Source organism: Hirundo rustica, chromosome 4 (genome assembly GCF_015227805.2).
Source record: "Hirundo rustica isolate bHirRus1 chromosome 4, bHirRus1.pri.v3, whole genome shotgun sequence".
In the NCBI taxonomy this organism is placed as follows: Eukaryota; Metazoa; Chordata; class Aves; order Passeriformes; family Hirundinidae; genus Hirundo; species Hirundo rustica.
This window is the reverse complement of record NC_053453.1, coordinates 57,884,360-58,004,722: the sequence shown is the minus strand read 5'-3', so window position 1 is coordinate 58,004,722 and position 120,363 is coordinate 57,884,360. Positions and strand designations below refer to the sequence as shown.

Here is a 120,363-nt window from a genome sequence, read left to right as displayed (position 1 = left end):
CCCCAGCCCCACACGGCGAGGCGGGGCCGGCGGAGCCGTGCCCGCCACGGGGCTGGGGCCGCGAGGGCGCCGCGCATTCGGGGCGAAGAAGCCAAAGCCGGGCCGGGGCCGAGGGCGCTCGCCGGGCGTTAGCCGAGGAGGGGGCGGCCGTTCCCCTCCGGCCGAGCCGCTGTTGGGCGTCGGCCTCTTCCGCCGCTGCCCCCGGCTCGGCTCAGCCCCGCCCCGAGCGGCGGCGGCGGTTCCTTGACCCCGGTGCCGTCCGTCCCGCTGGTGCGGGCATGGCCGTGTCCTGGGTGCTGCCCGCGCCCCTCAGCCCGGCGCAGCTGAAGCGCCTGGAGCAGCACCGCTACAGCGCGGCCGGGCGCTCGCTGCTGGAGCCGTGGCTGCAGCCCTACTGGGGCTGGCTGGTGGAGCAGGTCCCGCGGGGGCTGGCGCCCAACGCCATCACCCTGGGCGGCCTCCTGCTGAACTGCCTGACGGCGCTGCCGCTCATCGCCTGCTGCCCCAGCGCCACCGAGCAGGTACCGCCCGACACGGCTCGGCCCCGCTGGTGCCTCCTGACAGTGTCCGGAGCCGGGGGGCCGTGCCCGCCGCGGGTGCGGTGCCCTGTCACTTTGGGCTCCACCGCGGCGACACGCGTGGCCCGTCCCTTGGCAGGGAGCGCTAAGGCAGCGCTGCGGGGTTGTCCTGAGAAATCAGGGGAGCGGTGACGCGCGGCTCACCCTTTGGAGCAGCAGGGGTCAAGTTGGAGATGGGTGTTAAAGCTTGGAACGCCGAAAGGCTGTAGGGATCACGTGGAAGGGCGAGGTTCGGCGGACGAGCTGCGACTGTTGGCTGCGCAGGGGGCCCCGAGGGGCCGGGGCTCTGGTGTGGTGGGCGCTCGGCCTGCGCTGCACGCTGTGGTGAGGAGGGCGCAGCCGGGCTCACCTGGGGCGTGCGACCCCCGCCTCGGCCCATCCCGCATTCCGCGTGCGTGCCTCCGGCCGGGAAGGGAATGTCACCCTCCTCAAGAGTATGGTTGTCACACGGGCCGTGGACGTAGAAGCAGCGGCTGGTCCATGGCAGAGGGTGCTGGAGGTGCCCAGGAGCAGGGCAGGGCTGGGCCACGAGACATGGCTGATGCCACTTCGGCATCATAGCTGCGGCTGGGTTGCGTGGCAGATGTGTTAGCTGACAGTAGTTCAAATGTTTCCCGTCCTTGTGTAGGAAACATTTAATTGCTTTAACGTCTGAAGGGAAAACAGGCTCGTTAACATTGGCTGGTGCTGCTCTCACTTGAACCGCAGTGCTTGCAGTTTCTCAAGTCAATTTCAGGGGCTCTATCAGAGCTTCCCGGCCTGTTGCATGTTTCCCATTGCAGAGTCTTTATGGTAGTTAGGGTAGGAAATAGCAGGGGGAAGTTGTTTTATGTGGGTAAAATACCTTGGCCGTTGTTTTTCTTGTGTTCTGTTGGGCTTAAATTCTAATAGTAGAGGTTGGCCGTTGGTGGGGACTTTTTTAATACCACAGCTTTACCCTGATAAGCATTCTTCTCAGAAGAACATTTCTGTTTCTGTAGTTGCTTTGCCCTTTGTGTTTGCAGAGGTATTTGTGGCAGACATATCAGGAAACTGATCCAGATGGAAATTAGCTTCAGTTCTCCCCTGATACACATCATTAGGTAGAGGCACTCAGGCCTTGCAGGCAGTAGAAGGGAAGACAGAGATGATAGTGAATGGTTGGAAGCTACAGATGGTCCTCTGGTTGCACTTCAGAATTAAAATGCCTGTGTACTGCTACTGTTAGGTTGGTTTTCTGATGAAAATATCAGTTGTTCCAGCTATGTGTCTGAATGCTCATTGTAGCTTTTTCACTTTGCTATTCAAAACTAAAAGCAGAAAGTAAATTTTACTAAAGTTATTTTTCCCTTGAGGACTCTTGTACAAAAAGAAAAAAGTTGTGTTGCAGATATCCAGGGAATTATTCCTTCCAGGAAAACTTAGGTTGGATTTTCTGTTTGAAATCTCTTTTATTTTGGAAGCTGGATTTTATAAGAACCTATAGCTTGGGCTATACTTTCATGTTCAGATATCAGTATATCCTTTATAAATATGCAGTGTGGACCCAGCCTTATCCTTTTGTTTTGTTTGTTGTCTCTACTCTGGGAGAATAGCCCTTATTTTCTCTTGCTGCATCACTTAGAAGCGTCGTTCTCTCTCCAGCTTGTTTAATGACTCAGCTTGTCTTCTGCCTAAGTTGAGGTCATGTTTCTGGATGGCTTTTTGAAAAAGCTAAAACTGTTGCAACACTAACAGGTGCTGCATGCACTGTTGTAATACCTACTTTGTAGTTTAGACTGGGATGCGTGGGCTGGAAAGGATAGGTGGTGCTGAAAATGATGTTAAGGGTGGTTGAAATCACAGACTGAAGTAATACCATAGTGCACTTCACCAGCACCTCTTTCCATCATGAACATGTCTTGATCACCTGATGGACGAACAAGAACTTGTTATAGTCTCATAGGTAGGAGCACTGAATAGAAGATTTGGATAAAATAACAAGCGGGTTTGGGGTTTGGGGGGGGCGTTGAGTTGGTTTATGTAGCTGTTTTTTATTCCCTAACCAGTTTTAAGTGGGCCATTTTGGTTAAGCCTTTATTGAAAACACAAAAGTCTTGATGTTTGTACAAACCATCCAAACCAAGTAGTTGAAATCCCTTGGAGAGCAGCTGCTAACAAATGCTTAGAAAGGAGATCTTTCTCCAGTATACCAGTTTTCCAGCTGCCAGAAGACTGTGGTTTAGCAGTTTCTTTGCAAGGGATTCTGTTAGGGTTACTTGCTAAAAAGCAACTGACTGATCTGTTTCCCCACAGACACTTTCCACCTCATGACTTTGCCTTTTGAATTAGTTGTTTTGAACCTGTTTGTACTTTCAGTGTCCATCCTGTCCTATTGCAGTGATTTCCATTATTTCATACTGCTTATTCCCAACCCCAATGCAATTAACGTCTCAAACCACAAAACGCTCTCTTGTTCTCCTGACATGGAGCCATTATTTTCCTATACACTATCCTTTATATCTTCATCAGTATCAGTAGCCACTAAAAGCCAGTTTGTTACTGACTAGCACAGTAGGTTTTGGAATTATAAAATATTGTCTGCTTCAGTAATGCTTCCTTGCATAGCAGGAACGTGGTTTGTACCACTGTCTCGTGTAAGTGCATGTTTTGACACAAGCTTTCTTATTTACAGCTAAGCCATTAGCAGGTTGCACCCCTCAGGCGTTGTTGTAACCATGATTCACGTGTACATTTTTATCAAGTGTTTGTCCAGTTTCCTAATCTCTGTAACTTAGGAGAGCAATGTGTAAATCAGTATACAGGAGTGGTGGTGGAGATGACACCACCTGCACGTTTCATGTTCTGTGGAGCACTGAAATATTGTTTTCATTGTGACTACAGCCTGGCTTGTGTTCCTATTATTTCTATTATTTCTTTTTTTTTTTTTTTTCCCCTTTGGGTTTTTTGTGGGGTTTTTTTGACACTCATTAGGAAGTATTTGGGAATGAAAACTCTTGCTGACATTAGGTAAGAGCAGTGTGTATCTGGTGTATTATGAATGTGAAAGGAGCACTTTTAGATTTCCATTCTATCCCCACCATAAGACAGTGAATTGTTTTGCACTACTACCAGCAGACTTCTTTGAAGCAGCTAGTTAATTAATAAGGCTTTGCAAGGGAATCCTGCATATCCTTCCCCTTGCTGGGGAAAACCAAGGAATAAAACTGACTAAACATAATTATATTTTTTAAAGGGAGAAAGGAAACTTTGATTCTCTGCTTTCATGGTTGCTCATGGAGGGATCTAGCTTTGGTAATCCTTCAAGATTCACCACAGGTCTCTCTAAAATCATAGAATAGCTAGGTGGAAAAGACTTTTAAAAGCCATTCTGTCCAGCCTCTTTACCATCAGCAGGGACATCTTCAGCTAGATTGGGTTGCTCAGTGTTCTGTCCAGTCTGACCTTGAATGTTTCCAGGGATGGGGCATCCACCACTTCTCTGGGCAATTTGTGCTGGCGTTTCATGACCCTCATCATCAAAAAAAACCAAAAACCAAAATTCCTTATATTTAGTCTAAATCTGCCCTCTTTTATAAAGTCAGAGAATTGTAGAATAGTTTGAGAAACTAGAATTTTAGACAGAAGTGCATGCTAACTGTAATTATTACATTGTATTGAATTATAACTATTTGAAAATTAATCTTGTAGCACTTACAGCATGAACTAAGGAAAGAACTGGGAACAGAGGAAGACAGGAATTATCTGTAATCCATGGATTATGGATTTGCTTTTTGGGCAGTGATAGGAAAAGGGGGCAGGGGCCCAAGGGTTCTCCTGCAGAGAGCTAAGGGAAAGAAGGGAGGCTTGTGGTGGCTAGCTCTGAAGGATTGTTCAAGAAGCGGTGTAGTGAGTTTATAAAAGGGTGTCATATCTTGCTGAAATGTGCTGTTTAGAAAGCTATCTAGGAAGACCAAAAAGCAGGGAAGGGTCTAGGTGACTTCACCTGGCTCTGCTATTGGAGGGAGAGGAACACTGGTGAGAGCCTGTCTCTGCCTTTCTCTCTCTCTTTTAAAAAAACTTAAGAAAAAAAAAAGGCAAACCCAAACAAACAACTGAACGACCTTTAAAATGAAGGAGGTCTGCCAGAGGGCAAAATGAGGGGAAGATATTGACAAGTTATTTATTATGTGAACAGCAGGGGCACAGTTGAACTTCATGGGAGAGAGAGTAGAGAAGTAGAAAAGAAGTTGAACTGGAGCAGCTGGTATGAACAGGGCATGTGTGTGGGGAGGAAGAGCATGAAGGAAAATGCATTACCTGACTTGGAAAAGAAAAGTGAAGCATGGAGTGGGAAATTCAGCCAAAACCCACAAGTGGGGAACAGATCAGCTGTGAATGGGAGAAGGAGGTTATTTTGCATGAAGTAAGAAGGTACAGGAATCCTGACATAGAAGGATGGGAGCTCTTTCAGACAGGGCTTGTTGGACAGACAGGGATGCTAAAGGAATGCAGAGAGTCCTTAGTATGCATGAAATGCACTTGGACTATGGTACAATTACATGATTATTATTTTTAGTTTTTCATCCATGCTGTCTTCCCTGCTGTAATCCAGGTTTGAACAGCCCCTTCCCTCATCTTGCTATTAGTACAGTTGCAGCAGTGCTTTGTGCTGAACAGAAGCATGGGAAATGATCCATGTTTAGGGGGTAGAGGAGGGGGACGTCCCATCTAAATGTCTCCCTCTACTCTGGATCTGATCCAAAGAGGGACCGTGTAAACTAGGGCAACACTATTAGGCATGGATTGAGGAAGTGAGATTATGGCTAAACGTGATGAGTAATTAAGGAACTGAATCTTTAAATACTGCAAAAGCTTGGCCTGTTGAACTCTCTGGACTTGAGAGCTGTGCTTGAAACAAGTTCTGAGAAGTTTCCCTGACACATGAAGTCTTTTGCAGCTGACCATGCTCTTTTGTGGGGTGGAATCATGGGAGCAGAAGAATTTTTTCCTGAAGGAGAGGCATGTCACACATACCTGTCAAACACTACATGTACATGGTGGGGTTTTTTTACATGCTCTGGGTCAGTAAATGACCAGTTCTACTGTATCAAATCTGTGTGTGACAGGATTCTGGATTTGTAATATCTTCAGACATCTCTTTGAATTGTAGTAGAGAAGCATCCCCCTCTCCCTCCCTGCCTCCTCCCCCTCAGGTTTCTGTTCTCTTCTACTTCTGTGAGAATAGCACCTAGGTCTGGCCAAATAATACATTTGCTTGGGCAGGATATAACTTTGGGCAGAGATAATAAACACCTCATCAGTGAAAAGCTGATGATTATTGGGAGCCTCATGACCTTTCTGTTCAGCCATGTCAACATTCTCAGATGCTCCCAGTTCTCTAATTTGAAAACTACTTGGGTCCGGTGTGGGAAACTATCAGGGGACATCCCTGAATGGACTTCTCTCAGGCTCATGAGAAGGCAAAGGAGACAAGCAGCAAGAGCTCTATTGGGAGGGTGGATTGCAGAGAAAATCCATGGTTATTAGGAACCTTTGGTAATTTGGAAAACTGTATTTTACTGATTAACACATTAGAGCATTTAATCTGCTAAATGATAGTTGATCACAAGTGAATTTTGGTTCTTGCCGCTTTGGGTTAGATTTGCTCTAGATAGTGTTTCTAAGCTCTGACATATGCTGTTCTTACTTGGATCTTTTTCCTTTCTTTTGAACAATGGGGATACCGATACATCTGCTACAGGTGTTAGTGGATACAGGTGATCCTTACTGGGAAGCAGATGAAAATGCTCACCCTTTGTCCAGGTCCAGCAAGGGGCAGACAGAGTGCTTTAGTTCTGGAAGCTGGAGGGACTGTTGCTTTGATTTGTCCCAGCAGGAGCTAATGCAAGCAGACTTGGATCAGCCTGTACCATAACTTGCAACTGTAAAAAAGCTACTGCTTTGTCAGAAAGACCTTATAGGACAAGTTTGATTTAAAGCTGATGTATTCATTTATTTTTGCATATATTGTGTTACACTTGCTTTGTGGGAAGTTAAATGTAGATCTCAAGCTATCTTTTCATAATTAATAGAAGTATGTTGCCATAAGGACACCTCACAAAACACTGTGGATGACTTTTGTGGCACCTCACAGAAATACTGCTGACAAAATTGGCAATGTCCTTCAAATACTCATTTAAAAGTCAGCAGTGAAACCAGTGATTTCTCATGGCCTTTCTGCTCCTAGGTCTGGAGCTGCAGTGTTTGAGATTCTCTGTTATTCTTCATGTAACAAAGTTATTCTGAAAGCCAGTGCATGCACTGTGGTAACTTGTGGATTATATCACAACTAAAATTATCTCAGTTTCAGCAAAGTCCTAACTGTGCTTTTATGTTCTGAAGTACCTGAGCAATGACTGACAGCCCTCTGTTTTTGAAGGGTGGAGAGCAAGTGGAGGTAGCCGCAGTCCCCCTGCACAATGTGAGACCAAGTGAGTTTATTCCATGAGAGACCCGAGTTCTCTGTGCCTCTGTGGGGCTTTTGGTGATCCTCAGTCCTGGGACAGCACAGGCACCTCCTGTTTTCCACAGACTCTACCCTTTCCCCTTCATTAGAGGAGTGAAACTTTTTCAAAAGGTGGCTAAAAATTCCCTCCCTGGTTTAACTCCATCCCCCAAGACAAGATTCCTTTACGTAACTAGATTAGAAGAGAGAAGAAACTTAAGAAACTTGACTAATTCCATCAGTAAGCATCAAACATGTATTGCTGTCATCACTTGACCTGGATTTCTGTAGTGTGATCTTTGCAGGAGTTGTCAAATACCAGTATATTAAATGTCCATTGGAATCTCTCCTCATCCTCTTTCACCTGCTCAAGGCTTCCTAAATGATCTATGATAACAATTTTTCTTGGTTTCCTTGGATTAAGGGAGGAGACAGCCTTGCCAGTTTTGAAGAATGTTTTAAGTTTTCTAGATTTTCATTTGCATACAAATCCAGAGCTTGCACATAAAATGAGTTCCTGATTCTTTGACTGTCTTTTCCTTCAAAGCTGGGTGTAGCAGCCAACCATTTGATTTTGATAACAGTGTGTCAGCCAGCCTGAAATACATGAGGAATTCTTAAATAACAGCAAAATGCTATTCAGAACTGGACTTTCCTTAAGCATGTTGCTGCTTAGTGTGTTTTGTGACCAGTCTAACTAGAGGCATAACTTTTTTTCTAGCTTTATAATGATGATGAGACATCAGAATGTCTGGAGGAGCAGCTGCACCTCATCTGCATCCTTACTGCTGCCTTTGAACTGACAGATGGCTGCCATTTTCCCTTCTTCCCCAGCAGTGACACTGGGTTTAGTTGAGTGTGGGCAAATCTCAGCACACTGAGATCTGATCTGTTGTCTAATCTGCTTAATAGCCTTTACTGGTCTTAGGAAATAGATGGACACACGTTGGTCAATTTGTGCTGCAGGAGAGGAGTTGCAGAGGTGTAGCTGCACCACAGCTGTCCCTGAGCAGGGAGTGGGAAAGGATTCAGCTCTGTGACTGCCTGTGGGTGTTCACTTGTTTAACCTGCAAGTTGCATTTCCAGCATTTTTACCTGACTTTGTTTTCATGAACAGTACTTCTGAATGCTAAGAGTACCTCTGGAAACTACATGAGGCAAAAATGTTGCCTGTGCTTTGTTCCAAAGGTGTTTTAAATATTTTTAAACAAAACCTACTTCCTAGACAAAGCCAGACTGACTGGTCATGCATATGAAAATAGTGCTTTTGAAAGGAATGACTGCAGAGCAGTTCCTCTGAACCTAAGAGTGGTGTTAATGTAACAGCTTGGTTTGAAACTGATGATGTATATTAAGTAGATTGTTTCTCCTTCATATTTAGTGATTTTTTAAAAAAAAATTTGAACCCTGTCCAAAGTGCCTAGGTAGTCAATTTTTGTGTGTTGGAAAAAATACCTTTCCCTAAAGACTGAAGTCTTTATTTAGTAAAAGACTTAGTGGGTTTTTTATATTTATATGTTGTAAATATGAGCAAATCATCTAAGTGTCTGTCACACAAACTGCTGAAAGCTTTAGTAAGTGCATTGCCACTACTTTTTTTTTTTTTAAAGATTATTTTTATAATATTTTTCAGCACAAAGAATGCAAATAATTACAGAAATACTGTGTTTTTAAGGTAGAAAAGAAAGCCAGTTGATGCACAGGAAGGGCTAAAGTTTTTGGTTTGTTTTTGTTTAAATAAATAAAAGGACCTATGTTCCACTGGTGTATCTGGAGTAGTTCATTACAGTAGTTACAACAATCCATGTAGAAATTAGTGCAAGGTGTTTGGTTTGTTCATAAATTAAGTAACAAATAGCACAATATAGTACAGTTTTATGGTGAACATTATTTTACCTTTAATGAAACAGATTATTACCTAAGAAATTGGGAACTACATGGTGATCTTTTATGTGAATCTCTTTCAGGCACCTTTTTGGGCATATATCCTGGGTGCACTAGGACTTTTTATCTACCAGTCTCTGGATGCCATTGATGGGAAGCAAGCCAGAAGAACAAACAGTAGCTCTCCTCTCGGAGAACTCTTTGATCATGGTTGCGACTCTATTTCCACAGGTAGCCTTAACCTACTATTGCTCATCCTAGTTTATAAAAGTTACCTGTTTCCAAGAGGGACTGATTAATCATAGATTTGTTGAAGCTGTAAAGGACTTCTGGAGATCATTTAGTCCAAACCCCTGCTTGAAACAGGGTCTTTTATGATAACTTCACCATCTCCTGACCTTTGCGTCCCTGGTCAGTGACAGGGAGTTATTTTAGAAGTTCCTTTGGCAGATGTTGGATAAGGTGTATCCTGCAGCTACTTAAGTAGTCTGTCTACTCCACTTTGGGAGTAAGGTGCCAAAATATCAGTTTGGTAATAGGCCATCCAGCCTGGCACTTAGGAGAAGGGTAATTTATATTCCGTAGAAGATGTAGTTTTAAAAAAGTTGTGAGTCCTTAAAAAGTAAGCCTTGCTACTGTTTCACTTTCCGTAACTGAGCTGCTGTTGCTGCCAATGCATGTAGATCAGTAAAGCTCAATGGCTGAAGCAGTTGCTCTGGGAATTGGTACATTTTTTATGTCTCACTTCCCAGAGATGTGCAGCTGCCACTCTCCCTAAGCTTGGCCCTTCAGCTGAAGTCGTTGGTGTTGCAAAGAACACAAGATGACAAGGCCAGGAGGAGGGAGAACAAACACTGTAAACTAGAGAGCAGGGCCGTGTCTTGGCAGAAAAGGAATGCTGTGTTTTGGTCTCTCCTGCCAAGACTGCCCCTGAAGGTCAGCTCAGTATCAGTCCTGGCATTACTTTGTTAGAGTGATGTAAAATGTCCTGGTTTTAATTTCTCTTAACTTCAAACAAAGAGGGTATATGACTAATATGTTCATTTCTGCTTTTCAGTATTTGTTGTCCTTGGATCCTGCATAGCAATCCGACTAGGAACAAATCCTGACTGGTTGTTTTTCTGTTGTTTTGTGGGACTGTTCATGTTCTATTCTGCTCACTGGCAGACATACGTATCAGGCATACTAAGGTTTGGAAAGTAAGTAGGTATCTTCAGAAATACATGTGGTTTCATGTCTGAGACTTCTAGCTCCTTGATTTCAGTTTCTTCTTGGTTTAATCCCTGCTTCCTCTTTCTCTTACCTTCTTTTTCATCTCCCTTCCAGTCTAGCAGACTTATGTTTTGCCTGACAAGAACTTGAAACTCTGCATAAAACTGAGGACTTGTTCTTTTCGCAGCTGATTTCAGCTCTATATGCTTTGTTTGCATGCATTCAGCTCTTTTGTCTGCAGATTTGTTGTCAGAACCCATACATGCACAGTGCAGGTTCAGGCCAGCGAGGTTTGTTTACATTGCAAACAAGTGCCCTGTGTAGGAGTAGGGACAGAGCAAGTATCTGGGTTACCTCTGTAATCTCCCAGCCACAGAACAGTTCCAGCCCCAGGGGACTCTAACCCACATGCATTTTAGAGAAATCTCCCTGCTAATGGCTTTCCTTTTCATAGACATCTTCAGTCTTCCTAGGAATGAATGCTTCACACCCATTGCATCCTCAAGGAGTTCCACAGATCTATGGCAATGCTTGAAGAATTACCCCACGTTTATGTGGCATTGATGTTCCTTTAGGTTTTGTGTTAGGTCAGTTCTAGAGACTGCTGTGATGCTGTTCATGACTTGATAGAAATTTTATCTGTTTCACTGCAGCATAAGAGGGGAAGTCATGACAGTCATGTAGGAGACAATAATTTCAATTTAACTTCTAATAGTGTGGGGATTGCTGCACCATCCTATAGCTGTGGTATTGCCTGGCCATGGCCTTTGGCTGATTTTAAGCAATGATCTTTAGTGTAATTACTTCTGAAAAGAGGAAAAGTCTGAAACTTCTGTGGCAGCAGAACTGCAAATAAGTGATACATGAAGGCTGTCCTGCTAATCCCAGTCACTTGCTAAATCACCTGTTCATAGTCCTACTTAGCTCTGCCCTGCAAGAAGTGCCTTAGCAGGCACACAGGGTGGTGACCAGCTATCCCTGCACGTGGCATCAAATACAGCTGTCTCTGCAATATTGATAAGAGCTCTTTTGGATTTGCTGGTAATGCATTTTACCACACAAACTGTAATTCTTCTGCCTGCCTGCATATCCTATTGTTTTTAAAGGACATCTTGTGCTGTAAACAAAAATAGGTGCTTTACAGTGATGGCTGAAATAGGATATTTTCTGTCCATGACAGTAGACTGCTCTGAAGGGAGGTGGACTAGGCCATGAGTTCTGGCATTTTGCAGCCATGACTGCTTTTCTGTGCCTTTTATTCTTGCAAAAAGCATGATAATTACTTCCCCACGTCAGGAAGGCACTGACACTCCTTTAACACATAAAGATTTTGTTAAAAACTTGGTGACTTCTTCTTTAACATAGTGCGTAGTACAAACAGCTCAGAATAGCCTTGTATTCCATGGTTACTGTTTAAAGTTAAACAGGCACAACTTTTCCACAAGATAACTAATTTCTGTCCAGTGAAAACAGGTCACAGTTTTTTTCAAGGCTCCCAATTTTTTTTCTCTTAAACACAGAAGTGTGAAGAAGCCATTACCATAGTGCTCCAAGTATAATGGTACATAGATGGATGGAAGTTTTCACGTCATGCTATTTCTCATTTAGCAGCACTCAATTTTAGAAATAAAGCACAAATGAGAGATTGCTAGTGCTGATGGCCAGAGAGCTGTGATACTGTCAGGTTGTGGAACACTGTGCAGTGTCTGAGTAAAGTCTTTGGACTGATTTGGGCTTTGTTGCCACCAACAGTTTGAGCCACTGTAAAATTAAGTATTAAACTTTAGCACAACTTCAACTTTGAGCCTCCTCCCACCATCAGCAACAACAAAGGCAATGCAGATTAGAAATCCTGGTGTTAATAGTACAGAGTGCAACCTCTGAACACGTGCACATGGCTGCTTTTGCATAAGGTAACCGGTGAGTTCAGCAATGGCTGGGTGGATGTAACATTTCATCCCTGGCAGAGAAGGAAGAGCTGGGCCTACTCCCAGCCCCACTGTTCTGTGACGCTCTCATTGGATCTCAAGCCACTTCATGAAATGGGCAGAAGTAGAAAAGCCTACACTGAACTGGCAAGGTGGACTTGTTCACCTTACAGTCCAATGAGCACTACAGCAAATAAAACTGCGGGAATACAACACTTTAGGAAGAAGAGGACTCCCCATTCTCTTGGCTTTAAGAGGTGATGAGCACCTCAGCTTATCATCTAACTGCAGTTTAAACTCCAGTTCCTCTAAGAGTCACAAGACAGTGATGAAATTTAGCATATTTTTATCACCATCTTTCCGATGAAAGAAGAGAGTTTTAACTGAGATTATCGAGTTCAGATAATTTTTTGCCATTACCCAAGAGATGACTGCTATCACATTTTAAAAATCCACTGTTTCCTGTGCAGACAAGTCATGTGCTAAGTAAGTAGCAATACCCATTGGTCATAATATCTTAAACCAGCAAGTTTATTTCAACTGCTAAAAGAAAACTGGAACATGCATTATCACTGTTTGCTGGTAACTTTAGTATGAAGAAAAGGTACCTGTCTCAAAACTTTTGGTACCATAAAGGGTACCTTTGATATGTACTTTTATTTTTGGTCATTATTTTAATTATTTATGTTAAAGGTTAAAAAGTACTGATTTATTTTTTTCTTGAGCCTTGGCTTCATGTGAGGTTTCATCAATTAAATACAACAATAAAGGGGTTTTTGTCTTGTCTGAGAACAAAAGAAGGTGAAATATGGAGTCTGGACTTCATAGGGCATACAAGGCCACCTTTCCTAAAATAGTTTTTATGGAGGAAAGCAAGATAGCAATTATATGTCCTCAGAAATACAGCAAATGTTTACCTATCCACTGACTCAGTCCTCCCTGTTTTGCAGGCTGTATCTGTCAAGTTTTCAGGATATGAGGCTTTAAGAAATCCCTTCTTTCCCAGCCTGCTTGTTACAGTCTCTGCTTTTATATGCTGTGCTTTTAATGGAAATGTTTGATTGCATTTACTATGAGCTTACCTAAAACCTTTATTTGATACTTACGCATCAACAAGTCTAAATTAATACAGAATTTTCAAATAGTTAACAACGTATTCATTAAAGAGTTCCCCTTTTAAAATTATATGTAGCTTGCTCCAGAAGAGGAGTATAGCTTTAATTTTAAATCTTAGCCAGAGATGTGTGTTCCATATAGAGTAACATTCTCAGTAAAGGAAAGTAATATTCTATATATATTTGTATAATTTGAACTACAGTTACTGGGGTTTTATTCCCCCCTCCCTCCACACACACTTTACACTTTACAAAAAGTCCTTGAACTAAATCTCTTTTTCTCCTTCACAGAATTGATGTAACTGAAGTTCAAATCGCCATAACAATGCTGCTCTTGATATCTGCCTATGGAGGAGCAGCAATATGGGACTCTAAGGTGAGAGTGTTAGGTGCTCAGAGTTCCTGTTGAGTATTCTTGTTAAGTGTCCACAGTTCCTGTGGTGTTTGAAGCTGCTCTGTGAAAGTAACATCAGCACCTACTAGTTGTGTAATGTTGTTTTAGCTTATTGTGTAAGTGTAGGTTATTTTAATGTCATAGTTAACTTAGATCTATTGGCGTGACTCCCTGTGCACAGATTTATAGCTACATAGAGGAAAAAAGACCCCATCTGCTACATATAAACTTCTGATCTGGAACTAGTAGTCCACACATACTTAAGCTTTAGCAAATAATTTTTGTTCTGGTTTTGTATATTTTGTGTATTTAAGGATTAAATACTTCAATCTAATGAAACCATGAGATGAAGACAGGGGGTTTTGGTTAAGTTATCCATATTTGTGTTGATGCAGAATGTACTGATTTTTAACAATTATGTCACAGCCATGTAGAAGTAAGTATTTATACTTCAAGCATTGTTTTCTGTCCCAAAACTTTTCCATATCTCTGGCTTTTAATCTGATCTTTAAAGACGCACTTTGGTGGTGGACAGTATCAAAAGATCTTCAGCCTTTCTAGGGCTTTTACTCAGAAATTTATAGTTCTGATTGGTCATAGTGTGAAGAGCTGAGACTTACTTTTTCCATACTATTGATAACCAATAGAAATTAACCTAAATATAAAACACCAAGAAATGAAAAGTAGTTCAAAAGTTTACTCACCAATTAAGGAATGTTTAGCTAAGCTTTGTTTCCTTTTCCCAGCCTTTTTTTTTCCTGTTTTCCAACACGAAAACAAGCTTTTTGAAAACAAAGTAGGTGCATTAAACTTAAATTATGATTTTTTTTTTCCTATTAGAATCTGTTGTAGTTATGCTGTATCTCAAAAAAACTATATATTCAAAAAATGTCATTATGCTGTATCTCAAAAAACTATATATTCAAAACATATTGTAAATGGTTTCTATCTATTACTTCATTTTTAACCTTTGGATGGTTCCTTGAAATTGTAATTGATTCCAAAAGGTAACTGTTTAATTAAAAATTGTATCTGGAGACTATTCATGATAGTCTCGTGATATGCAAAGATACAGCATACAAATAGCGTGCCAAAACACACATCAGGCAGATGGTGTTTGTGTTTCCTGTGGGTCAGTGTTGTTTTATCCAGTGGAATAGAAGGAATTATCGCTCTTCCTGCTCCGGTATCACCGTGGTTGATGGCAGTAGTCTGTGTCATGTTTTTGCTTATTTGGTGAAAATATTTGAAGAACATATTAAGGAGTAGAGTGAGATCCAGCAGAATTTCAAGAACAGAACTCAGTAGTGGAGTTTAAGCATTACAAAAGAGATTTGTTGTTTTCTTAGTAAGGAAACAAATTTTAAACACTGTTGTCCTGAGCTTGTTCCCAGGAAAGTTCAAATAAAATGTTTACTAGGTAAGAGTGGCTGCTTTAATCACTTCTTTAAAAAAGAGTTGCATGCTTAACTTTTAATATCTTTCTCTTGTTTTGTTGTGGTTTGTTTTGTTTGTTTGTTTGTTTTGGTTTTGTTTATTTTGTGTTCTGCTAAGGTCCCTTTGCTGGGCTTAGAACTGAAGTTCTTTGCAGTTATTGGCATCCTGTGTGGAACAGCACTTTCTTTTTTCAATTACTTCCGTGTCATCTTTGGTGGAGGGGTTGGAAAGAATGGATCTACGATAGCAGTAAGTTGTTCTAAAAATCCAAATGGGGTTTGAATAGTACATGTTCATAATTTATTGTGTTTCAGATAGTCCATAAGGGTTTCATTTGTTTAATCATTTAAGCAGACAGACATGTGAGTGTTAGATGACTAAAGCAAAGTTCATTATTTCCCTTTTCTCTGTCTGTCAGTGGATTTCTTCTGTCATGGGGACCAGCAGTGAATTTTCTTAAAAAAACTGTTCAGTGGTCACTTCAAAGGGTACTAAGAGTAGTGGCATAACACTAATGGATTTTGACAAGTTTTGACCACTTTGGTTTTGTTTTATGGGATTTGAAATATGTAAAAAAATTGAACTTTACCATATGACTGAAGTTTATGACAAATTTTCCACCCCTTTATATCTTAGGGAACGAGTGTTCTTTCACCAGGCCTGCACATTGGACTGCTTATCACACTGGCCATTACAATTTATAAAAAGTCTACAACTCAGCTGTTCGAAAAACATTCTTGCCTCTATGTCTTGACATTTGGGCTTGTGAATGCCAAAATCTCTCAGAAGCTGGTGGTAAGTCAGTCCTAAACTTCCTAAAACTAAACTGGCTCTTGGCTTAACACTTACTGGATCAGGGGACACTGTTTTCCCATTTTGCTTTGCTACTGTATTACCAGATTCATTGTGATCAAGACACTGAACTAGATTCAGGGTTCCACAAAGACATTATATGTGACACTGATACAAGCACGTATTTGCTGTTGAACAGACTGGTTAGGACTTTCAGTTTTGTTTAACTTATTCCTAGAAATGCACTTACTGTCTGTCATTAACATCCTAACTGGTCTCTTTTAGCCTTAATAACAGTTCTGTGACTTCTTATTTAATTATCTGAAATAAGAATTTACTGTGATCATTAAAATGGAGAAACTTTTCTGTCTCTATTCTTTTTGGTCTTTGCCTTTTTTTGTATATAAAACACTCCTCAATGGATTAAAAAAAAGTTGCCTTACTATATATTTGCTAAACATCAGTAAACCACCTAGATGCTTTTTTTTTCCTCCAAGGATGACATTTTTCAAACATGAGAACACTAGAAAACAGGTGTTCTACAGATTTTCTTACTAAACAGTGAGAACAAGTGTTGCCACCTAAGAAAAATTCTGCTTCCTAGTTAACTTTTTGCTAGGGAAAGCCAAAATTTACAAGTTAGACTTGAAAACAATATTTCAAGTGGATAGTGTTTGTTTTCAGTAATACTCTTGCATAGTCTTACCATTTGAATACAGTGCTGGAAAACTAGAATGGGGAACCCCTGCAGATAGCTGAAATGCACAGGTATAGATGTAACTTTCCAAGAGGACATTGCTGGGCAAGTGATGCCTATTTGCTGGTAGTTACACCAATCTTGCAGGGATGCACTTCTTAATTTAATTTTTTTTTTAACATAGGTGGCTCACATGACAAAAAGTGAAATTTGTCTTCAGGACTCTGCATTTATTGGGCCAGGACTTCTGTTTTTGGACCAGTACTTCAACAGTTTCATTGATGAATATATTGTTTTGTGGATAGCATTGGTGAGTGTTTTATACTTTTTGTTTGGACTTTAAGGAATGGAGAGAGAATTGTCCCTGTCATTCTGCTCTGCCAATTCTGACTTGCTCACATTTCTGCTGTCACTGCAGAGGGAGGGTTACTGCTAGGGTACCACGTAAATATGTTTTTGGGAGCTGACTGGCTTGCTTTCCTTGGAACAGAGATGTGAAAGTAAATTTATAAATTGCTCCTGAAATTATGCTTTAGTCCACGTGGATTTTTTAAAGTCCTTCTGTGAACTGCAGATGAACTTTTTTTTGATCAGATCTTGTAAGCATTTAGTGCTGTTGGGGTTTTTTGATGGTTTTATTTTTAATTCTAAACAACACCACTCTGTAGCTGTTACAATTATATGTGCTACGCCTGTCACTTGGATAAATTCTAATTAAAGTATAGAATATTTGTAGTACGGACAATTTAAAAAATGGACTTTTTTAACCTTTCTGTTTTGTTCTTTTGAAGTTCATATCCTTGTTTGATATGCTGAGATATGCCAGTGGTGTGTGCCTACAGATTGCTGCTCATCTTCATATACATGTCTTCAGAATTTCATCTCATCAAGCTCCTGAGCAGGTTCAAAACCATAATGACTGATTAAATAGATCAAGGACAAGAGAAGAAGCAGTTAGGGGGACGAAGCAGCCTCGTTGTTTTTTGGGAAGACAGATTAAGCTTTTGAAGAAAACAATTTTATGAGAAAGTTCACTGTGTTTCAGACATTACCAGATGTTAGAATTAGTAGATGCAACCTTGTGCAGATGCTGTTGTACTTTTGAACCAGTACGTATTTCCCTATGTTTCAGACCACAAATTCTACATTTGAAAACGTTGCCATTTCCTGTTAGGTAACTTTAATTCTGTACTTCTTTTCTAATGAATGTAGATGCAAACCAAGGTGCTACCAACCAGAATTTGAAGAGGAATTTCATGTTTCCCTAACCCAATTGTCTTAGCTTGTTGCATAGTTTCTAAAGATCTGTTGGAACTGCTCTGAAGTGGTTGTCAGATATACCAATTAATTCAGTCCTGCATTATTAAGACTGGTAAAATGAGGCAGCCATGAGGTAAAAATCACTCAATCTCTCTTCTGGTACTTCTAAGGAACAAGCTGTTAGATCAGTAGATAAAGGAGGTACAGCTCAGGAAAATTTTCTTCTACTTCAAAGTACTGTTATGAGTGCCTTTAGAATTCATGCATTCTCTAGTATTTAAGTACAAAACCTACTGTTACCACATAAACCTTTAGCTTGCACTTTCTTTGCAGGCCCGTTTCTGGTTTTGTGGTCATAGTAAGGTTAGTCCCATTGTTTCATCCTTATCTAGACTACAGGTAGCTGTGTGAGGACAAGACTCTAACTTGTATCTGTAAGCTTATGCAAGTGAAGGACAAAGTTCATTGATAAAACTTCAATGCTTGTGGCTCCAGCACTGCGGCCCACCTGTATTTCCCTCTGTGATGTTTTTGCTTTCACTGTGTTCGTTTACCTTACAACTGATCCTATTATCTCATAGCTATCGCTGTACTTTATCCAAACAAAAGAGCACAAAAGTGAACCATAATGTAAAACTCTGCAAAACAGGAATTCAGGCCCAATTATCAGCCTCTCTCTTCCTTTAAAAACACACCCACTGGGTAATGGATGTCTAACAAGAGGACTGTTACAATAAAGAATACCGTGGTTTGTTTTAAAAACATTACCACTGTAGCTTCCTTCCTGCTTATTAATTCAAAAATACTTCCTGAGACATTCAAGGAACTTTTAAAGTGGTGTATTATCTGTTGGTCTGGAGGGAGTAAAATGGCATCCACGACTCCCCTGCCTAAAACAAATATAATGATCCTTTTTGAGGGATAACTGTAACAGTTACTGGCAAAGGGCTACAGCTCAAAGTGACAATAAATCCTACTACTCCTGTTTGAGGCTGGAAATGACACAGCATCTGCACTTGAATTTAGCCTGAACCAAGGCCATGGTCAAACAGAGAAGAAGATGGTAATGACCATTTTTCTCTGAATACTGTAAGCAAATTAACCTCCTGATGAAAAGACACAGGCAGTGTCTTTAGAGTGAAAGGAGTGGGTTCTCCACAGTGGTCAAAGCTGTGTCCTGGCATAGTAGGTGTATAAGTTTTGAGGATGTGATGGAAGTTTGTGGATAAATAGGAAACTAATGCAGAAATCACTCAGAAAACCAGAACCATGACTCAATACTAACAAATAAAACCAGAACCAGGAGGTAATGCTAACAAATAACCTATTGAAGATCTGAAGCAGAACCTGTCACCTATTTCATAGCCTCCTGTAATTATTCATAGAGGGCTGGGAATCAGTAATTACAAATCAACATTGTTACTAGTTACCCATGAGAGGCCCATATCACCTCATGCCTCAGTGTAGCAGTGTGACTTCCATGTTTCCTCCTGTCCTGAATCCTAGCAGAGGCAGATCAAGAAGTTCCATACTTGTTACAACCCAACAGCTGAAGTTACTGCAAGTTAGCCATCACTAGTCTGGCTTCCAGACCTGTAGAAGCATCATCAAATGGCTCGACTCTGACCTAAAAAATGCTAGTAGGCTAAGAAAAAAAGTATGGTTTTGAAATACATTGTTGTGAAAACATCACATTTTGTGTGTGTGGATAGTTTTTATTTTATCTATTGTTGTATTAAAGCATTAAATATGTTGGCAACTACCTAATTTTTAAAAGTAGATATTCAGGTGTAATGGTTTTCTGCAAAAAAACCCTGCATGCACACTAAGCCAATTTAGTTTATACTTATTTACTGTAACAAGATACATGAAAGATAGATGCTATGCTTTACCCTTAAAACTCGGGCCTCCCTAAATTGCTAGTCATTTGGAATTGCAAAGTAATACTCCCATCTCAAAGGCTTGTAACAGCCTGTACTAAATAAATGAGGTAGATTTCTTCTAGCAGTGGCTCTACAAAAAGTAGATGCCAAAATGCATAATGTTTAATTATTGTTACTTGAGCTGATACATTAAGCTATCATTTAACAACAACAACAAAAAATCTGGACAAAATTATAGCAGTTCATAAATCTCTTGCTAATACAAAGATAGTACAATGTCTAGAATAACAAAAGAGTTTACAAAATTTACTTTAATTTACCATAATACACATCATTAAACAATTTTATCTGAGCTATGTCATACCCTGTGAATTTTCATAGCAGCTAATATAACAGCAGACTAAGTGTTGAAACTGTGAAAATCTGCAGCTTGTTAGAAATGCTTCTATTTGCACAATGTACCTAAAGGCCTCAAGTTATTATGTAAAATCTGGGTAATGCATGTTTCATCAATTCTTCCCCTTGTTACAATTTTGTATTAGAAAAAGTGAAACAATTTAAACAGTCCAATGCTATTGGAAGTGGATATGAATTTTTTTAAAAAATCAGCGGAACAGACAGTGAATGGTTTGGGGTCCATGCTGGCCCCCAGTAATAAAAGTTTACTAAGATACGTTCTCACAACATTAACAGACGAAATTAGAACAATCCAGGAAAGAGTTTAATAGGAACCTTGAAAGATTTAAATCTCAACATCCTTCTAATGCCTGTACTTGTATCATGCTACTTAGGTACAAGTTGCTCCTCCACTGAGCCATCAGAATAACATGGACTGAAGAGACTTGCGAACAGTTGCCATCTCCTGCTGTTGCTGTCACAAGAAAAGGAGATAATGCTGAACAAATGCTGTATCAATATGATTCCTTTGAATTAAATGTATGTCAAATGACTTTTAACTGTATGTTCAATTTTTGCATTTAACTAACGTCATAAATCTGATACTTACAGTGTCCATCATAATCTTCTTCTGCAACATTGCCATTTCCTTGCGAAGTTCATTTTGGGCACCAGCCAGAAGATTTTCATTGCTCTTCTCCAGCTCTTCCATGCTCTGAAGTTAAGGATAATATTAATTCAGAACTCCTCAATGTCAAGGGTTAATTTAAAACAACCAAACAAACCAATCAGCATTCATACAATTTAATTTTTACAGTGATCACAGGTAATTGATGAGTTTGTCACAAACTTGCCAGAGGAATCATACAGGACTTCATACTCCAGTCTCCATTCCTATTTAAACAGTATGTAAGCTGAGAAGAAAACAGAATCCTCCCGTCAGCCTCTATGAGATCTCAGCTACTTAATTCTGCATTTCAATTAAGGTAAAAGTTCTACAAGAGGAGACTGAGCAGACATCTGTCCGGAAGTCTAGGCGTTCAATATTATGACAACCTTGCGAGACTTGAAGTGAGGAGTATAAACCACCATGCTTCCCCCCCAAATAAAACTCCCTGGTGATCTTCCCTTTTTTACATACAATTACAGTTACCTCTGTGTGTGTGTCTAGTTGCATTTTCATTAATTTGTATTTACTTAAGCTTATTTGAGGCTTGACTTCTACCTTTTGATCTTCTTTGGGGAGAAAAATCAAAGTAATACTTGACCTTTGGTTCAGTGCTTCCTCTTTGATGAAAACATTTTTTACATTTTGGAACAGCTATTATTTATTAATGCTTCTCTAATACATCCAGTAAAATCTGACCATTTTAAACTAAGAGTTTCTCCATTTGAATTTATTTTTATCAACTATGAGGCTTGAAAAAAAACAAACACCAAGCTTATCATAACTGAAATTTCAAAATCAGCTAGGAATTGATTTGAAATCAGGCTTTGTCAGAAACTGACGGACTTGAATCTTCCCCATATACCAGGGGCTGTGCAGCTGCTGAAGCCACACCTGGGGTGCTGGGTCCAGTTCAGACTCCTGAGTACAACAGAGACATGAACTACAGTCATGAAGATGATTAAGGCACAGAAGATTTTCTCTTGCAAGGAAAGCCTTTAACTAAAAAAGTAAAACTTTTGTGTGGTTGTACTCAAAACAGTTATTTTGCTTGCTGTCTAGTGTATTAGTTACTTTGTTAAAGAAATACCAAACAACTTAAAACACTGAATTAATACAGCTTTCTTAAGTGATATGGTAAGGATCAGCTGCCTTCCAAGAAAAAAAATTACCTTTAAGAATTGCTCATAGAGTTGCTTAATGGTTTTCAGTCTCTGACTTTGGACTATTCTTGCCTGCTGAAAAACTTTTTGTTGCTGACGAAGCATATTCTGAAGCAGAAAAAAAACCATAATTGCATCAGTTGTTAACCAGAGTGCTTGGACAGCACACCAATGTCATTTTTCAGAATCAGAAATGCTGCCTTCACTGGAAATCTGTGCCTTGTAATGCGGATCTCCACCTGGAGAAATTACCCCGGCTCTTATTAAGAAAAGTAAGATTGAAGACTGGATTAAGCCCCAAGTCACCTCCTGAGGTCTCTTGCAACCTGAACTATCCCTGTAAAATCCCATGAGGCTTGCTATGCCCTGCAGCTTCTTTGGAACGTGCTACCTATGGAAAAGCAAAACTTGGAAATGTGTTGAAAGTACAAACACAGCAACAGCACATGATTACATTCCATTGTATAGCTTCTATCCTCTTTCAGTGATCAAATTCTCTTATATTTATTATATACAGGCATATTTTTAAGCAAAGTATGCTAAAAGACTACTTTCCCTTATTCCTTTGTTCCCTGAACCCAAAGACTATGGATGGACAGCAACAGCACATCTCTCTTCTCCTTACATGGTCTATGCTTTTCTCAATCTGTATGCTGGCCTAGGGCATCACTTAACAGTGTTTATAAACTTACAATAAAGTTTATAAATGCACCCCTCTTCCCAGACTTAAACAATTGTATATTTATGGTTAAACTACACGAAGTGTTTTTACATGTATTGAGTATCAAAACAACAGTATTCCCTCCTTGTGGAAAATACACTGAAACTCATGCCATGCTGGAAACTCACCGCTAGTTTTTCTTCCTGCTCCTCTGACTTTTGCACATCGACATCCCACTGCTGAAATAAAGTCAGGAACTGCTGGGAGAACTCATGGTTGAGCTTCTGCCTATAAAGAGACACTGTCTGTAAGTACAACAAATGCCACAGGGAATTACAAGGAAAGCTAAAGTTCAACATACACGTGGAATAGAATAAAAGCTGGCATAGATAAATAGGCTATTTTGACATCTGACCCTATTTGAATACTCTATGTATTGAAAAACTGAACACACACACACACACACTGAGTGGATGTGGAAGATATCTATAGAGACAGCACTCCCATAAAATACTGGTCAAAAAGAAATTGCAACAACTCTTCTTCCTAACAGTGTCAGGTTTTCTGAGATTTACCATGTTTTTCTAGTCCAATTACAGATGCTTGTTTTACCACAAGGGCTTTATGATGCAAAACTGATAAGCTCATTTCTTAAAATTCTGTTCAAACAAGTTTCAAATACAAATAAATGTAGAACAACACCAAGACAGTTACAAGTATTGCTGACTTTCAGTTTTTAGCTGTCTCCTTTTTCACTTTGCTCTATCTCTGGTAGCAGATATAATAATTAAATATGCCTTAAGAGGTGAGAGGAATGTTAAGCAAGGTAAAAATTACTTTCCTAAACAGTATAGTATTAAAGTTTTACTGAGCATTTTTCAGTTTTCAACTAGTAACAGAAAATTCCAAAGTGGGAAACCCCCACCATTGTTTTAAAATACATAAATAACATCCAAGGTCACTTTCCATAAAAAGTAAGCCCTGCTCTTTAATGTACCTTATTTTCAGCATTCCAAATCTTAGATTTGTCTGTTCAAAAGAGAATGTGCTAAAATATTACTGCCAGATTAACAAAGTGGACACAAGGGGAGGCAGCAGAGGCCATGGGCAGATATTTAGCATTAGATTCAGTGCTTGCTATTGCAAAGCAACAGACCAACTATGCATCCTGTGACCTGGAAGGGAACCTAGCTCCACAGGCTTTAAAACCAAGAGTAAAAGCCACCTTTGCTCCTGCTGCGTTTTCCAAACGTGTTCAATCTTCTGGTTACTGGTTTTGAGTGAGGCTTTTGTATACATTTCTAATCTTTTCCTCTTAGCTAAGAGAGCCTTGTTAATGTCAGCTGAAAGTCAAAGAATATTCAGAAATTAGGCATACTGGATACACTGTGCCATGTATTAAAAAGGCTGATCAGTTACACTCTGGAGAAGCAAATGTGGTGTTTTCTAGCAACAAGCAGCTCATGTGAACTGATCTGATGTGGTGAGTGTCCCTCAGCCTGCTGGTGGCACTGGTGTGAACGCTGCTCCCTCATGCCCCCTCACACGCCCGAACCAACACCTGTTTCAGAGTCATATGCAAATTTCTTGAATTTCAGAAATAAATTAAGGTTAGTATGTGCTTACTGTCCCCTGTGAACATACTGAATACATGAGTAACTATTTTATACTTCAGAGAGACAGTACTTTTTAAGTATTAATACAAGTTACTGTGTTTGTTTCACTTCAAATTACATTCGGAGATTAATCAAGTCACATCTTAAGATTAATACAGTAATTTCTTTTCCTTCTTGCTGTAGATTTCAGTCAAACCTCTCTAATTTGCTGAAGCATCTGCCTCTGCTAATGCCAAACCCACTATTTTGTGCAGACAGCATCCACTCAGATCCATTCATTTTCCCTCCTTCCATCCTTCCTTTCCTTTTTTGAGTCTTAAATTACAAGCAATTGTAACTTTTTAGCACTGAAATCCTCCTCTTACCTGAACTGCCAGATCTCTAATACCATTCTAATATGTAATACAAAATACGTAATTTTGTGACAGCCGAAAGTCCTAATTAGTGGATTAAGGAGTTAGTTAAGCTCCTCTTTCACCTTAAATTTGATAGGCAAGTAATGACTCTGTACAGGTTTCTTTTATTACATACAATGAAAGCATTCCTCAGCTATTGAGTGTGTAATGCTGGCTTTAAGATGGTTTCCCTTCCTTCCACGGCTTTTTGGTGTTTGCTTACTCCGTGATGGGTATTGTACATTCTTTACAAGTTAAAAGTGTTTTTCTTCAATCTGTCACTACCTAGAATTCAGCTGCTAATGTAACTAGGTAAAGCCATCTGAGGATCTGATTATGCCTATACTAAATCCTGCTAAGTGACACACACAAATCTCTCTTCACTGGATGGCTGGCATTACTTGCCCTTGGTTATCTGGCTGTTCTAGAAACTCATGTTCCTTCTGACTGCTGAAATGCTTTTACCTGCTGATTCCCTGTTCTGTACATTTCTGGAAGTGCCAAGTATAGACTGATCTCTCATTCTGTATCACAACTAAACTCTACTTCCAAAATTGCTTGTCTAGAATTAGAACTATTTGTTCTCCTTTGCTGTTTATATTAACATTTGCATTCCCCTTATTTCTCATTCAAGTCCTGCCCTCCCCAATATCCTTTATGTCAGTGTAACGAAAAGTTAAATGAGACCAAAAGCAAACTGCTATTGTCTCTTTTCTCTACAATATATTTACTTCTTAAACTTCATCTTAAAATTGGAATTGATTATACAAAGCACTCATGCATCCTTCCCTATTCCTTTGTAATTGTCTATACTTATAAGCTGTGACTCATTAATATGCAGTTATTCCTTCCTCTTCTTTCCCTTTGCTCTCCTTAGCTTTAACTTTTTTTTTCTTCCCTGAAAACTGGTTTTATTTGGAAATGCTGAAAAATCCTACAAAAACTGGTCATTTTAACTAAGTGTTGAAAGTTATTTAATGGTAAGTAACCACTTTCAACTCTACAACTTTTTTTTATTTATTAGAATATAAATATACTTACCTCCAAATCTCTCCAACATATTCTGTACTTCACCCCTACAAAACAGAGTTTCTAATTTTTATTTTCCCATTTTCTGACTTTAGAGTAATACCTGTTGAATATGCTTAAAACTAATTTTAGTCACATGTCTATTACTTTTAAGCAGTGACAGAACTGCCACTGCCATAAGATAAGTATATTCCTTTTCTCCTGTGAAAGGGGTTTTTTTCAGACTAATCTGCTCTTAAAAAAAAAAAAAAAAAAAAAGCTACAATCTATTAGTTTACTCCCCAGTAAATAGGCACTATTAGGCATTTAAAGGGTCCTGAGTGAGGGCAGTCAGTAACTAAAATTAATTATTCCCTGTAATAAAGAAAACAAAAAAGGTATTTGGAACACTGAACGAAAACAAGGCCATCTCAGTCAGCATCACTGGCACAGTAAAATATCCAAGGCAAATAATATCAGGGTTGTTTTTACAGCATCTTTAACATGATAACAACAGTGTGTAAGACAGTGTTACAATACAGTAAAAACAGTATTTACAACTTAACAGATATAATCAGTTTGAAAACCATTTCAGCGTGTATTTTTTTATTACATTTACTCTGCCTATGAATATTAAATTTTGTAAGATTTATCTGTAAAAAGAATTTCTTTTTCATGCAGTATTTTGATCATTTATAGTATTAGCAATATCTTCAAGCAACTAAAATGCGAAGAAAAAAAATTAATGGAATTTAATGAAATTATGAACAATCTAGAAGAAAATGATCCTTTAAAAGAAACAAAAATTTGTAGGAACTCACACAAATCTATCAAATTTTTCTGCATGTTAAAAAAGTATCTACAAAGAAACTGAAGAATTGCTACTTTAAAATGCTGCATTTTCATTTTTTACCTACAACTACTGTATTATCTATCACCCAAACAAAGCAAAAATAAGAAGAGTGAATAACAGAAGTTGGTACCTATTTAAGACTTGCTTATTTTGGAAAAAGCCCCCAAACATCTTGCCTTACCCCACATCATCTGGAGCATGAGTAGTCACCAGAGGTCTTTTCTTTCCATGCTTGTCTATTACTGGTGTGTCACCTTAGTAAGAAGGATTATGGAAATATTTACAAAAATACATTTTGCATTGGTCGTTTGAGTTATTAAGAGTGCAATTACTTTTCTGTAATGCCATTTCCCTGACCACATCTCATGGTCAGTTCCCATCAGTCACACAGGCAGCTCCTATAACTTGGAGCCTGGAGTTGACAGATGGTGGTGAATTATTCTGCAAGGCCAGATGGGAGCTGGCACTGCTTTGAGTTCTCTACCCTGGTCCCAAACAATTTTACTTTCTCTGTCTACTACTACACCATTACTTCCAATTCACAATACAGTAACCACCAGAAAGCTAAAAATAACATAAAAATTATAAAGTCCAATCTGAATTTTACTGTAAAATAGGTACTGTAATTCTGTACCTTTAAAAAGCAAACCCACAAATAGATATTTGTATTCTTTTGAAAATTACCAATCAAAATTACACAGTAGGAGCCTGGTGGTATCAGGCATTACAAACCATGCTTTGCTCAGTCCCTGGTTGACTCAGAAGTTACCGCCTTGTATTCATAGTCACAAACGTGATAAAATTCACATTGTACAAATGTCCTAAAAACGTCATATAAGCACCTTCTCTAATATCCTCCTCTGACCCACTCAGTTCTTTCCTTTCCTCCTCAAAGTCATAAGTAGTTATGGTCTGATCTTCTTGTGCTGGTTTACCAGCTTTTCCTCCATGCTTTCTTCCAGATGGTGCCATGGTGAGATCTTTTCCTACTGAAACAGTATATTTTATTTGTGACACAACTTCCCCCACAAGAAATTGAAAGTAAGTATTTTTTCATGCTTACATGGACCTATTATGGGTCTTTAACAGTTTGCACCTATAAAGATATGTAAGCAGTCAAACTGGTTTAGTTTTGAGGTATTCCACAGCATTACCTATCAGTGATGCTTTTAAGAACATGCTAAAAAAAGTCAGGGCTCTTAGGAACTGCTGGAAAGAAAAGAAGAATTATCCATTTTCTTAAGACATCTGCCAGCTTAGTTTCTATAAGGTTTATTACAAATTTTGTCATATCCAGTACTGCATTCCCCAAAAGCTGTGCCAGTATTTTACTGTCCCAAAATAGAGAAATGATAAACCATAGAGAACAATGTGATTCTACAAGCCATCCCACACTGTAAAGACAATTATATATATAAGTTTATGGATGCCATTTTTTAAAGTCCTGGGCAACTTCCAGGTTCTGATTTATCTTTCTTTATAGCTATTACACCTCTGTATTCTGTAATGCAAGTAATGCCATTTCTGCACTGGCAAACATTTTTACATATAGACTATCCTCTAAAAAAATTATTCATTTGTTTACATTAGTAAACCTCTCATTCTAGACACAATCCAACACAGCCAGAAATATTAGTAGGTTTTCTACTAAGCCGGGCCGAGACAGATCTGAAAATTAAGTTCACACATGGGAATTGAGGACTGTGATGTCTCCCCAACAGTATCAGCTCTCTCACACATCTGAGTTTCCCATTTCTAGTTTGGCTTTTTCCTTTTATTTGTTATTTAGTCAAAAGCTGTTAACATAGTTATTTGTCAATAGCTGTGCAGAATTTTTTTTTTAATCCCAAATTCCATTGATCTATACAAACGTGGCCACATAATGGTAAGGAAGGAGCAGTGCTTTTTAATAGCAAGCTTCTTCTGAGGTTGATGCTTCTCTATGTAGTATGAAGAATTTTAGATTTTACAAGTGTCTTGAAAAACAAGTGTCTTTATTGATTGGAAAATCAAAAACTTTTGCATTAGAATTATCCTCAAATGAAAGAAAATTGTCAAGGCTTAATGTGCTTTTTGACTACTGATTGTTGAGGACATGACATAAAGGAGGAGATGCTGGTCCGTGGTGTCTGGCTGTGCCCGTCCCTGTGCTGCCAAGCCCCTTTAACTTTGAACTGCAAGCATCTATTTTATCAGACATACGGTTTTCTTTGTATTAAAAATCAGTTTACAAAGAAGAACTTCTCAGTCCCCCTCTATCAGGTGTAAAACAATCCTGCCACCTCACAAGCCCACGCAGCCCTAGCCCATCCCGTGTAGGTACCTGGTTTAGCCGGTCTGAGTGTCTTCAATACGCAGCTGTGCCTTTTAACTACGATTTTTAGAGAAACTCACCTCTTTTTTTTCCACCGCGCCCCAAAAAGATATTAAACAAACCGCTGCTCGCGTGAATTTCCTGTGCGGGGCTTTTTCACCCTGAGGACCCACCTCAGAGCAGCAAGGGAGACTTGGGCCCTGAGCTGGCCCCTGAGGGGACTCACAGGCGGCAGGGACAGGGCTCGTGGCAGCCTCCCGCCGCAGCAGAGGGAAGCCCGCCGGCCCCAAAGGCCCGGGACCCCTGGCAGCCCTCACGCTGCCGCCTCAGCGCCTCCCGCCGCCGGGAAAGGGCGGGAAGCGCCGCAGCGGGACACGGCGCAGCCGGCCCCGGGCAGCGCCTGCGGCTCCCCACGCGGCTCAAAAGCTTCCTTCCGCTTTGAGAACGGAGCCGTGCTTCAAATCACTATTACAGCATTAAAGCTGGAAGGTTTTAACGGGGGGGGAAAAAAAAAAAAAAACACAAAAAAAAAAACAAAAAAAAACAAAAAAAAACAAAAAAAAAAAAAAAAAAAAAACAAAAAAAAAAAAAACAAAAAAAAAAACACCACCACCCCCCCCCCCCCCCCCCCCCCCCCAAAAAAAAAACCCCAAACTTTTGACATAAAGATTCATAGAGATTCCTGGCTAATTTACCAAAGCGTGTGAGCTTTGGTTGACTTAGAAACAGAAACGGCAGACAGAACTTTGATCACGTTTTAGTTCATTCCAAAGCAAGCCAAGTATCTTACAATACATATGCACATACATTTTGTACATCATCCGATTACAAAAAAAATTAATGCTTTTTGAATACTGCTAATACAATTAAGTGAAGATACACCACCAAAAATTTCTGCTTGAGAAGATTCAGTACCCTTTCCCACATAAAACCACGCTACTCTGGTACCTCAGCAAAATACAGGGCCAAACCCTGTTAGATTTAAAAACACCACAGCTTCTTCAGTCAGTACAAGTATTGTTTTATGAAGTGAAACACTGCTCCCCATACTTTTTTACTTTGAAACAGTTTGTTACCCATTCATATAGAGGCACTTTTGCTTTTTTTTTTATAATGCTTGTAAAATATTTTACCTTGATCATTTTCCTTTGATTACAACCCTCTCTTTTTAATCAAGCCAGGAAATAAGACCATTTCTTTGTGTATTCTTTGGACTATAATACACCAGTTATAAAATATCTTTCAAATAAACACTGAGATGTTGTTATGGTATAATTTTTTAGTAGCATACCTTTGCTTTGAAATCCCAATTACACACTACAAATAGGGAGATGAATTGTCACTGTGCTTTAAAGAATGTCAATATCTATAAATGTATTCTAAATTTAAATGACAAGTTACATAATTCTCAACTTTCCCCAGAGAGCTAAAAAAAGCAACAATGACAAATTTACAAAATGCTTTGGAATGCAAGATCAAGGACTTCTTAAGCTGATCCCAAACAACTTTTCCTTCCAACATTTTATCTAGTTGGCAACATCCACTGCAATAAATGCAGTTACATTTGTTTAGGTAACCCTTTTTATAAAAAAGGATAACATGGCCATGAACTAAGAGTTGTAAAGTAAGCTGTTGAAAACTGCCTATGTACAGGTGTCCTGCAATTATTTGTTGTTGTTATTTTGCATTGTCACAGCTCCAGCAGCTTTTATATCACGAAGAGTACTGCAGAGATTCGAATGTAGGTGCATGATTTTTTTCTTCATATCAATGTAGTTAGACAGCAAACCAGAAAAGACACTTATGAAAGAGACATTTAAAATGCTTAATCACAGCTTGAGGTAGACTGATCTCCAAAATAAAGCTCTTCTACACTTTGATTCGTTCATGAGCAACTTCTATTTGGATCCTTCTCCTTGGAAAAATCTTTCGTTTAAGTGCAATTATCTGAGGAGAGAAAAAAATACAATATGTAGCTCTCTGCTGGGCTGACGGTCCACAGCTGGTCAGGTTTTCATTCTAGAAACTATCAAATCTGTACCACCCAGGATAAATACTCAGTACTGTACTTTTTTTTCTTATTATACCAGAAAGGCATTTTTTACTCCAATTCATTTATTAGATGGCACATTTCCACTAGACTTCTCAATAATCAGAATACAAGCAAAAAGTGAAAAATACACCATGCCTTTATTCTGATTATTTTAAAGGTAATTTGTGTATTTAAATTAACACCAGGCTACATTCTATTTTTAAAAGATCATCACAAAGCTGGCATCTTAAAGTGGTATTTAGATTCCTAACTGTACCACTGAGTTGAAAATCCCCTTCCGAAGCCAAGTTACTAATGGAGTTTTCTAATAAAAAAGGCTGAAAATCAAGGGAAAGAGTCATGCAAAAGTTACAGGTAGGAAAAAAATAATAATCAAAAGCCAACCTTTCAAGAATTACACCCTCTTCATCAGACCACGGAAAGTGTTACTTAAGGCCCCAACCTGCAAAGAATTACCCATATGATTTGTTCCATTGACTCCCTCAGAGTTTAGCAGGACTAATCATGTTCAAGAAAGCCATTTCAAGCTTGCAGAATTCAAGGGTTTTTTCCTCTTGAGTCAGATCCAAAACCTCTTGAATTCAGTAGGAGTCTTTGCAATTACTTAGGGAAGAAATTTTGATAAAGCCTTTAAGTAACTTAAGATCCCCTTCTGGACTAATTTTCCTTCTTCTTAACTTACTTTATACACTTCTACCAATATTCATGTTAACAGACCAAGAATTTCAAAACAATTACTGAATTTGAGTATTCAAATTCAGCTCATTAGTGATGGGCTTTACTGTCCCAAGGCACCTAAGAAGGTGCCACTCCCCATATGACCATCTTTTCAAGGAATCTCAACATGGTGACTTAAAAATTAAAGCAACCTAATCATGAGTCATGTAACCTTTACTTCTTTTATGAAGGGAAAATCCTAGCTATTCTTCAAAACCTATTTAAAAACCCCATCCAATATTATCCTGAAGATTCTACAACCTGTTAAGTGTTGTACAGATTTGATAAGAAGACATTAACTTTACCTGTTCAGCAAAAAATGAGATCACTGTAAATACAATAAGTGTTACTAGAACACAGTGGGTCCAGAATTTGAGCTTGTCTCTATATGCCCTCCTGGACAACAAAAGAAGGAAACAGAAAATCAGCTTCATATATCATAAATGCAAATATTTAAAAAGTTTCCAAAAACCTTCAAAGAAAGTTTTTTCTCGTTCTTAAAGGGTGACTAAAAAGAGGACATAGGCTCTCTCTTCACAAAGAGCCACACAGAGAGGACAAGGGGCAACAGCTATGAGTTGGACTGGGAGAGGTTCCATCTTGATATAAAGAAATCCTTTTTACAGTCAAAACAGTAATTTTTGGAGCAGTCTCCCAAGAGACAGGGGTAGAGTCTGCACAACTGGAAGTTTCCAAGATATGACTGCTCAAGGTGCTAGATCATAGAATCTTTTAGGCTAGAAAAGATCTCAAAGATCAAGTCCAACTGTTAAGCTAACACTGCCAAGTCCGCACCTAACTACACCTCCAAGTGCCACATTTACTTGTGGCAACTATGGTTTTGTAGTCACACTATGTCCTTTTTGACCAAACTGCAATGCCCTTATGTGCTATAGTTATATACCTGTAGCCAGGACACTTGAGAGCTGGCAGGAGGCAAATCTTGTCTAGGCACCTTTTCCCCTGAAATGTTGGACCACATGATCTTTTGAGGTCCCTGCTAACCTGGGCCTGAAAATACTTTGATTTCCACCAGCACTTTAGCCTGCCTTAACACACCCTAGTAGAATCATTTTGGCTACAAACAAGTCAAAGTGTCTTTTGGAAGCTACAAAAAGTCTTGATGGAGAGTCTCTAAAAAGGAGCCAACACTGTGTCTACTCCTCCAGCAGAAATTTCTGAAGCTAACTGCTGAAATGGGTTTGCCCCTGCTCCCTCCACCACTACTACAGCAGTGCTTGTAGCACTACAGTCATACCTACATTCCTTCTGATTCCTTCTACAGTTCCTCTAATATTTTCTATTTTCTTATTAACAGCTATTCCTCATGGTTTGCTCATCAGCAATGGGTTTACTTATATTAGTCTTGTGTCATTTGTCACTGTGTCTATCAACGTTTTGCTTGTCTTCTCAACTACTGCAATTTCTTCAGTTATTTATAAAAAGATGAGATAAACACACACAAACATTTCACATATTATGCAAAAATGAGACACACATATAGCTTTTCTGATTTTTATCCAGATGGTTATTGCTATGTGACAGATTGAAAAAAAATCACTTAGTAAGAAATGTAACAATGGCTTGGGAGTTTTCTGCATTTAAAGATAGCCAGCATTCCTGTTTTATTTTTAAAAAACCCAAACAAAGGAACAAACCAACAGCTTTTGTTTGCAGTAGGTTAGGACCAATTGATAAAATGCTGGTGACTATTTAAGCACTGGAAAAACCCAAATCCTGTAGACCTCATATTTAGTCCATTCAAATCTTACCACCCTAGTTTCACTGTTAACTCTTTCATGACAATACTGTGAGAAAAACAGCTTGTTAGCAGTATAATAAAATAATTATATATTACTGCACTTCAGTAACTTGAACTTGTGGAACATACCATTCTTGGAGTTCATGCATGTGAAGGAAACGATTCCTATATTCTCTTGGCAGTTCAAATTGGGAAGGGATGGGAAACATTGACTCATAAAAATCCCTAAGCACCGCTTTCACTGTTTGTGCATCCTTATGATTGTGATCAATATTGTCATTTAGGCAAACAAATTTTCTAGAAAACAAGATGACACTGTTAGAATATTTCCTTGATAATATGGCAAAGGTATTGCCAAACCAGTAACACAAACACAACCCTTTAAAACAAAATTGAAACCATGTATTTTTAAAACCAAACAGATATATTTTTTATTGTTGCATTATTTAAAATTAATTTTATTTTAATTCTAGGAACACGAAGATTGACAGCAAGTCAAAATCTCAGAAGAATCCAGTGACAGGCCACATTTCTAGTTATCTAATGCTGCCATCTAATGGGCAGTAGAGTGGGCACCATCCCAGAACCCATTGAACAGAGCATTACAATCTGGGTAAGGATTTTTATACGTTCGAATTATCAAGAGTAAAGTCTCTTAAAAAAATAAAAGTGAGCTCCACTATAGGAGGGAAACATACAAAATTATTAATATTTTACTGTGCATGCTGAATTCTTTAGCGAAAATCAACATAGAAACTATATTAGATTGTGTAAGAGATGGCAAAGCTTGGTCCCTAGGTTTTGGTTTACTGAGAACAATGTATAAATTGGTCTGCCGAGTCACAGACCCAAAGCTAGACTTGTATAACCTACCAAAATACAAAGAGCATCAATTTGGATAGAATTTACATAAAAATCACTGTGACCAAATAAACATGCTCCCAATAATGGCTCCTGCAGAGTATTTCTCATGTAAGAAACATGGAACTAAGTTACTGCAAATAATTGAAACTAAAGCAGTAGCTAGTGTTCTAAACTGCTATGTACTCTTGGCTACTCTGACCTGGTGCTTGACAACAAAAATTCCCCTTCCCACATTTGGGCAAGGCTATGTGCTTTATTTATATTGAGAGATACAAGACCCCTACATTTTCCCCAGAGGCAGAAATCGTATCTGGTGACATGTGCCTTGTCACTGCTAACCTTTGTGAATAAGCAGTTCTAGTCAGCTGTATTCTCTATAGTATGGTGTGCTCTTTCAAAGAGCAAAGTTCAGACTTCTACAGGAATCTGGAAATAAGCAGAACTCTGGATCCTGTATATCAGCCCACACAGGGAGTTAGCACTGAATGGCAATGTACTGCATCTGGCATAATTGGTAACCTTGCTCTAGACAATTACGTGCAGGGGATAACCTGGCATTCAAACTGTTACAGCTGAGAAGAAAAAATATGCCTTCTCAAAAACAAGCAAGCTGTAGCTCCTGTATCAAGTAATACTATGCAAAGCAGCTGGTTATGGCAATCATGGCTACACTCTAAGCATTTTGGGAGTTTACTCTGGACTGTCCCTGACCTCATCCCTTGGACTGGCAACTCATCGGCCCTGGGAATGCAGTAGCTGTATTCGTAGAGTGAATATTCCTGTTTAGCTTCCCTGAAAAAAGATACAGTTTACAGACTGAGAGGCTGCTACACACAGCAAAGTACAGGACTGATGAAGATATTAGCCCATTTCTAATGGAAAGACTGTTTAAATTAATCCAAAAGAAACCAAACATGACATTCCCTTGGATATTCCATAATTAATGCCTAGACAATTAATGCTCACTTTGCCTTAAGGGTGCAAACCAAACATTTCTGGGAGATCATTAAGTGAATGACACTTTTAGTTCATTCCAAGACAGGCACTAAAAACCTGCTTTTAGAGACTGGTTATAATTATTGGTTTGTATGCAAGGAAAACATGGCAAAAAGAAGGAAATGGCATGCCTGCATAACTGTGCCAGCTCTCCTTTGTTAACAAGATGACTACAGTACTGCACTGTACTTGGCAGGAATAGAGCCCAGGTAATCAGCTCCTCACTTTGTGAATGCTGAAGGTGAGAAACTTACATTACTCAAACCTCTCTGAACCTAACAAGACTAGAAATCACCCCTACCTTTAAAAAACCCCAACTTTTAGCCAGCAGACGAAGAAATAGAGAAGGAAGAGGAAGCAGCAGGATGAGCTAGAGCACTTTCTTTTAAATGGATCATTGTGGCAACTGGAATGCAGGAGTTATGTGGCCAGAAAATACTCTTTGAAATGAATAGCAATAGACACAAATCATCTTTGGCTGTAAAATGTCTCAAGACTAGCATTTCCCTTTCTGAATAAATAACCCAGCAAGAGTAGTACAGTGTTGAGAGGAAAGTAGAAATCTACTCTTTATTTACAAATACAAATTATGCTACAGCTTTACAGGCAGTTGAGATTACCCAACAGCTTTCTGTGACCAAAAGAGGAGGCTTCACTTTCACTAGCCCAAGGTACCTGATTTCTACGTTCCTCTTTGCTCTGCCTTTTGACATTTGTCAGACCTCTCCTTGCATCCAAACTCATTAAACTGGCAGAAAACTCTGTGGTTTTCTGAAGACAGAAGCAAGATTCTTTCCACGTAGTGAAAGAGCTTGAAAGCACAATGAACATGCAAAACTGATTTAGTAACAAAATAATCTACACCTAACTCCTAGTATAAAATACCTCCATAAAGCAGGTCAAAAAGTTCTTCCTTTAAAATAAAATTGCCTGAAATATAAACTGTATGCTCTCTAGAATGGCAAAAATTAAAGCTTCAAAAATAGCTGAAGTTTCTATGTTTTCAAAGATTTTAAGTCAGAAAAATGTAACAAATTAATGAGATAACCCCTAACATAACAGAGAGAGGAGTCGGCTTCAGTCAGAGAGAAAAAATCAGAAGTACTTTTGGTTCAAGTTTGTCTTACCCTGGAACACACAGTTTAGAAATACATGACAATAAATTATCTTTTAAACACCATGACAATAAATTATCTTTTAAAAACAAAAAAAGTTTAAAGAGTCAAATCAGAAAATTAAAACCAGCTCACAACTTCACACAAATCACGAAACAGGATACCTGGGATTTTTTCGTATGTCATCCAGCTGACCAACGACGTGAGAAACATTTGTGCGAATCATTTTGAAGGCAATTTCCTCTTCTCCCATGATTTCAAACCTTATTGTTGAAATAATATTTATACATTAATAAAACAGCCTAAAGTCTGGTTCAATAAGTATCAATCCTCTATTTAACATTATTGAGCAACACTTGTAATCTGACTGGCCAACCTTCATTAAAGTTTGCCATTTGCTTTCCATTGGTACATTTAAATTTTTCAGCTAATGCTCTTGCACAGAACTCCTTTTTTATTAGTAACCGCTAATACTAATACTTTTATTAGTAATCACAGATCTGAATTCTAAGGGAAAGCATATTTGACTCCAGGTTAACAGTCTTACTAGTGGTAGATACCATATTTATATTTTTCACTTCTCTTAACATAAGAAAGCAACCTGAACGTTTCTTCAAGTCTCACCTAAGAACCTCCTCCACTTAAAAAGCTCACACCACTGTCACTCCTCCATCTCACAGGAAAGGTACAAGGTAGTTAAGACTAAAATGCTTTTTCTAGTCTTTTCTTTTTTTAAGCTTCAGTAGAAGGAAGGATGAAGTAGATGTACAATTTCTAGATGCAGGAAGGCTGTTTCCTTCTTTGCATGCTGCTTGAACTGCACTCACTCTCTAGCCAAACATACTGTGGCTTACTGCTGTACAACACAAATTAGGAAATGGCCCAAGATGACACAAGCAACATGGAAGTATTTAGTCTACTAAGCAAACTATGAAAAAACCCACATCACTCTGCACAGTGAAACATACTTAAGTTAACAACAGTATGTTTCTTTAGTTTTGCTGTTAAAATAGGTAGAGCTAAGGCTTGTTAGCACACACATGCAATCTTGGGTTATGTGTATATTTATGCCTCCTCCTATGGCTTTACCAAACTAAGCATCTCTTTTCACAGGACTGCCACAACATACCTGTATTTATTTTTGTCCTTGTAAGCCTTACGAATCCTGTCAGTCACAGGTTTGCAATTAGTCACTAGGTTTTTGGTTACTGGAGGCTGGAAGAAAACAGTTTAGATTGTAGGTTACTGAAAATTACAGAGTGTTATAAAGGTGTACTTTGTAAGAAAACTTGTATTACAGCTAGAGAGGCCTACATACTTTACTCTCAGGGAATCAAAAGCTATAGTTTTGTTATCAACTGTGGAGGGAAAAAACAAAAGAATACTGGTGCATAACATTACAATTTCCTATATCACAAATAATATATGAAAAATACTAATTACATTTTGGCAAAAACATTGCAACTTCAATCTCAGTAAATACTCAGAAATTCTAACTCACTTGACAGCTGTCTGATATTCCTCTGACAAAGGCCACCAGTAAAATTGGCCAGGCAATCTCTGTATAATAGAGATTTTTGGATTTTAGGGTGTTTTTTAAATACATGGGTTATAACTTAGATAAAAACTTATGAGGAAGCTCTAGTCAGAGAAGTATTGGGCTTTTTGGTTCTCAACAGTAAATTTTCTTAGCAACAATGACTTTTTAAATCCCAATTAAAATAACATCCTAAAGCTCAGCTTTCCTCTGCTTTTAAAGAAAATTAAGGGTTAGTAAGTTAGGAAGAAGCCTGCAAAACTTTCATTTTTTAACACTTCATGTACATACAAGTAGTAATTTTTGTAAATACTTTCCTTCTAGAAATCAAACCAGCTTTTAAAGTAAAGTAAATACATACTCAGGAAAGAAAATAAGCATATTTTAAGATCAGTGTTTCTTACCAGATTTGGATCATAATATGCTTCCTGAGTAGGAGGAATAACATGTATCTGAGTGATGTTGGCAGGGAGAGCCTTAGAGCAATTTATTAGCATTTGTTCTAGACCAGTCAAATCCTAATAGAAAGAAAGAGGGGGGAAAAAACATTTAAAATCCTACTGGTTTTCTCACTGACATAGTTCTAAAAACCCAGGGTACACAAATGTATTTAATGTTATCTACATAACAAATTTCCATGCTACTGTCCACAAAAGAATACTTAATATTCAGCAAACCCCATTTCAGTTACTGTTAAATCAGTGGGGCTCCCTATAAAGTAAAGCAAATGTTCAGTACAGAATTTAACTGAGACCAGATAAGGTATGATTTAATGTCATCTTTATTTAAAATTAAAAGCACGCCTTTACTAATAATGTCAGGACAATACAGAGTTCCCAAATCAACACTGGCATATTAAATTCCAAATCAAGCAAACAGAAGAGTTAACTGCAAGGACAGGAAGATTTCTGATTAAGGTACAGGCCAGGAACACGCTAAAGCAGGGCTGCGTTCCAATTATGCCAATGATTTTGTGCCCTGTGTCACAAATTGTTTCATTGGTTTGTGTCATTTCCTCTCTGTAAAGAGAGGAAATGTTCTTTGTTCTCTACCTGTATGTTTAAGAATGCAAGTCCTAAAAAAATTATGTCTCTGTTTATGAGGTTCCTAGAAGAACAGAAGCATGAGTCTTTGTATATGATTATACTATCTACTAGTATGAATTCCTTGCTATACTTTTCCTCAGTTCTTTCTTTAGGCCACAAGTTCCTCAGGGCAAGAACTATCTTTTACTATGTGCAGAAACTACAGTAAGCACAGCAGGATCCAGCTCTTGGAAGTGAACTTTTTTTTTGGACAAACTCACACAGTTTTCTTGAGCTCAGACAGCAGTGAGCCATTTTTCTGAAGCTGCTAGAATTCAGTTTAATTGCAGACTCCACAGGGAAAAAAAACAATCAAACAATGGTGAGTAGAACACAATGCTATATTTTCCAGGTAATATTTAAAAATTACCAAGTGTTACTGACACTACAAGCAAGGATAAAAACTTGACTTGTTTTATTTTAACCATTTTGGACTTCAAAACTGAAGTTGTTCTAAGAGTTAATCAGTAAGGAAAGAGTACCTGCAAACTTAATGGTAATTCATGGATCCTCGTGGCCAAGGTGCGAATCTCTCGGTCAGACAAGATGCCTGACTGGTCTGTATCAACCTCATCAAAGATCTGAGAAATGTTCAGTGGCTGAACTGCACTCATAAGATAGTAGAAATATGAAAAAGCAAACTGCATATCTTCAGAGTGACGGACTTTGTGAAATGATGTCTTGTCAAACTCCTCAGGAAACCTAGATAAGAATGAAAACTCATGTAGCACTCTAATTTCTTGAAGAAAACATTCCTTACCTAAAAATAAATTCTTATCCAGAATTTTGAAAGTGCCTCAAAAATCTCATTGTATCCCAACTATCGTGTTGTAATAAATTTCTTATTTCCTTCTCCAAAATATAATTTTAATGAGTAGCTATTAACACACCAGAAAAGGCTACAGCAAAGCAACAGAAGGGTAGAATTTCCCACAGTTTTACATTATTCCAAAACCACACTCACATATCCTGGAGCTCTTGCATAACAGTACGGTCAATCATGTGAGGCATATGAGCAGGGACTTTACGAGATGTAAATCCAAACTTGCTGTTTAACAACTTATTGACATATCGAAGGGAATCAGCAAATGTATCTTTCAGCTGCCTTCCAAAATGTTTACCTTCAGTAAAGTATGACATTTGTTTGAGTAATGACTCTTCTTCCTAAAAAGCAGGACAAGCATAAATCTAGGTTACTTTACTGACAAAGTCAGTAAACACTAGACACACAGGAAAAATGACACTTCAGCCAGCTGCTAACTTTCCAGATCTGAAAATGGGAAGAGAACTTTTTAATATTTTTCTTCATATTCTTTAGATCTTCCATTAAAAAGAAATAAACTTTTCCTTAAAGCTTCCATGCTTTGAGGAAGATTATAAAAGCTTTTCCTTAATATTTGTGCTCTGAAACCTCACACAGACTAAGGGCCCTATGTGTCATCAGATTTATTTGTACTGCTGCCTTTTTTTGCAGATTATCCTTCCATATTTGATAAATTGAAATCCTATAATATAAAGATTCTTCATGCAAAATTCAATCTCAGATGAACAGAGATAGCCTTTTTCAAAACACAGCCCTTTGCTATGTGAAATAAGGCAAAGCAGCAGCTACCAACTGAAGCACAGTATCTTCTCTTCTCGAGCTTTTCAAAACTGCCAAAATACTTTGGATGGAAGCAGAGGAAATTTCCTATACATTTTCTTGATACAATCTAGATAAGCAGTTTCTTTGCAGACTTTCAATTTAACTTTTAGAATTTAAGCATTTATCATTATATCTATTTCTGCATTTTTTTAAACATAAACTGAATCCAAACCTCTATAAATGCAATCAAAACAAAATTTAAGCTTTCTGTTATAGTGCTATATGTGTCTGAGCAATAGCCCTGTGACAACATACAATGAACAAAAATGAATTTGACCAAGAAAAGGGAGTAGAAAGGGAACAGAAATAGTTATTTCGCTTTTACCGCCTAGCTAAGAGAGGCCCAGATCATAAACAAGTCATATTTTATGTGAAAGGTATCTTTCAAAGAAATCCCAGCATTTGCCTTCAAAGGCAAAGCACATTTCAAATGTATAAATCATATTAACAGTATTCCAAGAAATGCAGAAAGATGCAACTATTCCAATAAGGAATGACATTAAGATACTCACATCAAGAAGGTCTTGGAAATACTTCTTTTTCTCCCATGGCAAAAAGCCTTGGTAACTTCCAGCATAAGACTGTAATTTTCTTCCCACTAACACCTCCTTTATATTTGCATCCACCTGGTCATGCCCTTTTACTCCTTCCATCCCCTGTGCACCTTCTCCAGTATCAAAATTTCCAGTATGTTTTGATTTCTGTGTTTCCCTTAATATGAGTGCATTCAATACTTTTTCTCGGGTTTCATTTTTTTTCCCCATACTCTGGGAGGGAAGTATGGCTTTACGCTGTGCTTTATAAATATGTTTATTTGTACTCATTGTCACAACAGTTTCCTTGGTTCCCATAAGCCTTGAAGGAACTTCTTCCTTTGCTTTCACTGGGGTTTTTTTGCCATCATTTACATCTTTATAAGGCTTCTCCCAGCTGCTCTGGTTCTTGTGATCTTCTGAATGATTATGCATGCCCTTTTTTTCCAGGCCTAAAATACTCTTTGCTGTGGTTAAAAACTGGAAAGGTCTCAGGAGAGCAGCCTTGGATAGATTATATCCTTTTTGAGTTATATCACCATTTAGTAGTTTTAAGTCCAGTTTCTGCAGTGCTAGTTGGACATCCTCAGGAAGAAGAGATGCATTTACTGATGGGATTGTCATCTCTTCAGGTACACTCTCTTTTGTGCCATTTCGACGTCTCCTGACTCTTGGAAAGCGTTTTTCTTCTGGAATATCCTCAAATATCATCTCAGCTTCTGGTACTGAAGTTACACTTTTAAAATCAGAATTAGATTTTTGCATGGAAGTTGTGTTCTGTTTTGGTTCCTCCCTAGTATCAACTTCAACAGCTATTTGCATTTTAAATTCTTCATCATTTTTATTTAGGAATGTAAGGTTAAAATAGATCACAGTTGTGTTCATGCCACTATGCATGATTAGATGGATAGTTTTCCATTTGTTAGCAACCGAAGCATGCCGGATAATTGGATTATCACTGTATGAACCCTCAATTCCTTTCTTGGCTATTTCACTGAAGCTGAAGTAGGGCAGACATTCACCTTTGGGAATAACATAGTAGGTCTGATTAAACTGAAGCATCACCTTGTACATCTCTTCAAAATGATCTGGGAAAAAAAAACAAGAAACAAAACAAAATTCTGTCAATTTTCAGCATGACATATATTTTTCCTTCTTTTTTTTAGTAACATGCCTAATGACAATCACTATATTAACAGGGAGACAGCGTTCTGAAAGAACACTTACTGTAGTTTCTAGCTTCTTGCTCCCTTGTCTACAATAATGCATATATAGAACATACTCAGGTATATAAAGCTACCAGACACACCCATGCTAATTATAAAAGCCAGTATAATTCGTGACTCTTTCAGTCTCTACCTAAAGTGGTTTTTTTTTCTGGCAAATAGGCAAAGCAGCTGCTACCAACTGAAGCACAGTGTCTTCTCTTCTAGAGCTTTTCAAAACTGCCAAAATGCTTTAGATGGAAACAGAGGAAATTTCCTATACATTTTCTTGATACAATCTAGATAAGCAGTTTCTTTGCAGACTTTCAATTTAACTTTTAGAATTTAAGTATTTACCATTATACCTATTTTCTGCATTTTTTTAAACATAAACTGAACCCAAACCTCTATAAATGCAATCAAAACAAAATTTAAGCTGTTAGAGTGTTATATGTGTCTGTGCAATAGCCCTGTGGCAACATACAATGAACAAAAATAAAGAGCCTAAAGTGTCATATTGTTGTGTCACTTGAAGTTATGTCTCAGTCATAAGTAGCTTGCCCACATTACATTTTTGCCACATTTTAGGAGAGTTACAACAGCTGGAGTTTACTGCTACAGTGCTGCATCTTGATTTGAAATTTTCAAAATCAGATAGGCTGAAAGGAACTTCTCCCTTCCACAGCAGAATACCTCTCCTCTCCTAGAGGAACAAACCCTCACTGCTAGCAACAAAATCACCCGAAACACATTTGTTCCAGCTGAAATGCAGGAGAGCCTCTGCTCTTCCAAACGGGACTAATTCTTCTCCTGCATGTACCAGACAGCACTTCCAATCACTTTGTTCGCTCCTTGCTAATCTTTCATATCCAAATGAACTTCAGACAATTTCACTTGTGACTGAAAGTAGCCTTTGGCAAGAGCCCAGAGCCAGACTTGAACTCACACTATCAGCATCAGAGAGGTTCTTTGATCTTTTTAACCGCTACATTAATTCAACTGTCCTTAGTTAGGTAAAGATGCTTGTACAGGACACCTCAGCACAATCTGAGAGTAATGATGAACCCAAAAAGGTCAGGCAGTTCAAGAGAATCCCCGCTGGAAGCTCATGAGCAATGCTTTTTACATACCCTGGCCACAGTCACCAGCATCAAATCCACATGAGAGGACATTGCAGGCCTGGTCACAGAACTTGTCTGCTAGCCAGGAATTAGCACAGCCTTGGTTACAGTATGAAACACCACTTATTCCTGCTCCAAACTGCCATGGTGGGCCATTCCCAATACCTCCAACTGCACCTGCACCAGCAACGTAGCGATTACCCCCACTGTTACCTAAGAGAAAAAAGAAAAAAAACAGACACACCAGAAGTAAGAGTTTCAAAGAACCAAAGAAAGGCACATTTAGGCCGCCAGACCGAAGACTGAACAATCATCAGTGAAATTAAAAAGGGGCAAATCCTAACTAGACCTCTGTGAGTTTGTGCATCCTATAGATTTTACACTCAGGGTAGAAGTTTAGGAATCGAGTGAAAAGGGTATCCAAAGTGCCAACGTATTTTGTCTCAACTTCAAAAAGGCAGGCAGAAGACTGATTTACTGCTCCTTGTGCTTGCAGTCTTGACTTTAGAGCCTCCCAGAAAGGTATCACTTCCGCAATCCAGAAGTACCACTTCGTTTTATTACTGCAGTCCTGAAAATTACATCTAGGAACTAATAGTGCAGCTTCACAATCCATTCACAATTTGGATTCTGAGTCCAAATAATATACAATGCTGTATATTATTACTATATAATAATTTAAATCTCAAAACCCCTTCCTTCAGCTAGTCAAATTTGATACCTAAAGACAGATTATCCTATGCCCTACTATTTCCTGTCATTTTCCATAGAAATTTGTGGTTTGCAGGGAATAAGGTTTTAACCTGTAAAACAACTTTTTTATTGTATTATTAAAGGAGGCAAATTCTGTAGTTATATGAAAAAGGCAGATTACAGAATTATTCTTGTAAGGACAAATAGACAGTTCACTTTTTCTAAATTAAACATTGCTGTCTTACCGATGCAATCACCTCCATCCCAATCACATGCTGAGTTATTACAGGCTTTATCACAGTAACCATCTTTAATCCATGAGCCAGGACATCCCTCGGCACAGTTTGGCACAGGCCAAGTCAAGTACACCTGGAACAACATCACAGACTGAGACAAGGACTGGCAAATAGAAGTCAAATGAGCTTGTTTCTTTGAATATGGAGACTTAACAATAATGTCTCCCTGTGTACAGTGCCTTTAGATTGCACAGATCTTGGCAAACAGCATTCACATCCCATTGCCTGTGAAGTCAATGTTATCCCTTCCAAAAGGAAGGATGAACTGAAGAATTCCCAAGGCCAAACAGCCAGAAATGGCAAGTAGGACTTCCCAAATTTACTTCTGCAAACCATATTCCAATGAAAACTAGTATCTTCTCTTTTGTCAGATAGGAAGGGTGAACTTAAACTCTGAAATAGCTCTGCTGTTCACTCATTCTCCTGACTCAAAATGTTTTTTCATTACTAACCAGTCATGAGATAAGCGGCACATGTTGAACATAATCCCTGAAGCATCTCATCCTCTATGATTTAAATAATCCTAAGAATTGGCAGGATTAAAAAAAAGTGTGCGTGTGTGTCTTCTTTCAACTGAGGAGGCATTAAAAGCCCCACACATTTTCCTTTGGACTTTACTGTTTCAAGATTCTAGCAGCACATTTCCTACAGTAACACCTGCTGATCAGGTTATCACAAACAACATTGCACTGAAGCTGACTTCATCATCATCACTGGGGTGAATAACTAAAGAACAATACAAATGGTGTAACAATATGGTTTTGCAGTCATATGCCTCCATCCTTAGAGATTTAAAACAACTAAAAGCTTCCTAACACCCCCAAGTACTGAAACAGTTAATGCAGCTTGAACTAATTTTGCTCAACCCTTCTGTATGCAAGCATGCATGTCAGCCTGCATAAAATGTTTAATTCATGGTCTCTGGTCCCTTGTGTACCCACTGCTGTAACAGAAATAATAATATATAAATCTTCCATTTTTTTCCTCCGTGTCACTCTCGTAGATCAAGCTAATGGATGAAAACCCTCCTGGCAGCCAGAGTGTTTATGCATAACTATTGCTAATGTTTCCTCCGCCTGCTTTCCTTACTTAAACCCCAGTTGTTGATAATGGGTTTGTGGAAAGACTAAATTACTTTACACTCATAAATGTGGAACAATAGCTATTATTTTAGCAATTATATACAGTATGTATATATAATTATATATATATGATTATATATAAATAGGGAAAAGATATTATGGGTGTCTGAAGAGAGGCAATTAATAGCAAACTTCAATATTATATCAGTTCCAATGTCTTCTGACATCCGTGTTCCCACAGAAAAGTTGATTCTTGTTTGTTTTGAGTATTTCTCACAAAACAAAAAGAATTTACAAGGAAGGAAGACTGGCAACTGCCAAACACCACATCAGTCTAACCAGTGCTCCAACAAAGTCGGAGAATTGGCGAATAACACTGAAACTAAAGTGAACCCTGATAGAGGAACCATTAAAACCACCCAAACATAGGAGTGCAACATGAAAGAGAGTAATCCTACAAACACAGCCCACATACAAACCCGGGGAAGAGCCTTCCACCTGCTCAACCTTAGCCAACAGTTCTCTAGTTAAGAACAATGAACCTTTAGAGATAAAAGGGGAAGTGAGTGCTCTCCCTTTCAAAGTAGCATTCCTTTGGCTTTTACCGTTAGAGTATAAAAGTTCTACTTCCACTGAAGTATCTTTTCATAACGGCTTACCTTTTGACCTTTAGAGTGACTGTAAAAATCATCAGGCCAAACATCCTTCCCAAACATAACATCATCATTGAGATAAATAAACTTCTGTGAAAGGCCACTGATACGATGAATATGACTTTCAATAGCTGGTGAACTGAAGGTAGGCAAGTGACTCACATTCTGAAATATTTCCTAAAACAAGAAAATCCCCAACAACCAAAAACTGTTTCAGTCGGGCACACGAATACTTCATACTTATCTACTAAAAAAACCTTATCAAGAATAAGGATAGATAGATACAAAAGAAAAAATATATTAAAGAGAAAAAAAAAATACTTGAATATCTCTTTTTCCCCACACAAAACCATTTTCAGTTCTGCTGCTTAGCTAAGAAACTGCACCTGATTTCACAAAGTCACAAACTTTAACACACTCCTCTTTCAGTGAGTACTGGACCATGCTCAGAGTACACAGTTATAATTCTCATGAATTTCAGGCTGCACAAAATTTCTAGCAAACTGAACCTGTTGCAGCATTCAAGCAGTTGGGATTGTTCCATCTTTTTCATGTAACTTCGCCAGCAGAGAGCAGAAGTTGAGTAAGTATCTCTTTAACACTTCAGTTGTGCAGAATTCCTATGGCATTTCCAGATACCAAAATTACTTCTCAGTTTGTAATAAGCTACTAGAGAATTTGGTTTCACTTATTCAGGAAGCTTGAAGGATTCCTCTTCTCTTTTTAAATAACATTTTTAGAATGCATAGCTACTTTTTTTCTTGCCACCTTCTTAGTTCCAGTAATTGTAATCCATCCTATTTCTACACAAGCTTATTAGCTTATTACCGGTTCTGAGAGACTGTTTATAGATTCAGATTACATTTTCTTTTCCTCAGGTTTTTATAAATAGACTCTACAAGGAAATTAGACATGGACATATGTTAGCTGAAGCTTTAATATTTGGAAGAGTGTGCTAAATACAGGCTTGATATATATTCAGCTATCTGTTTAGCCAAAATACAAGGACATACATGATAAAACCTTGGGTGAGAGAGGGAAGAGGTTGTCACTTCTTCCAAATAAACTCAGGCTTTTGCTGCAAGAGGATAACTGCTTTTCAAATCAAACAGGATATCTTTGCTGGCCCTTTCACAGTGGTAGTTTTGTTGAGTTTTACCTGATGTGTCACAATAGTTATCCGAGGATTATCCAGGTTAAGCCAGGAAGGAATCTGCCCATTGGTGACGATGAAAATATGCCGTACCCAAGGGGCGTGTCTCTCTATTGATCGCAGCGAGTACCGCAGCTCTTCGTTGTCCTCGAAGCGGCTGGCAGAAACATCTTCATCCTGCTTGGACTACAAAAAAAAAAAAAAAAAAATCATTTCTTAGAGTTTAAACAGAACACTAAATTTCTGATGCAGCTGCTAAGGACAGTGTGCTTTGGCATAGCGGATTTAGACATTCAAAAATAAAAAGTATGTTGAGAATAACCATTATTCTTACAACGAATCATGTTCCAAATTATCAAGGTGAGTGAATGCTACAGTGTTCTGACATCACTGTCTGATCACCTGGTATCATTAGGCTATCTGCCAACCGTGCTGAAAGAAGTTCTTGAAGAATGAAGCAGAAAAAAGACCCCCTCCTGCATTTCAAACCAGTAACATCACCTTTCAGAAATCCAGTTTCAAGAGGCTGGCGCCTTTCAAGTACATTGCATCATAAGCTGTATATAAATGTCACCTAATATAGATATACTGGAAGTGTCATCATGTAGCTGCTCTTTAAATTATCCCCTGCTCTATTATTTTAAAGAATAATTTTAAGCAGGAGAAAATAAACAAAACTTATCCTAATATTCACTATCAAATAGCTAAATGTTTCCATAGATTTTTATTAAATAGAAAATGTTTCGTCAGAAACTCATCAGTTAAGTAACAAATTTAGGTTATAGGACACTGAAACGTATTTCTTTTCCCATTCAGGAGAACTTATTGACCTCTCCTAAAACCAACAAGTAAGGCTGCCTAAAAGGAACTTTTCTAAAGCCTAAATGAAACAGAAGACTCAAGATAATAGTTGAATGTTTAATAATTACCATTTTCACTGCAGATTCTACACACTGTACATAAATTTTCTAGTATGTACAGTAATGCAGCTTTCAGATACACAAAAAGAGTAAAAACTGAAAACATTTTAGCTGCACCAGCAGCCATTGGCTAGGTGCCCATTCACAAAATGAAGTGTAATTTCAACATGGGGAAATTAAATGTTTAAGCTCAGGGCTGGTATTAACTAGGAAGATTTCCCCAAAAGTTCAGATCACTGGATACAAAGAGAGACTGCAAGCTTTTCAGGAGTGGGCACACTAACCATGGCGTTTGACATTTACCCTTAAATTAAATTCCAGAGGAAGAAAACCCCCAAGATTACAGAATATCTTGAAACAGACACTTTTAATTTTCTGTTCTTAAACTGAACATCCTTCATTGTATCAAAAGCATTTACAGCAAACCTCCTTTCCTTATAGATATCTGTATTTCAGGACTTCAGCATTTTTGAAAGAGAAGCAATTAGCACTTGCTCAGCACTTGCAAAGCAAAAAATGTTTCAGAAATATAATGGGAACGAGATAATCATGTTTGTTAAAAACCCCTCTATCTTCCTACACAAGTAACCTTCTTATCTGCCAGTCAGGATCAGTTAAGCCCTTCAGGACTTGACTGTACATAGCTTTATCAGAACTTGTGCAGAGGGCAACATTTTTTACTTAGTAGAGAACATGAAAATTTAAATTAAATATCACACTGATCCTTCTTTCCCATTGATTGGAGAACTGGACAGTGTTCTTGTGATGTTTTCTTACAAGCTAATAAATATTTGATTCTTAATACTTCCAAGCTTCTGGGAAAAAAATTCCATTTTCCTTGTCCTTGACTAGTTAGCCTCTACTTGTAGTTTTGAAATGTTGCAACATTTACCTGCTGTAAGAGAATTTACCCACCTGACTAACAGAGCTGAGGTCCCACAGTAAATAAGCAGGATTAAGCATCAATTCTTTCCCATCTATAGTCATGTTCTTCTTCGCTTGCTTGCTGAGTTCTTGGAAACCCTTGGGGTTATTCAGTTGCAAGAGAGCCACGCTGGCTTCTGAATAGAGCTGCAACTATACAAGCAGAGAAACAACTCCAGCAGCACTCTTCAATCTTTTTATTGTATTATTTTTACTAGAGTTACTTATAAGAATTACTGGTAAGCACTGTTTTTAAAGAGCTAAAATTTTGTAAAAACACAAAAAGAAGTAGTAAAATGCGAACTAAAAAACATTTAAAGATACAAAACATTATGTTTAATTTTCACTTTGCAAAGTAAATGTCTCCTTACACAATGATCCAGCAACAGTAAACCCTTCCATGCTTTAAATATTTCGGGAGTAAATGAATAGTGAGTCCCCATCCATTCCCTGTCACTCCATAACAAAACTAATGTTGTATTAACACTTTATTATAAGACTGAAAGAATTATCCTTTTTGTTCCCATCTTAAACAAGCAACAATCTCCCCAGAAAATGAGGGCACTGATGTATCGTCACTCTCAGAAGCGTGAAATGTTCAGAATGGATTGCAGTTAGTTCAATCTACAGCTCCGAAATCTGAGATACAAAGGGCTCCAGACCTAATCCATGTGGGTCTCCAAGCCCTTAGTGCTGCTTGCCAATATGCTGCTAAGGTCATTTCTTAGTTGTGGACTGTTTGATCTGTTTGCTGTTTTTATCTCTTGCCACCAGTAAGTCTGTATATCAGATTTCATAATGCACAGGATCAGGGGCTTGCACTACACACCCTAACAGCAAGTATAGTTTACAGATCACAGGGCATCAAAGCAGCTCCCTAGAAATATGGCATAACCCAGTAAATGCTGCGTTTGCCATACAAAATAGGATGAGCAGACCCAATCAAGCTAAAAACAGGACCACACTTTGATTTTCCAAGTGCATGCATTCAACAGTCTAATTAAGAATAAACACAGTTAATCGTTATTAACTATATGATGCTATGCTTAATTTTTGTTCCTTCAGGCAACGTAAGACAACCACATCTACCGATTTTTCAGTGTAAATGCAATTCATAAACTATCAAATTTGAATAATCACGTTCAAAAAAAGTAAAAACGACACAGTTCCCTTTGTAACAACTCTAAGTGGTTTTATTTCTCTATTTTTTATTAAATCTGACCCTTTCTGCTCATTTTATAACACTTGTCCTAGAGTTAGCAGACCTTCCCTTAGCAAGACCAGCTGTTCCACTTGTGACATTTTAAAGCTGTTGATGCTTTGACTCATATGCTATTTGAGATCTTTCAATCTGACTTATGAGGCCTGTCATTAGAAAAATCTGATAAATCTCAGACCTTCCAGGGAATCATCTGAACTTATGGATGGAAAGGATGGCTTCAGTAGCTAAATGGCTGAGGTATAGTTACGGACTGCAGGCAGCAACCTCCAAAAATACCAGCATTGAAATGCTGCAGATTGCAAAGCTGCCAGCACTGGGTACGTGCTTTATTTAGCAATACAACAGAGTCACACAGTCCCTCAGAATCTGTCTTGTAAATCATACATAAAACAAACCAAAAATATTACCATCTTAGAGCTTTGAAAGCATGTAAGAACATTTAGTTCCTCTTTAACTTGCTCCCAAACTCAGCAAAATAAGTACTTGTACTACAAATTCCTAATTAAATTTATTACAAATACTTACCCCCCACTAACACAGCATATATGCTGTAGTTTTTTTAATTTGTAATATTTCAAGCACATACAGGAAGCAGTGGAAAAACATGCTCCATTTCTCAGCATCAGTTTAGCTAACCCCTGCACTGAATAGATCATTTTTATTACATCAAAGTGACTTTTTTTTCTGGTAATAACTTTTGAAAAAACCAGTCTTTTCCTAAGCAGGCTATCAATAAAATTAAACTTCAGCAAAGTCATCTGGTGAAATAACTAACTGGATTATAATAAATTTCACGCTCTACACCAAGCATTTTGTTGCTGGTACATTCAAAATGGAATTGTCTCCTGGCAGATTTTTTAACGTCTCACAGGTATCAACCTCCTCTGTGTAGAGATGGATGCCATCACCCATTCCCTTAAAATATTACCTTCCAGAGAACATCTTCATCCTCCCAAAACACATCAGCAGATCCAAAGGCATTGTCAAAACAGAACAGGAGAACAAGAAGGTAGATGCAGAGAGTCAGTATGACCAGGTGAACCTCTGTTAACACAAGTGGCTTAGAGCACACCTTGCAGGCAGGCACACACCCTGCACCACCACTGGGACACGTTTTCATCACACTCTTGAAAGCGAGACAGGAAAACTGCATTATCTCTACCAGGGAACTTGAAATTCAGGTTCTCCAGCATGGAGCAAGCATGTTTCACTTCTAGCTTACTAGACTAGGAGCCAGATGAACTCAGACACCTCATGCAGAAGTAAATACCTTCACTTCTACTTTCTCAAGGTAAGAGGCCTCAAGAGCACTTTTTTTCTGAGGTGGGACTTAGATTCCTAACCAGTCCTTAAATTATTATACCTTATCTTCTAAAGGGCCAAAGCTGATTATTAAGGAAATAAGGAGCTCCCCTTTTCCCACTCCAGTGTGGATATTGGGAAAACACATATGCCTGCATAGCAAGGGAAAGGAAGCATATGCTGAAGAGCTACAAAAAGTTTTACAAATATAAAACACTGTTGTCTTTACAAATGTCTCAAGTGCCCTTTATAAGACGACATAGTAGGAAGGTAATTTCTGAGTCAAAACTAGTGCAATGCCTTAGGTTAGTTTTTCTACAAAGCTTACTTGCTACATCCGTGTGATCGTAACACCATCTCCTGGAGCCACCTGTTTGCTCCAGAAACACTGATGAGCAGCAGTAAGAATGCCAGAACCCCATCCTCCAGTGAGGACAGCAAACACCCGACATCACTGTGCCTGCAGTTTCCCATGTGGATTTACTTCCATCAGTAAGACAAGGTCATTAAGCCATCATTAAGTTTCTAACATATCTTTTCTATATTATGTTTGTGTTTGTGCATGTGGATTAAAGGAGATGATATTTTGCAAAGGGAGAGATCTACAAGCTCTTAGTTGTCCTTGAAGCAATCAGGACATTAAATCTTGAAAGGAAAAATCAACTTTTTCCAAAAATTTTCACTACTGTGTAAAATTTCACTGAAAAACTGTTAGCATGACTGCCTCAAAAAACCCTAAATCAAACAAATCAAGTTCTTAAACAAATATAGTTTTTAAGTTATAAGCATCTCTTAGGCTGAATAATAGTCTCCTTTAGAAATGTAGTTAAGGGGGGGTGGGGGTGGGGCAAGTGAAAATGAAATACTCGGTTGTTCTTCACATATAGGTCCAAAGTAAGGTCTTTGGAACCCTTAAAGAAACAGCTCAGCAGCAGTCAGCTGCACAACCAGAGTAACACCTCCATCTAGTGGCTCTCTAACACTCAGTTAAGAATACATGGACAATAAAAAGCTGTCAAATATCACTTTCAACTTCATCTGTCATAATACATGACCTACAACAATGTGACCAGGAGACACACTGCTGCTCAACTTTCATCTTGAAATAAACTTCCATATCATTACGTTACAGTGCAGGCCATAAGTACAGAAAATCAGTAGACTCTAACAGATATAATTCACCTTGAAAATAGATCCTTTATATCATGAATCCCCACATTTTAATCCCCTCTAGCTGAGCTCATCTGCTTTGCTCAGAGACTTAGCTTTTTAGAACTGTCTGGTCTAGATGAACAATTTTTGGTCTTCCTTGGATTTAGAAGTTATTTCAACCAAACTAAAGCGATCGAACCAAAACAGCATCATCAACATACAACAAATGCACCAGTAACTACATTCCTCCCTTTCTCACCTTTCTTCCTTTCTAACAGCAGCATTGCTTAAATTTTTTATTATTATTTCTTTACGTGTGGTGTTGAAGTAAGAAACAGCCACTTGAAGCACACAGAAAACCATTAAGCATCAGGAGGTGTCTATGAGACATAAGTCTCATTCAAGCTCTGGTGCAACTTTCTTTCTCTCCACAAAGCATCTCACACCACTTCAGAGATTCCAGAAATGATAACAAGAAATGAATTGCTGCAAATGTCAGTGGAGACTGTAAATAACCAACCTTTTTACTACTTAACTGTACACTAACCTAGCATATCCCTTTGGTAAGAAGAAAACCACACTTGTGTTTTCCATTACTGCCTACCTACCATATCCACCGAAAGAAGAACTGACTGAGCTTAGAACCCACCAAAGGGTTTTCTATAGAAATAACCACATCCACACTTGATTTAAAAACCTTTATGCATGAAAATAAAACATTTCTTACATTCATATACGTAAGTTTCTTCATAACATACATGAATTGCTACTATCAAGAATAGAGGACTGGTTGGGAAAGAATTCACTACTATGATCACACAGGGTATAATAATTCAAATTTAGTTGCTCTAAAGCATCCACCACCAGGAAAAGAAACAGACAGCAAAGTTTAGTGGAAAGAAAACTACGGAATTTTGTGGATACCTGAGAAAAAAATTGTGTTCATACAGGTATATATCTGCCTAACCAAACTGCAGAAGAGGAGCTCTTAGGAACAATCACAGTGGCAGTGTTTGCACACACATAACATACCAAGGAAAAGGGAATCAGTACAAATAGATGACACATGACCGATGACAAATTACAAAACACAACCAAGAAAGGGTAAGGAAACATCATATAGAAAGATAATAGGCACAGGATGTCACTTCCATAAAGACAGACAAGGAGATAGGAAACATGTCTAAGACCCCCCAGAGATGCATCCTTTATGTTCTTCTGGACAGCAGGGAACCATATGAATATGTCACCATATGTGACACTAGAGATGCAAAGACAAAAGCAAGTACCTATTTAAGCTTATATAAGTGCTTAAAAACTCTATTAATCTGTTTTAGGGCACATAGGAAGAGAGGTACAAATGTGTATACTTTGCAGGGTTTCTGCCATTAGCAAGGCTCCAAGTCAGCTAACACAAGTTGAGACATGAAAGAAAAATTTCAGATTGCATTATGTTAGAGTGTGACCAGCCTATGAAAGGAATTACACAAGATAATTTCTGCTACAGAGTACATGAATTGTTAGCCCAGCCCACAAAAAAAAAAAAAAAAAAAAGGAAAAAGGACCTCATATTCATCTGAACACCAAGAACAAGGCACAAAGTGAATTAGCCCATATTACAGGTGTACATCAGACTAATGAAACCAAATTACCTATGGATTGCCATCTCATTATCTCTGCTGACTCCTCCCCCCAAATCTCCTTGGCCTCAATCCTTTTCACCCCATGAATCACACCTATCTCCAGTACAAAAGCCAGTGCTTTTAACAAACTTCTTAAACTTTCACCTATCCATTAAACCTGACTGAAACTTTAACAGGTTGATAGCAGGGGAGAACAGAAGGCACTGAATGTCAGTCACAAAAGCTGTTTCCTGTTGCCTTGCAGCTGGGTCAGCCAAAGTGCAACTGCCTTAAGACCCTACAGGACAAGTGGCAAAGAGAAACACAGCGTTCAGTGCTGTTACTGTTAAGAGAGCTAAGAAGGAAGAAAAAAGCTAAGAAGCTACATAAACAAGAAGTCTGTCACATTAAACAACCCATTGATCTAGAATTCTACAGCAAGAAAACAGCCTCCAGCAAATGGCTGAGAGGAACTGATAAGGCTGCCTTTTAATCAGCTGCAGGCTAGCAAATGTAATGCCTAAGAACTTGCAGTCACAGAATGGACAATTCGTCTTTTGCAAGCAACTCTTTGAGTCACTATTTGCTACTCTTCACTACTCAGGGAAGAATCACACAAAAAAACCCAGATTACTCTCAGAAATATCCTAAGTCTCCCAGGTGAGTGAGATTTCATGCCTGAGCCGTTCCAAAAGATCAGCACAATTAAGGCACTCTTTCCTCCAGAGCCTTACCAGTTTTACTTTAGAGGCCAGACTCTCTGGCAGTTTTGTTCGTAGCTGGTTTGTTTCTTTGAATGTAGCTGGGAATCCACTAAGAATGGCCAAGTCTTGCATTAATACCAGACCTGGAACTTCTTTGTCTGTAGTCTAAAAACAAGAAAACAGATTATAAAGACCATTTTAAAGGTAGAATAATTCACATAACAATAAGAGTTGCTCTGAAAGCTTTTAATTCTTACTTCACGTGAGTTACGGAAAGAGAACAGCACAGAAACTTACTAAAAATGTACAGAACGTTTCACACATACAAAAACTAATAAACAGATTGTCAAAGTACATACCAAGTAACCCCTCCATACTATCTGTTTGCTGTTGTCTTTTAGCATTCCAGAATGGGCAGCTTCAACTAGAATACATAAAATTGCAAATCAAAAACTTCCAGTATAAAGTCACTTCCTTTCTGTATTGTAGTAACCAAGAAATACTTTTGCAAATTAAACATACTTGAGTATTTATAGTGTGAAAAGTTGTCTTTATAAATAGTAAATAATTCTTGGTGGTAAAATAAAGAACAGTGGTTTGGACTAGTGGCCAGGCACTCCATATTAAACAAAGTAAGAAACTCATACCTGCCCTAACACCTAAGATGTTAAACACAAATAATTTTGTTCTACAGTTGTCAATCCTTTGAACAAGGACAGAATTTACTGCATGTTACTCAAACTAGACTTCACAGCAATTAAAAGGGGATTTCTAAAACTAATCTTCCTCCATCTAAGCTCCAGCCTCTTGAGATTATCAGAGCAACACAGATATTCAGATATCAAACCTGTTTTGCAATAGCTTTTTAAAGCACAGCACTCTAATCATCTGTAATCAGTTGTCTGGGAGGTAAGCAAACAGTATCATTAATGTCATCATTTAGAGAAACAGTTTGAAGGCAAGAGAGACACTGAATGACTTGCTAAAGGCAAACAAAAAATCAGCATCAAAATCAGTACTGAAGAAAAAAAAAAACAACAACCCCAAAACTATTTCACAGCATCTTCCAAAGCTTGCGCTAGAAAACTGGATGGAGTCTGACAAAGAGCTTCTTACCGTCCTTGGGGCTATCAAAAACAATTAGAGTCACATTGGTAGAAGGATTTTTTGGTTTTGCTACAAAGAACATATTGTTAGCAGCTTGTAATGCAGGATGAATGGATGGCAGGTCTTTCAGTGTGAAGTTGGCAGGCAGCGCAGGATCCAGGACAAGCATGGGCACTTTGATGCAGTGTGTCAGCAAACACTCCAGCTGCTTCTCACTACAGCAAAACACCAAAGGCATATTTAACAACACTAGAAAATTTAAGATAAAAATCAATCTTGGAGGCAATGGGAAAAGTTTTTGTAAAATCTGATTAATTATTTGTAACATTTGCTGTGGTAAGGGGAAATTATTGAAGAGCACACTTATTTTCCTGCAGACGGCAAATATTTGACTGGTAGTGTTTAGTGCATTCTCATAACTGTTTTTTTTCAAAGTTTCCAAGATTTCCAAGTCTTCTCACAGAAGAGACCTTATAGAAATCTCTAAATAACAAAAGGGCCAAGCCACATGATTGCAACAGACCCGGTCCTGCTACCTCCTGGCAGCAGAGCCACAAAAGGCATGGACCCTCTACAGACAATTACTTGCAGTGCCATGTATACAAATGGCAGGTGAAAGCAACACTGAATTTTTAATGCGTATGTACCTGGAGTTTTATGATTCAAAAGCATGAAAATTTTTTTCATGCTCGGAACAGGAGCTAACCCTAAAAAATGACAGGGATATGCATTCCAAACTCCAGAAACTGCTATGTTTTAACAAGCTCATTCATATATGTCACAATAACATTACTTTTATTCAGCACATATATATTATCATGCTGTCAGCTCTTGAAGTGACATAGGAAAGCCTGCACAGGCTATAGAAAACCACACTACCCCCCCAACCAGCATCTGCTTTCAGGTAACAGTGAGTAGAGTATCATTTACTCCAAAAACTCACCTCTTCTTTGTTGGTTCTGTTGCATTCTTTCCAAGGATTTCCCTATTACAAAGTTAAAACAAGGATATTAAATAACACTGAATTGACAGTAGGAATTGAGTCTAATTTCAAACTGTTAATTGAGTCAGGGACACATTGTCAAAGCACCAATAACCCAGATAAAAAGCTGCCAAGGCCTTGCCATTGGCCTTGCCAAGGTGAGCACAGACTGACACGTGCCCTTCACTGCTCACGTGCAGCATGGAGCTCAAAGATGCATGACTGTCCTGAGAATTGTGGCAGCAGGACTCTTTCTGCTACCACGAATTTATGGGGTTATTATTAGGTTACTTAACAAAAGCGATGTTGATGTGAAAAACACTGGTAAGAAACCAGAATGAAGTGACCTAAAACTAGGTTGACTTGACTGTTTTTCCTAACATAAATATTCCGATAAGGTCTATGAAACAGCTCTTTTTATAGCAGCATTCATTGATATCAAAGGATATGAAAAAAATTATCTACAGGGGAGGGAACCAGCTGTCCCTGTAGATAGCAGACATGGTATAGACACCAGTCTTATTCATAAACTCAATCTCAACTTTCCAAATCAGTGTTATGGAAAAAAACTATGTGTTTTTCCCTTCTTGAAATAGGAATCATGGCATGAGCGGTGACAAAGCTAAACCCACTAATATTAGCGATATGAACTGCTATGAAAATATTGGCAGAAATTTGAAAGCTTTTCAGAGCAGAGACTGTCTATGTTTAAGGTCAATGAATTTAAATTTCTAATATTTCCAGTGTTTAGGTAACAAAGGAAAGATCAAGAATTTCCCTTGAGATCATACTGTCAGCTGTACCTAAATTGCAAGACACAGCATGCCAAAAATCAGATCAATCCACTAACTCGTGCACTTCTCATTATTCTGAACTAAATTATTATAACCCTTAAAATACAGACTTGTCCTTCCATTTAGCATATTTACTGGCAAAAACAGATCATGTGAGCAGAGTTGCTGATCAGAAATTAAATCAATGGTTACAAGGCATAATCCAAGGTATCAGCAGCAGCTTGTGTTTGAAGGCTTAGATCAGTAATTTTGCAGAACTCTATAGCACAATCTACAACAACAAATGCAGCAATACATGTTTTTGCTTCCTTAGATAAAGGCCAATTCATATCCTTATAACATGCATAAATTATACTCCCATTTCTCAGTTTCAGTACTTGTGAGACTATGAATCTAACTAATCTAAAAACAAGAACTTAAGAAACATGTTTAAGATTTTACAAAGCCTATTATACAAAGAAATATGCGTGGATGGGGAGAGAAAAAAGGGATGAAGATAGGTTATTTGAGGCATGGTTTTATTACTATTATTTACAAACTTATAAAAATCAATACAAAATGACATACACAATGCACAGTTTCCCACATGCCTTTTTACAAATTCATGACAGACCAGCCTTAATTATTATGCTTATCTTAAACAATTTCCTAATTAGACAGTACTTGACAGTTCTAAAAGTAGAACTGAAACAAGGTTTTGGGAATAATCAAATGAAGAAGTGAGAAAATGTGCTTTTAATTTTCATGTTGAGTAACGTGGGAAAAAATAACAATGAAGGACACTAGTACAGCATTAGATTGCTGCTGTCAGTTATAGGGAAAAAATATGTAAGATTATTACCTCATTATTTTCTGTTCTTCTTCCATCTGTTCCCTGACCTGTTGCAATTCTTTGATCAGTTCCACATCTGTGCCATTCACCCAGGTGTACACCACATCAATTGGCATGGGTAAACAAAGCCTACATAATTCAAAGGAAAGCGACATGAGCTGTTTAATATTGCATTACAAGTGTTCATGGCATCCTACAATAGCAATTTCTGTCTAACAACAGAAATACTTGGTGTCTGGGCTGCAAACAAGACAAAGCAAAAAGACTCTCTTTAGCTCTATATATCATGTCTTAATTATACACGTCTTTGACAAAACAGCACAGACATCAACCAAAAGGACAGAAAGTGGTTTTAACTGTTCAGTAACTAAAGGAAATCCTAACTTTACGCTCTAAATTTCACTGACTCAAACTCATGGCCTGCCTCCTTCAAACCCATCAAATACTTTTCAAGTCAGTACCAAGACCTAAGCACACTCTTAATTCACTAACTACTTCAAGACAGGAAAGCATGAAGCTTAATTTAAATCACACTTACTGTTATTTAATTGCATAAGTCAGTAAGTTGCATGAGTCAGTAAGATCTCAGCAGGACCAGGTCTCTATCCTAGGAATGTCTCTCAGATTATAATAACAGGGCATTTCATAAAACAACAGTCTAATTTGGGTACATGAATTCAGACTCCAGACATGGCAGAAAAATTAGTTCTTGACACAACTGAATATCCTGGAGCTGTTTCTGGAGGGTTACAGATTTCCTAGCATGCAAAAGGCAGAAGGAAGGGGTTTGGGTACACTTTTCCTGCTTTTTTAAATAATCTCCTCTCCAAGGCCCACAGCTTTGGGTCAGCAGGTACTCCAGGCTACTGCCATAGGTGAATCTGAGCCCCATATAGTAGGAGGATACCCCAATTATTATTTTCAAAAGTTCCAGTGTCGAGCTATTTAATACCTTCCTAAACTGTAGATGGCCTAGAAAACATTGGAAAACATCATCCTGTGACCCCAAGGATCTCAGCATTAGAGAGGTCTGAAGACGTTCTCTCTCCACCCACTGCATCTTTCCGAAAGCATTCAAAGAGAGACAGAACTCACAGGCAGGTGTTTTGTCCACCTGCCCTTGCACAGCATGCCATGCAGACAGCTTGCACCCAGCTTCGTTTTCTACTGGCTCAGACTCAACAACTGAAGCACAAAATTTGGTACAAGGTCAGCCAGTAGCTCGTCACAACACAATGGGCAGGAACATTTTGTACTCAACTTACCGCTGTTCCTAACTGAGCTGCAACACTCAGAGGATAACAGGGCATTCTGAGACTATTTGAACATCTCAGCAGCAGTGCTCCTTCCCCAGCAGCACCACCCAGAAACTCTCACATCTGCAGGAAGCTACCCTTCTAACCAAAAAAGTAAATTTACTGAATACAATTGCCCTTCTATTCAATTATTTCCCTATTTTTTTCCCAGAGATAACTAACTTCTGTTTCATTTACAAGGCATGTTTTAAACTAAAACGTCCTCTAGAGGAGTAGAAATTCAATGGCAGTAGCTCTTTGAACTTTTCTACATTTGCTGTGATCAGTTAACTTACTGGTTTGACAATCCCTGGAATGCTGTAGCTCAGAAAGGAGTGTTTTAGGTGGAAGCACCTGACTCCAGTCAGCGGATTTCAAAAATGCCCAACCTTCAGCCTTCTGGGCAAAGTGCAGAGCTTATTCACCCAGGCTTCACTGAAGAACACCGCCTATCCAAAAGAATTCCAACTCTTTCTGTGGTATGAGGCAATTTTGACTTCTTTGAAGCCTCTCTCCATTTTGCCATTTCCTAACAGTGTGTCCCTATGCAGTAGCACATATACCTATGTAATTTCCTACATTATGCCACATACAACCAAAAGCTAGTAAATTCCACAGAGGAAAAGCATATTTGGTCAGATGCAGGCACATCAATTCAATTAAACCTGGCATGGCGAGCTCATTCTTCGTTACCAGTGACAATAGAGATAGACAGTTAAAAAAAAAAAAAAAATTGTTTGCAAATCCACTAGTCTAATTGCTTAAAAATTATCCAAATACTCAATAAATTTTCTTAATGCACCTTTACAGCACACACTGTTTTGTTGTTTCCAATTAAGCCAAGCAGCTCTCTTAAAACTGTACCTTTCTGGACTCGGCCAAAGCTTTCTGGATGGTTTCATGGTTTCCTAAAGCACACTGAGAGTTGATTATTTTCAGAAGTATGTATTGGAATTTTGCTGTAAAATAGTTTCAATGAAAAGGAACAGATACTGCACTTGAGTAGTACTGTTCTCAAACACTATTTTAACGTTCGGTGTCTTTTGGAAACTGCTGAAGTTCAGAGAAGCTCAAAAGCTCTCTCAAATTCTGCAGCTTTGTTTCCTTCATATGGATTTATACATTCAGTCTTCATCAGAAACACTGGTCTGGCAAAAAGGTTAAGCTCAAGATGACCTGAGTTAATTTACTAAATACAACCACGTTTCTAATCAGCTATTTCCCCTCTTTGGAATGACTAACTTCTGGTTCAATCACATATGTGACTGGAAGGTGCAATTTGATTCCAAGTGGGAATTTTCTTACCACCTTTCTACAGGAAATCATCTCTTTGGAAAATTCCTTGAAGACTCCCAAACAATTAATTGAGGTTTTTGCATTTTTATCTTTAAAAAATACATCCATTTTTACTTGCAAATCTAAAAACATCCATAGGACGCTGCTTGAAGACAAAACCAGAACCACCACTCCCCCAGAAAGGGCAGGGGAAATACTTGCTGGCAGGAACTTCCCATACCCATGATATGTTTACATAAGAGAATCATCATCACAGCTGAGACTGGAGGTAGAAGACGAACTTTTGTCTCAACATTCACTGTTGCTGAAGGAGTACAGCAGATTTGGGATCTCTCCCAAGATACCATACGGTGATCTCCAACGTTGCTGAGACTCTTTATGAACAATAGAAGTCTAAGCTGCTCATAGTAAACCTCCCAGCCCTCCTGCCTGTTCTGTAACTACACACTAACAGTAACTGAGCTGTTCCACTGCTATTCCTGCTCCCTGCCTTGTATGTCTTTTCCTCTCTCCAGTCTCACTCAGCTCAAGAGTTAATGGCTGGCCAACCACTGACAGTTCTCACTTGCTGCACCATACTGAAATCAGTCTGCACATTTCAAAAGATGGGGATTATTCCTTCACATCTTTCCATATATATCTTTGAGTCTTAAACAGGACATCCTGGAATAGCAAAGCTACACTTTACAGTAAGTAAACTAAACTTACTATACCATTTGCAAGTAGAGTAATAAAATGCAGTCCACATCCAAAACACTCATGCATGGAACTCCGTTATTTAGTTTCCTTTTCTCCCTGTTAATTTTCATATCAAAACTTTGTCTTCAAAAATGGGTTTGGATAAAGTGCCTTGGTAGAAAGCCTTGGAATTGCTAGTGCACTCTCTCAAGCTGTGTAAGAGCCTAAGTAATATAAGAAGCAAGTTTAGCAGCTGATGTGGCTGCTTGAAAAGTGCCACAGTTGGGATGCCAAGGGTTTGCAACAGGAAGGAAAAACAACCAAAAGCAATTGCTAAACTCCAACACAAAACCATAAGTCTGCCTTGGTCTGGCAGAGTAGAGTGTTCAAAAGGTGTCACTAATGATGTCATTGTTTCTGTGTGATGAGCTTTTTGAGTTTACCATCATAAGAGCTTGCCCACATACACAAATTTGTCTACAACTCACAGTGAGGTTTTCTCCACGGAAGTTGTACACTTCCGTGGAGAAAACTGAAAGAACAGAATTTTACCTGCAAAGCTCCTAGAGAACAGCACAACTCAAATTCAATGGAAGGCACACTAATATTTCCTGAAGGCCATGCAGCTTTTACTTTCCACAAAGCAGTACACCTGCTTAATTTTACAACCAACAAGCATGCTGTTCTCCAATTCTAAATATTTTTCTCTAGCATTAAAATAGGAACTGATTAAAATCACTGGACAAGCTAGATTCAATCTGGAAGTCCTCAGTTTTTGTGCAGCTCTATATGTTGCATTAACACCAGCCTAAAAATCTCCACCAAACCACCCACCACTGATGCAAGTGCCTGCTGCAAGACGGGGTCCATTAATGCATTTGTGAAGTTTGATAATAAAAATTATTGAACCCCTGTCAAGGGGTGTCTAAAAGTTAACCAATGCCTAAAAGTATGCCTCCACAAAGATTTCTTGTTGGTATGAATTCTTACAGGAAGTTGGTAGCTGCACACAAATATCACAGCAAATTTCCCTGTTACTCTTGACATAAGATTGTTAAAGGCATATGGGTGAACTGGAATAATTTAGGCACCCATCATGAAAACCTTAAGCTTTTGCTTAGGCGGCCAATAGTACCTCACCAGGCACTGGATGTTTTGCTCACAATCAACAGAAACGAATGCTAGCAAAGGAGTGCTTTACACAACCAAAATGAAGTAAGGAAACACTGCAGAAATGGGAACTGACTAGATTCTACACCACAACAGTAAGATTTCTGATTTTGTTTTGGAAAAAGTCGATGGTTCTATAAAAACACTGCAGTTAATTATCACTAAGTCAATCATTTTAGTAGTGACAGGACTAAAATGCCACGTTTCACCTCAGTACACCTAAAACATGTAAATATTAAGTTATTCATCCTTATGAGCTGCATCACTCAGCTTTTATCTGTCATCCATTGGAAAATGGGGGAGAGGAGTAGGAGAAGAGACTATAAAAGTTCCTAGCATTCACCAATATCAATGCATTTTACAGTTATCTCACACCAACTAAAGCGTGACAAATTGATCTGATCATTTCTCTTGTTCCATGATGCAACAAACCTCAAAGCAGATTAAAGTTTCTTCTTTCAGGGTTAGTTTTTATCCCAGTCAAGTGTATCAACATTAAGAGTCAGATGACTCTTACTACCTCCTTAGTAGCTTTCTTCCACCTACCAACTCAGTCCACTTACTCCCTGAGCAACAGACCCCATGGCTATTCAGACATGAATGGTGAAACCACAGGAAGTCATGTAGCAGTTAAGACAATTGAAATAAATGACCCATATGATGTGGTTTCCAGCTGGCTGTGAGAGATTCTCCCATGCACTCAGCTTTTAAAAGCTTCTTACTAGCTTTGTGACTTCTCTGCTAAATAATGATCCTCATAAGACATCACAGAAAACATAAGGTAATTTAAAAATAACTTCTCAAAACACTGAATATTGAAATGTTAAGCACATAGGAACAGTACTTATGTTTTCCTATCTTAACTCAGAAAACATGTCATGGCTTCTCTTCATTGTTAACATTGTCACCATTTTGATGTTTCATTAGAGACTGGATGAATTAAACACATTTAAAACATAAATTTATTACAATGACTAGAGCTTTCAAAAGCCAGTTTTCCAAACTGGGAGATTATGCACTAGCTAAGCACTCATTAAGTTTATAATTTGCTGCAGATTCGGAGCCCATACAATAAGGTTCCACTCAACAGTATGTTACTTCAACTAATATATTTTATTTAAATGTTTAATTAGAAAGCAAAATGTGCAGTACTATCAATTGTAGGTAAAGCTCACCGATTCTGAAATGATTTGCCAGCGACATTGTCTCTGTATGAATCAAACATAACATGATACTGGTCTCTACTCCACTCCAAGACAACCTGCAAAGAAAAAGATCCAAAATCACTTGATGTCACACCTTCTAAAGTTAGACACTAATTCTCACCTTTTGAAATGTTTAATCACAACTGATTTCATTCCTGTTGATCCATGCATTAATGAACAACCGAGCTGACTACAATCCCAGCTAAATTATGACACAATTGAACCCAGAACTGAAGAGCATTTAATTTAAACAAACTTTGCTTTTCTCTGCAACAAAGGATTTCATGACTTATGTACACTTTTTTTAAACTACTTTTTATTTAGGTCACCTCCCCCTTGTTTCTTAGCATTTAAAAATTCAGGAATGTTTTCCCAAAACTGAGACCTAAATCAAATATACTTCAATACAAGTGGGAAACCCCTAACACACACAGCTCTGCACAATTTTGCTCATCGTTTTCTATTCTCATAAAGGATATACTGAATTATACACACCTCTAAAATCTGAGCTTTGCAAACAAACAGCCAGGAAAAAAAAATATATAATTTTTCAACACTAAAAGTGGTAATTATGCTTTGACATAACAAAGAAGTCTAAGTATTTTGAGACAGAAGTAATATAAAAATATATGTTCTCCTCTGAGATAAACTTGATATGACATCTTTTACAGTGAAAGTTCAACCTCGAAAACTACAGTAGCATTTTGTGCTGTTTTAGAGTTGAAGGCATGGTGGCCTAATTTACTGGGATAAGTACATATTTGTATGCACTAGAGAGGGAAAAAAATCCAAAACAAACAAATGAAAACAACAAAACAAAACCAAAGAAAACCAGGAAAGCATAGCATTTATAGTACTTACTTCATACCACTCTTCCTAGATTTAAATGTTATTGTTGCTTATTTCTTGTATTGTGGGAACTGTGAAATATACCATTTCTCTAAGGTCACCTGCAAAACCATAAACAAACCCCTCATTGCCACTAAAGTAAGTTAAAGCCTTCCACAGAGCAGGGAAGCTCCATCATCTGCCTGGGTGACAAGAGCACACACACAGTTCCTGCCTGAGCTGCAAAGTCTCTTTGTAACCAAGATCATATCAGCAGGCTTCCACTCCCCTCACACAAAGGACACATTGCCCAGGTAGGCATAAAAATCTCCATCCTTAAATACCAAAGTCAGGAACTGTCTTATAAACACACACTATTGCAGTTTTTTATGCACAAGTCGGTAAGTCCTTCTGCCAAAGGCCAGATTTTATATGGTACACGCTGGAAGTTCATATCCATGTGGAAACATTTGCTCCTACTGACAATGACAAACTGACACATCGTGACTGATCTGTGTCTAGAAGAAATACAGAAGTACTTGAGTAAGAATATATTACATGAATAATATATCTCTCCAGAAGAACAACAGCACCCAGTCCAGTCTTTTTCTTAATCTTTTGCGTAACTATAGTGAAAAAAAGAAGAGGACAGATCTCCTAGAAACACATTAAGGAACAAAGTTAAAAACTCTTCCTACCCGATACATTTTTCCCTGAAACTGTTTCCTCCTAACACATTATGCAGGGTGCAGTAATTCCTGGAGGCTGTTTTGTTTCAACTTTATATACTGGTATTATAAAAACATCAAGGGAACATTAAAAAACAAGGGGAGAGACACTGCCTATTAGGAGATACTGTATCAGACATGATAACAGTGGTTCTGGCATGTTCTGCTTATAAAGCATTTTACAAAGCAGTGCTACCTACAGAAGGATGACCAAGAAGGGTGCATATAATCAAACAGCCCTAATACTTAAAGCTCATCTTACCACCAGGGAACAGCACTGATTTAGACCTGGCTGCCCTGTATGTTTTTGCAGAAATATTTCTCACTCATGTTCAATGCCCAAGTATTTCACTGAGCTCAAGGTTTTCCTTCAAATGAAGCTAATTTGCAGCTTCTGGCTGTGAGAACATCATTACCAATCTCAAATTATTTGCCCCAACCATCCATTTTTACTCCACCAGTAATACTGGTATTAGCATGAACCTAAGAAATCAGACCTAATTTTGCCTACTAGAACAAAACAAAAAACAAAACCAAACCAACAAACAAACAAAAAAAAACCCCCAAAAAACAAAACCCACACCCAAAACAAACAAAGAAAAAAACCTGGTTCTGGGGGTGGGAGAAAAGCAGAACTGCAAACGCTGTTCAGACACCAGGGTGTGATAAGCACTGCCTCACACTGCTTTTTATTGCTTGAGTTTCCCGCAGATGGCTAAAAGTGGTTAAGCTGTAAATTTCTAGAAAGATTTCTTGGTTTCATTTTCCAAACAGCTTCATAGGGTTTTTTTATTAGTTGCTGCCTTGCAGATTCGGTACTGAAGAAGAGAAACATCTTCCATTCCCAGGATAGCTGTCAGAAGAGGTTTAACAGTGTTCATTCTCACAAGCCTTGTCTCTCCTAAATCACTGAACTACCACTGTTTACCAAACTACAAAGACAAAAAGCAAGATGCATGCAAACATCTCTCACCAGGCTTCGCTATCACCCTTGAAAAGAAAAGGGGAAAAAAAAAAAAAAAAAAGTGCAGGTGTTTAATCGGTGCTTTTAGCTGGTGGGTTTTTTTTTTTTAAAAAAAAAAAAAAAAAAAAAAACACAAAAAACCCAAAAAACCCCAAAACATTACTAGTCACTTTTCTTTTTTCTTCACATATAATTTGGAAAATCTACTCCTACATGAATCTTCCTGTTCTTTTGCTCTCTAAATTATATCGAAGCTTTCCAAGTAGCTTTTAAAGGGCTGGAAGCAGCAAACTAAGCTTTAGAAGGAAAATCTGAGCACTGATTTTGACTGATTCTCACCAAAACCATAACTTAGACAACTACAATATTTTTTAAAACCTTCAAAGTTCTATGATATCCTGAAGTTGCAAAGTTATCCGAAGAAATGCAAAATTATGTCAGTTTCACAGCACCATGAAAACTACACAAAGCCAAGCTGATAATCATGTACAAACAGATGTGTATGTTACAATTACTTAATTTGCTGATGGCTTTGAAGTGTTTCAGGAACTTGTGGTTCCTGCACGACTGCAGAGATTAGTACTTCATGCAAAGATGTACACAAAATAAAGTTTTGATTGTGGTGCGCTTAAGAGTTTCAGATAATACTCTTTATGGCTCTTCTCTTTTTTTTTTTTTTTTTTTCCTGTATCTGGAAAAGCTCATCAAATTAAAACAGAGAAGAAAAAAAATAAGGAAAAAAAATAAAAAGGAACAGGTTAGGAATCACGAAATTCCAGTCTGTTCGTATTGAACATTGCCATCCTTTCAGACTGACAAAATTATTTGATCTAAGCGATTCGTCACTACATTAACACTGTGCTGAAGTAGGATTCATTTTCTCCTCTCCAGATCCGTTCAGTGATAACTTAGCAAATCGATAGGACAGTGTGAAATGAAGATTTAAATATTCAACACATCCGTGTAAAATCATATTTAGAAAAAGGGCAATTACATTGCATCATTTACAAAACAGTGCGAGCGAAGTAAGTAACAAGGAGGGAGCAAAGCAGACACTGCTGCGCAGCTTGGAGGGAGGATACATTTAACTCCTTAAACCCCGAAGAAGGGAAAGATTCTGTCACTCCCAGCCGATGTGCGAAGGCGACATCCAGCACAGGCTTTAAATGACTCAAACAAAACCACAGCACTAACAAGTCACCTGATGAGGGAAGTGGAAAAGAATCGCCCAAGATCATCAAACAGCAGCTGCCCGAGCACGCAGGGCTGTGTCACCCGTCAGACCCCCGCTCATCCCTCGGGCGCTCCCCGCAGCCCAACAGGTGCGGCCAGGGCGGCGCGGGCAGCGGGAGCGGCCGCGGGGCTGCGCTCCGGGACGCGGGCAGAGCCAGCCCGTCCCCGCGGGCACGGCGGGCCTGCGGAGCGCCGCTCGGCACCGCGCACACGGGGCACACGGCGCCGCGATGGGCGGGACCTGTCACCCGCAAGGCGCCCGGAGAGGGACCTCGCTGCTGGCGGGACAACACAACTACCCGCCTCCCCCGAGGAGAAAGAGCCCCAGATCCCCCCGGGGCCGCGCAGCCTGCGGGCTGCGCCCGTCCCGCCGGCACCGCTCGGCTCGGCACGGAGGGAGGGAGGCAGGCAGGGCGAGGGGGGCAGCCGCGCCCCGCCGGCGCGGCGCCGTACTGACCTCCCCGAACTGCAGGGCGGAGACGATCATGAGGACGAGGCCCCCGAGGCAGAGGCAGGGCCCATACCTGTGCGACAGGCAGGTATAGGTCTGGCGCTGCAGGAGCTTTAGCAGCATGGCCCGCCGGCGGCCGCCGCCCCGCACGGCCCGGCCCGGCCCGGCCCCGCTCCCCGCGCTGCCTGCGCCAGGCGGGGCCGCCGGCCCAGCGCCCGCCCCGCTTCCGGCAGCGCACGGCGCCGCCTGGCGGTGGCGGAGGGGCGCGCAGCAGGGCCCGCGCTGCGCCCCCGGCGGGCCGCGCTGAGGGAGCGGCGCTCGGGGCGCTCACGGGGGTGGAGAATCGGCTGTTCCCATCGCCCGGGGCTTGCGGGCATCGCACAGATACAGCCGAGCTGCGTGCTGAGATTTAATTTAAGCAGTCCGTGCGTGTTATGGCACAGAAGTGAAGTGCGGGGATGGGTTCGTGGAATGGGAATCGGCAGGATAGAGAGGGTTGCTGATGGAGTTCTTCAAGAGCAGCTCTCGAGGAAAAAACATAACAAGAAACGAGTTGGCATTCAGTAGCTGACAGCACAGTCTGGATTCCGCCATGAAGTTCAAACACCTGCGTAGGATGGACGCTCTTGTTACCGCCGCTGTCAAACATTGATCAGGCAGAGACACGGCTGGCGTCCAGGGCAGAATGATGGGCTGTCAGCGGCCTGCAAGAGGCCCAGCATAGTAGCGCCTGTCTCTGTAGTCTATCCCTGCATTAAAAGGTCTTCTAAGTATTTCTTAAAAGTCCCTGCAGTGACTTCTCAGAGTCACAAACATCGTCCTTTTGATCTGATATTTCCTGCGTGAAGTAACAATGTCTGACCCTTTCCAGAACTTTGTCCCAGTGTATTTACACAGTGGTGGTGTGGGAGGACTACAGCTGGCTGTACTTTAAAAAATGTCCAAGAGGGCTCGGTTCTTTCGCATGTCTCTCCCAAGCCACTGATCCCTTCTGCTATTCACTTTTTAGTGTCACAGCATTTTGTCTTCCTCCAGGGTGAGAGGAAACTCATGTCCATAAAACAATTTGATGGGTGAAGGTATGGGTGTTAACGTCTTTGAAATGGGTTTAATGTCCCTGCTGACTCTGGGCAGCAGGTTTGTTGCAGAGCCCAGCCTGGCTCCTGAAACAGACTGCACAAGCCTGAGTTTCTGAACTTCGGGGTAAAATAGCAGGGTCAAGGGGGGATATGTGGTAGGCAGTTCTGAAAGGCGATACCTTCCCGCTATCTCAGCCAGTGGGGAAAGGTAAAGAGCAGCATGCAGCCAAGAGTTTAGGCTAATAGGAGCCAGTGTCCTCCGAAACTTTGAGAGAGAAAAAACCCCGCGGGTGTGTGTCCCAGTGGAGTCTGTCCCTTTATTCGAATGAAGTTGCAGCACTCCTCTGTCTCCTTTTTGGACATAAACCTCTGGCATTTGTGGATTTTTCTGACAATGGGCCATGGGACAGGACGGAGAATTTACCAGGGGTTCACTGCAGAGCCTCAGAGCCCACCTCATAGTGCTGTATTTCTCCTCCTTAAGATGTGTTATCAGCCTGATAATACTTATTTGGCCTTTCGTGATAACCCAGCCTTCCAGTCTTGGCACACTAGAAGAAGACTCTAGCTAAACTTTTCTCTCCTTCACATGTTCACACCCATGTGCTGAAGTACAACGCTAGGGGGAATATAATCTCATATTCCCTCACCTGCCCCTCCTGCTCAAGCGCTGTGCTGTTATTATTAAACTATTATTACTCAGCTATTGTTACTGCCTAGCAGCATGTCTTTACCACCACCTACTGCTCTGTGCCAGAAGTGCCAGTGATGACCTGGTATTCTGAGTCAGCCGACTGAGGTTTCCAGTGAGAACTGAGATATAGCACACATGCAGATTAGGAGAAAAACCCTTACTTCTGGTCAAAAAAAATTCTATTTCTGGTCAATAATCCAATGTAAATGCAGAAATGAAACTGAATGTGCTGAAATGATGAAGCTGAGCAACCAACATACCAACGTATAGCAGAAAACCAGTCAGGAGAAGCTGAATTACGTCAAGACCTGAATTAATAATTAGTAGAAAGTGTGAGATGATACATTTATACAGATTAATAAATACTGCCATATGATACCAATGTGATAAAGCCATTAAAATTCACATAATCTTTAAATTATTTTATAAAGAATCAGACAAATCATAAAGTTAGACACAGATATGGAAAGGTGCTGAACAAATCATGATGGCACTATATCTGTTCTTTCTTGTAGAATACTTATATTCAAGGAAAATATAGGTGAATGAATGGAAACAACCAGATCTTTCTTTCTAAAAAGATACTAAAAGGTTTCGATTTGTTCGCATTACAGAAATGGAGATCAGAAACTTACTTAAACCAAATGCAATACTGTCACCAGGTTAAAACAAAACACAGGAAAACCCAAAGCAAACAGAACAAAACACAAGAAGGAGACAAAGCCATGCTCTGAAATATATTTTGAATAGGAGTAGCAGGAATGCCTATCAAGCTTGTGACGGGAAACAGGACTCTGTACTCCAGATGTTCCCCCTTATTCCATTTTGCCATGGACCCATAGGCTCTTCCCGTCTTCAGTCCATCAAAGTTTTAATTATTCCAGATAAATAAAGTTGATTGTTCTGGAGAAGAGGAGGCTCAGGTGGGACCTCACTGCTCTCTACAGTCACCTGAAAGGATGTTGTAGTGAGTTGGGAGTTGACCTGTTCTGCCATGTCTCAAGTGAAAGGATGAAAAGAAATGGCCTCAAGTTGTGCCAGGGAAGATTTAGATTAGGTATTAGAAAAACGAAAAGTCACTGAATGACTGGTAGGCACTGGAACACTGGAATAAGTTGCACAGGGATGTGTTAGGGTCAGAATCTCTGGAAGTGTTCAAGAGGTATCAGGATGTGGCACTTGAGGATGCATTTTAGGAGTGATTATGGTGGGTTGATGGTTGAACTGGATGATCTTTAAGGTCTCTTCCAATCTTGATGGTTCTGTGACTCTGTAAAAGGCATGGAATATGGTTGAAAACAAGGCCACTCTCAGATTGCTAATTAATGGCAAGCTATTAAGGTACACATAGCAGATGCAGGCTCAAATACCTTTTGAGACAATCTATCAAAGTTGCTGGGATTATTCCACGCCTGTCACTAGAAATTATTTCCATGATCAAAACCAGAAACTGAATCAGGGGCTTGTATCTCTTTGCAGCTGTCTTTGTGGGCATGTGTCTGAAAGGAGCAGGGCTTAGGCCAAATTCTGTTTTCACATTTTATCTAATGCGCTGCTTGTGCAATTCTCCAGGTGAGAACTTTGTAATTGTATGCAAGAATGCAATACTTAACTTTCTCCATTTCTCACAGTCATTGGAGATGCAAATCAACCCAGATATTCTGCTAGGAGCAATAAATTCCACTAGATGTCAGGATATGTAAAAGGTGCTGCCATTACAATCTAACATATACTTAAGGGCATTGCCAAGTCGTTATCCATGTAAACCACTGGGCTCTTGGGATAATCTATTTGACTGTTCTTGTGTTTGTATTAACTCAAAGGTGCACGTAGCAGCACTCAACACAAAGGCATGCCTCCTCTGGTTTATGATTAATCTAAATAAGCAGTCAAATAGTTATAAACGCACTTGATTTTGATTTTCTGCAAATTGCCTTCACCAATATTTCTTCTCTCCTAGCTCTTAGAAAACTGATTTTTTGGCGTTTTTCTTACTACAATTACATCTTTCTAAGAGGGGCTGGAAGCTACTTTGAAAAGGAAAATAATATTTACTTTCTTTCAACAGGAATGGAGATTCTGTAATGCTCAAAATCTTGAGAAAGGCAGAACTTCTTACTGGACATGGTAAACTTGTCCAGTAATATCTTTTTCCAGGTCTTTTGCATTCTCATTTGCTGGGAAAGGAGAACAGTAAGAGCTAAACATCTGAGGCAACAGTGTAATTATCTTTGGTTGAGGCAGAAGACTAAAAATAATCAGCTGAACATCTCAAGCTTTTCTGTTAGACAAGAATATTATTCACTGGACATTTTGTGAGTCTTGTTCTAAAGAAAAGAGAATTAACATCAGCATAAGTTTCCCGTATTTGTATCTGTATGGTCTCTTTCATAAACATGAATTAAACTTCTAGCACTTCAATGAGGCAAAAATTACTGACCACTAAGGTAGAGACAAAATTCAGCAAATTTGATCCTGTTCCACTTGAAGTCTGAATTTTCAAAATACAGGAGATAACTTGTAGTACTCTGAAGGCCCAGCAGTTCACTCTTAGGGATTTTGGTTTCATTTGTGAATGCTCCGGTCTTCTGAGCGTTCAGAGGTGTCTCAAGTCAGGCAAGTAAAAGTTCAGAACAGAGGGGTAGTGACTTGCCTGTAGGGAGTTTGTAACTACTTTGAAGAGCTGAATAAGCACTCTCTATTGAAAGGAACTGGGAGATAATAGGGCCTTCTAGGACTTCTCTCCCTGCCACTCTACCCTCCCAAAAAACTATAATATCTATGCTTTTGAAATGAATTGCTTGGTATGGCACTGTGAATTTGGTAGTACTGCTATCCATCAAATACAATAATTAAATCACATCAGTCAGGACATAAAAGAGTAAAAGATAGTGACTGAGCAGTGTTGTATCCTTCAACACATAGTCTCATTTTGACTCACCTTTTATAGTGCTCCTAGGCTTTGGTGAGACTCAATCCCACTGACATTACCTCTAAAACAGAGACTGAACATAAGTGATCCGTTTCTGAGAGACGCTGTTAGACCTTGCTGCTGTGTCTTGTAATGGATTATCTCTTAATCAGTCTACAATAATTTTAGACTCAGGAGCAAATGCTTTCTAATTATATGCAGCTAGGGAGAGTTTTCACTTAGTACAGCTGCAAAAGCAGACATTTTAAAATTGTGTTCATTATTTCAGTACTTTTGAAAATCCTCAAGTGTTCAGCTCCCAACTCTCTGAACAGGCATGCAAGGAACATTTATGACTTTTTACTTGAAAATTTTCTTCATAGAATATAGAATCCTTTGGGTTTTGGGGGTTTTTTGTTTGTTTTGTTTTGTTTTTTAATACCCATTTTTCTACTGCACCCATTTCTCTACTGGAAAAAAAAATCTCAGAAACATCAGTCAGTTCCTACCCTTTCCAATTTCTTTTCATTTGTGCAGATACTGGAGAGAATGTTTCAAATAATCTGAAGAGCATGGCTGGTAAAAATAGGGTATAACTAAAGAGAAAACAGTAGTATCTCAGAAACAGATGAAAAAGCAGTGCCTAGAGCGCAAAGGACTGGAACAATGCCATTTGAAAAATCTCTGAAAGTGAGCATCTAGATGAAGCTGAGGCAGCATGTGCACCTGGCAGCAAAATCAGATTTTCTAAGCATAATATTCGCCAACATTTTACTCTGAAAGATCTGTTATTTCCTGCACACTTCAAACTAAAATAATAAATGCTTGCAGAAAGCCAGAAGAAACCTTTTGAAACTCTGCAGAATCTGACAGTTGCTCTTGGTTTTGGTTGGTTTGGGGCTTTTGTAGTTTTTGTTGGGGTGCTGTGTTTTTTGTTCTTGTTTTTCTTTATAGCAAGCCCTTGCTTTTTAAAGAGATATGCTCTTAGCAATGGTAAACTAAATTTAAATAGATGTTGGCCTTCAAACCGAATCATATCTGTATGTCTGTTTCCAATATCCCTACTGAAGTGGATGAAATATCCTGAAAAATCTCCACAGGCTGTGATTTAATATATATTAGGAAGTATATGAATGTAACCTTATTTTCTAAATATTAAATTTCATCATTCATCTTGCAAATATACAGTTAGAGTTGATGATCTTGCTATTTAACTATCATTTTAACTAGAGTAGAATAGAATAGGGTAGAATAGAATTTCTCACAGTAGTCTGGTTCTATGAAATGTTTGATTATTCTAAAATGTAAAAAGGTATTATTGTTTACTTTAAGACTAGAAACACTAGTACACTGATGGCATTGTTACATCATAGTGATAGAATTTATGTTTCTTTTGTTAATCCTGCTAGGTTGCAATGGCACAGAGAGCAGATAGTATAGATTTGATGGTTGAAACGGGCAGGGTAGTCTTTTAAATCCACTCAGCAGCACAGAGCAGAAAATAATGGAGGTGCTTTTAGTGATTTACAGTGGTCAGTAGGATTTTGTGGCTGAATCAAATAACATGTACCTTTTACATCACAGTAGTGAGATGCAGACTCAGAACATTAGAAGAGCATCTAATTTTGGTTATTTGGTTCTCTGTCATTTGGTATGGATCACAGTACAAGACAGAAGGATTGAATTGTTAAAGGACCTCTTTAGGGTTAAAAATTTCCTTTGATGCCTGAAAATATACTTTTATGTTTAAAAATGCTTAAGAGACTACACAGAAAATAGAGTGGGAATAATTGCTACAATACCTTTTTGGAAAGCCATATTAGCTGTTCTTCGTATCTATTTTATTTCAGAACATAGAGACAGAGAATCGTTTGAGCTGGAAAATACTTCTAAGACCATCAAATCTAGCCATTAATTGCTGCTTATGTGTGTGAAGGAGGTGGTACAGAGAAGACACAGGTGTAGTTCATATCTTTCCTCTGGGACTCCCAGGCTGCACCAGCTGTTCCCCAATCCAAAGTTTCTTGAACAAGTAAGAAGCAGTGATTCTTCACAGGTTATCGTAGTGCTCATTGCCATCTACAGAGCTGAGCATTTGTTTATGCCTCATGATAATGATTTTGCTGCGTTTTTACTGAACAAGAACAATCCTTCTACCCTTTTTCCGTGTTATTTGGGGTCATAACAGATTTGATGTGCAGCAAGAAAATTTGATGTAGAAGAACTATGAAGGACATGGACAAAGGCCAAGAAAGGATGGAAAGAACAGTTTGTTAAAACTGAAAAGACAAAATTGGACACAATATTTAGGTTTTGTAAAACTACATTTTACTAGGTATGTCTGTTTGTTACATATATGTCAGCTAGAATTTTCAACATAACATCATAACATCAGTTATCAGTTCAACGTAACATCATTTTCAACACAAACAGATTTCACAATGTTACCCTGAAACACACGTAGCAGCTCTCTCTTGCCCTGTAAGACCTTGGTGTAGGCTGTGGCCAGACACAGAAAAAGAAAGCTCATGAAAGAGGCAAACAATAATTCAGCCAGAAATGTGCAAAGCATGATAAACAGGAAGAAATAATTGAGTGCCCTATATTTAACAACATGATGTGGTAAAGGTAGACAAACCAACACCCATAAATTGTGCTGGCAAATCTAGATTAACGTATGGAAATAAAATCTGATTTTTCAGCAGTGAGTACTCCCCATTTCCATGAGGTTTTTTGTTGGATGTAGCCACATCATTAGCCACTTATGATGTTGAGAAAAAAAGATATTTTTGATAGCTTTTCCTAGGATTGATCAAATTCTTTCTGTTTAAAGTCTGTTTCCTTTAATCCCATTATTTTCTCCTAATCTTCAACAAGCAACTTACTGCCAGCTACTCTGTACTACTAAGAAAACTACAAAAGTATTTCTTTCAGATGACAAGGCCACATGAAAACTCCCAGTTCATTTTGAATGATTTCCTTTTCACTAAAAATGTGCTTCTACAAAAATGTACTGCCAAAATTATCAAAATGCCAGAGCCAAATTCTCCCACTAACTGCTTCAGCATGTTCACTACCTCATTTAGAATGAAGGACAACAAAGTCACTGGAGAATGGCTCATCTGCAGCTAAATAGTCACTCTCTTGTCCTTGTCAGTCTACAGGTCATGCATTCAGGAAATAAAGTTTTCTCCTAATAAACATTTTATTTGAAAAAACATCACCCAAGAAGAAACTGAAAATACAGAGTGGAGTAGTAAAAAAATACATTTTGAGAGGTAATCTTCTCTAGAAATTCTGGAATAAAACTTTTCACACCTCATCATTATTGCAAGAGATCATTCTGTCCTGCACCAGAGGAAGCTTCTATTTGTTGTTTTTTGTTTGTTTTTGGTTTTTTGGGAGGGTTGTTGGTTGCTTGCTTGCTTGGGTTTTTTGTTGTTTTTGGTTTTGTTAGGGGTTTCGTTTGTTTGTTTGTTTCCTTTTGTTTGTTTTGGGTTTTTTGTTCATTTTGTTTGTTTTGTTTGTTTTCTGGTTTGGTTTGAGCTTTTTTGAGAGATGACATTGCACAATTTCAACCCAGTAGTTACCTCTCTTCATTTTTAAGGGGCCTGTCAGTTTTTGACTTGTCCAATCCCTTTGACAGCTGAGATATCTTTTACCTGCATTTTGGTTAGACATTTATATATAATTAAGATATCTTCAGAGGGGACCCAAAACAAATGGAGCATAATAAACCATGTCTTAAACAGTAACACCTGAGAAGTGCTTTATAAATAATTCATATTACCTTTTAGAAATATTAATGCCATGCCATGAATGCCTCACAGTGTAAGACTTCACTGGTGTTGTGGCTTGTCACTATTGCTATTCCAAACTTCGTGTCAGAAGTGAAAATAGTTTACACATGCTTTTGTTACTGAGAAAAGGTTACAGATACTGGCACACAACCAAAGAGGAAGAGAAGAGATACCACAAACCGGCTTGAACTCTTAACACAGTGATCTGAAGAAGTTACAGGTAGTGCATTTGATTCCTTCTGTAAATGTATTTCTGGTGCAACCTGTGTTAATAAACCAGTTATTAACCAGTTGTTAATAAAAGAATTTAGGCATTACATTCACAGATTAAAGCTTTTTTGTCCTAGTGCTTGTGTGTAGTAACAGATCTCAAGAAGTAGCTGAACTCTATCTCTCATGCTCTTGTTCCAAATTTTTACTGCTTACCATTTTCTTGTCTCACTTCTTCCATCCTTCCATCTTCCAGCAGGTTCTTTACCAAATCAGGGAAGTAAATGCTACTGTAACTATTCTGTACAGGTTCAATGTTAAAACTAAGCAGACATATTAAAAACCAGTATGTTTGGGGAAGGGGTTCTTCTAACTGGATCTTTCATGTTACAGGTAATTTCATAATGAATGAGTTTGGAAAATACACATGTGATAAAGAATACTCATATATAATAAATATAAAATCCACAGAAACCAGATTTTGAGTAAAATAGGAGAAAAGAGGGTACTAACTGATACAAGTACCAGAAGCACAGGCTCTTTTAGATCTCTTCCATTATTATTTCCTTACCTTCATATGTTTTCAAATCACTGACATGGATGCGTTATTTGCACGTGTTGACATATTTTTTTAATAATAATTCAAATTTGAAGTAGCCTGATCATTTTGTTAAATCACAGACTCATAGAATCATAGAAGGGTTTGGTTCAGTAAGGACTATAAAGATGCCCTAGTTTCAACCCCACTCCCAACACCTTCCATTAGACAAGATTGCTTAAAGCCCTATCCAGGCTGGCCTTGAACAGAACATCCACAATTTCTCTGGCCAACCTGTCAGTGTCTTGTCACCCTCAGAATAGAGAATTCTTTCCTAATATGTAATATAAAACTACCATCTTTCCCTTTAAAGCCATTTCCATTTGTGCTGTCACTACAGATCTAGGTAGAAAGTCTCTAGATGTCCTTTTTCTAAGCCCCATTTAAATAATGAAAAGATGCAATGTGTTGTCCCTGGAGTCTTCTCCAGATTGAACAGCCTCAGTTCTCTGGACCTTTCTTCAACAAAGAAATGTGCTTCATCTCTGTTCTCATCATCCACAGATGATTTCTGTGGCCTTCCTCTGGACCCACTGTAACAGATCCACGTCTTTCTTGTGCAAGAGACCTCAGAGGGGGATGAAGAGTTCCAGGTGAGGTCTCACCAGAGCAGAGCAGAGCAGGGGGGCAGGATCACCTCCCTCAACCTTCTGGTCGTGTTTCCCATGCTTTCATACAGCCCAGGATACACCTGGCTTTCTGGACTGCAAGTGCACACTGTCGACTCATATCTGATTTTTCCATCTACAAAAATCCCATGGACCTATATTAAAATCCATAGTTATTTTATATTTTTATACTGCTAGAGTTTTAATATAATTTATTGAAAGTGAAATAAATTAAAATACATAGACCTTCTTTGAAATAGTGTTCTCAAGTCCAGTAAATAAAATGACTCCTCCCAAATTTGTGAGTAACCTGTATTTGTTACTCCGTGCAGCTTCTAATGATCTTTAAAGAACCTGCTTCTGATAAAAACCAATTAAAGATCACTGCTCAAATTATATGTTGTTGCTGGCTCCCTTCTACAATAAAATCACAAAGAAAATGAAACATCACATGAGCTGTAATAAATGTTTACATAGCAACAAGAGTCACTTGTTCGGTGACTTTGCTAGTCACCGAACAGTCAGTTGCCACCTGCTTGAGCCAAACATGTCTTTTTCTTTCACTCCAAATGGTGTTCAGGCACTTCAGAAAGTCATGTGAATTATTTAAATACTCAACTCACACTTAAGAGTAATTTATTTACTACTTGCAAAACTAAAGGTAGTACAAGGAACTTGCAGAACTGTGGAGGGAACTTTTTTCCAACAATGCAACTTAAATGTTGATGCAGTAGAATAAAGTGAATTCCATCCCCTTTTTGCAAGGGACCAAACCAGAATACTAAATTACTGATACACAATTTTTTTTTTAAATTCTTCTGCAATAAATATAGTTTCTATCAATATGTTTCTGCCTTTCATTTGTTTACCAAAGAGACTAGATTTAGTTCCTGAATAGTATTTCTTTAATTGTCTGTTTCAAGAGGAAACAAACCCAAGATACCTGATATTGAGGCCTAATTAAACAGAAATCTTTAAACCAGCATATTGAGACAGATCAAATGTTAGCTCCCTTCCATTATTTTTGCACCTTTAACATAAAGAGAAATAAACCTGTTCTTCCAGCCAGAAATTTCTGTCACTCAAAATTACTAGAAGGCAGATTAGCTGTGGAAATGTGAAGTATGAATTTGTGGCACGGTGTGAGAAATTACGCTCAGTTTATATGTTAAGAACATGAGCAATTTGCTACTGCCAAGAAGAAGGTTGTAGACTACTTTCAGTCTTAGTGGTAAAATAATTTTTTAATACCTTTCTGTGCTTGCATTAAGATATACTGTCCTTAGTCCTTTTATTTCATTTCTATCTCCCTTCCTAATACCTTCAAAGGCATGGCAAGTACTCACCCTGTGTGCCTCCACCGCAGGGAATGTGCGCCAAAGGCAAGACCCTCAGTGCATCCTCAGGGAGAGAGGCTGAGTATGCACACACGTGTCTTTGTAGCAGAAGGGTGTCCTTGAGTTTAGATGTTGGTTTGGAAGGCTGATAACTACAAACAATCAAAGGAAACAGAAACATCATTGACAGATGTTGTCCATGGCTTCAGGTTAAACCAAAGCGAAAATGCTGAGCCTGGTGTGATTTTGAATTAAACTGTGGTTTCCCTCTAAGCGTGTGGAAAAGTGAATCTCAGGGAAGATTTGCAAATCAAGAGTACACGCTGTGTTTGAAAAGAAAGTCCAAGGCGGATGAGGTGTGTGCAAGACTCCATAATGGGACCTGCACAGTTTCTGACCCGGTTTCCATGTCCCCGCGGCCGCTCCCCGGCCGGCGAGTTGCAAAGGACCCCTGCACGCTCACACTGGACCCCATTTGTAGCCCTTTTAAAGACAACTGTGAAGGCACAAGTCGCAAGCGCGACCCGCAGACCCCGGCGAGCACTCCCCGGCGGCATCTCACCGCCCGCCTCCCTGCCCCGCCGGGGCGTGTGCGGCCCGGAGAGCCGGCAGCGACAGCGACACGGGCTGTGGGCAGACTTTCTGTAGTCACAAACTCTCCGAAGCGCTCCAGGTGCCGGCAGCGGCGAAAGGCGACGGGCCCACGGCTGTCCCTGGCTCTGTGCCGCCGTCGGGGGCGGGGAGCGCGGCGGAGAACCGAAAGCGAAGGGAAGCCGGCGCTCGGCGGGACATCCCCGGGGCTGCGGGAGGCGCAGCGCCGCCGCCGGCGGGGACAGACGCGGCGGCGAGCGCGGATGCGCCCCGCCAGTCCCCGCTCCCGGGCCGTGACTCCAGGGCGCTGCCGCCCAGCCGCCGGCGATGCTGTGCTGCATGCCCGGCGTGGCTTTCGTGCCCGCTTTGCTCGTCAGCTGGTCCTCGGCCGCCTTCATCATCTCCTATGTGATGGCCGTGCTGGCGGGGCACGTCGAGCCCCTCGTCCCCTACATCAGGTGAGGCGGAGGAGCCGGGCTTGTGTGTGTGTGACCATGGGCCGTATCCTGAGGGGCTTCCCGGAGGGACTGTGGGGTCCCCAGGGGAGGGGAGAGGGGGCGGCGGGGCGTCCGGGGGCAGAGGGACACACCGGGCACTCCCGGCGCCCATCGCACCTCTGAGAGCCACGGGACACAGACCCTGGGGACACGATGGAAAGGACATGAAACTTTTCTGCTGCAGCCAACGCGGGCCTGATCCTAGAAAAACTTTACGATTACATGGTGGAAGTGTAATTTTGTTTGTATAACTCCAGAACAAGGGCAAAGTGCACCAGAGGATGACTGGATCCGAAGCCCTGTGATGGATTTTGCAGTACACAGATCCCCACAAACATGCATTTTTTTATATTTCACTCTAGGACCAATGGGTTTAAAAGACTTCCCAAGAGAAGCCTGGCATCTCTTTTCTATAACCTTTTTCATTTAAGTGCAATTCTGCAATTATGCATGGCTTATGTTAACATTTAAATCTAAACCATGAAAATGTTAGTATTTATCTCTCAATAGATTGAAGGTTAGCCAGAAATCCAAGAGTGTCCCTGATACACAGAATATCTAAACAAAGTTTTAAAATATATCTTTCAAGACACACCTAGACTTAATTCCTTGAAGGATTTTTTGGATATACATAATTTCAAAAGACTGCTAACCTGATGGGCACATACAAGGAAATTTGATTAAAAATTAGGGTTTGTCATCATAGGCAAGAGCAAATGACATCACAACCCACAAGACAGCTGAGCTTCATTCAAACTGAGCCAGAGAAAGCTGGGCTTCATGCTTTTATTAGCAAACTTTTTAGGGCTCTCTGCACAAATCTGGAAAGCTCTTGGAAAGCCTTGTTCTTGTTCTTGAACAAATACCCTACTGCTCATCCTTGATTACACACAAAGCCATATGAACACAAAAGTGCTTGCTATCAGTGCAATTTATCCATTATTAACTAACAAAAATAAATAATTTAATATAACTGTACATGGTTTGTGTTCAGAAATATTTTGAGATCCTGTAGTAAGAAATTTGACAAATTATGTTTCTTATGTTGAAGTCATGTCATAGAATAAAATATATGAGAGAATGGGATGTGGGTTTGTATGTATAGTTTTGTTTGCAGTTAAGATTTTGACAGCCCAGGTATCTTAATTGTGTCATTCTTTCTAAAAGGGAAGGACCAAACCTTTAAGTCACAGTTGTACAACTCAAATGAATGTATCACAGCTGCCACAGTTACATCAACTTAATGGAATAGCTCCTAGAAAAGACTGTTCTTATCCTTTAGCTATGGATTCACAGTAAAAGTCCATATGCCCTAAAAAAACTAAACAAAACAGAGACATAAGAGGCTGCACCAGTGATTCCCACCTCACATTTCAGGCCCTCTGCATTTTCTAGTAAGGATTTATAAAAGCCTTGTTTATGTTACATCATTTTAACACCACATTTGGACTAAGGCTATACATTTACTGTTGATGAAGCACTTGCAACAATTCTAAAGGCACATGATCTAAGCATAAGAACTTCATAGAAGATGCACTTGGGAATAATACAAGGTTTTCCTCTAAGTACTCAGGACAATAGTCATACCATATTCATATTCTTAATTTGCAGGTCATTGCTTTAGCCTAAGAATCTGAATCATGTGGTTGAGAATGTGATTTAGTAAAACTAAGAGTCTTAAAAAAGAGGAAGAATGTTGCAACATTTCAGTTGTGCAATATCTTAAAATGAACTATAAGAATTAAATAGAGCTCCTATGGGGAAATTCCAGTTACACAAAGGAGAAGAATGCTAATAAACTTTAGTTCAGCATTTGTGAAATTTATATATATATTCCCCAAGTACCCTGTGTATGTGTTGAAGTAACATTAATTTTATTTGCTTACTATGTAGCATCTGTCACAGCGAGAGGCCACACCTAAATTTGTCATTGAGGCTGTGCTAATGTCCCATCAAGTAAACCTAATAAATACATTTCTTGGTAGATAAAATTAATATGATTTTGTGTTTTCTAGCAGCTGAGTCCTAAAAGATGATTAGGTTGTGCCCAAGTTAGTTCTGTTACTCATACTGCTCAAAATCCAAACCAATTTGGATGTGCTGGGATGGCTGTTTGCTCGTTTGAATTCTAAGTGAAAGTGTAAAGAAAATTTTCCTGAAGGTATTTGCTACCAGATGGTACCTCTGGAGAAAACAGAATCCCTGTAGATGGAATAGAATCTTCCTATTTTAAAAATTGAGGACTTCGGTTTGAAGAGAAAGACTTTATGATGTCTCTGAAGAAAATTCAATGATGATGAGTCTTTTGGCCCTAAAATATTTATTCCTTATCTCCCTCACTTTCTTGTCTTTAAAAACAAACACCCTTCAGAAGACTGTTTTTAAAATTCTGCTGCATGAGATGGTGACACAAATGCTGTCATTTTCATACAGGATTCCTCAGGTTTTCATGGCGATCGAGCTCACCTATGCACCAGCTCAAATAAGTGAGCACATTTTTGTTTCAAACATGTCATTTCCTTTTTTCTTTTTCATAAAAACGAGGGAACTGTCACCAATATTTTTTTTTTTCCAAAGCAGCAGACTTGAAGAAAAATTAATATGAACCCAAGTGTTCATTTAGCTTCAGGGATTTTTAAATGGAAAATATAGCATTAAGAAGATGGTGTCCTTCAAAGTCCAGTGCAGTACTTTGTAAATAGATTGTGATATAATATTCCTGGTATGAATTTTTTTTACAGCATAATCTAAGATTCTTGAGTTTAAAAATCCACAACAAGCAAAAATCACCTATAAACCTTTGGCTTGAGAAAATATTTTGTTTAAAAATGGAGTTCAGTATAATTTCAGATTATTTGGATTGCACTTATGATGTGTTCCAAGAACTTCAAATGGCTTTCTATGTGTGTGCCAATTCCATTCTCTTCTCACCTAAAGCCTTTCAAAAGCTTTGAAGTGATTACAGTCCTGTACTTACCACAAAGTGGTTTCTGATTTGAAAATGTCCTTGAAGATTGCCACAAGTGGCCCATGTTTTAAATGGACTCCTTTGTCGCATTAATGAAAACACTCCAGAAACAAAAGGAAAAGATGAAATTCAAAGTTAGAAAATGGGCTAAATGAAACATGAATTACGATGATTTTCAGGAGTGACAAACAAACAAACAAACCAACAAACAAAAATACTTAGTTTACTGTTTTCATCAATTTCACTGGCAAAGAGAAATAAGATTAATACAGACTACAAGCTGGAACAAATCTTCAGAAAGCATTAGAAGAAAATTCAGGTGAATAGGGATACCTAATACATGACAAGTTGTAAAAACTTGTCTAAAAGCCTGGTCTGAATTTTGTTGTCTGAGAATTTGGAACCAACTTAGTAAAAATAAATGTATGAATTTTCTCTATTTTTTTCTGCATCAGCTTTTCATGGAAAAATATTCATTATCCTAAGCTTTCTCCTGTTGCTGATAAATCGTCTTAGCAACTTTTGTTAAATCCTTCTATAACATAGAAGGGGTTGGAGAGCAGACATGAATTTCTAAAATAATCAAGTGATTTGAGATGGTCGTACTCTTCTGTCCTGAACTTAACAAAATTGTCAAAATCCTTGAGAGTGATTGCTTAAGTAGAGAGTGCTTTCTCTTTTGCAGGTGGAGAGCGTTCATGCTGAGGTCATTTTGGCTGTACTCAGTGGTAGCTTCAGAATCTTAGCAGTGAAACCTAATCTAGCCTCGCTGTTGGAATGAAGAGTATTCATCTTCTTGAACAACATAAAAAAAATTCTCTAGCTAGTACTTACTTGTCCCATTACACAAAATCACAGAATCAACATAGGTTGGAAAAAACCTCTGAGGTAACTGAGTCCAACCTGTGACTGAACTCCACCATGTCGACCAGACCATGGCCCTAAGTCCAGGCTTTCCTTTAGCGTTTCCAGGGATGGTGATTCCACCACCTCTCTGGGCAGTCCATTCCAATATCTAAACACCCTTCTTGCGGGGAAATTTTTCCTGACATCCGATTTAATTCTTCCCCTTGAGGGGAACTTGAGGCCATTTCCTCTTGTCCGATTGCTTGCTGCCTGAGGCCAGCCCCCACCTTGGCACAGCCTCTTTGGTTGTAGAGAGTGATAAGGTCACTCCTGACCCTTCTCTTCTTCAGGATAAACACCCCCAGCTGCTCCTCATCAGACTTGTACTCCAGACCCCTGACCAGCTCTGCTGACCTTCTCTGGACACGCTCCAGCCCCTCAATGTCTTCCTTGCGGTGAGGGGCCCAAGCTCACAACAGCACTCAGGGTGTGGCCTCACCAGAGCCAGCAACAGGGGAAAATCACTGCCCTGGTCCTGCTGGCCACACTGCTGCTGATAGAAGCCAGGATGCCACTGACCTTCTTGGCCACCTGGGCACACACTGACTCATTTTCAGCTGCTGTCAACCAGCACCTCCAGGTTCTTTTCTGCTGGACAGCTTTCCAGCCACTGCTTCTCAGCCTGCAGCACTGCCTGGGGACCCTGCCCTTGGTCTTGCTGAACCTTCTGCTACTCATCTTGGCCCATCAATCAGCAGATTGACACTCCCACTCTAGGAGAAAGGTTTGTTCTCAGACTGTTTGCTCAGTGCCCACTAAACTTTGGCATTAGCTAAAACCCTTATGTGTTCACATACCTGATAGTAGAGGTTTTGGGTGCCTCTGTTCAAACACACTATCCTGCCTCTTGGTACTGCCCAGTAACTGAAAGCTTAGTTCACACCCAAGTTATGTAAAGATTGAAGAACAAGATATTTTCCATTGGCTTGACCAACAGAACCTGATCAAATAGGTATCAACTGGTTGTATGTTAAACAAGAAAAAATATACATCAGAGAAGAAATAATAGTACAAAGAGGGGGCAAGATCATAGTACTGTTCTTTTAACAGAGCACTCACCTTCCACAGAAGAGTTCTGCTTGAAGGGGCTTGAGCCCAAATACTCCCAGGAGTATGTTCATTCTGTGAGGAAAGGGCATTCTCTGGGGTGGGTGTTTGCAAATATGTAGGGAAAAGAGGGGAAAGGATTCTATGGTTAATGGTGTTCCATTTTCTACAAAAATATTTTGTACACATTATGTTTTTCACATATCTAGATATACATGTAGATGTGTATATAAATTCTGTAGACGTTCTCACACTCATGCTCTCTCTCTCTCTCTCTCTCTGTCCCAGTGAACTTCTAATTATACCTTATAAGGGTGAAGTGTTTCATCAGAACAGACTTAAAACACCTTGGAGATAGAGTACTTTCAAGCTGTATCTACATTAGTAAACTAAATGGTTGCTAGGAACATTCGTGGACATTGGAACACAATTTCTCTCATAGGGTAAAGTCCTTTTAAGGAAATTAAACCCAATTCACTCACACTTTAACATAGTGACTGCCATTAGATATATTTTTACTCTATCAGAGTGTTAATTCAGCAGATAAAAGAAATGTTAATTCTAAAATGTCATTCACATAATCACGTTATTCATGAGCAAAGTACAGGTCTGTCACATCTTTGCATATTGCATAAGAAGAAATACAGTTCAAAGAGTATGCTTTCAAAATATGCTTTCTTTTTGAAAAGAAGGATTCTCTGCTGCTAAGTGTGCAGCAGAAGATGAATTGCCTTACATACACAGGAGCGGTTCACACAATTTTCTCTTGGGATTTCAATTGTCTCATTTATGTTTCACAGATCTCAATTAACTTCTAATTTCTTTCTCTTCTTTCTTTAGCGACACTGGAACTAAACCTCCAGAGAGTGGTGTCTTTGGTTTTATGATTAATATTTCAGCACTTCTAGGTATGTATAAGGTATTTGGGTTGACCAGAATGAAGAAATGAGAACTAGTGAAAGCTCCCTTCTTTAATTACAGAAATATATTCAGTATTCTGCAGAACAATTTCTCTGCAGTCAAATGGCAGTATCAGGTAGATGTAAGTAGTACCTGGAGAGTTGGGTCCTTAGGAGAAGTCAGTGCAGGCTTAGAGGCACTTGTGTCTCTTCGGAGCACCTCATCAGAGTAGTCAACACACTGGAAATAAAAGTGGAACGAAGATGGCATAATTACTCTGCGAAAACTCTGATGTAGGGAAACTTTAGGTTCTAAGATGCTGCAGCAAATGGAAGAACAGTGTTGAAGCAACACCTGGTTTTCTCTGCAACGTGCCTACTTCTCTACAAAATGACTGATGTGAATCAGGAATTCTGCATTTTCTTTTATCTTGTAGAGGATGAACAGTGTTGAAGCAACACCTGGTTTTCTCTGCAACGTGCCTACTTCTCTACAAAATGACTGATGTGAATCAGGAATTCTGCATTTTCTTTTATCTTGTAGAGGATGGAGGATCTAGAGCTGTGTACCTCTGTATACATGTAGCTATGGTGGCCTTAAGGCAAAGTGAAAATCACATGTTTTGCCTTTTATAAGAGCCTCGTTCAGTCACACTATCTTGGAGTGTTTCATGTAACCTTGTAGTGCCTGGGCAAAGTTTCCTGATTTATTTTTCCAGCTGTGGACAGGTTGAAGCTGTGTTCTGTGTTATGGAACTGTGGAATTCCGTCTACAGCTTATTATATCCTGAAGTACCATGATTTCCTAATTCAGTACAGGTGTTCTCCAGGAGTGAACTGCATATTAGGGCCAGGCATGCAGTGACTCTGCAAAAAGGAATTAATCCTTCAGACCACCCATTGTAAGGAGATGTGGTACAAGACTGCATCTCAGAGCAGAACAAAGCCTCCCACTTCCAGCTAATGGTTCTTATCTCCCTGTGACATCTACTCCTAATGTGGAATGGTAATGCCTCTGCACCCAAAACTCCCAGGAGAATGGGATTTAAATTAGTGCTTTTCTTGAACTGATGTGCAGTTAGTTCTAGATAGCAATAATGTGCAATTTTAAGAGTTAAAGTTCTATCTGAAAGTTCATCTGAATTAACTTCTTCATTCCAGTAGATTTAAAGGTAGTATTATTTATTGTATTATGTTTATAATTTTATTCTGCATGTCATGTGTTACAGGAAAAGGCGTTGAAATGTTATCAATATGTTATCATTGAACAAAACACTTTTTTGTTTGTTTTTTCAGCTGCAATTACAATGTACATCAGATATTTATTAATAGAGAAGCAAAATGAATCATCACACTTTGTTAGGTCTTCATGCAATATGTTTACATTATGTATGGGATTGATGGGCTGCACTGGAATGGGCATAGTTGCAACTTTTCAGGTATGACCGTAAATTTCATAACAAAAATGAAAATAAAATATATTATTTTAGCATTAAAAGTTTCAACTAGATGACAGTGGTTAACGTTATCCCCATGTGGATTCTTGGAAAATGGAGTAAGAATGCCTTTCTTGCTCTTGCCTTTTTTCAGTAGTTTTACAGCAACAGGTTTGTTTCCTCCCTATACACAAGAACTTTTGCCTGTGCTGTTATGCCATTAAGGAGTTTTCTGTGTGCTTGTCTTGTAACAGGTCTGTACTATATGGGCTTTTTTGCTGGATTTTTTTTTTTCTGTGAAAATTTGAATGCAAAAAATTTTGCTATTCCAAGTTTAGTTCGCTTATAATCAGGTAGGGCAGAATAAGTCAGACTAACAAAAGTATCTGAATTTTTGGCTGAATGAAGGCAAACTCACTAACAGCATTTTCTTCAAAATAAATTAATCTTATCTGAAAGGTCAGAACACTGAGCACAATATCAGCCTGTTAAACTTTTGAGTCTGTAGGAGATGGCATAACAACATGTTTTATTTTTTGATAAATACACGTAGAACTACTGCTTACTTTGCCAGAAAAAGTTAGACATCTCATTGCAAATCAAAGTCACCTCTCAGTCTCTGAAAGAAAATTCAATAGGGAGAAAAGATGCTGAAACAGATTATTCATTTCACCTTTTCTCGTGAGGAAGTGCATAATAAGGTAGATTCTGACACAAGTATTAGGACAATTGCACTGAAATCTTCAGCCTAGAATCAAATTAAATTTAATTGGCAGGCAGCTTGAGATATTGCCTTAAAATCTGTGGAAACAGCTGCGTTATTTGTTTAAAGAATGGACTACCTTGGAAGACTTTGTTAAATACTATTTTGCTCATATACTGACACGATGACATACAGAGAAATTGAAAATAAAGATTGTGGGGGCTTCAACAGCCAGTACAGTTTTACATGTAATGGAGATGGTATTTTCTGACAAAAAAAACCTCTGTCTTAGGATGCTAACTTGCTCTTTTTTAGCTTTGCATCCAAGCAGAGTGTGTGGATTGCAAACACCACAGGTACTGAAGTCTATTCTAATCATATTTTACTTTAAAATATCTCTGTTCTTATTAATAGGGAAAAGACAAATCAGGAATGCAAAATAATTTGTGAGAGTCAGGAAAGCAGAAACTTTGATCCTAATGTTTCCAAAGGGACTCCTTGACAGTTACAACACTGGTTCTTATCTAATCTCTGTTGTATCTCATTGTCAGTCCATGTTGCAGACAGGTAGAGATTTTATAAAAGGCCTTATAAAATATGGTTTAGGCCCTGCTACTCTAGCTAAGTTAGAGTAAGTTCCCATAAAGAAAAAATATATTCAAATGAACACAACAACCTATTCTTGGAGAGGAAAACAAGTTTGTACCTCCATAAACAATAGATCTGCCCCATGAGAATCCACAAAAGAAAAATGTAAACACCTGAATCTTAGAACGTCCACACAAATCACCTTCTGACCAATTAATTAAGTAGTAAGAAAACTACTACCAAATTAAAGTTGTACACAAAGTCTGTGAAAGCTGTATAAAAGTGAGTTAAGTGATTAAAGAATGGGCTTTTCCTGCATGAAGAAAGTGATTCCTAGCTGCTTATTAATACAACACCTTCCTCACCTAATTTCTATTTCCTCTGCTTTGAACCTGCTTTCCATGTTAAGTGCTGTTTGTAGAAAGGGTTCCGAGCATAATAAAGATCTAATCTAGCTAAGCATCTGAACTAGCAGATTTTCAAGCATCCTTAATTGCCCAGAAGCTGGAAACGGAGGCTTGCAAGCCTTCAATCTTTTCACTGTATATGTACAACTAGTGAACAGTACATTCCGATCCCCATTCGCCAATAGAATAACCGAGACACGAAGAGGATGTGAGATTTGCTCAAGGTCAGGTGATGTTTCAAGTCAGGAGACCAAAACTGGAATTAGAAATTATTTCCTTAGTATTCAGTCTAGTTCCTCTAACCAGTATGTCATAGAGAAAATTTACATTCATATACACTACCTGCTAGCTTCTTCAGGTAATAGCAGCTGACCATTGTGCTGATTCTCTTCCCAGGAGCTGGCTGTTCCCAGTGTCCATGACGTAGGAGCTTTGGTGGCATTTGGCTCGGGTGTTGTATACATCACACTGCAATCTATAATCTCGTACAAGTCCTGCCCGCGGTGGAACACTTACTTTGTGTGTCACATAAGGATGGCCATATCTGTCATATCATGCATTGCTTTCATTCCCAGTATCCTTTACGGTGTATCCCATGGTCTTCCCTTTAGGCGTTCATGGTTTTCCTTTTGAGTTAAATCATTGCTGGTAAAGAATAAAAATGAGGTCACACTCTTTACTTAGGGCTCTCTAATGTATATAATACAGCATGTTGAAACACCATTAATAGCATAAATATGAGTTTTGGGGGCTTCTAAAAGGCTTTAGCTCTTATTTCAGGGATATATTTTTAAAAAATGCCCTAGTGATCTTCACAGAATCATACACTAGTGAAGCTAGAGCAACTTTCCAACCTCTTTCACTTGAAGGAGTGTAGGGAGGAATGTCTGAAAAAGGGAGCCACTGCTTCTATAATGAACCAAACACACAGAAGTTAAAAACACAGGTGGCATACAAGCCTAAGCAGATGATTTTGACCATGTTGCTTGGTTCTTGACCTCAGTAGTTGCCTCTCTTAAAGTCACACGGCACAACTTTCTGGATTTTCCCTTGGCATGCTATAATTAAAGTAATCTCATTGATTTCATTGGCATTGAGTGATTTGCCAGTGTTGAAAACTGATTGCAGCAGCTCATCACAGGAGTTAGCCATCTACAGCTTGCTTTTGGTTTCAGCAGCTGTGAAAGGGCTTTGAAAGAGGGCCTCAGTCCTGAGAGGAAGTTCAAACAGATCAAGGCACTTACTGTGCATCACTGGAAACCAACATTGTTCCACTTCCAAAAGTGCAGGACTCTGCTCCCGCAGTTCCTGGTCACAAATGTCACCGAAGTTTTGGAGTTCCTCCTTTACTGTCTGTACTTTGAAAGAACCTACAGAAACCTTCATTTGTGCAGAAATGTGTTTTGATTGCTGCTACCACTTACTTTGTAACAATATGTTTGATTTACTTGTATTCTTAATACTTTTATTTGATATTCTGGTTGTTTAGGATCTCCTGTGCTAAGAAGGGGAAGATGGTCTGTTTTTTGGGGTTTTTGGTTTTTTGGGTTTTTTTTTTGTTTTGTTTTGTTTTGTTTTTTTTTTCGGTAAGCAGGCATTTTCACTTTTACTCTACTATACACTATATTGTATAGTTTCCTTTACAGTGTTTTTCCCAGTGATTGTGTTTGCTTCAAAAATTTCCATGACAAAAATTGATTGGACTCCGGGTGAAAAGGTAAAATCTTATTAGGCAGCCAACTTACCTTGAATGATTTTATTTGGGCAATGCTGTTGTATTTATCTAAAAGAATTATAAGCATGTCAGAGACTTCAAATAGTACATTATTATGAACAGTTTTGTGCAATGCTGGTTTCCAGTCACTTCTTCATTAGAAAGATATCTGTGGTGTGGGTTAAGAAAACTTGCCACGGATGATCAATCTTCAAAGAGTTAGACTTTCATTTTGACCAAGAATTTGAAAGTTTCCCATAGAAAAAACTACAAAGAAAAAAAAAAAACTACAAAAAAAAAATCTGAGAATTAGTTGTTCTGCTTCCTTTTATAGTCAATTTTCTTGAAAATTAACTTCTCACAAACAAAAAATGGACCAATTTGATTCTGTAGTTCTTGAGGTTTTTTACAACATTGGTTTTCTCAGCTTTTTTATAATTCTTTATTAAATAGTCTTTGATACTGTCATAATTTTTTGGAGTCTGATCTAAAACATACTGAAGTTAATTTTAGGTATTTTAAGTATTTGAATTGATTACAGTGTTTTCAGACTGACAACTATGAAAACTAGTTTTTCTTTTTGGACAAATTTTGCTAAAAGGATGTATTCAAAAAACAGGTTAAATAATGCAGAAAGTATGCCCTGCTTGAAGAGCCTAATAAGAGCACACTTAGTGAAAGTACTTCAACCAAACAGGTTTGTTTGGCATGGCAACTGTGAGATAAATCTTTGCAAATTAGACAATCTTAGTAATATCTTCAGGGGTTTTGTGGGTTTTTATGAGATGCAAGGATGAAAAAAATGTTTTTATTGAAACAGATGGCATATTTGTTGATGACACATTAAGAAACATTTGGCATTCTGTTTCTGTCACGTGCCATAGGTTTTCTATGACAGTCTTAAAAACAAAAGTCTTGTCAGGAACTGTCATCAAGGGTAGCACTCCATTTCAAAACATGGTGAGAATCTGCTCAGAATTACTGAGCTCAGTGGCTCTGAGAGAAAGCTCAGAGCATGGGCACTTCGGTAATCTTAATGTAATAACTGAATGTTTTCAGGTTCATATTAAACCTTTCTTTTCATACTGTGCTAATTGTAGTTTTCTTGTACTGCCTTTGATGTTACTGCACATTGAACACATGCAAGACTGACAAATCTACTCACCATTCTATAAAAACAAAATGTGAATTGAATCAGGGATGACAGGTCATAAATCTTACTTGTTGAATTTATATAAGGAAATGTCTATATCATTCCAGCCATATTTTGTTTAGCTGTTTTATCTGAAAATTTGTTTTATGTCTCATTCCCTCAGGATTATACTTACCATTTTTTGAGTGCAAGCTGTGAATGGACGGTGGCCTTTGGTTTCATCTTCTTCTTTTTAACATTCATTAGAGATTTTCAGGTTGGTGTCTACGTATTTTAGCAGTGACTAAGTGCTATGAATTGTATAACAACAAATGTAATAGAAAATTACCATTCTTTACCTAGATAGATGCATCAAAGCTACACAGAAACAAATTTTACCAGTCACAGAACTGATTTCTGCCTACATAATGAATATTCTACCCCTTGATTATACAACATAAAATTCAGTTTAATGGTTCAATGTGTCTGTTCTTGAAAATTAACAAAGTCACTTAACATATACTTCTTATTTACCAATCTTTTTGCAGAAAGAGGCACTCTAAAGGTGGCATAATATCAAAATAAATGAGGCAACTAAAACTTCATTTCTTTCTTCCTGAGGGATTTTATATAATAATCCAAAGCATTTCAGCCTTGGATGTTTTACACATTTTGCTGTATGTTTCATCACAGTGCAAAGAATATGAAATACTTTTTGGAAAAGTATTGACACAAAAGCCTTCTGGTTTGGGTAGATGGATTCAGAGTTAACATATATTTTTGCAAACCAACAGCAAACATTTCCATGTCTCTTTAGATTTGACTTAGTACTAAATACACCATGGCTGTAGGGCTTTTCCTTAATTAGAAAAAAAATAAATTTAAAAAAAAATAAAATAGAAAATGCTAGGTTCAGCAGAAAAAACCAGTTCTTTTGGAAAAAAATAGTTGTTCAAAATTACATAACATATGTTCTTAAAGGTATATAATTACCTTCTCAAACTGACAGAATTATCAAAGAACTATTCCAAAATGTATGCATTATTTAATGCATCATTTTTGGGTGGAGGTATTTATTGCCAGTCCATCACTCTCTGATGTCTATGTATATGATGGCGTCTCTTTTATCAAAGGTCAGACTCTTTCCTTGGAGATAGAGATTTGCAGGGCAATGCAGTAATTCTCAGAATATATATCAACAATCCTTAGTTGATAATTCTGTTTTAGACACATAAAAGCTTTTACTAAATATAAATATTATGAAAATAAGAGAAAGTGATGAAATTAAACAAAATAAATTGTGGACATTTTATATTTACAGGCTATAAAATAGCATTAATCCAATGTTAGTGTTTGACAATGACAGAAAGCCTTTTTAGATTCTGTAGTCTTTTTTCTCATAAGCAGCACTCAGAGAAAACCAAACTATTAATTCAGTAAAAAAACCCTGCTACACTCTAAGAAAAATAAGACTTTTTTCTAATTTTCCCACAGTATTTATTTCACTTCAACACTTTTTTCTTTTGTTTTGTTTCATCTCCTTGTACTTTATATTGCAGAACTGTAAAATTAACTTCTCTTATGCTGATCTTGCTTTATTTTTCTTTTAGAGATTTTCTATAAGGATATCAACAGAAATACATGAAGACTCCTGATAGTGAAAAAACAATATTTTATATCTATGTATATTCTAGGTTTCTTTTCACTTATAGAAAAAGTGGCAGAGGGACAGGGATTGATAAGGTTTTATTAAGAACCCATGCCATTAACTCTGCACCAGCAACCATTAAAAGAGTTTAAAAATGCAGAGGGAGGTTCCTCCTGCCTTTTGGCAATATTTTGTAATTTTTATATAGTTTGGTATATTAAAAATACTGTAACAAAAGCAATATCCTGAAGCACATGAAAATCACTGCAGGACTTGATCTTCTCAGCTCTTCCATTTTGGACATATCTGTACTTTTTCATTTGCTGTAGTGTGATCAGTAGCAATAATTTTAAACTTGAGAAAGTACATTTTGCAAAGAGGGAAGTGTAAAAGCAATGGAAATCACTAGGACTGAATTCCTGTTAAGTTGCAAGGGCTGGAAAGATGATGAGAGCAGGAGTGGGCATCTTTGTTTGAGGAAATTTGAAGTTAGTAGATGGCAGCACTATGCTACATATTTCTGATACTGGACGCTGTAATGCAAATACAAATCCTAAGATAAATTTAAACTATATTGCTTGAAAAATGTTTTGTAATCATAACTGCAGTACATGTTGTAAAAATTCACCCCTTTTTCCCTTTTATGCACTGATGGTCACTGGAAACATAAAACAGAAGTGGGACTAGAAAGTAAATTTACATTTATGTAATACATTTACACGTATGATGCACCAAAGAGAAATCTTATTACAATTTGGTTAATATAAAGCAGAATTTTCCAGCCTGTGTTTTAATCTACATTGGAGTGAAGAAGTTCCAAAAAAAGTCTTTGGGAATGAATGGAAAGTAAGAAGAGACACCAGTAGTTTTCAGGTGCTTAGAAATAAATGTATGAGTATTATATACACACAACTGAATTAAAAAAAAAAAACAAAAAACAACCTGGAGAGCATCTGTAATGAATATATTTGCTGCTATAGAGTTACATATGTAATGAAAGACTTGGAAAGGACCTAATTGAGATGTCAGATGCTACAAGTATCTGCAGGCAAAAGGTTCTTTCATGGACTGATTCACCACCTCCATTCAGAGTGTTAACCACTTGGTTGTCAGTTACACTCTCTGAAAATTACATTTTCCACACTCTATCACTGTTTATGCAGAAATATTGTTGATTTTGCTAATATCCACTAACTAATGTGTGTTTTGGAGAGTGATGTCTTAAGGTTAGTTATCTGTTGATATTTCTCTTATTGTGTATTTTGAATTGTATTAAATTCAGCTGTTTCACAACTTAAAGAGTTGATGTTTTCTTTATAAATTCTTCCAGATTAAAACAGTATAAAGTTTTTCAGTGGCAGATTTGCTTTCCATAGTATTCAGGTTGCAGAAGTTCACAGCTACAACCAAGTTAAAAATCAAATCTAGTACTGGCTAAAGGAAGGAACTTGTGTCCTTATGCTGATTGGATATGCTGTAAGGGACACACATTCCTCCAAGTGAAGATCATAAGGAAAATGTGTATCAACCACAAAAAGAGACATCATGTTATTTTCAAGGCTCTGTTAAGAAAAGACCATATTTCCTAGTGCATTGTGTATTATTCTTTTATTGCTTATTTATTCTTGGCTTTCATAAACTAAAGTATAATAAGCTTGAAGTCGTTATTTCAAATGATAGCCAACCTTACAGTGCTTACAGTATCTTAAAGGGAAGAAAAAAATTTTCAGAGAAAGTGGCTGAATCAAGATCACCTTGTTCCCTGAAGTCAACAGGTAAAATCAAGTATTGAATGAAATCCTTCCTATTTTTCTGAGTTTTATTGTGATACATTTTAATATGAGTTGTATTCGTGACTAAAAGAATGCACCAATTGTGCACCTTTTATTAAATCTCTTAGGTCTAAGACCTCAGATTGCATTGACATGCAGACAGAGGCAATGGATTATCACTTTTTTATTTGTGCAGCGTACAACTATTGAAAACACTGATTATTCTCTGTCTCCAAGCAGATTTTCAGTCAACAACTTAAATATTTTTTTTCAATTGAAATGTGAGTAGACAAGTTGCAAGAAATTGCCAAAATAATATTCTAGCAAGGTATAATTTAGCTGTGTCTGACTCTTGTTAAGTACTGCACTTTAATTTTTTACAGGCAAGTGATCTCCAGAGGTTAACACACATAATGTCACAGCACATTTCTGTTGCTTTGCTCCTTTCTTCTATATTTTCAAATTTCTTAGCAACAAGAAATACCTATTTTTTTTTGTTGTTGTTGGAAGCTATGCTAGAAATATTTTCATCATCTACTCAGCATGATGTTCTCTATTTGTCAGCTCATCAGGAGTGATTGAGAAATTCCTTTTGCATAAACTACAGTAAATCACATGATAGTTGCTGTTATTTTTAGTGGTTATGCTAAATCAATCTACTGCTTCCAAAAGTGGAAAAGCTCATTTTTCTAGGTTATTCAGCTTAATCTGCTTAATACCACTGTTGTGGTCTCTGTCAGAGTTCCAGGTCGTGTAAGGATGAAACTCTATCAACTCAAAATACCTAAAACCCCCTTTGTCTCAGGACACTTTACTTGCTCTGCTTTGCCTTCCAGTGTGCACTAAGCCAGTGATGACCTTATTGTTGGCTTTTCTCATAAGGCACTCTAAACTTTAATTTCCGGTCTGCACATTTTGCATACTGCCTTACCTGTGACAGCATCATATGTTTGACAGTAGTACAATAATCTTGATGGCAAGGCAATTATTTCTTGCTCTTAATACTGGTAGCAAAACTTCCAAGCAGATTAGAGGGATTATGGCAACATGTCAGTGAATTTTGGACATTCCAGCATGAAGTTCGTAAAGATGTTCACAAACTTGGTATTTGAAACTCCTCTGTAAATACAGTCTTAGTCTCAATATTGACCACATTTTCACAACCCTTCAGGCTTTAGAACATCTGTTTGAAGACTGCAGAGGGTTTTGGGTTGGTTCCCAGCAGTTTATAATGTCCACTGGAAATATTGTCTCTGGAAGAGGCTGGAAGCACTGTTCTCCTCCAAGAAACAGTGAAAAGTAGCATGGTGGATGTATTTTCAGAAGGGATACCGCTTGTTTCCTTGGAAGATGAGTTAATGTCCATTTATTTCTGAGAAATGTGGGTAATTGGCAATAAGCTTTAATTTATAAGTTCTCTGTAGCTTTAACTAAAAACTGTCAGAGCTAGGTCTGTTTTTCACTGCATTTGTGTGTAAGGCAGTGCCCGTACGGTCACACGTGCAGACAGAGACAGTTCTGGCACAACGAGGCCTGGCAGTGATCAGAGTCCTGCATGTTGCTGCAATACACAGAAATAAAAATAGATGCTGTACTTTACAAACAACTACAGTGAATTAATGAGCTTCGGCTATATTTTGGATTGGTAACGTAATTCAGAAAGGGCATTTCTCTCATCTTAGGGAGAAAATAGGCATGTCCTACTGTATTTTTCCCCATACACAATAGATGGCACTAGCAGACCACATGATTTGGGTTTATTTCCCATGTTCAGGCAAGCAAGTTCAGTTGTTTTGTAGGTAGCTTTAGCTGATTTTAATAGTTGTCCGGAGGCCCAGTTGAATGGCTTTTGTACTGTGCCTTTATGGAAAACAAGTCAGATCTAAGTTTCTTTGCCATCCCTTCCTATCTTCATCTAAGTAAATATGTTTTGCTACTGCAACGTGTAGTCTCATATCAACTTCAATTGCACATTAGTCTGTCTAAGTCAAAGGAGCCACTTGCTGCAGTTATCCCTGGCACAAGCTGACATCCAGCACTCATTACTACACCACTTCTCTTGGGAAGTTGTTCCTACCCTATCACAAAGGAGGTACATTTCACTCAGTTTCTTCAGTATTTAATTCTGTCAGTTTGCAGTGGAGCTTTAGAAGACAATATAGACCTTGTTTCATGAGACAACAATGTAGAAAGAACAAGATTTTAACATTTCAAAATTGCAGCCAGTCTGCACCCAGAAAAAGTGATGTGTCTGGTTGTAAAAAAATTCAAAGGTAGCTGCTGTATCTATTTAAAAATGCACTTTGTATGTAAAATGTCTTTTTTTCAGTTATTTCCTTGCCTAACAAAACAAGCATTGTCTTCTATGAAGTGCAGCAATAATGCAGGCTTTTGACTATTATCTTACCTGGGATGATACAAGTTTAGCATTCAGTCTTAAATAAACTATGCTGAGCAGCATGGATGGTTCTGTAGAAACTCCCACCAAATATTGTATGGATTTTTAAAAAATAGATATAGAAAGTGCTCTGACAAAGTATGAGTGATTCATTATTGATAGACATCTTTAGCACAGTAGAACTTTCTTACTCCACAAGCACTCTCCCAACACCCACTCATAAAATTCATTATAGGTACATTTCAAAGAAGGTTTCTCTGATGAACATCTAGACTTTCATCACGAGACCTTCAGGAATATTCGTAGCTCTGTTTTTATTAGAGATATTAGCAGCGGATGGATCTCCATGCAAAAAGGTGTCTTTTCTTCCTCTCCCACTGCATCAAGTGGCTGAAACATATTAGATGGTTTTCAGGGAGGTTTTTCTTCTGGTTTGAATTATTCAAGAGGATTTTTTGATAATAAAATAATCTGTGGGGCTTTTTCCTTTAAAAAATTAAAAATATAATTTTATGCTCATTTGAAATTTCAATGAGTTTACACATAAAATCTTGTCTACTACTTAGAAAGGATTTCAACATCGGTCGTGCTCTTCAGGCAAAAATGTAATGTTTAGAAATTCCACCAGATGAAATATCCCTCTTTTCTTATAGAGATCTATTTAGCCTTTGACAATACAAATTGAATAGGAGATAAGAAAGTGATTTCTTAACTTTAATCAACAAAAACCAAATTACAAGCCTTCTACTGGCTTTAACTGTTAGCATTTCTTGTTCTGCTGAGTAAGTGCATATGTTGTTCACAGAGCCTAGGGATGTTTCCTGGACAGATTCTGGTGTCAGCAGAATGATATCATGAATGAATTTGGAAAACAAGTTATCTCCCTGTAAGCAGTTTGAAGGAGATCTCAAGGTCCAAGACTGCCTGTTCTGCCTCTGCTCCTAAAACCCAGCTTGTTTTCTTGCTGAAGAAACAGAAATTGAGAGTTCAAAGTGAAGTATTCAGACCTGAGTTCTCAGAACCAATACCACAAGTACAACAGCATGTAGTCCTGATTAAGCCTCTAATGACATTTAATTTGAAATTCGGTGCAACTGTGTGAAGATGGCACTGTGACAAGATCTGAGACATCCCCAAGTAGCTGTAACAGTCTTAGAAGCAACTGAGGAGGCAGGAGCCAAGCTTCAGCAAGCACTTGTTTTCTCAGGAGTGTGGAAGCTTTCCATTGGCTTGGCTTCCTCTGGGTTTTGGGGGCACGGAGATGGCGCCATTTCTTATTTCTCCCTTTGTCCTCTGTCCTTCTGTGTTACCTAATACTCAATTCACACAAATTGCGTTGGCAAACAGCTCTCCCAGTATGTTAGTGTTAGGATGTGGTTTCTGTGATTCTGTTCCAGAAATCATCTTTCTTCATGACAGTCAACAAATTAGCCTTACTTTCCTCCATTTTGTGGTCTCAATCTGATGTCTGGGGAATCTGAACGTATGCAGGTAGTAAGTCATGGGTGCTCTCTGACCTGACAGCAGACCAAAATCAACTCTCAACTGGGATCCTGCTACAGCTGGCACGGCTAGTTAGCTTAAAAGTGTTTGAACCAAATATTTGGGGTAATTATAGTATTATAGCAGATTTTAAAGGGTGATTGCCAGTGCTGTCAAAGGGCAAAGCCGACATTTTCTCAGTACCCCTCCTTGCCAAACAGCTTTAAAATTCGAACACTATTATTGTATTAGCATAATCCTTTAGTCTTGAACTGAATTTAAAACATGCTTACTGTTTAGGATAGGCAATACAAAATCCTGATCGCTACTTTCCTGGAATTTCAACCAAAAGGAATGGTACAACATTATATAATCATGTTTTTTAAAAATCAACTTGTAGTTTTACATGGCATCTTGTGTCTGCTTGTAGCAGCCAGAACTGAGCGTTGCCATTGAAAACAGAGAGTCATGGCAGTATATTCACTCCAAAAATACCTTCTGGTTGCAAAAATATTTAACAATGTTAAGACTAAAGAGGAGTGAAAGGAAACTAAAGAAAGACAGGATTGGAAACTGTTCATTGCACTGTCAGATAAAAATTCGCTATGGAAAAATGCGCAAACAGACAAAAAAAAAATTATTGGAGTAAAAATCCAGCAGACCACTGAGTTTTCTTGAGTAGGGTTGAAGGATGAAAGGGGGTTGACCCTCAAACCACCTGGTTAAATTCGGTGAGCAGAAAGCACTGGGCATCAGGCGTTCAGCTTGGGACTGGGGACAGATAAGTCTCTCATGGATTTCTAGGAAGAGCAGAAACCCTGCCTTTGCACGTACGTCTTTTGGAAAAGAGGTTTAGGAAAAAACAGAAGTCTCGGAAACCGAAATCCTAGCAATACCGTGGATGGGTTATTGAAACCATCCCATAAATCACAGTAGCAGTTAGACGGCAAGGCAAAACAGGAATTAGTGATGTCTTTTTTTTCAAGGGAAGCTGAAGATGGGTCTTCATCTGGATTGTGTAATCATGTTGCAGAATCAGCAGTTTCCATGTGTTTGGGGCAGTTTTGTCAGTTGATCTCAAGGCACACAGACTCCGAAACAGGAAGCTGAGAGAATGGGTAAGAGAGGAGTCCCTGTATAAAAAAAGAGGGGAAGGAGTTAGCCTCAAAGTCTGTGGAAATAAACATGACACTTATCACTGGCCTCAGTGGGAATAAAGAAACATAGAGAGACTCCTTTATTACCCTGTAAAGAATTACATTAAATGACATCAAATTACATAGAGGAATCAGGAAGCACTTTTCCTCCATTTTCTGGACACTAAGGATCAATGCCTTGATGGATTTCTTGGGAGTCAAGTTATATCGAAATCGCAGTCCCAGGACCTGGAGAAGTTTCCTGCTCACAGATTGCAGCAGGAGGAGTTCCCCTTTCTGTGGATTTTCATTGTAGAATTTGGAATAACAGGAAGTTGCTCTTGCTTGTAAAGGTCCCCACATAACTTCTGGTGGGAAGACACCAGATTGTTTGGCAGTCCCACAGGGAACACAGGGGAGATTTTTTGCCAGCAAAATCACAGACTAGAAGAGAAGCAGTCTCTGTAATGAAACACTGAGGATTGAGCTACACGAGATGGTTGTGGTGATAGGCTTTTGTCCCCAGTGTCATGTAGAAGATTCTGAAGAGGATGTTACTGTGGGTGCAAGGAGCGTTTGCTTGAATGAGATGGGCTCTCCATTCCCAGAAGATTAGTAACGGCTGAAATACATCTCAAAGAAGCATGTAAAGACTGAAACTTACGTAAGGAACCCCGTGTTCATCACTGGGAAAAAACAAACAAACAAACAAACAAAAACAAACAAACAAACAAAACAAAAAAAAACACACCAAAAAAAAACACCCAAACCAAAACTGGTGAAATTAGGAATAGAGCAGATGCAGATCTACAAACCTCTGGTCAGTCTAATGGACCAATACTGTCTGGGGATACAAAGGGAAGAGGACTATGCTGATGCAACAGGAAGAGCTCAAGCTAAATGATCACCTACCAAATAATATGTAATGAAGTCTTAAAACATCTTTTGATGATCAGGAGGACAGAGACTCCAGCAGAAAAGGGTGAAGATGGCTTTTCTTATCAGCGTTTATACTGGCCTGTATTAGGATCAATCAAACACGTATCGATACTTCACCTAACCAAGCCTATGGAATTAATGCTCACCTATGAAATACTCCACACAGGAGACAGTTCTGTTCATCTACTGCTAAACCACTGTTTAACAGAAAATATTGCTACTCTGAATCCACCCCTTAGCGTATGTTTGTTGCTGCCCTTAAAATTTCTTTTTGGGTTCTTGAGAATTTTCAGTATCATTTTCTTTAAACAAGAGGACACATTATTCAGAAAGTGCCAAACAACATCTTTATAATTATTATGAAATCTCCTATAGAGAGTTTCCTGTTAATTTTCATAGTGTTTTGAAGAAAATTCTTTTGAAGGCTTTAATAGGCTCTCTTCCAGCATATCTGGGGAGTCTGTTTTTCAACATTTAGTTTTACTCCTTAACATTTATTTATGGCCACTTCAGTGCCTTTAACTTCCTAGGATTGTAAAATATTTTTTAACCACATTACTGATCTTAGATTTGCACAAATTTGGACTAAGGCCAGCTGTTTCACTAGTAATTAAGGTATAACCACAAAATTGTTCCTAAAGCAACTTTGTTTAAGGCTGGTGTTCTGTTTTGCAATGCTGTGTGTGAAGAGGCACACGGAGCTGGCTTTGTTTGGGCTGCCTACAGCTACACCAGATACACTTTGTGCAGGGAATAGCCAGGAAGCTATAGAGGATGAAGTTCACAGCAAGTAGGACATGAATTCCAATGGAAGTTCCTTTCAAAAACCTAGTCATATTTGTCACCTTTTTCCTCACTTTTTTTTTTTTTTTTTACTTTGTTTTTATACCTGCTTATTTTTAAAGAATTCCAGTTGGTGTAACCTTTTTCTCTACCCCCTTAGCTATGAGCATTTATCAGGGCTGCAATATAAGATCTAGAACAAACTAGAATTATTTAGACTTGTACTTCCTAGTTGCTTGTAAAAGTCAAAGTAGCTGGCAACATCTTCTATCTGTATTTAAAGTGATGGGAGCAAGTGTTTTTGTAATGGATCCTCTTAAACCTGAAATATAAATGGAAGTGTCTCTTCCCTTGAGATCATGTCCTATTTGCTGCTGCTTTTGATTCTACATATTGTTCATGGTAATTCTTCTGCTGGGGCAGTAAAAACTGGTTCTCCTTTGCCTTTCAACTCTGCCCATAACACGCTGCTTTGTACACAGCTCGTTATTTCTTTACATCTACTTCTACACAGGGACAGTCCAGTTTCAAATAGGACAGGAATGGCTAAGCCCATCATCCTACTGCCCAGGTACCCTAAAGACAGCATGTCGTTCTGCAGATTATAGTGCAGTTGACATCTGGAATCCCACACAGAAAGAGAGGATTCTTTGGGCGAAATGTTCTCAACCAGTAAATACTTAAAGGTAACTGGAAATTGGAAGTATATGAGGGGTCTCCTGCTATAGGGCATCTGTCTGCAGGATAGTCCAAAAGAAGGCCCCAGGAAAGAAAATTATGAAGTGAAAAATTGCGTTAAGGCTAAATTGTTCAAAAAGTAAGTATTGTTATTAGTTCTGAATTAGCTCCTCTGATGTTACATCAAGCTTTAATAGCCTTCTTTTAGCAAAAAAAACCTGAGGTTGTTGCTTAACTTTTTGGAACAAGCCATGAATTCCTGAATTCCATTGTTTTTCAGAGGCTATGGTTTGATTCCCAGAACCAAAATGAATCTGATTCTTGAGCTGGCATATACCCTTAAAGCATTCCTAGATCAAGGTTCTGAAAAGAGAGGCTTTGGTTTCAAAAACCTCTTCCACATTAATGGGATCCTTATGAGTGATAATGGTGCAGTTATGAGAGGTGGAGAACCAGACTGAGGAGTTGCCCTTTTCATGTTCATTGGAAGGGAAGGAGTAGACATTGGGGGTCATGGGGGGAATATTTGGCCTGAGGAGGAAAACAAAATCTTCTAACCCTGTTACATGGCATCTACCATGTTAAGAAGGCTGTTTACAAGAAGACATATTCAACAACATTGAAATCTTGTGGAATTTTTCCATGCTGCTTGAATTTAAATCACATTCTGTTCTTGTCATGCTCATCTGCTCAATGCCTTCGAGGGGCATTTGCAGAAAAAACCCTATTGCTTACTACTTTTCGTTGACAGCAACTTGTGAGGCAGGTAATCCGTGGTTACCAACATTACTTTTATCTACTGAGTACTGGAGTACTCAGTGCACAGTTGTTACTGGTGGGGCTGGACTGTGTAGTTTCTGTTTTCTGTTCGTCATCGCCTGTCAAGCAGTTGAATGCATTAACAAAAATTTGGCTCCAGCTGTACAAACTTGTATAGCTTATCATTGCCCCCACATGTGTTTGAATAACTGGCCATGAGTTCTGTACACTGTTGTGAAACACAAATAAACATGAGCTTCTCCTGGAAAGAATACTACCTGTACTACACAACGACATAACAGTAAGGGTTATCACAGTGATCAGCTTGGTTGGCACCATGTCCCTCAATTATTCACCCTGACACACTGGGTTAATTAGCAAATTACGGCTGGCATTTCATTTATCATTGTTTCCAATCTCTTATCCAGAAATGGTGCTCCATGTACAGCAAAACCAATAACAAGTATTCATGTGCAAGAAGATCCAGAGCCAAAGCCAAAAAAGGTTTTCTGCTCATTTACACTCTGCCAAAGACTACTGGCTTCCCTGAAGCGCTTTGCTGATACCTTCATAGTAACAGTGTGGAAATGCCCAGTTGAGCTGGCTGGCCAAGGGTTTAGCATTCATAAGGCTGCAGATGTAGAAGTCTGGGACAGCTCTCTTTGTCAGTCCAGCCTATATATGTGACTCTTTATTTGACCTGGCTGTTGGAGCAGTGTCAAAAACAAATCTTATCTCATAGGTACCTATCAGAACTATCTAATTATGTGTTGGACCATGCATCCAGATTCAAGAGTAAGGACTCCTGGTGGAAAATTTCAAAGTTATCTTTTTTACTAACTGATACTGCTCCATCAGTTGCTATCTATTTAGTAGAAGCTTGTCTTGGTTTCATGAAATGAAATCTCCAAATGGTTGTTTTTCTCCCTTTTTTTTTTTTCCTAATAATTTATTTTAAATTAGTCCGGTGTTTAAAATTATATTAGATCAAGGCAGAAAACTAGAGAACAAATAGCCAAAATCCAGTGTATATCAGCTTTCATGGCATACCCAAACTCCACAGACTTACACTGTGATTATATTAGATTGGGAAAATTATTTTATGTGCTGGGATGAAAACTGCAAAGTTGCTGTCTTCTGAAGCTATCTGGGGCATCAAGTCTTCAATATTCTTGTGGAAGAAGCCCTGGAAGGCTGCTCAGCAGGTGGGCTTTGAATCCTTTGCCATTTTTTAGGGGGCATCCTGAAGAGTAGAGCTTCCTCTCTCCCTTAACCAGCACTTAAGCTCTCTTGCAGTCTCAGAACAAAGTCATGAAGCACAGGTATCCCCTGTGAACAGAGTAAATAATGCCCTCATTCAGAAAACAGACCTTGCAGTCTTGTTGCACAAGGGTGGAAGTAGCAGTGAAAAAATTCCCTCTGGTTGTTATGTTGCATGTAATCCAATGCCATTCATTTCCAAACCTTCTGTTCTTGTCACAAAGAAGCAAAATAACATAAGTGACAAACTTTTCTTCTGGAAATCTGCACTGTCAGCCACCAGCATTTAATTACCCTAGAATAGAAACATACTGCATAAGACTTATTAATAAAGCCAAGGAAGGTTTTCCCTGGGAATGAGGGAGTTCTTTTGGGGTGATAACACAAGGCTACACCTCATGAGATGAAAGAGGAAAGATGTACTTACAGGAATCACTTCGGGCTTTTTGAGGAACAAGTGGCATCAATCTGGGCAGAAAAGTCCATTAATCCTGAGTGAGTACACCTAAACTCAAGAACTCTTCTGGAAACAGGCCAGCCAAATGAAGAAAATCGAACTATAAACTCCGTGAACTTTGTATGATGCTGAGATTTGTTTATTTACAAAAAAAAAAAAAAAAAAAAAAAAAAGATAAAAAGAGGCAGGAGCACCTTTCTTGTAACATGAACTTCAAAGTGCAAAATAAATATAAAGCTAAGAATTACTCAAGTCCAGGAATCCAAAACAAAAACGTGAGCAGAGGCACAGCTGTTACAATGCTGACTTAGCATTCTTCAGGTTTCAAAGGAAAGTCAAGCCCATCAATATTTCCGTATCCAAGTAAATCCATACCTAATCTTAGCGGCAGACACTGCTGTCATTCACCAGAGAAAAACACAGAATGCCAGTTGTCCTTTGAGATTAAAAAAACCAACAAAATCAAATCAACCAAACATGAATAATCACACAGTGATATCATATTTCTGCTTGCTATATAGAAACCAAATTGGATGTAAAAGTTGTCATAATTTCAGTTATGATTTCAAAAAGTGATTTCCAAGGAGAGTTTGTGAACCACTAGTCACCCACAGCAATCCTCCGAACCACAGATAGTCCAGGCTCCTGAAAGACAAAATCTACAGGCTGGCAATAATTCATTGCTTTTATATTTTTAATTATTACTGACTTGGAATATTTTTTTTTCTCAATTCTTTTTCATAAGACCAAATCTTTTTCTGCAGCCAGTTAAGTATTTCACTGAGTTTGATCCACAGCATGCAGTTTAGGGAGCACATTTTTTTGTCCTTACTACCTAACTGGCTACTGCAAATTGCCTGCAAGAAACTTACAGAAATAAGACAGGTTTTTCATAGGTAAGTAATGCTTTACCTGGAGAAAACAGGCTTTATTTTGCACTCTGTGTGTAATTTCTTTTTAAAAAATGGGTGAAAGTCTACAGAGCTACATTTCTGAAATGTTAATATGCTGACAGATCAGTAAATACAACAGCTGAGGAGTGAGAATTTGAGTGATTCACTCTATTTAACCGCAAAGAGAATTTGCTCCCAGAGTGTCTTTGAAGTTAGAGATCAGTGGGGTTATTTTCCACAGGCTTGCTGACTCATGAAGGAGGACAGGTGTTTCCATGGCTGGCCAGACTAACAGTGGCAGGAAGGATGGAATCACGCTACATTGACTTTATCTTCATTTGCCAAAACAAGGTTTCATCCGCGGCTTTGAAGAAGCAGAAAACTTGAATGGCCAGTGGCAGCAGCAGCTAATGAGAAGCAGAGCAGAGAGCAGCCTGCTGTGAGATGGATGGATGGATGGATGGATGGATGGATGGATGGATGGATGGATGGATGGATGGATGGACGGACGGATACATGGGCCTGTCTCCAGTGGGCTCTCATAAAACTGTGGCTGGAACGGACACCTGTGGGCTCCCAGCTGTCAGAAAGTTTCATGCCACTTGTGAAAGCTGAGCACAGGAAAGACAAAATCCCAAAGAGGAGCCACTCTTGGGCACCATGAAAAAAGACAGAATTTCTCACTGCTGCCTTCATCCTCACTTCAGACCATCACTATGACAGTCTTGGAATGGGAAGCTTTTATAGTGTAAGACTTGGCATTAATTCTCCTCTCAGCTCCCATTATTGTTCCTTGTTGCTGTTTCCAATGTCTCCCTGACAACACTTAGCTTGGTAAGATAGCACAGCTGCTCTATAAATCTCAGGTACAGTTCTGTTGTCTGTAAGTTACACCAAATGGCAGCTCAAAATCTGGCAACTTCCTGCAGCCTGCCTTCAGGAAGATTCCAACTTCTCCTGCCTTTGGTGGATTAAAATCAGTGGGAGGTAATTATTGTTATTTTTAGCAGAAAGTTAAAGTACAAGTAAAGGAACCATAAAGTGGCTGGAAAAGTCTGAAATGTGGAAAATCTGAAATTATTCAAAGGCTTGTTTCCAGTCTCCAGTTATTATCATAAAGTGCAAAATCTGATTCTATATCATTAAAGTTTTCTTACTGACTCTTCTGCCACATTTCTGCTGGCACCTCTCAGCACACGTGTACTTGATCCAGAATTTATATCTCTGATTCAAACAGTAACAAAGGAATGCAAGTATTTCAAAATTGAATTAGTTTGGATTGATTGTGAATTTTTGAATACTTTTGGACAGATTGACTTCTAGAAGAAGCAACACAGAAACAAGGGGGAAAAAAAAGAACTCCTTTAATCTTTTAAATTCAATTTTCTGCACTGAGGTGGTTGTGTGTCTGCCATCCCACTCCCTCAGACACCCTGTGTATTTACTCTAGTATTCGTAGCACCACTTTGAGAGTAAATTCCTTATGATTTTGCTTTGTGGAAAACTACACGCCAGCTTTAGAGCTTCTACAGTAAGTTTTTATTTATGAGTCATTTGTACCAAAACCAGACACTTTTGGAAAGGAATGCTGCCCAGTTAGGACATCTAAGGAAAACAAAAATGAAAATTTAATATTAAATCTTTTAAAAGTTCCTTACAATGATCTGACAGCAGGAAAGCCTCTGCCTCACATGATATCTAGAATTTCATATTTTGTCATATATTTACCTAACTATATTGAAAGAGCCAGACATGATAATTTCTATTTAGGCAGCATGTCTGCACTTTTGCAATAGCTTAGGCACTATTATACTTGCTATTTTAACACAGGTGATACCAAGAACATTTCTGGAGCAGTCACCATTTGGCCACACATCCAGAGGTGCTGGTGTAGGACAAAGGTTTGCTCAGCTGGAGCTCACACTTTCTGCTCTACCCTTACCTACTGGGGACCTCAAAGAACTTTTATCATGCTGGCCCAGGTTGCTCTCTCTTCCTGTCTTGCCGTGATGGGTATACCAGAGCAAGTGATGGAAAGAATGAAAATGTTCATACCTGCAACACCCACAGTTCCATTTCTTCCTCGAGTCTTTCTCTCCCATGTGGCAAACCATCTTCTACAAAGATGAGGAAAGGAATGGACGCAACAAAACACTAGAACTTTGTCAATCAGAAGCGCCTTGCGGTGTGCAATCCAAGCCATCCTTTTGCAAGTACAAGCCTTTTTTTTACTGCAAGGGTGCTGGGGAAGTTAATAAGAAGTTATTGCAGATCTTAGACTGATGGTGTTAATAAAGACTAGAAAGACTCACAGCTAAATAGGGAAAATCACATAACATGAATCATACAACACTTCTATCTCTGGTAGTGTTTAAGGCCAGGTTGGATGGGGCTCTCAGTAACCTGGTCTAGTGAAAGTTATCCCCGCCAATGGAAGGGGCAGTGGAACTGGGTGACCTGGCAACCCAAACCATTCTGTGATTCTATGACTTGATGATATTTCCTATTTGCATGTTTTAAATATGAGACAAAATATGGGCTCTCTTGATCATTCAGTTCCCCTTTGGTAATAAAAATGCTTCTGGACTAAGTGTGAATTATTCTAAAAAGCTACATATGTAGAGCAAATATGAGTCTCTCTACCACTGTTTCTGAATTTAAGACAGGATTGGGGTAATGAAGAAGGCCAAATCAACTCACTGTATAGCATAAAGAGAATAAAATATATCATATCTTCATTAAAGAGATATTAACAGCTTTACACAAATATTTCTGACTGATCATAAAGATTTTCTAAAGGAAATGTGACAAAAATATTCTAAAGGGAATGTGACAAAAATAATTGTTTTAAAGTTTCATACATATCAATTACACCTCCTCTCAAGTAGCTTTAAGTCTTTCAGACCCAGAAAACTGGTTAAAAAGTGGGGTTTTTTTTTCCAGAGTGTCTTGGTTTGAAAGAGAGGTGTTTGCTAGGGAAGGCAGGAGCCTCTCTTGGAATGAAAAAATATAAACCCCTTCTTTCCGAATTATTATACTTTTGAAATCAAGGGTCTCTCAGGCAAAGATATGAGAATAGGAATAATGTTTTTTAACTAGTATGTATAACAAAGCAAACAAAACAACAGCTCTGGCATTAACAACAAACAGAAGCACAAACCCAGTCCCACCCTCTCGGCCGCAGGCACTTTCCCCTTAGGTGCAGTTCTCCTCACAGCCGGCAGGGGCGCTGCTGGCTCCCGGCAGGCAGGGCAGGTGCGGTGATTCCCCCGCGGCTGCAGGGGGCGCTGTGGCGAGAGCTCCGGGAACACGCGGTAATGGCGCCTCGGCCGAGGCGGGAAGGGATGGAGGAGAGGCTTTACTTCACAAACCCCCTGGGGCAGCCGATCCCGGTGCCCCAGCAGGGTTCTGAGGAGCACCGACCTGGAAAGGCAGGAATGAGCAAAAATCCTGGGGTGTTAGATGAGATGTATCAGGAGCTCCCGAGCTGTGGCTGGAAGCACGGAATGTCTTGGCAGACAGGGGTGCGGTCTACAGAGTAGCGGAAGCTCCAAGCGGTGCTGAAGAAGCAGCGGGGGCAGGCCAGTGGCGGCCCAGCATCCAGCAGGGTGGACAGAGCTGAGCCCAAGATCCCAGGCACCCGAGCAGGTGGGCACAGGTCCCTCTTTTAGGGAGGTGGGTATTAATAAGGTCCCAGTTCAGTGGCTGCTTTTACAAGCAAAGGCTCACCTCATGGCAGAAGAAACAGCTCTGGGCTGGGCTCTCGCGGCAGCAACCAATTCTCTCCCCAAGCAGCGGCTTCAACTGTTTACCGCTGAAGCAGAGAGCGAGAGAGAGCTAGCAGCTGCCTCAGCCCGGTTCCCTGCCTCCCCAACTCTCGTGGCACCTCTGCCCCTCCGAGAGAAACTCAAAAACTAGAGGAGTGCCATCAGATGCCCTCTTTTCCTCAATCTTCGAAACTTTTCTGTTGTCTCAACTACCCAGCCATCAGTGCTTACTAGCAACTTAATGGGAAAAAAAAAAAAAAAAAATCCACAAATAAAAAGGAACAAAAATAAAGAAATCCCACCCCCAACACAGATCTTTCCATTAAAGCTTTACCTAAACTCTTTGAAATTCACTGAAAACAAAATAGCTGCACAAACATGGATGAACATCTTTGCATTTGTGGAATTCAAGGTACTGCCCATGTAGTGCTCAGGCAAATGATGCAGAGTCATGTCGTTTTGGTAGATCTCGTTTGCTTGTGTTATAAGGGAAACACTAACTTTTTGTATCTCAATGGTTCCACCAAACCAATTGGACAAAACTTGCTACCATATGGGGTATATGTCACCACTTCTGTGTTTAATTATTTGCAACTATCCTTTTTCCTCATCAGGAATCCAAGTTTCTAACCATGTCAGATGGAAAAATACAAGTTTACTGGCGGCTGCAACTCAGTTTTGCCTCTGAGGAAATGCAGTTCTAACACGTTGCCTCAAGTCTCTGCCTATATATTTGAAGATGGCCAAGATACACAATTTATACTGTTCAGGCACTCTCCAGACATTCAAAGTGGAATAGAATTTTCTTTAATCCTAAATTTGCTCATTTTTCCACTTCACCAGCAAAAAAAAAAAGTGTTTAGAGGATGCATTGTACATGCCTGTGGTAACTGGGTATATTTATCAGGGCATCAGATGTTGCACCTTTTTACTGCTCTGTCAGAAAAAAATATTTGCTTTTATTACAATTGGAGTTTTCATTTTTCTGTCAAGAAACCCCTCCAATATTTAGACAGCCTTTTGGGGTGTACTACTAGTGCCAGAAAAAAAAGTTTTACCAGACCTCTTCCCAACATCTAGTTTATATGCATCATTGCCTATTTTTTATTAGGTGTTATTTGGTATCTTTTCCACACTATCCCTCCTCACACAAGAAGAATGAGTCAACCCTTTTCTCTCAGTCTCTGCCGCAGTTACATATTACAGTTTCAAGCCAAAACTGGGCTTTGAGATCATTGTGCATTTTTTTTCCCCTAAACATGGAAGCTGTAAATTGCCAGTTTTAAAGCTACCTCTGCAACAGTATAACCTGAGATTCTTCTACAAGAGCAGTGCCATTTGTGTTTTGATTTTGCAGTTATGCTCTGTATTCCAATTTTGTTATCTTTCCTGGGTGGTGGTGCAGGGCAGCCATTGCTTCCACGATTCTTGTACATGGTGCTTTAAGCTGAGGGGAGCTCAGCAGAAAATGTTGTAGCAGCAACAGACAGGGAAATCCCTGCTGTGGGCTGCTGCCCAGGCCCTGTGTCCCTCTCACTCCTGCTGCTGTGGTGCCAGGCTGGAGGCTGCCAGGGGCATTATCCTCACTGCACAAGGGGAAAAGTGGGGCTTACGAAGATTTTGCTGAAGGTTGTAAAATTCTGGTGGGGCTGAACCTCTCTCGGAGGAGAGAGACAACTGAGGAGGCCAATCACCAGTCTTGAAATTTTTTAAGAAAACCTGGTCTGATTTTCTAGCTTGGCTCCTTCCACATGACAAACATGCTTGGTGATCACTGCAATGTGCAATGACTGGGTGTTCTCTGGACTGGAATGTGAATTGCAAAGTCAACTTCACCTCAAACCTGCCTTGCCACGATGGATTTGCCTGTGATCTGGACTTTCATCTGGACCCTGCCTGCTCTCCTGCATGGTCTGTGGGACTGTGCTGGTGCTGACTAGCTCAGTTCCTGCCTTCCCACCAGCCCCAGTCTCTGTCTTGCCCTCCCTCAGGGAAAGAGAACCTTCCCTTGGTGCTGCCTGGCAAAGGCCTTCCCTCTGATCTAAATGCAAGAACACTGAAACTTTTAAAAAGTTCAATTTTCTAAAAAACACAGAAAAATACCAACTTAAATTTTTGCCCTAAATTTCTTAAGAATTTTGAATCAGAAGTTTCAGAAACAAATCATCCCAAGCAGGGCACCGGTCTGTAATATTTCATCCCAATGGTTGGAACATGGCAGGCCTAAAAATCTGTTTTAAGTGGGTCTGAAATTTTTATAAATACTTTTCTGACCTTTTGCAGGAAATGGATGCAAGGGATGAGGAGAAGGGGACTAGGCAAGTCAGTGAGGCAGCAAGAAGGAGCTAGAGGAAGCAAAATGAGCAGGTCAGTCTTTCCAGGAGCTCCAGTTGTTCCTGTGAAAGAAAAATGAATGAAAATTGACTCAAGCTGCTGCAACCAGCTCAGATTCACCACCACAGGTGTAAGAGCTGGCAGGACTTTCAAGTGGCATCTTTACCACTTGTGCTCAGAGCTGACATACCTTTGGGAAGTATGGATAAATGCTTGGGTTTAGAGAGCTAAATATTATTCCTGCTATAGCCATGGGACTTTTAATGCAAATTAATGTCATGCAGAAAGGGTTTAGAAGGAATGAAAAATGTGACATGAATTTTAGCCTTTGTTTAATCTCAGTGACTCATTTAACTACAAGGAAAATACAGCCTTTGCTCATGATGTATTCTTTATCTTTTGCTGAAAAAGCTTCTACATATAAAACACAAAAACCATAGAGAAACACCAAGAAATGATAGCACTGGCATTTCCTATATTTGCAGTGAACTGTAAGTTCAATTTGTAAGTACGTCATCTTGGGAGGAAAATGGAGCTGATAGTGGGTAAAGCAGCTCTAACTTTCCCCTCCTCATACACTAGAGAACCAAGAACCGGAGATGTACTTCCTTGAAAATCAAACATTTTCAAAAATACCTACTTTACTGTGTCTTGTTCAACAATTTTTTTGTGATTTTTATTGTTTTGATTTTTTTCCCTTGTTTCTTCCTTCCTTTTTTCACATGCAGCACAGATTATTTACAAAGAGAAATACAGGTGGCTTCTGGAGAATAATGACCCAGGAAAAGAGGAAAGGGACAGCAGCCCTAGGATGTTTTCTATTTACATCCTAACCAAGAGGCTCTGTTCCCTCTCATGCAGCTTTACAAAGCTGTCTTGTCTTGAAAACAACAACCAAACCACAAACCGCTACTGCTTTCCCAACGTTACCATGAAATAATTCAGATATTGAACACTCTACTGCTTTGGGTCTTGTTTTTTTCCTTTTTACTGGTGTTTTGTTAAAGAACAATTTTTCTAAGGCTGAAATTTTTCTAACATATCCGTGATTTCTTCTGGGACTCTTGAATGGAGAAGAAAAGCTTTTATGTGGTTTTGACTTCCCTATTTCTTCTTTCCTGATCTAGAACCATCTGATCTTGGCTTGTGCCTTAAGGCAAATAGACCAAAGCTGTAACTGCAGTGTGATGGTGTCAGTGATTTTACAGAAGGCTTCATCACAATGTACCCCCTTCAAATCTTGAGTAAAAAAAACACTATAAGCCAAAGGAAAAACTACTTCAGAGCAAGGTGAGGAGAAGCCAGAAAATGGTTTGTGATGGCAGGAATTATGGAGAATTGTAATGTGTATTGCCATCACTCCCTGACTTAATGAACTTCAAGTGAGTATTTTTAAAGTCCTTTGGGACAGCAGCACTAGAATTTCTGAAAACACCAAAGAAGTTTACTGGGTGCGGTTTCCATTAAATTACCAGCTGCTATAGTTAAAAACCAAACCTGCCATAATCTATTTTGTTAATTCTTTGTTTTTAAAGAAAAAGAGTAGTCCTTGTAGACAAAGGTCATGTAGGTCACTAAGGTTGCAAAAAATACTGTGTAAATGCTGTCATAAAACCAAACAAAGCAAAATTATTCTTCCGTGAATAACATGTGGTTACCATTTGTTTACAATTTAGTCCAGCTATCAAAACAAGCTAAACATTTTGCTTAATAGTTCACAGTCATTTTATAAAGAACACAGGTTAGGGGAGGTAAATGCAGAATTTGCTCTTCTGGTGTCAGCAGTGCTGCTGAAGCTCTGCTCCCTGAGCCTGGGCATTGGGCAAGGTACACAAGCTGATTGTATTTGCTGCTCACTGTGCTGTCCATCAAGCAGCTGATCCCACTGCAGCCACCCTAATATCTTAAAAGAAAGAAGTGCAATGAATTAATTCCCTCTTCTTTTAGTTTCATTCTTTATGCAAAAAAGGATTTAGAAAGAGGAGTGTGGTCCAGGGTTGACTACACAATCATTTTTCTTAGTACACAAATTACTTAAGAGCAGCAATTGTAATTTGTCTGGAGGATAAACAGGGAAATGTTTTGCACGAAAGAGCTGTTGGAAGTGATGTGCAGAAGGGGAATGTCTGGTTGCCTGTGGAGGCTGAAGGGAGGCCTGCTTCAAAGCCAAGTTTCAAATATCATCTGTTTTCACTATAACACTATGTAAAAAACAAGCCTCAGTAAAATTTTCATGTAAGTGGTGGAGAATTTAATTGTTTTGCTTTTTTTCACTGTCATTTCTTCTCTGATACAGAAAGATGTTTGAAGGAGTTCTGTTTGCTTGGATTTTGAACATAAATAAAGAATGTGCACTGCTCAGGAACAGATGAAGTGTTACAAATTGGAACTGAAAATATAAACATGTTGGGAAGTTAGGAGTGTGCATGTGAGAAAAGGTATGTGTATGTGTGAATGCATTTTTTTTTGTGACATGAAAGAGTTCCCGTAATAAAAACTTTCAAAATCTGAGGATAAAGATTCTGTCCATAATGAAGATAAGCATCAATGAATGTTGTTTTTTTCTCCCTCACTGTGTTTGCATATGTAAGCTAGAGAGAAAAAGATCAAGCAAAACTTATAAGTGAAGACTGGCACTAAAGTGAATTTGCTATGCAAACCTAAAATCAGAAATGTTGTCTATCCTCTAGCTAAACTGAGGTACTGATCATAAGTTTCTCTTGTATGACCGGGCATTCCTCTTGGCAGGTGATTCCTGTATGATAAGGAGCCTCCCACATCAAAGATACATACCGGAAAATGGCCAAAGTACGGCATCCAAAATGGCACGGCTGCTACCTCAGTTGATTGTGTGACATTAATTGTGGCTCTAGCTTGACTGTGTGCTCGGAGTTTCAATGAAATGGTAGGTGAGCTGCCCAACAGATACATACTAAAAGCTAGCACACACACACAAAAACCATACCCTCTTTTCAAAAAGGACGGCCTTTCAGGGCAAAGTGGGGCTCACGGCTCCTGAAGTCAAGCTTTTGGGTCAGCAGAGCCCCATTGTGTGTCATCTGGCAAAGCCTGCTCCTGACAGCATGTCCAATTATTTATCACACTGTCCCAGCAAAGGCATCTGACAAAAGAATCCAGTGTCAAATACTTGGGCAAGATTGAGCAATTCAGCCCCCGGAGAGGTGAGATTAGCAACACAGGGAGCAGCAGCCAGCTGGGGCCTGACGATGGGTAGCTGCATTTGGTGCTGCTGGTGGCTGAGGCTCATTGCAATGCCAGGACATCCTGTGGGGAGAAACAGCATGTAATGGAGGGAAGGGATGAATGCCCAGGAGGGACAGGTCCTGGAAAAAACAGATAGTTCAGGGTGGGCTGATATGTGTGATGATATCGACACAATAACTGAAATGTAAAAAAAATCCCTAACAGCCGAAAGACAAGTTCAGTTATGCAACACACTCTTTATACTGCAAAAGGAAAGTTTGTACTCCCACCTGATTTCCTGAGGATTGCCTTACACAACACAGCATGGTTTGCTTGTGAGCACAATATAAATAATTCCCAAAGAGAACTGCCCTATTGTTCCTGTCCTGTCTGCCAAGGCTTCAGTCACCACAAAAGCATGGCATCTCTCCTGATCCAAGCTGGTCACATTTTGAAATGTTTTCTGGTAACTGTGTACTTAGAGCAAGAAGTTCAGGGAAATGAACAGAATTTGACTTCCTAGGGAGCTCGAGCATGTGCCTGATTGGCTTTGGTTTCTAAGATGCAAGTTCACGTGTGAATCCCCTACAGCAGGGCTACTGACCACACAGCCTTATGCTCATAAAACGTTACAGGAGACCCTGGAAAAAGGAAGCTGTTTCCTGCACCTCATGTTCTATCTGCTGGTCAGACCAGTGGCCACTGGTTATAACCTCGCTGACGATGAATCAGTGTTGTGGTGTTCTGCTGATTGACACGGGACTTGAATAAAGAAAATCCAGGTGACCATCCTACAGCTGAGCTAGGGCTGTAACCAGAGAGGGTTAAAGGCTTCTGTAGAGAGGGCACAACATCAAGGGAAAAGCATGAATGGGGTACTGGGGTAACACCTCTTTGTGGCATGGACCACTCGGGGTGTAAGAAGGCTTCAGTTAGAGATGCAAATGCTCAAATGCTGTTGCACCATCTCTCCTTTTTACTTGGTTATTCATTTTCTATCAAATCCATAAGAAGCCCATTCTTTGGGATACCTCCCTACCCAAATGTGACTAAAACTAGCCAACAGGTTCTGAAAGTTGAGGGAAACTAAGGACAGACACATGTATAAAGTGATGGTTTTTCCACAGTAAATCAAGCTAAACAGTTTTCACAATTAAAATATGCAGAAAGCATCACAGAGTTATGCTGTAAAATGGAAGAGCTCAAAAGACAACTTGGTTACAAATATGGTAATAGGCCAGCTCAACAATGATTGAAGAGCAAGGATGTCAGGAGACTGAAAGAACAGCAACAAAGCCTCACATTTACAATAGGAGAGGAAGCAAATGCAAAAGCCAGGTAAGAGGCAAGGAGAAGCTACAGTAACAAAAATTCTGCTAATAAACTCCCACCCATGATATCAGCTGAATTCAGCTGTTTTGAAATTATCTTCTTGACATATCTTTTGTGCAGGCAGGCAAGCTTCTAACATCAGTTTCCTAAACCACAACAAACACATGATAAAGAATTATGAACCAGTTTTCACTTAATCCATTTTTTACAAAAATACTGGCTGTCCCCTGAGGGAAAAGTAAATGATGCAACAGCTGAGAAAAAGACAACTCGTTTTCTCTCTTAATTTCCCTCCCTACTTCTGATCTACTTTAAAAGTAAGTGAACTGGATCCAGAAGATGAAAGGATCATCTCAGCACACAGGAGTGTTTTTTCCCAAAGAGCTGTTGGGAAGTAGTAAAGAGAAATCAATACTGCAAGATGTTCATTGTGAACAGTTTGACTCTCACTGGGAAAGGATTCCCAATGTCCTGGATTGTGCTATAAGAAATCACACCAGGATTATGCAATCTGCTGGGAGCATGGAGTCAATTGAACACTAGAGATTGTTTGTTCGAAAGCAGAAAGGATAATCACAGTTCTTAGGAGAGCTATTGTTTAAAACGGGTCTTGGAAGTTTATTTCCACTGTCCAGTTCTTCACAGCAGGTTGGTTCACGTGTACTCAACTTCTCACTGCTACAAGTGACTTAAAGGGAAAGGTTTATCAGTTGATAGTAATCATCTATAAAAAGAACTGTTCATATAAATGTAAAAAATTACTTTCAGAACCCTTTGTTCTGTTTTGTATTTTCAGCACTTGCATACAATGCTCATTCCAGTAAAAGACTGGCCTAGCATTTACTTTACTACAACTTCTGATTCAACAGACCAGGGCAGGATGCCATAGTGAAACCCAGGAAGGGATTTCTAGTACATATTCTAGAACATACAAGAGCTTGAGAGGCAAAGAGTGTACTACCTATTTACCAATTCATTCTTTCAGGGAGAGGGAACCAGTTCTGAAGTCTGAAGCAAAGACAACCAACTGTCTGCAAAGTGAATGTTTATTCAGAATTTTCCTCTCCACCCATTAACCTGAAAATGGGAAATAAACTGAATGAGAAAATAATCCATTAGTCAAAGGTCAAGACACAGCCCTAAATTTTTTAAGCAAATAAAACTGAGTGCTTTGTGCTGCATCTGTCCTTGTCCAATGATGTGCATTTTAATTTATGGCTATTCAGACTTGTTACATCAGAATGTCACACATCCCATGCCAAGCTTGTTTCTGTCACTCATTTTTTGTACATCATGAGGAATATTATTTTAATTTTCTGCTTCGTTACCCTCATAATAAACAAGCCCATGGAACTCCCTTAAAACAATATTGTATTAGCAAAGTTACAGTCAAACACTAAGCAGGAATATCCTTAGCTTCCCAAATTAATGAATTTAATTTTGGAAGCACCAACAAACTTGTAATTTAGTACTGAACATCAATCTCTGCTCGTGGCTAGAGTGAAGTTTTGGTGGCAGGAAAAGGAACTGCAGGAACACTGCAGTGCTCCTCACATCTTCCCTTAAGGCACTCAGCACTGACTTTTAGCAGAGACAACTGCACAGTTAACCAAGTCACACGGCCCCAGTTAATGTGGCAGTTCCTGTTTTGCTTGCAAAGTGCCCTCAATGGAGACACCATCACATGAAGCATCAGGAGAGTAACGCTTTGGACACCAGTGAAGGCATTTCAGACAGCAGGATGCCAAATTTTCAGAAGAATAAGAAAATACATGTCCTGTTCTGCAGACCAATTCATTGTAAGTGTTGTTACCTCGGATTGGTTTTTCAGAGAGAAAACCGGATCTCCAGACAAATTGAGTCCATGATGAACTTAAGTTTCTTGCTATGTAACAACACTATGGAAACCTGATCACACACAGCTCAAAGTGCTGATCTTAGTGATATTTTCTTTTTTCCAAGTACAGGCTATAGTTTGTTATTTTTTTATTTTTTTCACAGAATGTCAAACTTACTCTCCGGTGTAAATAACACACACTGGAAAGAAAAACAAGAGAGAGGAAGAGACTCAGCTTGGAAAAAGAACCATCAATTTTCGTTTCAAATGTAGCTGAACAGGATACTTGAGAGGGAACAGACTAATGATTACAACTGCTAAACCAGGACTTTACTATAAAGTTATCATCACGTCCAGATGTTGTTTTTGCCTTTGATAGTTTTTTGAGGTTTTACTTAGAAAAATACAGACATGCATCTAGTCTAAGGGTATCTACATGCATTTAAAATGCTTGTAATACCATTAAGAAACTGACCTTTGTGCATTCTGCACTCCCATTCACCTGCAAAATGAGGAATATGGTGATGGGGTTAAAAAATTTGTTTGAACAAAGAATATATAGTTTACTAGTAATACATAATTAGTATTAACATATGCATTCAGTGGTTATTCCAGCAATGCTCTACAGTAGTTTTCATGCCTACAAGTTGTAATTCTGCCCCAGATAATGAGTTTAAATCCATTCAAAATTTGGGTGTATTTGATGTGTATTACTGACACTTCTTAATGTATACTGTATCTTCTAAAAGTTCATTGCTGTTGGAAGCTTTTAAAAATAAAAGTCTCTTAAAAATGGACTTTTTCCTTTGAAAGTATTACATATATCTGATTACTGTGCTGCCAAGCTGAAATACTCCCTCCATCTCCTATTCCAAAACAGATGGCAAATAACAAGCACCTTGGAATATTCTCTGCTCACAG

At 38.9% G+C, this 120,363-nt stretch overlaps 4 protein-coding genes across 12 annotated transcripts; 2 read left to right on the top strand and 2 right to left on the bottom strand.

Annotated features, from left to right (window-relative positions):
- The first annotated feature begins 216 nt into the window (after positions 1 to 216).
- On the top strand, positions 217 to 20,574 carry CHPT1 (choline phosphotransferase 1). 2 transcript variants are annotated; one of them, XR_005700500.2, is made up of 9 exons: positions 217 to 521; positions 9,012 to 9,159; positions 9,986 to 10,127; positions 13,475 to 13,559; positions 15,132 to 15,263; positions 15,651 to 15,809; positions 16,688 to 16,813; positions 17,295 to 17,612; positions 20,438 to 20,555. XR_005700500.2 is itself a non-coding variant. In XM_040061780.2 (9 exons), the coding sequence occupies exons 1-9, from the start codon at positions 279 to 281 to the stop codon at positions 20,480 to 20,482; spliced, it is 1,191 nt and encodes a 396-aa protein (XP_039917714.1). In that variant the 5' UTR covers positions 217 to 278; the 3' UTR covers positions 20,483 to 20,574. The 2 variants fall into 2 exon arrangements, 1 of the variants encoding a protein (XP_039917714.1); XM_040061780.2 differs by having other exon boundaries at positions 17,295 to 17,405; positions 20,438 to 20,574.
- Positions 20,379 to 29,051, bottom strand: SYCP3 (synaptonemal complex protein 3). 7 transcript variants are annotated; one of them, XM_040061782.2, is made up of 9 exons: positions 28,729 to 29,051; positions 27,248 to 27,394; positions 26,587 to 26,659; positions 25,586 to 25,620; positions 23,759 to 23,876; positions 22,722 to 22,821; positions 21,882 to 21,980; positions 20,653 to 20,757; positions 20,379 to 20,517 (listed from the first exon to the last, which is right to left on the bottom strand). In XM_040061782.2, exons 2-9 carry the CDS (start codon positions 27,375 to 27,377, stop codon positions 20,464 to 20,466), a joined length of 714 nt encoding a protein of 237 aa, XP_039917716.1. In that variant the 5' UTR covers positions 27,378 to 27,394; positions 28,729 to 29,051; the 3' UTR covers positions 20,379 to 20,463. The 7 variants fall into 7 exon arrangements, with proteins under 7 accessions (XP_039917716.1, XP_039917718.1, XP_039917715.1 ...); XM_040061784.2 differs by having other exon boundaries at positions 27,248 to 27,391; XM_040061781.2 differs by having other exon boundaries at positions 28,800 to 29,051.
- A 413-nt stretch (positions 29,052 to 29,464) lies between these two features.
- GNPTAB (N-acetylglucosamine-1-phosphate transferase subunits alpha and beta) lies at positions 29,465 to 68,795 on the bottom strand. 2 transcript variants are annotated; one of them, XM_040062098.2, is made up of 22 exons: positions 68,645 to 68,795; positions 64,405 to 64,490; positions 58,800 to 58,919; positions 57,126 to 57,167; positions 56,192 to 56,397; positions 55,435 to 55,499; positions 55,106 to 55,240; positions 49,065 to 49,226; positions 47,236 to 47,415; positions 46,083 to 46,253; positions 44,291 to 44,414; positions 43,362 to 43,565; positions 41,006 to 42,114; positions 39,813 to 40,012; positions 39,331 to 39,550; positions 38,168 to 38,281; positions 37,356 to 37,441; positions 36,391 to 36,489; positions 33,381 to 33,548; positions 31,795 to 31,885; positions 31,157 to 31,214; positions 30,543 to 30,666 (listed from the first exon to the last, which is right to left on the bottom strand). In XM_040062098.2, the coding sequence occupies exons 1-21, from the start codon at positions 68,759 to 68,761 to the stop codon at positions 31,167 to 31,169; spliced, it is 3,747 nt and encodes a 1,248-aa protein (XP_039918032.1). In that variant the 5' UTR covers positions 68,762 to 68,795; the 3' UTR covers positions 30,543 to 30,666; positions 31,157 to 31,166. The 2 variants fall into 2 exon arrangements, with proteins under 2 accessions (XP_039918030.1, XP_039918032.1); XM_040062096.2 differs by lacking the exon at positions 31,157 to 31,214 and having other exon boundaries at positions 29,465 to 30,666.
- Positions 68,796 to 80,771: 11,976 nt separating this feature from the next.
- Positions 80,772 to 95,632, top strand: DRAM1 (DNA damage regulated autophagy modulator 1). The gene is made up of 7 exons (XM_040062344.1): positions 80,772 to 80,924; positions 86,725 to 86,792; positions 88,080 to 88,222; positions 90,314 to 90,491; positions 91,576 to 91,634; positions 92,948 to 93,040; positions 94,374 to 95,632. Exons 1-7 carry the CDS (start codon positions 80,794 to 80,796, stop codon positions 94,416 to 94,418), a joined length of 717 nt encoding a protein of 238 aa, XP_039918278.1. The 5' UTR covers positions 80,772 to 80,793; the 3' UTR covers positions 94,419 to 95,632.
- The last annotated feature ends 24,731 nt before the right edge of the window (positions 95,633 to 120,363 follow it).

Coding starts and splice junctions, on each gene's coding strand:
- SYCP3 (XM_040061782.2), bottom strand. CDS start 27,377: ATGGCACCATCTGGAAGAAAGCATGGAGGAAAAGCTGGTAAACCAGCA. Junction 21,981..22,721: donor AGCAGGAAGAAAAACTAGCG/GTGAGTTTCCAG, acceptor TTTCTGCTTCAG/AATATGCTTCGTCAGCAACA. Junction 20,518..20,652: donor AGAAGATTATGATGGACACT/GTAAGTATCAGA, acceptor TTCTTGTGACAG/CAACAGCAGGAGATGGCAAC.
- GNPTAB (XM_040062096.2), bottom strand. CDS start 68,761: ATGCTGCTAAAGCTCCTGCAGCGCCAGACCTATACCTGCCTGTCGCAC. Junction 55,241..55,434: donor TAGTATGGAGGGGTTACTTG/GTATGTACTTTG, acceptor TCTTGTTTTTAG/ACTACAGACAAAGAAGTTCC. Junction 37,442..38,167: donor CATATTATGATCCAAATCTG/GTAAGAAACACT, acceptor GTTTTCTTCCAG/CCTCCAGTAACCAAAAACCT.
- DRAM1 (XM_040062344.1), top strand. CDS start 80,794: ATGCTGTGCTGCATGCCCGGCGTGGCTTTCGTGCCCGCTTTGCTCGTC. Junction 86,793..88,079: donor TAATATTTCAGCACTTCTAG/GTATGTATAAGG, acceptor TTGTTTTTTCAG/CTGCAATTACAATGTACATC. Junction 93,041..94,373: donor CATTCATTAGAGATTTTCAG/GTTGGTGTCTAC, acceptor TTTTTCTTTTAG/AGATTTTCTATAAGGATATC.
- CHPT1 (XM_040061780.2), top strand. CDS start 279: ATGGCCGTGTCCTGGGTGCTGCCCGCGCCCCTCAGCCCGGCGCAGCTG. Junction 15,810..16,687: donor AAATCTCTCAGAAGCTGGTG/GTAAGTCAGTCC, acceptor TTTTTAACATAG/GTGGCTCACATGACAAAAAG. Junction 17,406..20,437: donor CTCATCAAGCTCCTGAGCAG/GTTCAAAACCAT, acceptor CATGCTACTTAG/GTACAAGTTGCTCCTCCACT.